This window comes from Erythrolamprus reginae, chromosome Z, assembly GCF_031021105.1.
Source record: "Erythrolamprus reginae isolate rEryReg1 chromosome Z, rEryReg1.hap1, whole genome shotgun sequence".
Classification (NCBI taxonomy): Eukaryota; Metazoa; Chordata; class Lepidosauria; order Squamata; family Dipsadidae; genus Erythrolamprus; species Erythrolamprus reginae.
Genome location: NC_091963.1, coordinates 44,022,643 through 44,166,821, shown reverse-complemented (window position 1 = coordinate 44,166,821; position 144,179 = coordinate 44,022,643). Strand labels below are relative to the sequence as shown.

At 41.7% G+C, this 144,179-nt stretch overlaps 1 protein-coding gene across 3 annotated transcripts; it reads right to left on the bottom strand.

Annotated features, from left to right (window-relative positions):
• Window positions 1-27,389: 27,389 nt before the first annotated feature.
• On the bottom strand, window positions 27,390-142,054 carry STK31 (serine/threonine kinase 31). Of its 3 annotated transcripts, none has more exons than XM_070726414.1 (24): window positions 141,932-142,054; window positions 138,463-138,501; window positions 138,295-138,347; window positions 137,938-138,036; window positions 128,515-128,589; window positions 127,266-127,424; window positions 123,745-124,085; window positions 103,690-103,837; window positions 102,858-102,961; window positions 99,344-99,503; window positions 89,191-89,313; window positions 83,869-84,045; window positions 82,075-82,191; window positions 81,531-81,650; window positions 73,181-73,312; window positions 54,548-54,649; window positions 51,636-51,716; window positions 50,656-50,778; window positions 37,818-37,943; window positions 36,772-36,858; window positions 33,755-33,904; window positions 33,114-33,239; window positions 31,869-31,937; window positions 27,390-27,891 (listed from the first exon to the last, which is right to left on the bottom strand). In XM_070726414.1, exons 2-24 carry the CDS (start codon window positions 138,488-138,490, stop codon window positions 27,634-27,636), a joined length of 2,958 nt encoding a protein of 985 aa, XP_070582515.1. In that variant the 5' UTR covers window positions 138,491-138,501; window positions 141,932-142,054; the 3' UTR covers window positions 27,390-27,633. The 3 variants fall into 3 exon arrangements, with proteins under 3 accessions (XP_070582515.1, XP_070582517.1, XP_070582514.1); XM_070726416.1 differs by lacking the exon at window positions 141,932-142,054 and adding an exon at window positions 141,777-141,846; XM_070726413.1 differs by lacking the exon at window positions 141,932-142,054 and adding an exon at window positions 141,010-141,049.
• Window positions 142,055-144,179: the final 2,125 nt, after the last annotated feature.

Below are 144,179 nucleotides of genomic sequence, written 5' to 3'. Positions count from 1 at the left end.
CAAAATGTACAACATTAAAGGAAGACAATTAAAATAAATTAATAGATCAAATAAGAAAAGTGCTACAGAACTGGAAGAACTTGCAATTATCTTTAGTAGGAAGAATAAACGCTGTAAAGATGAGCGTCTTGCCTAGACTACTCTATCTATTCCAAACTATCCCAATTAACCCAGGAAGGAAATTGTTAACAGAATTAACTAAGATAATTTCAAATTTTATTTGGTTAGGTAAAAAATCCAGAATAAAAATAAAATCATTGCAAGATGTAAAAGAAAGGGGAGGATTAGGCCTACCAAACTGGAAATTATACTATTACACCGCAGGATTATCATGGATCAAAGATTGGATAACTCTGGAAAATAAGAGAATATTAATTTTAGAAGGATACGATCTGCTTTTGGGATGGCATGTTGAAAGAAAATGCAGGGCGTCCTGCATAAGCCACGCCCACAGCGTATTTAAAAGGATATGATACTGGGGATAAAAATACATCACTCTATAAGCAGGTCTACTGGTAAAATATAGAATGCTAATGTTATATCTATAAATACATATAAAGGATCTTTTTCAAATATGTATTTCAACTTCCACGCTGGTGACATTTCTGAAGCTAAAATCTAATAGGGTGAGAGTTTATCAAATTTGGAGGCTAGTAACATCCTTTAAATATGCACATCTAAGAAATTTGTAAGGAAACCAAAGAAAGCATGCTTTTAAAGATGCTTCTTAATTCCATTCAAAGCAAATAGTCTCCTTTATTTTGAAAGAGTTTATCAATCCTTTGACTCTGTGAAGTGAGGAAAAAAACAGCTCTCATTTTTGCTACTCCAGATATAAGCTACATCTCTGATTAAAATATTTCACATGCAATCGCAAGTAACACCTGAAGCTAACAAGCAGGGGGCAGTTATGATACTAGTTTCTGTAGCAATAAAACTGACATTCCCAAAGTTAGCAGTACCTTTCTATACATATTAACCTGGGAACCTGATATAGCTAAGGGCAATCAAAAAGGTTAAATCAGACAGCAAGTTATCTGTCTGAAGAGATGGGTGCAAGGTTGGTTGCTGTCACATTTCACATCTAAGTATCTTCAATGAAATAAGTAGATAGGATGGGGATAGGGAAGGATAGGGATAGGAAAGGATAGGACAGGGGAGAGGAGGGGAGGGGAGGGGAGGGGAGAAGAGTTGGAAGGGACCTTGGATGTCTTCCAGTCCAACTCCCTGCTTAGGCAGGAAACCCTGCACCACTTCAGACAAATGGCCATATAACCTTTTCTTTAAAAGTTCCAGTGTTGGAGCATTTCAACTTCTGGAGGCAAGTTGTTCCACTGATAAATTGTTCTAAGTATCAGGAAATTTCTCCTTAGTTCTAAGCTGCTTCTCTCCTTGATTAGTTTCCACCCATTGCTTCTTGTTCTCCCCTCAAGTGCTTTGGAGAATAGTTTGACTCCCTCTTCTTTGTGGCAACACCTGAGATATCAGAACACTACTATCATGACACCTATCATCCTTCTTTTCATGACTAGACATATCCAGTTCCTGCAACTGTTCTTTATGTTTTATCCTCCAGTCCTCTAGTTATCTTTACTGTTCTTCTCTGCACTCTTTCTAGAATCTCAACATCTTTTTTATATCATGGCGACCAAAACTGGAGTTGAATCAGGTCTCTGGATCATAAACTGTATTATAAAAGGTACTGAGCCCAAATGATAGAAATCCAGAAAATAGTGCCAAGGGAAAAAATAATAATAAAGACTCCCAAATTGGGAAGAAATATAAATTAGAGTCACAGAGTTTATAAATTGCCACTGTCCTTGGCTTTTCCTAACCATAAATATTGCATACAATTGTGGAGATTGGTTTTCTTTTTTACTGAAAGCAATACTAATGCTAAATAATTATTATGTACCAGTAAAATGGCATGAAAACATACAATACAGTACATGAAAATAGATGTCTCTCATAGAGTGGGTAGCAGCTTTTTTATATGGGAAAATAATTTTTGTTAGTCCTCAGAGAATTCCTAAATTCAGAGGTAGGATGTCACTATTTATGCTTTTCCCACCATTATTAAATATTTATCTTAGAATTTTATCCACAATGAAATAGACTTCCTTCTGGGAAACGTCAGATACACAAACCTAGTTTTCAACAACCATATATGGTATCATATCTTTCATTGACAACTTTCAGTCTTTCAAGAATTAACATAATACCATATGTTCTGGAAATAATTCTTAAAACAGCATCTAATGTGGCTAAAAAAGCCAATCCAAGAGTGGCAATCCCTTCCACACTGAGCGCAGATCCATTCTGTTCAGTAATGGGTTGCAGCCGGTAGGGCTGGGATCGTGGTTCTGGTGGTGGAAATTGACATGTGCATGCATCTCTGTGCCTCTGGTGCATGCATGCACATGCACGCATGAGATTTCACTTCTGTGCATGCTCACATGAGATTTTGCCAATTTTCAGCATTTTTTGCTTCTGTGCATGCATTGAAGCAAAGAAATTGCCCAAAATCGGCAAAATCTCATACAGGAGCATCTTCGTGTGAGATTTCACTTGCTGCACATGCGCAGAAGTGAAATCTCACACGTACATGTGCATTATTATTATTATTATTATTATTATTATTATTATTATTATTATTAATTAGATTTGTATGCCGCCCCAATGCATGCATGCATTGGGGCAGAGATGCATGCGCATCTAATGCAGAAGTAAAATCTCACACACACTTGTGACAATCCTGGAGGGCATACCAGTAGCAGCCAGAAAGTGAAACCCTCACCCGAGTCTGCCCCTGGATTCCGCTGGTTCCGGGACTGCATGTTTGCCTTAGACTGCCAAACAAGTGTCTCCTCAAAATGGAGAAGGTATCTTTAGCCTCCAAGCTGAGTGATCAGAGATCAAGGTTTCCCAGCTGTTAATGTCCTTTCCCAAAACCTTTAAATCCCTCTTACAGATATCCTTATATCACAGCTCGGTATCTAGAGAGAGAGTGTCAGCAATGGTTGAGCCAAGATACACAAAGTCATGGAAAATCTCCAATTTTGGGGCAAAGATTGTAATATGGGGAGGTGAATCCACATCCTGACCCATTACTTGCATTTTTTTCAGATTGATTGTTAAACCAAAATCTTGCTAAAACAGTCAACGAGTCATTGAAGGTCTTCGGAAGAATGAGCAGTAATGGCAGCATCATCAGCGAAAAGGAAATCCCATAAGTATTTCAGATGGACTTTAGGCTTTGCTTTCAATCTAGAGAGGCTAAAGAGTTTTCCATCTGATCTGATCTGGAGATAGACTCCTTCTGTTGCAATTCCAAAAGCATGCTTCACCATGCTTCACCATGACAACAAAAAAGATCCCGAATAGAGTTAGCACAAGGATGCAGCCCTGTTTCATTCAACTTCAAATGTCAAAGGAATCTGATGTTAGGCTATCAAAAACTATTGTGCCCTTCATTTTCTCATGATGTTGAGGAGCTGGGATGGACAACCGATCTTGGGGAGATTTTCTAAAGGCCATCCCTACTAACTAGGTCAAAAGCTTTCATAAGATCTGTAAATGCTACAAAAAGTGGCTGTCTTTGTTCCCTGCATTTCTCCTGCAGCTGTCTAAGAGAAAATACCATATCGGTAGTGGACCTGTTGGTTCGGAATCCACACTGTGATTCTGGATAGACTCTGCGAGTACCTGGAGCCTCTTCAATATGACATAGGAAAGCAGCTTCCCTACCACAATTAGAAGAGAGATGCTGTAGTTTTTACAGTTGCCTCTGTCACCTTTGTTTATACAGTGTGATGATACTTGCCTCATTAATGTCCTGCGGTATTCTACCTTTCGTCAACAGCGACAGAAGATTGCATGCAGTTTTGTGGGGATGATCTCTTTGCAGCACTTCAAAACTTTGGCAGGGATATTTTCTTTTCCAGGTGCCTTGCCTGAGGTGAGGGAGTCCAGAGATGCATTTAGTTCCTCTAAGGTGGGCTTGCTGTCAAGCTCCTCTAAGACAGTCAGTTATCACATTTTCTCTAGAATATATCTCAGAGTAGTGCAGCACTCAAAGTGCCATCTGCGATGTTTGGTCCTGGATAATCTCACCTGTAGCAGACTTCAAAGGGGCAGATTTCTTCTGTGTTGGTTTTAAGGCCTGCTTGATACCATCATACATCCCCTTGATGTTACCTGTGTCAGCTGCTATCTGGATCCAAGAGCAAAGCTGCAACCAATAGTCATTTGCACATCTCCTGGCGGCTTGTTGGACTTTGCTACGAGCAGCTCGCGGCATCTGTAGATTGCACACATTGGAGCAAGCTTTATATGTAATCAGCACTCTCCTTTTTTCCTTGATGGCTGGTGTTAGCTCTTTTGATTGGGCTTCAAACCTATCTGCTGTCATTCTGGTCTTCTTACCAAATATCGACATAGCAGTGTTATGGACAGCATTCTTGAAATATTCCCATCTTTCGGATGCATTTGCTTCAGCTGGAACTGGGAACATTTCCTCTAATGCATGTGCAAATTCATCCATTTTGACCTGGTTGCAGGTCTTGCTAGTGTCGATTCATGGTCTTCCTTCATTTTTCAAGTGATGCAATCTCTTTGTTTGCAGTTTTATTCTGTTGCACATCAAGGAGTGGTCTGTATTGAAGTCAGACCCTGATACCTACATGTGATTATAATACTCAGAAGATTAGAATGACCGGTCAGTACCAAGTTAAGCTGGTGCCAGTGCCTCGATCTTGGATGCCTCCAAAAGATTCTGTGTTGAGGCTTTGTTATGATATCTTAAAGAGGTTAATATATAAGTATTGACTCAATGGGACTTTGAAACTTCCTTGTCTACGTTCTTGATTACAAAAATGTTGAAAACCCTACTAAATACATTTGGGTTTTTGTGCTTTTAAGAGAACCAAATTTTGCATCGGTCAGCATTTGAACTACATTCACTCTTTTTCCCAGAGGCTTTAATGAACATTATATCCTGATGAGATGTCCATTGAGATTAAAAGTGTAGTTAAATGATGCAAGCTATGTTTCACAGCTTGCTGATCTAATTGCCTGTGTTTATGAAACATACTGTAAAGTTTCAAGTAGAAGCAGCTCAAGCTTGAGTTGCATTTGGGTTCACCAGAGCATTAGGTTAAAATTTGAAATTAACTAATTAACAACTGACCCAGTGCATTGGGTGAATCCAATTGCATTGCAATTCCACTCTCAATGTCTCAGAGAAGTCTTGATAAATTTGAAATCACTATTTTTTAAATAATTTAGTCACTTTTATTTTTATAACTTTGTATATAGATCATTCTCAATTTACAGCACTGGGGGGAAAAACTATGACAACTTTTCACACTGTAATTTTGATAATTTTGAAACTTGGCATCTGGCATATATTTATGACAGTTGCAGTGTCCTGGAGTCATGTGATAAACTTTTTCAACCTTCTGATAAACAATCAACGGAGAAGTCAAATTTATTTAACAACCACATTACTAACAACCTCAATGATTCATTAAACAACAGTGGCAAGGACTGATGTTGCGGCAGTATGGCAATGACTTAGCAGGGCTCTCCTAAGACAGCCAAATTTTACCTGTCAGGAGGCCTCCTAGGGGGCTAAAAGTCATCCCAGAGAGGTGACAAAGTAGAGAGGACACTCTGTGTATCGCGAGGAGGAAAGAAACCCCTTTTAGGTTGGAGGAAGCCCTCAAACTAGGAGGAGAAGCACACATGCCTGGGATAAACATATGTCCATCCTAAGATAACATATAGGAAATAGTATAAGGGCAGACTAGATGGACCATGTCTTTTTCTGCCATAAATCTTCTATGTTTCTATGAGAAGACAACCATTATAACCAGAGCAAACTGTGAAAGCCCAATGGAAGATGTGACTGAGAAGGATTGTGCAGCAGCATGAGTGATCTGGGTGAGATTTTCTTTTTTCTAATTTCCCCAAGAACTTCTCTTTTCTTTGAGAGGTAGGGTGTTCTGTTTCCCACTCCACAAAGCTTCACGGCAACTAAGATTTTGAGCCTTTGATTTCATTTAAAAAAATAAGATGCATATGGAAATCCTGGTCTGGTTCTCTTTGTTTTTTTTCTACATTAAAAAAAATTGGAATTGATTTTATGGTTATTAAGTTTTGATGGACTTTTAAAAGTTTTTTTTCTTCTTCTTCAGAATAAATACTGTAGTAAAAATATAAAACTAAGTAAACATGGCACCTAGTGGTTGGAGGGGATACTGCAAGTGGAATGAAGAAGTCTGTTATGACTAGGGTGGTTATTATTGGAAAGGAGGTTGAAACAAAATAAGACCTGCAGATTACTTACTTTGAAAGTTTGAAGATACAAGCTGAAAATATTGAAAAGCTTTGACCTATGCTTTGAACTGTCATGGATTACAAATTGTGCTAGCAAAGTAAAGAACAGAAATAGCTTGGATTTGTTTTGAGTTCTCTTATTTTTTCCCTCCTTCCTTTTTTCTTTTGGGTTTGTTTTTTTTGGGGGGGAGGGGTTCTTGGATTGCGGGATACTTCAAACTGTAGATTTTGTTTTTTCCTCATTTTAACACTTTGGGACTATAAATATATTCAACAGTGAATTGGGATCTATAAAGTCTTGGGGAATTGATGGACCTTGTGGATTACAAATATATATTACTTAGATAAGAAGGAAGCAGCTGTGAAGTTTGAACATTGAACAGAGAATTGTAACATACTGGGTTACTGATGGGCTATGAGGATTACTAGTTATTGAGAAAAGAAGAAGAAAGGAAAATAATTATCTTCAAAGAAGTATTCTATGCTACTAGAAGATTAATTTCTGGACTGATCTGGTGGATTATATAAATTATAAGATTGTGATACTGTTGTGAAATTGGAAGAGAACAGAGTGTTCTTTTCTTGGTTTAAAATAGGAAGGTTAGAAGTTGGTTGGGGACTAGGAAATTAATTTAGTATATTTTATTAAATTAAGGTTCAAATTAATCTGGTTAATAGACATAAGTAGATATAAGCAGAAATGACAAGCAAAATGTAAGCAAATTAGGAAAGAAAACAACATCTACACCATCATCTATAGATTAGTAGTGTCAAGTTCATCTAGTCAAAGTTTGATAGAACGCATGTTACAAGCAGAGAAATCAAATTCATTTCAAAAAGATGTGATGACAATGTTCCAATCTTTACAGGAAGTGATAATAAAGAATCATAATGAGGTGAAGAATGAAGTTATTTTTTAATTTAATTATTAAATTTATATTGCTGCCTATTTGCCCATGGTGAGTTGGGAGAAGTGAAAGAAATAATACCTGACATGAATGAAAAAGTAGGGAACTTTCAACATATGATAGAAAACAATGAGCAAAGGATTCAGGTAATAGAAGAAAAATCAGAACAAACTGGGGGGGAGATGAAAAAATGGAAAAACACAGAAAATAGAGTTAGTAGGAAAACGTGATTTCATTGCAAATGGAAAAGGCTGCTTACTTTCTGAGATTCCAAAACATAGAAGAGCAAAAAGAGAAGACCTACCTGATATAATGATAGAATTGCTGGCAAATGCTTTACAAATTACAAAACAGGAAATGTAAGCAGATTGATGAAATGCCAAGAAGTGAAATGTCATTGCTTAAATACAATGTAAATTTCAAATGGTTGATACCAGAGGGAATTTTGGTAACTTGGAATGAAAAAAATATATAGATTGGACTCATTAGATCAGCGTTTCCCAACCGGTGTGTCGCGGCACACTAGTGTGCCGCGAGACACGGTCAGCTGTGCTGCGAAGCTCCTAGGGAAGCTCCAGCTGGGCGAGGCGCTGCCGGCGCCCCTGCCTGAGTGTCGTCCTGTGGATGGTCTTGGGCTTTACAGTCGCTTCCTGGTTCCCTCTCCTCCCACCGCCTGTGTCTCCCGCCGTCGCCTCCCACCAAGCCGGTGGCCGTTGCCATGGGTTCCTTGAGTGGGAGCTGCCGCTTCCCTCTGGCCAGCCCAGCCACGCTGCCGTAGAAAGCACAGAGGTTATTGCCACCACTTCTGCCTCCACTCAGGGAGCCACTGTGGTCACCGCGCCTTTTCCTCTCGCTCAGCTCAACCACGATGGCTCCCTGAGTTTAGGCAGAGGCGGCGGCAATAACCTCTGCACTTTCTACGGCAGCGTGGCTGGGCTGCCTGGAAGGAAGCGGCAGCTTCGGCCCGAGGAATGAGGCGCTGGCGGTAGACACAGGCGGTGGGAGGAGAGGGAACCAGGAAGCAACCGTAAAGCCCAAGACCAGCCACAGGACGACCTTCAGCCAGGGGCACCGGGACTGCATGCAGCCATGGTGGGAGTAGCGTGAGAAAGAGAGGATTCCATCCCACGAGGAGACACCCACCAAGCTGCAGGTCCCGCTGCCGTCACCTTCTTTCCCTCTGCCTCTTTCTCCTCATGCAGCCTGAGCCCGCCTTTGCGAGTCCGCCCTGGCTTTTGCTTCGCCGCATGATTTCCCCGCAATTTCATCCAGGCCACCTCTTGCCTCCTTTTGAACTGCGGGAAAATCTGCGGGTGAAGCAAAAGCCAGGGCGGAAGAGAAGCGCGGGGGTGGGGAAGGAGGAGAGCCTCTCAGCGCTTCCCCTCCGCCAAGCTGCCTGCTTGTCCTCACGCCTCGTTGCTACCTCCTGCCTTTTTCCAGGGGCCTTTGGAAGGTATCCAGGGAAGGGGGGGGATTGGGGGTGGCTGCAGCAGCTTCTCGTCCTCCTCATCCGGCTGCTAACGCCCGCCCGGCCCCTCTTGCAGTCCCTTCCCCGAGCGCTTTTGTCCCAGGCTGTCAGCGAAAGGGCTACAGGACAGGCGGGGCAGGCATTCTTCTCACAGCTGAGGCAGGATTTGGAATGTCGGGTGTGTGTGCGTGCAGGCTCCGCATCCCCCTGCCACCCGGAACATTTAAAATAAGAAAAACCTTCGCCGGCCTCCTCAGAGAAGAAAGGAAGAGAGAGAAAGAGAGACAGAGAAAGAGAGGCAGAGAGAGAGAGAGAAAGAAAGAGAGACATAGCAAGAGAGAGAGAGAGAGAGAAAGAAAGAGAGCTAGCAAGAGAGAGAGAAAGAGAGACAGAGAAAGAAAGACAGAGAGAGAGAAAGAGATAGCAAGAGAGACAGAGAAAGAGAGAGAAAGAGAGAGAATGAAAGAGAGATAGCAAGAGAGGCAGAGAGAGCAAGGGAGAGAGAAAGACATATAGGGAGGGAAGGAGGGAGAGAGAAAGAGAGCAAAAAAGAGAGGAAGAAAGAAAGAGGGATGGAGAGAGAGAAAGAAGGGAAGGAATGAAGAGAGACAAAGAGTGAGGGAGAAATAGAGCGAAATGGAGGAAGATTTTTTTTGTCAAAACTTTTCTTTAACTCCCCCCCCCCCCCCCCGGTTCAGTGTTCCCCAGGATTTTGAAAATATGAATAATGTGCCACGGCTCAAAAAAGGTTGGGAAACACTGCATTAGATAAAGGACAGGAATTTTATGAATATGAATTTGGAGCTACTGAAGAACATAAAGGACTAAGAACTATTCATTGTGGAAAAGATTACATGGCAAGAAGACAATGAGTCTGAAAAACAGAACAAGCCGAACATGAAGGAGCAAAGTAAAGGACCAGAAAAAAATAAGATCAATTAGGACAATACAACCTATAAACAAGTGAGAAGATAGAAGATGGATGATTAAAGGCCTGGAGACTTAAACATATGAAGAACAATTGCAGGATTTGGGTTTGGCTAATCTAGAAAAAAGAATATTCCAATATTTGAGAGGTTCCACAAATAGGAGGGGAGCGATTTATTTTGCAAAGCACAGAGGGCAGGACAAGAAACAATGGATGAAAACTAATCAAGGGGAGAAGCAACCTAGAATTAAGGATAAGCTTCCTAAAAGCTAGAACAATTAACCAGTGGAATAGCTTGACTTCAGATGTTGTGTGTGCCTCATCACTTTTTAAGAAGAGACTAGGCAGTCACTTGTCTAAAATGGTATCTGCTTGAGCAGAGGACTGGACTAGAAGACTTCAACGGTCCCTTCCAACTCTATTCTGATTCTTTAGAAGATAGGATTGTTCCAATATCTAGAAATTCCTGAAGAGCTTGGCTTTCAAATATACTGCTACTGAAAAGCTTGAAAAAATAAATAGTATTTCAAAATGTACTAGAACTAAGTTGTAATGCAAACAGGTAACATCAAAAAATATTCAGAGCATAGTATCTGTAGATTTTTCAACAGGAAAAGCTACCCCACTTTTTCTTCTGAGAAAGAATCTTTCAAATTTTCAAGTGTGAAGACAAAAGAGTATATCAATGTGGGTTTGCTGACAAAACTATTCCTTGGTGCATTATTACTCCAAGGAACATACCGTGCTTTTAATTTTTGAGTTAAGTCAAATGAGACATGTTTCCACTGTTTTATTTCATTTATATTGCAGTGCACCATGAGGCCCTAAATAAAACTGGTTACACAGAACATAGCATTAACATCCCAATAATTTCAATCTAGATTCAGTCTATTTCATTTGCTATTTCAGTAACATGCAAATAGTTGCATTATAGCTGGCATTTCAGATGATTGAAGAGTATATAGCATGGATTGGATCCAAGCGTAATTATAGTTAGGGGTAGACTCATAGGTCTACTTTGGCAAAGCCTTAATCCAAACCTGTGGATTTTATTTGAAAAGTATAATTTTGATATTCAGGAACATTAAATTATACTACATAACAAAATTACAAATTGGATTAACCGAGCATAGCAAGATCAAAATTGCAAAATTAAATTCAGAAGACTCTTCTCATATGACATATTGAATGTACTGACACATGCCAACCTTCTTACCGCCACAATGATAAAAGTCTATAAAATCTATGACATTTATATAGAACTTAAAAGAAGTTCAACAATTGTAAAATTAATAAGAGAATTCACAACTTTGAATATTTTCCTTCCCAAGGGACCAATGTTTGGTTTAAGGCTATACAGTGATCCCTCGATTATCGCAAGGGTTCCGTTCCAAGACCCCTCGCGATAATCGATTTTTCGCGATGTAGGGTTGCGGAAGTAAAAACACCATCTGCGCATGCGCGCCCTTTTTTCATGGCCGCGCATGCGCAGATGGTGGAGTTTGCGTGGGCGGCGGGAAAGACCCAGGGAAGGTTCCTTCGGCCGCCCAGCAGCTGATCTGCTCGGCAGCGCAGCGAGGAGCCGAATCGGGATTTCCCCTTTGCGTGGGCTGCGGGGAAACCCCGATCTTCGTCTGCTCGCTGCTGCTGCGGCCGCCCAGCAGCTGATCTGCTCGGCAGCGCAGCAGCAGCGAGCAGACGAAGATCGGGGTTTCCCCGCCGCCCACGCAAAGGGGAAACCCCGATTCGGCTCCTCGCTGCGCTGCCGAGCAGATCAGCTGCTGGGCAGCCGAAGGAACCTTCCCTGGGTCTTCCTCGCTGATGCCCCCGCTCGCCCGCCCGCCGCCCGCCACCCGCCGCCCGCCAGCAAGAGGGGGAGAGATAGAGAAAGAGAGAGAAGGAAAGAAAGAGATGAGAGAGGGAGGAAGAGAGTGTGAGAGAGGAAGAAGCAAGATAGAGAAAGAGAGAGAGAAAGAAAGATGAGAAAGGAAGGAAGAGAGTGACGTCATCGGGTGGGAAAAATCGTGATATAGCGTTTCGCGAAGAACGAGATCGCGAAAATCGAAGGATCACTGTACTTACCATAGTACTGAAGGTACAAGTGCTGAATAATATATACTGGAATCAAAATCAGACCTTCATGCATATAATTAACAGGGTCCAGATAAGCAAAGATTGATTAAAGGACTGAGTATAACGTACCATATCTTTTTTAGAGTATAAGATGCTCCAGAGTATAAGATGCACCTTAGATTTTGGGGAGGAAAACAAGAAAAAAAAATCTGCCTTTGCCTACCAGCATCTATTGGTATTCATCTTGCAGCAAACAGCCCAGTCAGCTTCAGCATATTATCACAGCCTGATTCAGCATGAGAAGTTGATTGGTATTTGGATCAACCTCCTGGAATACTACAAATCAGCTGTTCCAAGCTGTGAGAATCACCATAGCCCAACAGCACCTCCACACCACACATTTTCAACCTCCTCATGCTCATTGTTATTTCTCTGCTCTAATTATACAACCTATACCACACCTCATAAAATTTTGTTTCCCTTTGCTTTTCGTTTCCAAAGTGAACCTGTACATCTCTTCACATTCAAGTATTTTATGTATAACCCTTTCATCACTTGGTGTATTTTCAAGTTTCCGTTATTGAGCATATACGATTCTTGCTGCTCTTAATACCCTGTTTCCCCGATAGTAAGACACCCCCGATTGTAAGACATATCGGGGGTTTCAGGGGGGTCGGCTAATATAAGCCGTACCCCGAAAGTAAGACATATGTCTTACTTTCGGGGAAACACGGGGGTATTGCCGGGGGGGAGCCCGATGATGTCGCTTCCAAGCTCCCCGCGCGCCCCTCACCCTCGCCTCGCCGCGGCGCCACCGCCTCTTCCCCGGCTTGGCAAAGCGAAGGACAGCGCTGGTCCGAAGCGAGCTGAGCGGGCGGCGGCTTGCAGCGAAGGCGCTCGTCCCAGCAACCGAGTCCTGCCGAGGCTCGGCTGCAAGCGGCCAGCGAGGCCGACCAGCTCTGAGGCGAGCGGCCCGGAGCTGCGCCCTCCTTCGCCCGCCTCCTTTCCGGCAGGCAGGTGGGGCTGCCCAACTGCACAGAGCGGCTCCTCCCCTCCAGACACACGCTTCCCCGACACGCGTCTGTGGCTCCACGCGTGCACGCCGCTTGGAGCCCTGAGGTTGAACTTGGAAAAGGGCTCACGAGGCTCCTGTCCCACGGCTGCCCTTCTGGACTCTGGGGAGATGCCTTCGGGAACGCGACCCTTTCAATTTTTTTCCAATGTAAGACATACCCCGAAAGTAAGACGTAGTGGGGCTTTTGGGGGTAAAAAGAAAGTAAGACACTGTCTTACATTCGGGGAAACACGGTATTTGTAAAATTATGTACTGGATTTGTTTCTTTATCTTGTTGTTAATGATTTCTAATAAAAATAGTTCAGGTTTAAATTCTATTTGTTTTGCTATAATTTCTTGTAGCCATCACCTTATCTATTTCCAATACTTCTTTGCCTTAGTACATTGCCACCACATGTGGTAAAAATTTCCTTCTTAATTTTACATTTCCAACAATCTGGTTTTATATTATTATACCTTTTTTGTCAATTTTGGCAGCATTAAATGCCATCTATAAAACATTTTATATTGGTTCTCTTTGAATGCAGTCGACAATGTTAATTTACAGTTTTTGTTCCATATTCCTTCCCATTTCTCTAAATTTATATTATGGCCTATATTTTGTGATAAAGCAATCATCAAATCCTTTACAATTTCCTCTTCATTCCTACTTCCAATAAGTATCTATATGTTTTTGATATGCATTTTTCTTCATTCTCCATCAGTATTATATTTAATTGTTGTGGAATCATTTGCATTCCATATTCTTCCATATCTTTTCTGTATCTTGACTGTGTTTGTAAATATGGCCACCAAACTATGATTATACCATTACTTATCCTTTAATTCTTGATTTGGTTTAAATTTCCCCTGACTATCTAATAATTATTTATATCTTACCATCTTTTTCTTGTCTAATGCATTCAGGCATATCGTTGCCTCCACTGGCAGAACCCAATCTGGCAATTTTATATAATGTTAATTTTTGATACCACCACCCCCCCCCAATATCCAGTAGAAATAAAAGTATATCTTTTTATGTTTATATCACAACAAGGCATGTCAGCCTATCTGTAAATATTTCTTCCCCTAGGCCATTACAAGTTATGCATGGTATGTTTGTGTGTATGTTTGGTTTTTATAATTAGGGTTTTTAGTTGTTTTATTAAATTGGATTGTTACATATTGTCTTTTACTATTGTTGTTAGCCGCCCCGAGTCTGTGGAGAGGGGCGGCATACAAATCCAATAAATAAATAAATAAGTAAGTAAGTAAGTAAGTAAGTAAATAAATAAATAAATAAAACCTTTCATTGTCTAATTTTATCCACTCCCTGATCCATAATAACTGTGCTGCACGGTAATAAAATTGCAATTTTGGTAGTCCAAGGCCACCTTTGCTTTTATTATCATGTTTATCTGTGCTTTTTTACCTTGCCAAATAATTTTTTTGTTATTTTGTTTAGTTCCTCAAAAAAATTTCTATCTAATTTCATCAGGACTGTTTGAAATAAATATAATAATTTTGACATGATATTCATTTTAATCACTGCAATCCTACCTAATAATGATAACTATAGTTTCTTCCAAATCTCTAAATCTGTCTTCATTTGCTGGATCAATTTTTTTGTAATTATGTCTTTTATTGAGGAACATTGTCAGTAAGCCAAATTCCTAAATTTTAATCTTTTTTTCAATTTGCAATCCCAATTCTTTTGTGTTTCAGTTATGATTTTTACTAACATTTTGGTCTTCACCCTATTAATTTTCAATCCTGCCACTCCACCATAATTTTCTATCTCTTACACTAAAAAATTTCCTATCACCATTGGTTCTTCTATAAAAAACATTATGTCACCTGCAAATGCCTGTGATTTATATTCTTCTTTCTTTACCTTATGTATTTTTATCTCTTTATTGTGTCTAATTTGGATCAAAATTAGACACAAAATAAAGTGTCAAAATAAAAAGCAGAGGTGACATTGGACATTCCTGTCTTACTCCTTTATTTCAAATTTCTCTGTATTATCCCCATTAATTATCGCTCTTGTCTTTTGTGTTGTGTATATAGCCTCTATCATTTTCTCAAACTTCCCTCCAAATCTCATATTTTTAATTTGTTGGAAGAAGAACCACCAATTAAGATTGTCAAAAGCTTTCTGATCATCCAAAAAATATTAATGCCACCAGTTTTGCAGGGTGCACTTCATAATATTTTAAAACATTTAGCATCATCCTCGTGTCATTCCTAATTTGCCATTTAGGTAGAAAACCATTTTGGTCTAAATGTATTATCTGATTTAATATTATTTTCAATCTTTCTTCCATTATGGTTGTAAAAAATTTATAATCTGTGTTCAGCAATGAGATTGCCCTGTGATTTTTATTTGTTTGGGATCTATTTCTTCTTTTGGGATAAGAGATATACAGACTTCTGTCCAGGAATCTGGTAATTTAGCTTTCTCCAGTCCGGAGAGGGGCGGCATACAAATCCAATAAATAAATAAATAAATTATACACTTTTAATAATATCCACCAAAAATCCTGATAAATACTCTTGTATACCTCTCATGATAAACCATCAGGTCCCGGCGTCTTATTGTTTTTCTGTTTTTGCACTGCTCTTTTTAATTCTATTGCTTCTATCTCTTTATTTAATATCTCCCTCCATTCATTGTTTAATTTCGGCATCCCCTTGGCTTTTAAGTATTATCTTATATCCTCCTTATCTATATCCCTTTTTTTGTATAGTGCCTCAAAATAATTTTGAACTTCCCCCCCCCTCCATCTTCTACTGTAATTCTCATCTTGTAGTATCTGAATCAATCTTTTTTCCTTCTCTTTTTTTAATTTATAGACTAGCCACCTCCCTGCCTTGTTCATGTGTTCAAATAAGTTTTGTTTTGCTGTTTTCAGTCCCTCATCCTTTCATCTTGCTCTATTATGTTTAATTTATGTCTTGCCAGGACTTGTCTATATTGTGGATCTTAATTTTCCTCTCCTGCCATGTTACTAGTATCCCTTCTGGGATTAGACATTTAAATAATATGTTTCTTTTAATCAATTATGTGGTGAAGAATTTATAATCTCTTCTCTGTTCTATTACTTGTTTTGAATTTGTTTTAATGCTTGTATTTCTTTATCTTTCTGTATTATTGGTTCACCTCTTGTTACTTTATAAAGTATCTCTAACTTTCCCCCCCACAAATCTTACATGAATCTCTTATGGCAATCTATAGAATCTAGCATAATTTGTATGGATTAGGCATACTTCATTGATTTCCATCAATATTTCTTACTTATCTTTTTGAAGTACCCCCACTATCAGCTCTGCCACGATATTACCTAAATCTTCATTTTTTTCTTCAACTACATTTTGGAACCTTAAATTAAATGCCGCTCATTTCATTTCTAAACAGATAATTGATTCTCACAGTTGTTTATTGCCATCATTTTTAATCACTTTTTTCAGTTCGTTCTGAATTCACTTCCACTGTTCTCTTCATTTTTCTCTATTGTTTGTTGTATTGGCACTATTCTATTGTCCATTTATTGATATCCCCTTTTAATTCTAAATGGTTTGTGGATATTTTGTTTTTCTGTCCTCAACATTTAACTTTAATTTGTTTTGCTCCTGGGGATGTTTTATTTGCTCTCTACCTCCTTTCCACTATTTCAGCCCCTATGGAGTAATTAAGATTTCAAGTACAACTAAAGTTTAGTTGAGACTTGGCTCCTGGGGCATCTTTTGCAGGATCTTATTTATTTATTTATTATTTATTTATTTTACTCACACTTATAGGCTGCCCAACTCCTTTTGGACTCTGGGCAGTTTCCCTTCAATCTTGGCAGTGCCCTGGGATGCCTTGCTGAATTCCATTCCATTTTATTCCCACTCCCATCCTACTGCTAACTGCTATTGCTATTCCTTCTTTGCTATGCCATCCCATACCTTACTATTCCTATTCCTTCTATACCTATTCCCATTCTATGTTCAGACTTTTTTACCTGTTATATATAAAAGGAAAATGTGCTAGAAGAGCAAATGGGGGTGGGGAAGTGAAACCAGGACATGGAATGCTTGATGGGTACAGAAATGAGACTGGCTCCTGGAACATCTTCTGCAGGATCCTCTTTGATCCTGGCAGTGCCCTGGGATGCATCACAGAATTCCATTCCATTTCCATTCCGTTCTATCCTACTCCCATTTCTACCTATTGTGATTACTATTCCATCCCAACCCATCCCATCCCATCCCATGCTATTCCTATTTCCATTCCCATTCCCATTTTCTCCTATTTCAATTCCATTCTATTCTCAATCCGGCAGTCTTAATCTGCTTTTGTCCCAGAACTTCCTCTCCACATGCTGAATGCATGCCACATGCTCAGGCAACATGCATGCAACATGCTCAGGCAATTATTGCCCTCGAGGCCCTTCTGTGTGTCCCAATTTTGGCCTCCCAAGCCCCCAGAAGTACTTGGCCAGCCAAAAATTGGGTGCATGGAGACACAAGGCCTCCATGCACTGCATTTTTGGCCTCACTGGCCTACAGAAGCATTCTGCCAGGCAAAAACAGGAGGCATGGAGGTGGCCCACTCTTTGTCTCCCCGGTCCCCAGAAGGACTCTGCTGATCAAAAACGGCCTTACCTTCCATTTTCAGTCTGCAAAACATGCCAAAGTAAGGCCTGAACTCAGGCGAAGGGTGAGGGCAAGTGAGTGGGTGAGTCAACGTAGGTGGGGCAGCCTCATGGCCCCATGAGGGACAGATTCATGGCTTTGGTGGGTCATATCCAGCCCATGTGTCGTAGTTTGAGGAACAAAAGACTATTGACCTTGGAGGGACATGATCTTGACTTAGGTAGGCATGCTTTTTATGGTATGAAAGAAACAAAATGCATAGCTATTTCCAAATACACTATATTAGGAATGCATTATTATTAGTATGGGAGAAAATTAAATAAAAGCATAATTTAAAAATACTAGTCTGGCTCTCCACAATGGAAGTACAAATTTACCCACATGTTGTTGTTGTTGGTATTATTATTTATTAGATTTGTATGCTGCCCCTCTCCAAAGATACAGTAACCGAGTGAGAAAGGAATTGAGATAACATGGGGGTCATATGTGCAGATACAATCTAGATACAAGAAGAATGTTAAAATGTACAAAGAATTAACAGAATTAGATCAGATCATTAATAGGGACAGATGAAAAGTTAATAAAGAAAAAGTATAACGATTTGTTAAACATTAAAATGAAAGAGAAACAAGTAAAAGAGACAATGATAGTATGGTTAAAAATGTTGGCTATTCAATTAAATGTCAGAAATTATGGGATAGAAATTATAAATTAATGGTAGATTTTATAACATGTTTTATAGATGGCATTTTCTCCACCCTCAGCCAAGATCCTTAAGTATAAATCTGCAAAATGTTGGAAATATCATCAGACACCTGGTTTATACTATCTTGTGGTAGACATGTGAAAAAGCAAAAAAAAATTGGGAAAAATATTTCTCCCACCGCTCCTGCCTCTGTCACTAGAGGTGATGGGGCCTGGAGACAATCGTAGTGGCCTAGAAGAGGCTTGCTTAGAGCTTGGGATAAGAGGAGGAAGATGTCTCCTCACTCTCCTCTGCATTCCTAGTTGTCTTTTTCAAGTGTTTGCCACCAGAATTGTCCTGAGGAGAATCCCTGTTCACCATATGGGCAGAAGGGAACAACCCTGGAATGGTGATCCCTAAATAGGCCTGGTCAAAATGGCCTGATCAAAATGGCCACCCCAGCTTATTGGTCCTTGAAGCCTCTGCAAATAACCCCCTCCTGAGCAAGCAAGGGAATGATAACCAAACAGGGAGGTGCAGGCTGGTCTGGGCCCGCCCAAGCAAGCTTCTAGGGAGGTTCAAAGGGTCCAGGAATAAGAAGCGTAGCCAAGAGACACCACAGCAATGCTAGGGGCAATCAGGGCTGACGCAGCAAGGAAGATAACTCCTCCCCCCACAAGGGCGTGCATATCGTTAAATGAAATTTAATGTGACCATGCTTTAAAAAAGCAGAAGAGCCCTAGAAGCTGTGCTGATAGATATCAGTGTTGCAAGGGATTGAAAAGAGGTCTGTCTGCCTTTATGGAGCCTAATTATCTCAGCAGGGGATAGCTGCTGGCCATGAGGCTAGTGGGAAACCTCCAAAGCTACAGAGGTGATAATGGCACTCTGCCAATTTGTAGGCTGTCTTCGTCCCCAATTTACCCCCAGGAAATCTTTTGAAAGAAGATAGGGGGAGGGGGAGGAAGGGATCGGACTGGTGGGGAAGGAACAAAGGTAATTTTCTTGCCGTTTGTTTCCTGAGGTTTCCGATGCAGAGTCCCTGCTTTGGAGCCGAGATGGAGAAACAGAGCCACCTGATGGAGATCTTTGGAAATTTTAGAGGATAAGCCAATTTATAATGAGTTACAGAAAGAAATTGGAGGAAAGAGAAGCCTAATTTGGTAGATTTGCTTGTCTTTGGAGTCGTTGTCAAACATCCTTCCAGTTTAAGGACCAAGTCAAATCTGGGCGGGGCAGGGCAGATCTGGCGAAGTGTAAAAACAGAATGATTCGGTCCTTGGTCGAGGACAACCTACCTGAATGCTGGCTCCGCCTCAGGATGGAGAAGGGAGCTAGTAGCTCCCATGCCTTTTTGCCTTCTGAGGTTGATATCCTGCCCAACCTGGTGGAGATGCAGCTGCTGCTGCTGCTCTGGGGCTCAGAGGGGTGGAGTTGGCGGCGCTCCAGGAGGACAAGCGGATGTCCTGGGGCTGCACATTTATCCCCATTTCTCCTTGGCAAGCAGAGTGGCTTCAAACTCCCGGATGCTATTTCCCAGGCAGAAGCAATGTTGCAATCTACCTGACAATCAAGAGAAAGTGGTGAATAGAATGGAAGTGTTGCCACAATAGAGTTGACCAGAATCTAGTTCATTTATTCCCACTTGAAAGGAGACCAGTCCAGTACATCAAGCCACAGGTATAGGGCTTGAGCAGCAGCTGGAGGTGCACCCAGCTCTTCCCTGTCACCATACATGCAACAGCCCAGGCTTTCCATGCATCTGCAGGAGCGAGCTGGGGGCACCACACACAAATGCTCCCTTAGTGCAGCTCCTTTGTAGCAGGTGAACTGGATGGGGAGTGGGAAGAAGACAAGAAAGCACACACAGCCACTTATCACTTTGCTCCCCAAGGAAGACCAATTTGAATTTTTTAAGCAGGTTCCCCAAAATTGCTTCCCATAGTCATGATGTGCCTGGTTCGGAACTTCTGTGCCATTGGCACCAGTGAAGAGAGGTTCTGACCTCAGTGTTATACAGGGGAACTGCAAGAGCCAGACACAGCCTGTGTTTGATGAACAAAGACGCAAGTCTGCACCGGAGGAGGGCTACAGGAGATGCTGGAGTGAGTGCACTGCTCTTGGCCACCTGCTGCCACTGCTTCTTCTGGATGCCACCTCCACCCCAGTCCGTGGCACCTGCGCTCTGGCCCTATCCTGGACAGCGTGATATCATGCTGGAGCACCATCAGTCCACTTTGGTGTGCATGTGCAGTAGCCCAGGGATTTATGCTTGCCATCCAGAGCATTTTCTTCCTTCTCCTACGGCCGAAAGAGAGAGAGAGGGAGAGGGGGAGAGAGAGAGAGAAAGAAACAAAGAAACAAAGAAAAAAGAAAGAGAAAGAGAAAAAGAAAGAAAAAAGAAAGAAAGGACAGACAGACAAGAAAAAGAAAGAAAAAGAAAGAAAGAAAGAAAGAGGAAGAGAGAAAGGACAGACAGACAAGAGAGAAAGAAAAAGAAAGAAAGAAAGAAAGAAAGAAAGAAAGAAAGAAAGAAAGAAAGACCATCAAATCACGCCACAAGGCCATACCCACAGAACTAGTAGGGAAAATTTAAAGATTTCGCCATTGAACTTATCCTTACCAATTTGCCTGGGAAAATTATTCTGGTGATCACTATATGACAGCAAATTCATATTTTATGCCATTCATATTGTTGCAGCCTGAATTAAACGCAAGGAGGGTGGGGGCAATCCTGATCTCCAGGGGGAGTTGATTCCAGAGGGTCAGGGCCGCCACAGAGAAGGAGATATTCTGGTCCGATGCCATGAAGGGCTTTATAGGTCATAATCAACACTTTGAATTGTGACCTGAAACTGATCGGCAACCAATGCAGACTGCGGAGTGTTGGTGTGACATGGGCATATCTGGGCATAAACTAAGTTCTCAACAACATTTCTGCAACAAAATTTAAACAAAAACTAATTCTCACAATAGTTTGTTATCCTTGAAAATGAAAAAGAATGAAGCTATTAAGCTATAAGGCAACAAAGATGAATCACAATAACAATGCCATAGGATCCTGTTCTTTAACCTCTTAAAATTTCAAGTGATTTCCTCATCACTTAGATACCACAGAACATCTGTTAATAATTTAACTTAATTATAGTTAAATCAAAACTTTGAGAAGTGTGATGACTTTGATATGTAAAAGTGATAAGCAGCGGTTCCCAATCTTTCTGGCTCCATTATTATTATTATTATTATTATTATTATTATTATTATTATTATTATTATTATTATTATTATTATTATTATTTAGATTTGTATGCTGCTCCTCTCCGAAGACTCGGAGCAGCTCACAACAATAAAGCACAGTACAAATCCAATTATTAAAAACAATTTAAAATCCTTAATATAAAAATAATCATACATCCCAGACATGCCATGCATAAAACGGAATGGCCCAGGGGAATCAATTTCAACATGCCTGACGGCAGAGGTGGATTTTAAGGAATTTGCAAAAGGCAAGGAGGGTGGGGGCAATCATGATCTCCGGGGGGGAGTTGATTCCCGAGGGTCAGGGCCACCACAGATAAGGCTCTCCCCCTGGATCCCCGCCAGATGACATTGTTTCGTCAACGGGCCCAGAGAAGGCCAACTCTGTGGGACCTAATCGCTCGCTGGGATTCGGGCGGCAGAAGGCAGTCCCGGAGATATTCTGGTCCGATGCCATGAAGGGCTTTATAGGTCATAACCAACACTTTGAATTGTGACCAGAAACTGATCGGCAACCAATGCAGACTGCGGAGTGTTGGTGTGACATAGGCATATCTGGGAAAACCCTTGATTGCTTTCGCAGCTGCATTTTACACGATCTGAAGTTTCTATTTAATTTACTTGAACTTCAATAAGGCATTTGATAAGGTATAGAGCCATGATGGCAAACAAATGCCACAGATGGCACATGGAGCCATAGATGTTAGCACACGAGCTGTTGCCGGAGCTCAGCTCCAACATGCATGTGTGTGCACCAGCCAGCTAATTTTAGGCTTGCATAGAGGCTCTAGGAGGGCATTTTTGGCTTCCAGAGAGTCTCCGGGTGGATGGGGTGGGTATTGGAGCCAGGGGAGGGAGCCTACTGGACCGAACAGAAGTTGGGAAACAGACTATTTCTGACCTCAAAAGGCCTCTGGGGTGGAGGAAGCTGCTTTGCCCTCCCCACGCATTGAATTATGCGTGTGGAAAATCGTGCATGCGCAATAGCATGCATGGACGCTCTTTCAGCACTCCAGGGAAAAAAGGTTCGCCATCACTGAAGTACATCATAACCTACTACTAGATAAAGTTGAAAAATGAGAGCATCAGTAAAATTGCATACATGGAATGTATGTGCAGTATAATATAGAAATTGTCTGATCTATGTTTTATCACCTTTTGTAGTTCATTTTTATTTCATTGTTGCTAACCATATTTGTGTGTCATCAAATGGGGAGGTAAGAACAGCAAATAAATCATTGGAGGGACCAAACATGTATTTTAAATATTCCAAAATATAAACAGAAGTGGTTGCATATAATTTTCATGTCATATTGGCACAATAGTATATCTAAAAAGAATCTAATAAGATTCAGGATATCTAAATTTTTATACTTACAAGTTGTTTTTAACTGCAAATGCTGATTTAGCATGAAAAATTATTGTTGGTACTAACTGAAATTTAAATGAAAGTATTCATTTTGTATGATTCCTTTCTAATTTTTAATTCTTCTGAAAGTTTGATCAGTTGTGTTTCATTTTTGTAAATAAGTGAAAGAAGGCCAGATGCAAACTATAAATTTTAGATGTTATTGGATTTCTTAACCATAATATATATATACCTGAGTGCCTATAAAATGAACTACCGTATTTTCCGGCGTATAAGACGACTGGGTGTATAAGACGACCCCCTAACTTTTCCAGTTAAAATATAGAATTTGAGATATACTCGCCGTATAAGACTACCCCTCTTCTGACTGTCAAAAACTAGGTCTATGATGTACTTGCATTGAGAAAAAAATCATTTCTGAACATGATAACACAATATTTTAATTACTAATGATGAAGATCTTATTGTTAAAATTATGAATGAATTATTTAGAGAGAGAGAGCCAAGTGGGAGCACTCTTCTGTCTATCTCTCCATATGTCTCTGTCTATCTGTCTTGTCTGCCTCTCATATTTCTCCTCACCACAATTAAGTTTATTATTATAACTCATCATAATTTGTCAACACAAAAAGGTGAACCTGGCTATTTTCCTTTCTCCTACCATCTATTCTGTAGGTATCTTTCAGTCTAACATGCAGCATGCTGACACCTATGTGAGAATCTATTATGGAATGAGAATCTGTATGTGATATCATGATATGGCAATCCAAACAGCCCATCCATTTTTTCCTCTTTCCGCACTTTCTGTCTTTATCCTCTTGCAATGTCACTTAAACAGATTTTAACTTGTCGGGTTTAATTAGTGACCCTGCCAATTTTCAGTACTGTGCAGTGTGCTATGATACAGAGCAGGGTGAATAATATGACCTCAGCTTTTAAAGTTATTTTAAAATGTTGCCTAAGAAATATGAAAAGATGATTCTTTTTGGAGGAAAAGTACATTTTCAATGGTTAAACATAAGAACAAATACAAACAGGCAGAAATAAATGCATCCAGTTTAACATTCAATCATTTCCCTGGCTCTTTTTATTGAAATGAACAAGTTCATACATTCAATTTTGCAACCACTAATAATGTTGGTCAAGTAGGTACAAAAATACCTGGGGAAATGATCAAAGTCTTTCTCTCTCCCCCTCTCTCTCCCTCTCTTTCTCTCTTGCTATCTCTCTTTCTCTCTCTCTTTTTTGCTTTCTCTCTTTCTCTCCCCCTCTCTCTCCTTCTCTTACTATCTCTTTCTCTCTCTTTCTGTCTCCCCTCTCTCCCTCTCTCTCTCCCTCTCTTGCCATCTCTTTCTCTCCCTCTCTCTTTCTCTCTCTCCCTCTCTTGCTATCTCTTTCTCTCTTTCTTTCCCCCCTCTCTCCCTCTCTCTCTCTCCCTCTGTTGCTATCCCCCCTCTCTCTTTCTCTCTCTCCCTCTCTTGCTATCTCTTTCTCTTTCCCCCTCTCTCCCTCTCTCTTTCTCTCTCTCCCTCTGTTGCTATCCCCCCTCTCTTTCTCTCTGTCCCTCTCTTGCTAACCCCCTGTCTCCCTCTCTTGCTATCTCTTTCTCTCCCCCCTCTTTCTCTCTCCCTCTCTTGCTATCTCTTTCTCTCCCCCTCTCTCCATCTTTCCTTCTCTTTCTGCCCCCCCTCTCCCTCTCTCTTTCTCTCTCTCTCCTTCTCTTTCTCCCTCTGTTGCTATCCCCCCTCTCTCTTTCTCTCTGTCCCTCTGTTGCTAACCCCCCTCTCTCCCTCTCTCTTTCTCTCTCTCCCTCTGTTGCTATCCCCCCTCTCTCTTTCTCTCTCTCCCTCTCTTGCTATCTCTTTCTCTCTTTCTTTCCCCCCTCTCTCCCTCTCTTTCTCTCTCTCCCTCTGTTGCTATCCCCCCTCTTTCTCTCTGTCCCTCTCTTGCTAACCCCCTGTCTCCCTCTCTTGCTATCTCTTTCTCTCCCCCCCTCTCTTTCTCTCTCCCTCTCTTTCTATCTCTTTCTCTCCCCCTCTCTCCATCTCTCTTTCTCTCTCTCCCTCTCTTGCTATCTCTTTCTTTCTCTTTCTGCCCCCCTCTCCCTCTCTCTTTCTCTCTCTCTCCTTCTCTTTCTCCCTCTGTTGCTATCCCCCCTCTCTCTTTCTCTCTGTCCCTCTGTTGCTAACCCCCCCTCTCTCTCCCTCTCTTGCTATCTCTTTCTCTCCCCCCCCTCTCTCCCTCTTTTTTTCTCTCAGCAGCGGCAGCAGGGTGATCAGCTGTGAGGCGGAGCTACGGAACCGAGGCACGGACGGCGGCGTGTGGGCGAGCCTGCGCTTTGCGCAGGCTCGCCCAGCTGGGAGGCGGTGTTCTCGCCCCCCCCCCAGCTGAAACTGACGTCCGGCCGGGGCGATTCTTCCCCGGCCGGACAGGCAGCGTGTGGGCGAGCCTGCGCTCCGCTCAGGCTCGCCCAGCTGGGAGGCGGTGTTCTCGCCCCCCCCCCCCAGCTGAAACTGACGTCCGGCCGGGGTGATTCTTCCCCGGCCGGACAGGCAGCGTGTGGGCGAGCCTGCGCTCCGCTCAGGCTCGCCCAGCTGGGAGGCGGTGTTCTCGCCCCCCCCCAGCTGAAACTGAGGTCCGGCCGGGGCGATTCTTCCCCGGCCGGACAGGCACGCTTGTGCTGCCAAAGGCAGCGTGTGGGCGGGCCTGCGCTCGGCTCAGGCTCGCCCAGCTGGGAGGCGGTGTTCTCACCCCTCCCAGCCATCGCAAATAGGCGCCACTGTCCTATATCCGGCGTACAAGACGACCCCCCACTTTGGAAAAGATTTTCAGGGGTTAAAAAGTCGTCTTATACGCCGGAAAATACGGTACTCCTTGTTTCAAATGTTTCAAATGTTTAAAGAGGTTTGGCTTTGAATCAACTCTGGAGAAACTAAATCAGCAGGAGTTTTGATGCTCTGAATTTAATCTTCCAGCTGGAACAGTGGCCCTGTCTGGTCTAAAAAGCCACTCAACTTTGAATGTATCAATATAGAAATTTCTAGTAGATTTATGGAGTTAGGCTATTTCACTCTCAGTTAAGCTTCAACATTATACTAATAAAAATCTGTTATATAAGATGAATTTTTCAAGAAGATTATATATAGGCACAGACAGGAATTTTAATAACCAGTAGGAAAACCCTAATCGCAAAAGGCAAGTGATTTTTGCATAACTACAGCTTTCAGTAGATACTTAAACACATGCAGCCTTGCCACAGTTATTCACTATAGGTATCTGTGAATTCTGATGATATTGAATTCAAGATGGGAGCTGTCCATTTAATTAAATTCTGTTAAGGTGTGCGCAGAGCAATCCTTGAGTTATTAAGGACATGCACATAGAAATGGGATACTTCATTAGATATCAGTAATTATTCAGTCACAAGGTGGGGAGAACTGCAAGATGCGTGTCCTTGCTAGGACTTGTAGCTCCGTCATGTTCCTCAGCATTGTGTCCAGGGAAGGAAGCCCATTGACTTCCTGGCAAAAGAAGACCACTTTACAAAGAAGACAAGTCACGCTATGAAGGCTTTGATACAAAAGAGGTCCAATATTTGACTAGGCATTATACTATTTCATAGTTTACCTAACATATGTTTCAATCTGTAAAATGTAACTGTAACCTGCAAACCCTATAACTAGGTACTAGAAAAGTGACGTCGAACCTTTTTTTCCCTCGGGTGCCAAAAGAGCGTGTGTACATGCACTATCGCAAATGTGCGAGAACCCACACCCATAATTCAATGCGAAAACTGCTTCCCCCACCTCTTGGAGGCCCACTGGAGGCCAGAAATGGCCTGTTTCCCAACTTCTAGTGAGCCCAGTAGGCTCATGTTTCACCCTGCCCAGCTCCAAAGGCTTCCCTAGAGCTGGGGAGGGTAAAAATGTCCTCCTCCATCCCCCTGGAGGCTCTCTGGAAGCCAAAAATGCCCTCCTAGAGCCTCTGTGCAAGCAAAAAATCATCTGGGTGGCATATACATCATGCATGTTGGAGCTGAGCTAAGGCAATGGCTCGTGTGCCAGCAGATATGGCTTTGTGTGCCACTTGTGGCACCCATGCCATAGGTTCTCCATCACTGTACTAGAAGATCATAGAAAGCAATTGCAAGTGTCTTGTGATTTGCTTTTGTATAAAGTGTCTTATTTTCTCACTCTGATTCTGGAATAGCCAAGATGACTTTCCTATAGATATCATGAGTTTTTATAGAATATCATGACTAAAACAAAAAGCTATTTATATTCAGTTCTTTAGAAAGAATTGAGAATTCAGCAGAAATTGAGTAAGATAAACCCTACAGGCTTTAACTGAACAAAAAAATTACCTATTTACATATTTTAGAGACAGCCTCTCAGTTTTCATAGAATAAAATGTTTTGTAAATTCTTTAAATAGCAATATATGCAACTAGTTAACTTGAAAGAGAGTCAAAAGCAGCATTTCACCATCTGCTTTTAAAAGTATGGCAATTTCTTAAAAGCCAAGATCTCCATCTAGTGGGGAGTTGCAGCCTGATACTGCAAAAGATTCACTTCTTATAAATGGATACTTATATTAAGTTAAGAGCAACTTCTCTACCTAATTTCTTCTAATTTATAAATCACAATTTATCCAAATATCACAACATATTTGCTTCAAAACTTTGATACTTTAATATTGTTAATCCAAAAACAGGCATGCAACTGACTATAAAAAATACAATTGCAAATAATTCAGCAACATTAATGTCCACAACAATAACATATATTAATTTAGGGGTATCTTGACCTTCCCTAATCTTTCAAAGTACAATACATTTGTTATCTTCTACTGTTTTAACTATAATAAAGCTGAAAAGACTATATTGGGATGAACAGGTTACTGTGATCTTATTTATTTTGAATTTGCATCCTGATCACTCATACACGAATCGAAGTCTTTCTCTGATGAAAGTTCACTCTTGTTGTCCAGTCTTTCATCAGACACATCATTTTCTGATCTTTGTTCTCCATGGACATACTCAGTACCTTCACTTTCCAGTGGAACTGCAATCAGGTCATGTGAAAAGCAGTCAGCATTCAACACCTGTTCTGCAGTCATCCGATTATCAGAGCAAAGGAGTTGTGAAAGTAGAGTTTTTACTTTATCATCCTTGAAAGAAAAAGGCAATATGAAATATCACTCAAAATACAATTATTCAAAATCAATAAATGGGAATATTTATTAGAGTAATTAACATTTTATTATGTATTTCTGAAATAGAAAACACAGCTGCTTAATCTATTGCAGATGAAAAGCAAAACCTGCAAGATAGTGGCCATGGTGTCATGCTCACAACATGTCACATCCACCATCTTGCAAATTTTGAGTTCATCATGAGACTCCTCTGAATCTCCCCTGGGACAACAACTTGGTTTCATTCATTCATTAATTCAATATCCCATTTTTATTATTTTTATAAACAACTCAAAGCCCTAAACATTCAGAAAATCTTCCTCCTCCTATTTTGCCTACAACAATCACCCTGGGGCTGAGAGAGAAGGTCACTCAGACGAGATTAAAACTCACTCTCCTGTGCCATAATAGAATTATTTATTCTTTTTTGGCCAAGTGTGATTGGACACAAAAGGAATTTGTTTTTGGTGCATATGATCTCAGTGTAAGAAAAGATACATTTATCAAGAATCATGAGGTACAACCAGGGGTGGGCTACTGCCCAAACGGGGGAGAATGCAGTGGGGTAGCGAAAATGGAGCTCCACCCCAGAGCACTCTATTTGCACTGAGAGATGTTGAAAGAAAATGCATAAACCACGCCCACAGTGTGGTAGAAAAAAAATTGGTAGTCCTTCACTGGGCACAACACATGATGGGTGATAGGAACAATGGGAAGACTAATAGTAATAGTAATATGGCCTTAATGAATAGCTTGACAGGGGTGAGGGAATTATTTGTTTAGCAGAGTGATAGTGTTCAGGGAGGTGGGGGAACTGTTCTTGTATCTAGTTGTCTTAGTGTGCAGTGCTCTATAGCATCATTTTGAGGGTAGGAGTTGAAACAATTTATGTCCAGGATTCAAGAGGTCAGTAAATATTTTCATGGTCCTCTTTTTGACTCGTGCAGTATACAGGTCCTCAATGGATGGCAGGTTGGCAGTAATTGTTTTTTTCTGCAGTTCTGATTATCTTCTGAAGTCTGTGTCTGTCTTGTTGGGTTGCAGAATAGAACCAAACAGTTATAGAGTTGCAGATGATAGACTCAATCATTCCCCTGTAGAACTGTATCAGCAGCTTCTTGAGCAGTTTGAGCTTCCTGAGTTGGTGTAGAAAGAACAGTCTTTGTGATGCTTTTTTGATGACATTTTAAATCTTATGTGACCATTTTAGGTCTTGAGATATGATAGAGCCTAAAAATTTGAAGTTCTCTACTGTTGATACTGTGTTGTCTAGTATTGTTTCTCCTAAAGTCTACCACCATTTCCATGGTTTTAAGTGTGTTCAGTTCCAGATTGTTTTGATCGCACCACAAGGCTACATGTTCAACCTCCCATCTGTATGTGGTTTCATAGTTGTCTTGAATGAGACCAATCTCTGTTATACCATCTGCAAGCTTCAGTAGTTTGATTGTTTGAGATGCAGTCATAGGTATATAGAAAAAAGTGGTGAGAGTACACAGCCTTGGGAGGGTTCTGTGCTAATTGTGATAGTGGGAGTATTTGAAGCAAGAAGGAACATGGCATATCTCTAGTGATTTGTTAAAAATTTGGGTGAATTTGGTCAGTAGAGACTTTTAAGCAAGAAGGAGTTATCTTGTCTGGGCCTGGTACTTTTCCTGGCTTCTGTCTGTGAAATAGATCTTGCATTTCCTTTTCTGTGATCACCAGGAGTTGTGAACCCAATAGGATGGGGTCAATTGTAGGAGGTTTGGCTGTTGTTGGTGTGTCTGGGATGGAGATTGTGGAGATAGGTGGCTGTAGTTTCCTTTCAAACCTGCAGTAGAATATGTTCAGGTAATCTGCCAGTTACTGATTTTCTTCAGCTTGGGAATAAGGTTTGCTTTAACCGGTAATGTTTTTAAAAGTTGTCTACATGTTTGCTGGTTCATTTGTTGAAAACTGATTCCTTAGCTTTTTCAGACTAGCTTCTTTTTGCTGCTCTGATCTCCCTTGTTAATACATTTCTGGCCTAATTGTACAGCATTCTATCACCTTTTCTGTGGGCTTCGTCTTTGGAATGATGTAACTTCTTAAGTTTAGCGGTGAACTAAGGTTTATTGTTACTATATATTCACAAGTTCCTAGTAGGTACACATAGGTCTTCACAGAAGTTAACATATGATGTTACAGTATCTATGAGTTCATCCAGATCTGCAAAGTCTGTTATAAATTAACAGCTAGAAACAAAATTTAAATGCAAATCAATTAGCCAATCAAAATAGAGATGGAAGGGACCTTGGACGTCTTCTAGTCCAACATCCTGCTCAAGCAGGAGATCTTATACCACTTCAGACATGCGACTTTCCAGTCTCTTCTTAAAAATCTCCAATGATGAAGCTCCCACAACATAAGAGCCTGGGTGGCGCAGCGGTTAGAGTGCAGTACTGCAATCTACTTCTGCTGATCACCAGCTGCCAGCAGTTTGGCAGATCAAATCTCAGTAGGCTCAAGGTTGACTTAGCCTTCCATCCTACCAAGGTCGGTAAAATGAGGACCCAGATTATTGGGAGCTATATGCTTACTCCCTGTAAACCACTTAGAGAAAGTGGTAAAGCACTGTGAAGCGGTATATAAATCTAAATGCAATTTCTATCTGAAAGCAAACAGGTCCATGGATTAATTGTCCTTGCTGTGAGGAAATTTCTCCTTAACTCTAAATTCTCCTTAACCCTAAATTTCATCTTGATTAATTTCCATAAATTGCTTCTTGTATTGCCCCCTGGTGCTTAGAAAAATAAGATGACCCTCTCCTCTTTGTGGTAACTTCTCTACTACTGGAATATTGCTGTCTTGTATCCCCTAGTTCTTTTTTTCTTTAGACTAGCCAAATCCAAATCCTGCAACGTTCTTCATATGGGGAAATTATTATTGCAAGCACTGGTGCATCTAATTTATCTTTGGGGGGGGGTGGCATACCAGAGATACCAAGCACTGAATTTGAGACTGGACCCCCAGGATATGTCCCATACTAACAAAACATGGAGCCTATTATGAAAACAATTTGGGTTCCCAATACTCATTTCAGGCATGGAAATTATCTGCAGGAGGGATAATTATATTATTTAAATAACTTTGAAATAGGTATTTCCTTGCTTCTACTTCATTTGGAATTATCTTTTACCTGAGTCTATGGGGAGGCGTTATACTTCACCTCTATCTAGCAGTGGTTCTCAAACTTTCTAATGCCATGACCCCTTAATACGGCTCCTCATGTTGTGGTGACCCCCAACCATAAGTCTAGTGCCAATTCTCTCAACAGAGATTTAAGCTGATTGGCAGGAAGGTCAGAGGGACACCCCCACTGTAAACTCCTGATTGGTCGGATTGTAAAAATGTGTTCCAGGGCACCAGAATAGAAGCTTCAGTCCCTAACACCATGGGAAATTTGTCTTTTCTCATGATCTTAGGCAACCCCTGTGAAACAGTCATTTGACCCACAAAGGGTTTGTGACCCCCAGGTTGAGAAACACTGACTAGCAGCTGCTTCTTGTTATCAAAAGAAACTTCAGTCCTCTGACTAGCAAAGGGGAGGAGGTTAGGAAATCTGATTTTCCACGTGACTCAGGTAATATCTTAGCATGAATTGGGTAGTTCTATAAATAAGCATATATAATTGAATATTATGTCCCTTGATTTTTTTTCTTTGGGTTGCTCCAGTTTCCTATTCATTTTGGTTATACAGTATTTCATTTTTCCTGTGTCAGTGCTTGAAATTATGTGAAATATTCTAAGCAATTCTTGAATAATATGTAGCCCTCTGTTCTTCATATTTTATATCAACGTTTTGAAAGATTTTGTATGAATAGTTATCAATTTATATAATCTATACTCTTATGTCTTAATTATTTTTATTCCTTAAAAAACAGTCAATTATGCATTAAATCTGAAATATTTCAGTTTCAAAAAAAACATACCACAACAAGGCCATCAATTTGAGGAGTTCCAGCTTTGTTTGTTTTTATTTCTTGCTTTCCAAGAAGTATCTGCACATTTAAAAGATAAGAAAATTACCCCCAAATATCAATAAACTAAACATTGCACTACTCAAATTACTCCCACTATCACCATTTGCACTGAATTTCCTGCATGCTCTTCATCCAGGTCTGTTCTCCTATCCACTTTCCGCTTCTTTTCCCCCCATTTCCTGTGCTGTGCTTCTTAGGCATGTACTAATCCTGTTTGGAGATCAGACTGCTCCATAATGAACATTCCTGATACAACTGGCAAGATTACCAATCAGAACCAACAAAAACTACAGTAAATACAACTTGATTTAATAATTTTGGAAACTATAATTCTTTAATCTTCAAATATTTATGTTATTATATTGACTAACATGTTTTTAATATGTTCTCTAAGAAGCACCAGATAAGTCCTTAGGCAAACTAAAAGCTATCAAAACAGGAGATGTTTTTGTTGTGGTTAGCTCTGGCCCAGCTCCTGCCCCAAGGACTGTGGATGTGGGGGAGACATCCACATGCTGCAGGCCTGGTTTGCCAGTGGTGGAATCTGAAGATGACCAAGAAGACATAAGTGACAGGGAGGAGGAGAGTGTGGCAGGCAGCTCAGAAGGAGATCAATTATCTAGTTCCTCCTTGGATTCAGAACATGAGTTAATGATACAGCCACGCATGCGGAGAGCGATGCATAGGCAACAACAACTGAGAGATTATTATCAAAGAAAATGAGGCCATCTGTGGTTGGGTGGGGCTGTGGTAATTAGTGAGGCTGCTATAAATAGCAGCCTGTGGGTTTGGCCATTGTGGAGGATTATCTGATTGTTGTGTTTCATGACTGCTTTACTGACTGACTTGTGTGTGCTGATTTTTCCCTGCTTTGAAACTAAACCAGAGCAAAGTGTGTTTCACTTTGTGAAAGAAGGACTTTGAATTGCCTCACAGCTGCAAGCTAAGTATCACAGGACTGATAAGGGACTTGTATAAATTACCAGTTTGTTTGGAGACGAGTGCTCTTTGCTATACCAAAAGAGGGCTTAGTTTAAGTGAATTTTCATTATAAAGAACATTGTTTTGAATTTTCAAACGTGTGTGTGTCTGAAATTTGTACCTGTGAATTTTTGGGAGGAGTCTACCAGAGAGCCCGACAGAACATGTTTTATATTGTGATACAGCAATGCCCAAGACCGAAGATTTACATACCCAATAAAGTAGACAACCAAAAGCATACATATCTGAAGCTGGAGAAGGTGGCTGACCCTTTCTTAGCTCAGGGGAAATTAAGCTCAAGCCATTCAAAGTCATATAATCTGACCAAGCACGCTGGCTCTGAAAGTAAAACAGTCCAATAGTTAATACATAAGCTTTGACTCTTATCCCCACCCAACATATTGAACCCTTGTTGTCTGGGGGATGAACTCTATAACTATTAATGCCACTCAGTTATTATACTTCAGTTGTGTCAGGTATGGGGAGATATAATTGCAGGAGACTTCTTGTATTAGTTGCATGTTCTATCTTCTTAAACTTAGCCTCTTTATCTGGTCAGCATACATCTGCTGAGACCAAGACATAGGGTATTCTCAGTGATAGTTCCCTCCTTATGTAATATAACTATCCTAAAAATTAATGTTGGCCCCCACGTTACTTTTCTGGAAGGCTCTATCATATTGTCACTGATAGATTTATTCTTCTGATGCTAACAAAAACAACATGCTGGTATTAAAATACTAAACAGAGTAATTCCTCAAATTCCTTGGATTTTACACATCCTGAAAAGTTAGTATTTGTGCTATTAATTTACACTGTGCAATATCATTTATTTGGAAAGAAAATATTTTTACCTCAGATTTGGTGAAATCAAAATCTCCAACAATTCCCTGTTCTCGGTTCAATACAAAGACATTGTTTTTATGCAACGATCCATGAATTATATCAGCTTTGTGTAGTACACAGAGACCACATGCCACTCCTTTCATTACTTTTAATGTTTCCTAGTTAAAGTGATTGCAAGAAAGGTCCTATGAGATCAGTGCAAAAATATTCCCAGAAGGATTTCAAAAATGCTTATTACACATCCAATTAAAAGACAAGAGACAAAACTACTTTCAAAACTTTTATCAAACTGGATTTATTGTTTGCTATACAGGATTAATTTTTCTAGGCTTTCTTCAGTAGTCTAAGGTAGCTAATCAATTCAGATTTTAAGGGTGGAAAGTATTTTATCAAATATTATTTTAAAAACTAGTAACTGTTTAAACTATGTTGGAGCCCATAGAACAAAATCCTTTTCATTCTTCCATCATTCTTCTGGGGAAGGAGATCATCCACTCGGCTAATGATTAGACAAGGCAGTTCTAAGTATAGCATTTTTAACAATTTTTTATTATCTGGAAAGCAATAGTAGAAAACAATGAGAATGACAGAAATTGCTAACTAGGATCAGTTTTATAGCAAATACATAAAGTAAATGCGGGCCCTACAATATGAGAATGTGGAATCAATATTGTTTCTATCTCTTACAGATTTGTTTATTTATTTATTTATTTATTTTATTGGATTTGTATCCCGCCCCTCTCTGAGGACTCAGGGTAGCTTACAACATATAAAAACAATATAATTTTAAAATCCAATAAATAAGCCACCAATCTAAAACCCCAATTTAATTTAAAAACACTCATTCCAATCCACCAACATACTTTCCATTCAACATACATTTATCCATAGACAGGGGTTGATGGTTAGTTTCCCCTGGCCTGCCGGCACGAACGCATCTTCAAATTCTTATGGAAGGCAAGGAGGCTGGAGGCAGTACAAATCTTTGGGGTAAGCTGATTCAAGAGGATCAGGGGCCTCACAGAAAAGGTTCTGTGTCTTGCAAAAATTGCAATAGGTTACCCAAGTGGCCTGATAAATGAGAGTCATGGACGAGCGATGGGATGCCTGTATGGTTGTGATGACATTATCAGGCAGATGTGCCCGTCTCATTCGGTCCTCCTCAAGTGCCACATGGCAAATTTCCACCACTGAGGGTCTGGGTGCAGCATTGATCCCTGACCGAGGGAAAGTCTGTGGCTCAGGATGTGCCATGGGGGGAGGGAATACTGACAAGTCCATGAGATCGGCAAACCGTGGGAGCCGAGGCCAATATGGAGCTACTAGTAAAATTTCTGCCTGCTCCAAGAGGATCTTGGCTACCACTCTCGGAATGAGGAACATAGGAGGGAAGGCATGGAAGAGTCCCTCCTGCCAAAGGCTCCACAAGGCATTGATTCCTTCTACCCCTGGAGATGGGAAATGGGAGGAGTATCTCAGCAACTGGGTGTTCTCTTAGGTTGCGAAGAGATCTACTGTTGGCAGCCCAAATCAGTAGGTAATTTCCTGAAATATCTCCGAAGTCAGGCGCCACTCCGCAGGATGGATCGTTGAGTGGTTCAGCCAATCTTCTTGAACGTTTGACATGCCCGAGATGTATTCGGCCCAAAGGGACATCAGGTGCAACTCGGCCCAGTTGATCAGTGACTCCACTTCCTGCATGAGTCGGCCTGACCTTGTCCTCCCTGGTGATTGATCTGGGAATGAGTCACCACATTGTCCCCAAGGATAAGGACGTGGTGACCCTCCATCAGGTGAGCAAAGACTTGCAGAGGCAGGAAGACTGCCCTGAGCTCCAGCAGGTTGATGTTGACATCAGCAATATCCTCCAAAGTCCAGAGCCCCTGTGCTACCTGCGAGTTGCAGTGGGCGCCCTAGCCTGACAGGCTGGCATCAGTGATTATGGTGACCTCTTGATATATCTGGAAGGAGGAACCATGTTGTAGTGCCAAAGAAGTCCATCAGGGAAGTGACCACTTGACATCTGCGGTGGGAGACACCATGTGGTGGGAATGACTAGTTCATGCCCTTTGGAACGGGAGCAGGAACCACTGTAGATGTCTGGTATGAAGGCGAGCCCAGGGGACTATGTTGATACATGCGACAAATGTCCCCAGGAGCTGAGAGAGGAAGGCTAGAGATACCCGTCTCTGTTGGACGAGGAGCACAATTTGTCTGATTTTCTCCTGACGATTGGGAAACAAGTGTACTGTACAGGTCATCATGTCGATGATCGTGCCCAGGTGGGGCAGGCTCGTGGTAGGAGTCATGTGGCTTTTGGGGTAGTTTACCGTAAAGCTGTGTAGCTGTAAGGTATCTATTGTTCTCTTGAGATCTGTTTGTGCTTGACGAGGACTCCTGGACAGAAATTCAGCTTCTGTGCATGCTCAGAAGTTTCCATGGTACAGATTGGGAGTGGGGGCTGTAGTCTATTTGCATTTGGGGGACCCATCTGTTGAGTGGTTCCTAAGACCATAGGAAATATGTGCTTTCCAATGGTATACGGCGACCTCTGAGAAAAGGTAGTTCGACCCCATCATTTAAAACCATGCAGCACACGCATACCAAACATAAAGTATAAAAACCTGGGGGAGGTGTCTCAGTTCCCCCATGCCTGGCGATACAGTTTGCATCCAGTTTGATCCTTACAAGGCAGAGACTGCAGGATCAAATCCCAGTAAGGGTATGGCTAGCAGATGAGAGGAAAAAAATCTCAAAATAGATCTATACTAGTCTCCCTTCATTTTCAATTCAGCAAAAATAAGTTACATACATACATACATACGATTATAATAATGATGTTTCTACGTTTGTATATTAATACCTTGGAAATCTAGAGAGCACTCTGTTTAACATAGAAAGGAAATGTATAAAATATATATATTTTAAGATAATATATGGGGGGGGGAACCTAAGAAATGCAAATAAGAAAAGTTGGTTCAGAAATTCAAAGAGCAATTTCCTTTCACACTACCAGATTACTTACTTGTACATTTAAAGGTGCCGTCATCTGCAGTGTCCCCAGGTTTGCTCCAGCATAGTATGGAATCATTAGATATATCATAGGATAAGACTTAAATAAAAACAAAAGTATTATATGCAGGAACAGAAAATATCAAATATCATGCCATTAAAATTCTTTCCTATTTGTGTTTTTATATTTGTTGTGTTTGGGCCTGGGCCAGCCGTTGCTCCCACAGATGGGAGAGACGCGGCACAAAGTAAATGCGAAAGCCTGGCTGACAGCCAGGAAGATGTGGCAGACAGCCAGGAGGACGAGGCCACTGGTATGCAGGATTCAGCAGACAGCCCAGGGGATTTGGCATGCAGTCCCTCAGACAGTATTTCGTCCCCGGCTTCTTCTGCAGATCAATATATCGATCTGCGTAGCCGAAGAGCTATGCAAAGAAGGGATCGCTTTAAGGAGTATTACAAGTCATTATAGAAGCACCTGGGCTGGGTGTGGTTCTTATACTGAGGGCTGGGTGTGGTTCCTTTAATGAGGGCTAAAGGGATAAAAGGGAACAAAGACCAAGGCAAACTGTGGCTGTTTATCTGTGTTATTTTGTGGTTCCTGCTCTGATGTTTCTGTTCTGTGCCGTTGAAGTTTTCAACCCAGCTTTTTCAGACAAGTGGGAGGTGAAAACTCTGGGACTTGCTGTTTGCTCCAAAGATTCAAAAGGACTCCTGAAACGTCTTTGTTCATTCCAGGTTGTCTTTGTTTGTTTTTTCCTATGTTTTTGTATGCGGCTGAAGTAAGCATTGCATTGTTCTTGGACACTAAGAAATATTTTTGAGTAACCCTTTTTTGTTTACCTAATACAAGTTTGCTGATTAGCAGAACACGTGTGTGTTTGATTTCTTTTCCTTGGACTGTTACGAATTGCCTGAGCCCAGTCAGCCAGAACAATATTATCCATACAAATTTAAGGGGTTTTATTTTAAAGCAAGGAAAGTACTTTCTAATATGAGATCTTTGAAATTTTTACACAGAAATAGCAAAGAAAAAATACACTTCGATGTACAATTTACCTTGCATAAAAACAGGAACATTGGTTGCATTAAACAAGATTTCTCCCTTAATCCTTTCCAAACTTTATGATATTTTGCTGCTCTTTCTATTATTTGGGTTTTAATTTCAATATTCACATAATATCCCTGAAAAGATAAATTTAGTGAGTAAAAAGCTGATTCTTGACATTATCGAACTATTTTCCAGAATATAAAAAAGGGAACTATTTCTGCCAAATGTTTCTATTTTCTGAATTAATAAATGGAATGTTTATTCTTGAAAATAATAAAAGCACATACTGTAGCCCAAATAAAAATAACTGCATTTTAAAAATATTGTGTTTCTCACTTTCAGAACAATGATAATTAGAACAGATAAGAGTAGGAAAGGAGTTGCATTTGACAATAACTGTAGTCTATAATCTACATAAATAAACACATGTGTAATTATCCAAAGACGTATATCATCTTCTCTATCCTAAGTAACTTTTCACCAAGATTAGGATGTGTGTCACCTTTCAGAAGTTCCTTAATTCCTGTTAAGTCAATTAACAGGAATGGTGACTACTAATATAGGCACAGCTACAACTAGGAATAAGCATTTCAGCTGTTTCAAGTTGCCATAATAATTAGCTTTTTTAAATGGCCTGGTTGTCAGAAATCTCACTTCGGTCTCTAAAAATTGATTCAAATTGCTGATTTCCCCATATCCAAAGGGCAAAAACCAGATAATTCCATTAGCTACCAAATGAACTTGAAACTACATTGTATTTTTTTTTTAAAAACTATACACCCATTTAAATACCAAGTTTTTGATATGTAAAACTCAGACCAAGATAGAAAATATAGAATAACAGAATTGGAAGGGACCTTGGAGGTCTTCTAGTCCAATCCCCTGCTTAGGCAGGAAACCCTATACCACTTCAAACAAATGATTATCCAACATCTTCTTAAAAACTTCCAGTGTTGGATCATTCAGAACTTCTGGAGACAAACTGTTCCACTGATTAATTGTTCTAATTTGGCTGCATAAATTTGCATACCAATCATATTCAAATTGATGTTAAAAAGTAGTTAAAAAGTAGTGACTCTGAACAAGCCTGCATAAAGTTCAGCCATTCTAGTGGAATTTTTCTGACATTTACTCAGTTGTATCATACAGCAAAAGACATTCATTGTCTGCAAAGAGCTTAAAAAGCATCAAAGAAATCTGACTGTTGGAAGAAGAAAAATACAAGAAAATTTCTTGTTGTTATTTACAATTGTATCACAGCGCCCAGTTGTTTCAATGGATTTGGCATTAGTTACTAGTTGAGCCCCATCCAGGGACCTAGGACATTGTAATATATACTGCTCAAAAGAATAAAGGAAACACTTAAACAACACAATAAAATCAAGTAAATCAAACTTCTGTGAAATCAAACTGTCCACTTAGGAAGCAACACTGACAATCAATTTCACATGCTGTTGTGCACATTCAACTTTGTACAAAACAAAGTATTGATGGAGAATATTTAATTCATTCAGATCTAGGATGTGTTATTTGAGTGTTCCCTTTAAACCAAGCAGTGAGGCTTTTTGAATCTGCCTGATGGTGATTTTGTCGATTTTAAGCTGTTTTAAATTTAATTCCCGTGCTTTTGGGACAGCACTTAGTGTTACAATCACCACTGGAATTACCACTGCTGGTCTGTGCCATAATTGTTGAATTTCATTTTTTATGTCCTGGTATTTTGCTATTTTTTCATGTTCCTTTTCATCGACCTTGCTATCCCCTGGTATTGCAATGTCGATGAGAGTCACCTGGTTTTTCTCTACCAGCGTGGTGTCTGGTGTATTATGCACTAGTACCTTATCCGTTTGTAAATCCCACAAGATTTTGACCAGCAGATTTTCAGGCTTGTGTTCCCACCATTTATAGCAGTATGTATGTTTTAGTTTTTGCATAAATTCCAATGGATCATTTGTGCAACAGAGTTGTGCTAATTTGTAATCAGTGTGCGCAATTTTCTTGCAGCAGCTGACCACATGGTCTAGCTTCATCAGCTTTCTTGCACAATCTGCATTTAGTCTCATGGGAATCCCAGCAGCGCAAAAACGGGCGCTTCGGCTGGCAAAAGGGGTGAATTTTGGGCTTGCACGCATTAATCACTTTCCCATTGATTCCTATGGGAAACTTTGTTTCGTCTTACAAACTTTTCACCTTAAGAACCTTGTCCCAGAACCAATTAAGTTTGTAAGACGAGGTATCACTGTATTAAAAACTTTATCCAAATCCTCTTTATCTTTTTCATTGTCAATCTATTCATTTCCGCACAATCCATTATCTTCCTAAGTACTTCTCTCGCAGTCTGTATTCTATCCAATTTTCAGCATATGCTATTCTGGCGGCTATTAATATGTGTACAATTAAATATGTTTCTTCTTTATTAAATGTCTCTGGCAATATGCCTCCCCCCCAAAATGTCTCTGATTTGAGTTCAATATTTTAATTCACAATCTTCCGAATCCATGTTTGAATCTCTGTTCAGTATTTTTTTGGCTTCTGTGCATATTCACTACATATGGTAAAAAGAGCCAAATATCTGATTACATTTCAAACCATTGATTTATTCCTAAACATTTATTCTATTGCCATTATCATTTTATAATTCCTTTTCCATAGTTGCTGCCACTTATTTAGTTCTATTATATGTCCTGTATGTCTCATCCAGCCAGGAGGGACACTAGTCCAATAAGCAGCTGGAGGAGCTCCCAGCTCCTATGGCCTTGTCTACTTTATCGGGCATCACCAGCTCAAACTTGTCCCATACAACCGGACTAAGACTTGCCCCAGTCGGTCCTGCCCAGTTGGAATCTAGGTTGAGTGATTTTGTCCGTGAAACAAAAGAACAGTTGGATCTATCTGAACGGTATTCTCAATGAACTGGAAGAAGAGTCCAACATGGGTAATTCTCATGCCCTATTGGTAGAGACTGAGTTTAAATTAGCATATCAACAAGGCACCGCCCCCTAGCTGCCCCCATGAACTCAGGTTTAAAAAACGAAGACAATATAAGGATAACCAGAATTTATTTCAGAACTGCAACAAAAAACATCCAACACTAAGTGAACCCAAATACTCCGATGTCCCTAGGCCAGAAACAATGCCGGGTGGGTTTGGACTCTCCTTCCAGTGCATCGAGAAGACCGTTCAGGTAGGTCCAACGGTTCTTCTCCACTGTACTGGGAAGGAGAGTCCAACATAGGATATACCCAAGTTCAAGTTCCATGGGAGGGAGAAGGCTGGACCAGGGACGCTGGAGAGAAGCACACCATTTGCAAAACACGCATTCCAAATGACGCCTCCACCAAGGCGAAAGAGTCAAGCTTATAATGGTGAATGAATGTGGATAGGGTCAACCAGGTCGCCACTTGGCAAATGTCCTCAATGGACACCTGTGTTGTCCACACCGCTGATGTGGCTGTACTTCGCGTAGAGTGGGCTGTAATCCCCCTGGAGGGGACCGAGAACTTGCTTTATAAGCCTCAGTAATACAGTCCTGGTACGGATGGTACGTCAAAGAGCGACCCTACGCAACTTTCACAATACTTGAGAGGGCTGCCACCTATCTCTTTAAGGTATTGGAGGCTAACCCCCGTTCAAGCCCTGCCTGTAAAAATTCCTAGACTGGAATCACAGAACCCTCCCGAGGATCGACCTGTGGGTTGGCACAGAAGTCGCAAAAGGCAGACCACGTTGTCTGGTATATTATGGTCGTAGATAGACGATGGGCAGCTTGGATGGTGGCAATGACTCTTTCCGGCAGCTGTTGGCCTATTAATCTGCTCCCCTCAAGTGCCAAACGGCTAACTGGAGCCATTGGGGATCTGGGTGACATATGAGCCCTTGGCTGAATGAAAAGGGGCGGTGGTGGTGCAGACCAGAGATTCCTAGGTTGAGGTTGATGGGAGTGTTTATTTATTTTATTTATTTATTGGATTTGTATGCCGCCCCTCTCCGTGGACTTGGGGCGGCTAACAACAGTGATAAAAACAGCATGTAACAATCCAATACTAAAACAACTAAAAAACCCTTATTATACTGTAAAACCAAACATACATACAAACATATCATCCATAAATTGTAGAGGCCTGGGGGAAAGAATATCTCAGTTCCCCCATGCCTGACGGTAGAGGTGGGTTTTAAGGAGCTTATGAAAGGCAAGGAGGGTGGGGGCAATTCTAATCTCTGGGGGAGTTGGTTCCAGAGGGCTGGGGCCACCACAGAGAAGGCTCTTCCCCTGGGTGCTGCCAAACGACATTTAGTTGACGGGACTCAGAGAAGGCCCACTCTGTGGGACCTAACTGGTTGCTGGGATTCATGCGGCAGAAGGCGGTCCCGGAGATAATCTGGTCCGGTGCCATGAAGGGCTTTATAGGTCATAACCAACACTTTGAATTGTGACCAGAAACTGATCGGCAACCAATGCAGACTGCGGAGTGTTGGTGTGACATGGGAATATTTAGGGAAGCCCATGATTGCTCTCACAGCTGCATTCTGCACGATCTGAAGTTTCCGAACACTTTTCAAAGGTAGCCCCATGTAGAGAGCATTACAGTAGTCGAGCCTCGAGGTGATGAGGGCATGAGTGACTGTGAGCAGTGACTCCTGATCCAGATAGGGCCGCAACTGGTGCACCAGGTGAACCTGGGTAAACGCCCCCCCCCCCGAGTGTTGGATGTATTGTTGCATCCCCGCTACCATGCCCTGAGTATAGGCGCTCGTTATGATGTCCTGCAGTGCCAGGGGCATGCCTTGCCATGTGTCAGGCTGAGCCTGGAGTACTGTAGCTGTAAGTGTAAACATAGCCGAAGGGACCTGCGTGCTCTGCATCGAAGAGGCAGAAAAAGGCATGGTATGGCATGGCTCGCAGAACCTGGTCTATCCAATCTAGGTCCAGGTAATGGCATTACATGTGGCAAGGACGGCAGTTGTTGTTCTGGGGACGAATCCCTTTCTGTAGCTAGCCCTATAGACCCAATTGTGGACTGTGGGTAAGATGGGCCCAGGGTCTTAGGCAGTTGTAATGGAATTGTAAGGGGTGTTGCGTGAAGGGCTGCTTCTAGCTTTTGTTCTTAGGCCTTTATATGTCTCTCTGCCTCCTTGAGAGATGATGATGACGCCTGTGAGGCCTTGACCATGGATTTGTTCTGTTGGGCCTTATCTTTGGTTTGGGGGCAGCAGAAGGAGAGGCTGCCTTATGCCCCATGATAATCTGCTCCTCCATTGTGCTCACAGCTAACAAGCTGAAAGAGACACAACTGTTTGTGATCCAGACTCAACAAATGACTGTGTCAACCTTTGCTCTTGAATAAAATAGCGACTAGGCCCTCTATGGGGACTGGGCAGGCGCCCCAACGTCTCCCGGCCCCTTTTGCACCAGCCAGCTGGCTGAGGGACGGGGTTCCTGCCATCCACCTTAAAAGGGTAGGTGTGGTGTCTGTTGGCCTCCCGCGGCATTTTCCTCACATCCGCCAAATGGGTGAGCGCCAGTCAGCTGGGAAATGGCACTGCCACTTCCTAGGTCTTCGGAGCCGTGTTATCGCTCCCGATCTCATTCTGCGGGTGGCGGCAGCCATTAGCTGCGAGGCACTGACAGCCGCTTGCTTACGAATTCGTTGGGGAATTCTGGGGATTTCCTAAGCCTCCCAGTGGGGGGGGCAGACCCCCCACCTTCGGCTTGCAGCCGAGTTTGACCTCGGAGGCCGTGACTCAAGACTGGGAACTCCTCTGCTGGGCAGTTCCCTCTGAGGGAAGAGACCCCATGAGGAGGAACGAAGGGGGTGGTGCCCATGGAGGGCAGAGACCCCATCCAGGCATTTCCTTCAGAATCTGAAAAAGAAGAAAAAGGTTAATAAGGAATTAAAAGGATTAAAACAGTATTAAAATTACACATTTATTATAGAGAGAAAACTCAATGGTCTCTACACAGGGACTGAGTTTTTTAAAACTGAGCTCATGGGGCAGCTAGGGGGTGGTGCCTTGTTTATATGCTAATTTAAACTCAGTCTCTACCAATAGGACTTGAGAATTACCCATGTTGGACTCTCCTTCCTAGTGCAGTGGAGAAGGGAGGGAACGGGTCACCCTAAAGAGGGCGGCTGGGCAAGATTCTGCAGACACAATTAGGTCGGAAAGATGCAAACATCTTGACACCTTGATCACCACTAGATAAGTCCTAATATAGGATCTTAATAGTGTTTGGTCAAATCTAGATATACTGGTCCTCCAACACTGCTCCAGACGTCTCCTCTGGTGTTTCATCCCCCAGAGCTCCTCAGTGAACTAAGGAGATTTCCTGGGTCTACTGCCGTAGAGAGGTTGAAAAGGTGCAATCTGGTCTAGAGCCTCTATTGAGGCTGTATTCCAGGCACTTACCAATGACTCCGCTGGATTATGTATAAGTGAGTCCAGAAATTTCCCCACTGCTCTGTGAAATTCCTACGTCCATTAGGCTTCTGGGGCGGAACCACCAAATTGGTTCCGCCTCCCTGCGGTGGAAGATTGGGGCCATAAATCAAGCCAAAGCAGTGAATGATCTGACCATGACAAAGGCAAGATGTCTAAGCCCCTTAATTTCAGATCTCTTAACTCCATTGCCCCAAGAGGAATACCATGTCAAGTGTGTGTCCCCTCTCACGAGTCGGACCCTGAACTATTTGGGTCAGGTCCATGGTTGCCACGGAGGCCATGAACTCCTGCGCCAGCTCCGAGGGTTTGCCAAGCAACAGTATATTAAAGTCTCCCAAGACTATATGAGTCTGGGGAACTCAAATGCCATCTCGGCTACCACCTCACATAGCGCGGGCAGGGCCATTGCCATGCAGCTGGGAGGCAGGTACGTGAGCAACAAGCCCACCTAAACCCCTAGATTCAACCTATAAAGGAGGGACTCACATCTGACTATCTCAGGTGCAGAGAGCCTGCACATGCTGAAGGTCTTCCGGACTATGACTGCCACTCCTCCACCCTTTGGATCGTGGATGATGTAGCATCTGAAAGTTGTCTGGGCATATCTCCAACAGAGAGACAACTGCTGGGCCCAGCCAGGTCTCAGTCACATATGCAAGGTCGGCCTCCTCATCCACAAGTAAAACGTGGATGAGGGGAGCTATATTCACAACCAACCTGGCATTAAGCAGTAGAGCCTGAGCCCAGGGTTTGGACTTCGCCTAACACCAGTTATATGGATTGAGCTAGATATCTTTGGGGGGGGGGGGAACAAGGAATATTTTTAAACAAAGAAGGGGACATAAAAGGACTGAAAATAAATTGAGCAGCCATCTAGAAACAAGAAGATCATAGAGTGAACAAGTTCTAAAATTTGGTAACTAAACCCCAATGATGAAAATTTTTGAACTGTGGAGGCAGTACTAGGGAAATTACACATACCCATAGCATTGTATTAAGTTGGTGTACTTAGATTATAGAATAATAAATATGGAATGATATAAAACAATAACAAGAAAATTTTTAGGAGGGGAACATTAGATGAAAGGAGTGGAAGAAGTATCAGTCTGTTAAATATGATGAGAGTGAGGAGAAACTTTCAGGGGAAGGTAAAAGAGGGAGGAAGAGGAAGTAGGGAGAAGAGAGGACGGGAAAATTGGAAAATAGAAGATGGAGAGAAGATGAATGGGTGGAGGGAAGAAAGGAGGAGAGAATGAGTAAGAAAGTAGGAAGAGGAGAGAAAGCTTAAGGTGGGAAGTTCAAAACACAGACTGATGAAAAGGAATGAAAAATGGGGCTAAACAGGATATTGGTTCATGACTGATTGATTTAAAATGCATGTACATGTATATTATTGATACAGTGGTACATTATGATATGAACCCCTCATCATATTAACTTTTCAAGATACGAACCCAGGGTTCAGATTTTTTTGCCTCTTCTTATGAAGTTTTTTTCGCATTACAAACTGCCACCCCAAGTGAAGCACCCATTTTTGCGATCCTGGGATTCCCATGAGGCTCCCCTCCATGGGAAACCCCACCTCCTGACTTCCGTGTTTTTGCGATGCTGTAGGGAAATCCCAGGAGGGGAATCCCAGGATCGCAAAAACGGGCACTCCGTTGGCAACGGAAGTCCGGAGGTGGGGTTTCCCAGCAAAATCAGCGAAATCACACCATCACAAAAACATGGAAGTCCTCAAAACCCCACCTCTGGACGTTTTTTCAATCCTGGGATTCCCCTCCTGGGATTTCCCTATGGAGGGGAGCCTCAGAGCAGCCGCTGCTGGGATGCCCCAAAGCCTGGAATTTCCCTGGCAATCCACACCTCCGAACTTCCCTTGCCAGCCAAAGCGCCCCGTTCTTGTATTGCTGGGATTTCCCTGAGGCTCCTCTCCCTGGGATTCCCTTCATTTTTGCCAGCACTGCTTTGAATCCCCTTCCAAACTGCATGGGGAAAATTAGCAGAGTGGGGGGGACAAAAATGGGAGACTCATGGAACTCAAGAGAGGAGAAAGGTGTGGGGGAGATGAGCAGAGTGGGGGGGACAAAAATGGGAGGGAAAGACTCATGGAACTCAAGAAAAGCTCTTTTCGCCTTGCTTCGTTGGGACTGTGACCTCTTGCCACCTCTCACTGTCCCTCTCCCTACTCCGTTCACCTCAGCTTCGTCTGCCCACCACTTTTTTTTTAAGCCTTAATATTTTGGATGTTCCTAATGGGCTTGCATGCATTATTGCTTTCCCATTGATTCCTATGGGAAACATTGTTTCATCTTACGAACTTTTCACCTTGCGAACCTCGTCCCAGAACCAATTAAGTTCGTAAGACAAGGTATTACTGTATATTCTAAGGTATGTGTATATTGGAGATGCAGAAAAAATAACCTGGGGGGGAATTAAACAGGATTCTGCTACATTTCAGACTGTATTTGTATAGATTCTGTTAAAATTAATTGGATTTCTGGAAGTATAGTTATTCTCTGATATTTAAAAAAAGGTAATGGTTTTATAGTGGTTTTATATTATATTTATATTTTATATTTTATATTTATATGTGGGAATGGATGAGATGAAGCGGTGAATGGAATGATTGACTGGTTAGATAGAGTGAGGCTGCCAGGGGTGAAGTTCGTGCCCTCTCAACTGAATGGACTTACAGAAGCAGGTGGGGGCCCAACTGTAACCCCTGGTGTGATGGGAATGTATGGAGCCTGCCAGGGGAGGGGGAGACAGGTGGGTTTGGAGAGGTGATCTTTGGGGAGCACAAGGGCAGGAGCATTATGGTCATAATGGGGAAAGGAAGGTACGATGGGAGCCCCGTGGTAGGCCGCTCACGGGGAACTAGGTCTCACTACCTCACAGTGATCCCTTGTTCCGTTCCCTCGAGTTCAACCTGTATTGTTGGTGACAGGGAATATCAGGGCTCTGGTCTCAGGCTGCTGCTGCTGAACACCAAATTGGTAACCAACAAAGTCCCTCTAATCCGAGACATGCTCCTGGAAGAGGAGGAAGACCTGGTATGTGTAATTGAGTTCTGGCTGGAACCTGAGATGGCTGTTCCCCTCTCAGAAATGTGCCCAGCTGGGTTCCAGGTGCTGCACCAGCCACGACACCAGGGAAGAAGAGGTGGAGGAGCGGCTATTATAGTCTGGAAGACCTTTAACCCTCACAAGATCCCTGCACCCAGGATTGTCAGTTGTGAGTTCCTCCTCCTGAAGTTGGACCTAGGGGTTCAGGTGGGCTTGTTGCTAGTGTACCTGCCTCCCAGCTGCATTGCAACAGCCCTGCCTGAACTGCTCGAAGCAGTAGCCGAGTTGGTGGTGGAGTACCCCAGACTGATGGTCTTGGGGAACTTTAATCTGCCATTGCTCGGTGAATCCTCACGGGCAGCGCAGTTCATGGCTTCCAAGACAACCATGGACTTGACCCAATGTTGTTGAGGATCAAACCCATAAGGGGGAGGACACACAATTGACCTAGTTTTTCTCTTGGGGCAGTAGATACATGATCTGATTTTAAGGGGCCTAGACACTTTTCCCTTGTTATAATCAGATCATTTCCTATTGAGGCTTGACTTTAAGATGCCAATCCTCCACTGCAGGGAGGCGGAGCCGATTAGGTGGTTCCTCTCCAGGCGCCTAATGGACCTGCTCGGGTTTCAGAGGGAGCTTGGGGGCGATAACTGATTCTCTTGTCCACAGTCCAGCAGAGTCTCTAGTGTCTACCTGGAATAGGGCAGCATAGGGGCTTAGGCCAGATTGCGCCTGTTTGATCTCTCCATGGCAGTGGATCCTGAAGAGCTCTTTGGTTCACCAAGGAACTTTGGGAGATGAAATGCCAGAAGAGATGTCTAGAGCAACTCTGGATGGCCAGTAAATCTGAGTCCAACTGAACACTACTAAGAAGCCTACATTAGGACTTATCCAGTGGCAATAGGGACGGCAAAACGTGTGTATTTTTCCACTCTTATTGCATCTGCAGATTCTCGCCTTGCCACCCTGTTTAGAGTGACCTGCTCCCTCCTTGATGTGGAAAGAGTGGTGGATCCCTTGAAGGGCAGAGCCAAGGAATTTGTTCAGTTTCTGACAGACAAAATTGCTCAGATTCAGGTAGACTTGGACTCCAATTGAGCAATGTCAAGCGAGGTGACTGAGGCAAGTCTTAGTCCCATGGTGTGGGATGAGTTAGAAGTGGACAAGGCCATAGGAGAAATGAGCACCTCCACTTGCTTGTTGGACCCGTGGCCAGTAGGGAGGTGACATGTCGACTCTTCTTTGAGTAAGGGGTCCTCCCCGCAACATTTGAAGGAATCAATTGTGAGGCCCCTCCTCAAGAAGCCTTCTCTGGACCAAGCCTCATTGTATAACTATTGTTCTGTCTCCAAACTTCCCTTTGTGGGGAAGGTTGTTGAGAAATTGCTAGTGCTCCAACTCCTGCGGACCTTCGAAGAAGCAGATTACCTAGACACATTTCAATCTGGCTTCCGACCCGGTTACAGCACGAAAACCCCTTTGGTTACGCTGCTGGATGATCTCTGGCAGGCTAGTGGACACTCCTCTACCCTGGTGCTTGATAATAATAATAATAATTACAATTATTATTATTATTATTATTATTATTATTATTATTATTATTATTATTATTTCTTCTTAGATTTGTATGCCACCCCTCTCCGAGGACTCTTGAACTTTCAGTGGCTTTCAATACCATCGATCATGGTATCTGTTAGTACATATAGAACGTAACCTACTTGGGTGTTGCCATACAGTAGTTAACCATGTTAGTTTGTAAAATGTAAATACTGTACTTTTAAGGAAAATTTACTGGTTGGCCTTAAGAGGACACCAACACCGTTCCTTTTAGGGGGAGTTACTTTGTTAGAGATATATTTGCTGTGAGCTGTATTCTTGCTATGTGCATGGTTTGTAAATTATTATTATTATTGTTATTATTATCAATGTCAGTTCAGTGAAGCAGTGGAAGTGGTGTGCCGATGCCTTGAAACCGTAAGGGTCTGGATGGGGGTTAACAGATTAAAAGTCAACCCTGACAACACTGAGTGGCTGTGAGTCCTTCTTCCTAAAGATGATTCCATTTATCTTTGGTCCTGGGGGGAGAAGATATGTACCAAGGTACGCCTGTATTACTCCATCTTTACACAAGCTGCATTGGTTGCCAGTCAGTCACCAAATGCAATTCAAGGTTTTGGTTATTACTTTTAAAGCCCTAAATGGCTTTATGGGACTGTTTCCTTTCTCACACCTTATTGCAGCCAGTAAGGGCCCAAAGAGTTGGCCTTCTCCAGGTCCCATCCATCAAACAATGTTGGTTGGTGGGACCTTGGGGAAGAGCCTTCTCTGTGGCGGCTCCGACCCTGTGGAATCAATGCCCCCAGAGATTCGCATTATTTCCTCCCTGCGGTCTTCTGGAAACCGTAAAGACCTGGCTTTTCCAACAGGCCTGGAATTAGGATTGAATGTTAGTATGTATGGGATTTTTTATATATATATAGTACTTTTTGTATTGTAGATTTTATTTATGTTTTTATTGTTCTTTTTATTAGTATTATATTTATAACTGTTGTTGGCCACTCAGAGTCCATTTCAGAATGAGTGGCATATAAATGCAACGAACAAACAAACAAATAAGTACAATAACACTGGGCCTCTTCAGATCAAGAATTTATTTTAAAAAGCTTCTTCATTTTGTTAAGTTGGCTAGAACAATAATAAAGCAGTCCTTAAAAAATAAGTCTAATAATTTGAACATTCTATAGGCTTTTATAATTATTGACTTACCTCCTTGCAGCAAACAGCCAGTTTTAGCATAGTCTGATCAGCACAAGAAAGTAAAATTCTGCTTTTGCCTCTTCCAGCTTTAGTTTCACTTTGATTTTGCCTGCAGCTTCAATCAATCAACTGCTGATCAGGAGGCTGATAATCAGTTGCTTGTGATAATTAGGCTCTATGCTGTTTGCTGCAAGGAGGTGTATTGCTGGGAAGCAGAGAACAAAGGGTGGATGTGGCTGGGGGGGACACAGCCACGTTTTCACCAGCATTTTCGGAATAAAAAGGTATGTCTGATACTCTGAAAAGCACGGTATTACTTCTCCCTAAAATATTTGTTTTTTAATTCAGTTGTACAGCTTATATGCTATATTAAAGACATAAAAAATTCTGAAATATTTTTTTTTATCTTGGTCCTTTTTTTACATCTCAGTGTATAAACTTTTTATACCCAATATATATAAGTAGTTTCCAGCTCCAAAATAAACCCAGCTATTTTAATATTTCCTAAGTCTACCCAAATTCCTATTAGCAGTAAGTATGGAGGGGGAAAAACAAGCTAATCATTCAGAAGGCATACCTTCAAGAGAACCTTTTGTCCTTCAACCGTCAAGCACATCAAATGATGTTTTATGCTCAGCTCCTTCATTGGCTCAGCAGTTAAGAGATTAGGTTCTAAACTGACAATCAGACCTTCTGAGTTCTGGAGAATACAAAATTAAAACAACTTATTCTCAGTTTTGGATCATGAACCTAGTACAGTGGTATCTCTACCTACAAATGCCTCTAACTTACGAACTTTTCTAGATAAGAACCGGGTGTTCAAGATTTTTTTGCCTCTTCTCAAGAACCATTTTTCACTTACAAATCCGAGCTTCCAAAACTGTAACCAAAAAAGGCAGGGAGAAACCTCCGTGGGGTTTCTCTAGGAATCTCCTGGGAGAAAATAGGGCCGGTAAAGTCAGGGAGAAGCCTCCATGAGGCGTCTCTAGGAATCTCCTGGGAGGAAATAGGGCTGGAAAAGGCGGGGAGAAGCCTCCGTGAGCCTCTCTAGGAATCTTCTGGGAGGAAACAGAGCCTCCACCCTCCCTGTGGTTTCCCCAATCGCATGCATTATTTGCTTTTACATTGATTCCTATGGGAAAAATTGCTTCTTCTTACAAACTTTTCTACTTAAGAATTTGATCACAGAACAAATTAAGTTTGTAAGTAGAGATACCACTGTATATGATATTTGCATGCATCCCACTTAGAGTGATAAAAAACTTTGTGTTATCCTATTTAGTCAGAAGGCTTAGCAATACAGGCTGATTATAAGACAGAATCATATTTAGGATTAAAAATATTCCTGCCTCTGGAAAGCACAGCAACACAGAATTCTTGTAAAAAGTAAAGCCAGCTCTGTTCCTCTTTGTTTCTCTGTTCTTCAGATTGCTTGATCTAACTTTTCAGCCCATCACTTTTGTTTTGGAATTGCTATAACACATATAATACTGAAAATTGTTTTTGTTGAAGATATATCAATCAACCTTAGCTTTGTAAAGAAAACAAAAATCTTACCATATATTTCAAAATTTTTGCTTCAGGATGGAGGAGGGGCAATTCAGGGAAAACATCTTGAACTAGATAAATAAGCTTTTCCTAAATTAGAAAAAAAAGTCTTCAGTAACAATCACAATATAAAACAATATCCAGCAGTATGTTGGTAGTACGTAGTATCACAATAGTGAATCTGCAATGAGCAGGTAAATATTAATGGTTAATTCTCACTTTATCTCCACCTTCAATGCAGCATATTTAACTACAGTGGTACCTCATCTTACGAACTTAATTCGTTCCGTGACCAGGTTCGTAAGTAGAAAAGTTTGTAAGATGAAACAATGTTTCCCATAGGAATCAATGTAAAAGTGAATAATGTGTGCAAGCCTGTTGGAAAAAATCCAAAACATTAAGGCTTAAAAAAAAAAGCGGCAGGTGGATGAAGTGGAGGCAAATGGAGTGGGGACATAGGCGAGGCAAGACAGCGGTGGACGAGACCATCTCGCTGCCAAAATGTGTCTGTGGGAGCCCCGGTCATCCATCGCCCCCTCCTGCCATAAGCCTGTGAGGGGCCAAAGCCAGGTGTGAGGAAGGGTGGAACTTTTGGCTTCTGGATGGACAGGAGAGCCCAGAGCCGCCACCTTCCTGCCTGCTCGCTTTGCCAGTCGCCCCCCCTTACCAAAGATGTCCAACTCGCCCACTCCAAGAGCTGCACTGAGGCCGCCCGGGAGCCGCCGCTGCCAGGACAGGATCCCCTCGCTGTCCGTGTCCCCACTCCATTAACCATTTATCAGCTTGATCTTCCTGTCCTTGTAGCCGGCAGGAGAGCAAGCGAATGAGCGAGAGAGACGACCCTTCTCCGGCCACGCCTCAGGAGGACAAACACACCTGGGCTCGCCTCTCTTGCTCGCTCACTTGCTCTCCTGCTGGCTACAAAGACAGGGCGGTGTTAGGACTTTCTTCTCGCAGTGTCCTTTTAGCGGACAGGAGAACGAGAGAAACGAGGCTTCTTCAGCCGCTCGAAGGAAGAGGAGTTGGTCCCAAATCCACGTGTGCGCTGCAGTAGGACAGCTCTTCCCAGCTGAGCTACTGCTCCTCTCCCTGGAGCTCCCAACGCGGCAGGAGAGCAAGTGAAAGAGTGAGAGAGACCAGCCGCAGTGTCCTTGTAGCAGGTAGGAGAGTGAGCGAAATTAGCCTTCTCCAACGGGCATTGGGAGCTCCAGAGGGAGGAGCAGTAGCCTGGCCAGGAACAGCTGCCCTGCTGCAGCACGCATGTGAATTCGGGACCAACTCCTCTTTCTTCGTGCGGCCAGAGAAGGCTCGGTTCTCTCTGTCTCTCGCTCTCCTGACCGCTACAAGGACACCACAGCTCATCTCGCTCGCTTTCTCACTTGCTCTCCTGCCAGCTACAAAGACAGGGAGGTGCAACATCAGGACTTTCTCCTGCGGTGTCCTTGCAGCGGGCAGGACATCACGTGCAAGAGAGAAACGAGCCTTCTCTGGCCGCCCGAAGGAAGAGGAGTTGGTCCCAAATTCTTGTACATGCTGCAGCAGGGCAGCTCTGACTGGCCAGGCTACTGTTCCTCCCTCTGGAGCTCCCAATGCCCGCCGGAGAAGGCTTGTTTCTCTCTCTCTCTTCTGCCCGCTACAGGGACACTGCGGCTCGTCTCTCTCTCTCTCACTCACTTGCTCTCCTGCCACGTTGGGAGCTCCAGGGGGAGGAGCAGTAGCCCAGCCGAGCAGAGCTGCCCTGCTGTAGCGTACACGAGAATTCGGGACCAACTCCTCTTTCTTCTTCCTGAGAGCATCTCTGCAAGGATGGTCTCAAGTGTCCCCCCCCTCCCGAAGACGGCCCACTCCAGATGGCTTCAGCATTTGGTCCCAGATACAGCAGGGTCTGGACTGGTGGGACCAGCTGAGATGCCACTGAGTGAACGAAAACTTTTTTTGTCCTCCATTTCGGCGACAACTACCAGCAAGGAGTGAGAGCCAGGGAGCCTTGTCTGAGGCCGAATGCGGGTCCTTGCCATGGCCAGGATTCCCTGCCTTGGGACTGCCTGTGCAAGCAAAAGGAGGCAGGGAATCCCGGCGGTTGCGGCAAGCAAATGGGAAATCCCGGTGGTGGCAGTCACAAGGCAGGGGAAATCCCTGCGGAAGTAAGAAAGTGCATGCACAGTAAGAGAGCCTACGCATCCGGGCTCGGGTTCGTAAGGTGAAAATGGTTCTTAAGAAGAGGCAAAAAAATCTTAAACACCCGATTCGTATCTCAAAAGGTTCGTATGAAGAGGCGTTCGTAAGACAAAGTACCACTGTATTTGGTGTCAGTAGAAACATTAGGGCTAGGGTATTAGCTGAGCTCAATATGTATGTGTTGGGGTATATTTTTATCTGAACCTAGTTTGCAGCCATGGTAGCAGTGTATTTGTTTTTGCCATTTCAAAATCACTGTACTCATCAGACTGGTTGCATAAATTTAAAAATTATTACTTTAAAGCATTAAAGTACTATCTGCATCAAATATCAATTTAAATTGAGAAATTTTGTTTTCTTCTATTTCTATTTTGTTTTTTTCATATTCTTAGCTGCCCCAAGGATGAAGTGGCAGCCTCATAATTTGTTTATGTAAATAAATTAAAAATCAATCAAAAATATTGATTGTAATGTTTAAGTCTTCCTACCTGGAAATATATTTAGGAGGAACATTGGCAAAAAATACATTTTTTCAGTTTTATCCATAGCTATTTAGAAATATGAAAAATATGTATAATTTGGCTTTACTAGTTTTTCGTTTATAAGACATAGATGGCCACAATTTTGGGGGAAATCTGACATCTATCTTAATTTCATAGGCATTACACCATATATTACTTAAAATGAATTTCAGGACCAGAAAATGACTTGCTTCAAAGAAGGCAATATAACTGAATACTTACATATTCTTCTTGTTCCTTGTATATTTCTTGAAATATATTATCCTGTAGCACACTGATTTCTTCTTTTATTTTCACCATTTCAGATTTGTTATAATTATCAGTCTGCAGAAATTTAAAAATTGCTACATAAAAAAATTAAAGTCTTATTTTCATCAGGTAATACACCCACCATAAATTGAATATACTACTTATTTTCTTTCTCTTCACCTTCCCTTTCCTTCTTCCTGTATCTGAAATTACATTAATTTCTAGATACCATATCAAATGTGCCTTCTCGTTTTTTGCCTGACCAGGTTAATGCCAATTTCTTTCAGATTTTCTTTCTTTTTTACATATTGAAGGAACTCGAGAGAAAAGGTGATTGTCAGAAGCAACTTAAGATTCAGTTTCATGGCCAAATAACAATTAATATGATATTGCTCTCATAACCATCTATTGTAAAAGACTAAGAAACATTTTATTTATCTAAACCAGGGGTTAGCTAACCATGGCTCGGGAGCCAGATGTGGCATTTTCATCCCTCTGCTGTGGCTCCCTGTCACTCAAAATATGCAGCACAACCGTCCATGTGTGATACCCACTGGCACATGATTTATTGAGCTTTTTGACCCTCAGCAGGCCAAGCATGGATAAATCCAAGAAATGAAAAGTTTCAGAAGAAAATAGAACGTTGAAGTCAACTACATATGCTAGTTCTGTGGCTGCCCAGGAAATAGTCAGGCACGGGAAGGATTTTATATCTCCTGGTGTTTTCTTTTCTATGGGAAATGGGTCCAAATGGCTCTTTGTGTATTAAAGATTGCCAACTCATGATCTAAACAAAGCAGTTCTATTATATGTTGCACTAGTCAGACTGCATCCAACGGTATTATAGAATAGAATAACAGATTTGGAAGGTATCTTGGAGGTCCAATTCCCTGATTAGGCAGGAAACCCTACACCAGAAAAGTGAATATCCAATATCTTCTTAAAAACCCTGGTGTTCTGTTTGGGTCTGTGAGACCCAAAATCAAAGTTTAAGACCCTGTAAAAAATTTTCCCTGCATATCTGAAACTTGAAATTTCATGACTTTGCATCATTTCAGGGGTTCTCTCTATGAAAATTTTTTTGGGGGGAGCTGGGGGGCTTCTTTCTTGCTGAAAAAAAATAGGCCTTAAGTTCTGTTCCCGGGTCACCCTGACCCGGCCCAAATATTCTTCATTTGAGGTGCTTATGTTTGGACAATTTGAAATGTTTTCACTTGGAAAGTAGTCTGAACATTTCTGCACACAATTATATGAAAAGTGAACTGAAAAAAATAATGCTTATTGGTTTATTTTGATCATAAAAGGCAGCCCCCCCTTTTTTGTGAACTTTTTTTCAATTTATAGATAGTTTAGCCTGCAAAATGCGTTCAATTTTACTAAAGTTGGTGTGGGATTGGTAGTTTGAACATTTCTGAACATAGGAAAAGTATAAATGAACTGAAAAAAATGATGCTTATTGGAGTTTTTCTATCAGAAATAAGGCCTCACTCCCCCAAAAAATGTTTGCAACCATTTTCACTTTAAATTTTATTTAGGCTCCAAATAAGAAATATTTTTAATATCTTAAGCATTGATTTACTAAATTTAACATTGCTGATCATCATAAAAATATTTTTGGGGGGTGGGGGCTAAAGTTTTCTGGGCAACATTTTACCTACACTTGTACTGTTCCCAGGTCTATTTGACCCGAAACAAGAAAATTATTTTAGGTACTTAAATTTGGTCTTTTTGAAAACTTTTTTACTGGGAAACTAGTTTGAACATTTCTGAACAAAATGATATGAAAATTGAACTGAACGAATTGATACTTATTGGTTTATTTTGATAAAAAAAACCTCCCAAATTTTTGAGCATTTTGTGTCATTTTATATTTTTTTTAGGTTACAAATCTCCAAGGTTTCCCCAAAAGGTTTGATATACAAAATTGAACATTCCTGATCATAAGAAAAATATAAATGAACTGAAAAAATGGATGCTTATCAGTTTACTTTTGAATATAAGATCATATGGTCTTATACTTGAGTATATTTGAGTATCAGCATGGGGGCCCTTTTAAGAGCAAAATAAACCAATAAGCATCAATTTTTTCAGTTCAATTTTCATCATTATGTTCAGAAATGTTCAAGCTACCAATCCCACACTTTAGTAAAGTAGAATGCATTTTGCAGGCAAAACTACCTATAAATTGAAAAAAAAATCACAAAAAGGGGGGGGCGCATTTTATCAGCAAAATAAACCAATAAGCATTATTTTTTTCATTTCAATTTTTATTTCATTGTGTGCAGAAATGTTCAAACTTGTTTCCAAGTGAACAAAGCTTTCAAAAAGACCAAATATAAGTACCTAAAATGAACAATTTGCAGTCCGGGTCAAATAGACCCAGGAAAAGAACTTTAGGGTGTGTTTTTGAGCATAACAGCAGGATTTTTTAAAAATTCCAGTGTTGGAGTATTCACAACTTCTGGAGGCAAGCTATTCCGCTGATTAATTGTTCTGTCAGGAAATTTTTCCTTAGTTCTAAGGAGTTACTTATCTCCTTGATTAGTTTCTACCCATTGTTTCTTGTCCTATTTTCAGGTGCTTTGGAGAATAGCTTCATTCCCTCTTGTTTGTGGCAGCCCCTGAGATATTGGAACACTGCTATCATGTCTCCCCTTCTTTTCATTAAACTAGGCAAAATCGCATCACAGGGGGCCCCCAAGGCTGTATGTTCTCACCACTTCTCTTCTCCTGTATACCAATGACTGCATCTCAAACAATCCATCTGTTAAAACTACTGAAGTTTGCTGATGATACAACAGTGATTGGTCTCATTCAAGACAACAATGAAACTGCATACAGACGAGAGGTTGAACAACTATCCTTGTAGTGTGACTGGAAGAATCTGGAACTGAACACACTCAAAACTGTGGAAATGATGGTAGACTTTAGGAGAAACCCTCCCATTGTACCACCACTTACTATACTAGCTGCCCCATCTGCGGAGAGGGGCGGCATACAAATCTAATTAATAATAATAATAATAATAATAATAATAATAATAATAATAATAATAAACAATGCAGTATTAACAATAGAGACCTTCAAATTTCTAGGTTCTATAATATCTCAAGACCTAAAATGGTCACCCAATATAAAAAAGCTCATGAAAAAAGCAAAATAAAGAATGTTCTTTCTGCGCCAACTCAGGGAGTACAAACAGCCCAAGGAACTGCTGATACAGTTCAACAGGGGAATTATTGTCAACATCCGACAGTGAGATTTATTTGTCAGGCCACTAATCTATGCCCACCCATCGTCCACAAATACCCAGCCTAGGATTTGTCTAGGTGCAGGAATAGGCAAAGTTGTCTCTTCTATGACATGTGGACTTCAATTCCCAGAATTCCTGAGCTAGCATGATTGGCTCAGGAATTCTGAGAGTTAAAGTCCACAAGTCATATATTGCCTACTCCTGGTCTACGGTCTTTAACACCATAACAGTGGCACTTTATGAGGCTTCTCTACATCACCTCACTTAGCTTTTCTGGTGGCCATCACCTCCACCAGGAAGATTTTGGAACTTGCAGCACTATCAGTGCACAGGGACCTTTGCGTTTTTCACCTTGACCCTTCCTTCCTCCCAAAGATCAACTCCTGGTTTCAACAGGACCGGGAGGTCATCATTCTGAATTTTTGCCCTAATCCATCCCATCCACTGGACATCTTCAGGCTCTGAAAATTTATATGTTTCAATCCAGAAAACAGAATCTGTCTTCATTTGTTGCCATCCACAGTGGGCCACAAAGTGACTCCCTCTACGATTGGGCGTTGGCTGTGGGACACCATTGCAAAGTTGTACAATTTAATGTCAATTCCCCATCCCCTTTGAATGATGGTGCATTCCACACACAGCGCTGCAACGAAGATGGCCAGGGCAACTCAAGCCTCCATCAAGGAGGTCTGTACCATCGCCCTTCATCAGTTTTTGCCTCAGCAGATGAGGCCTGGAACGAGGACCAACCCACCCTTGGACACATGGGTTTGCTATGTCCCATGTCCGGATGCTAGCTCCATCCTCAATGGAGAAGCACTGGTCTTATCTGATATGCTTCTTCTCATAGGGAGGAGATAGCAGCCAATCCCACCCAAGTTGTTATTGGTCCTGGATCATACACACACACATGAACTGACTATTTTTCGTACCATTGCACAGGGGTAATTACCTATTAGCAGCACCACACATTGAGTCTGTTTTCACAAAGCTGGGGATCCTGACACAGAGGCAGAGCTAAACAGCTTGAAAGACTCAGTCCTATGGCTGAACGGACGAGGACAACCTATGTCTGGATGCAACTCCACCCTATGAAAAGGAGAATATCAGGTAAGACCAATGCCCCATCTGGGCAGGCAAGAAATTTGCTATAAAAATAAACACAAAAGGAGATTGATGAACATCATACCCAGAGAGAAGAGGTCTCTGAACACAAGAGGCTTCAGTCCTGACACAGATTTTTCTAGTTCTGAACAGCTTTGCTCAGAAAACGTCCCTGTGTCTATGATTCCTACATGGGAGACTGCAATGATTTGTCACATCGAGAAAGATGGGCAAATACAGAAGCCACTCTGCATGGTCTATGACTGACCAACTGAGGCAGTCTACTTGAACATTGGACTCCCCGGAGATATGCAAGCCAAGATGGATAGCAGGTGACATTCTGCCGACAGACCCAGTCTCTTGGCCTCCCACATGAGAGCAAGATTTGGTGCCCCCCCCCCGCCTATTGACATGAGCCTTCTTGCTCACATTGTCCGTGGGTATCAAGATATGTCTGCCAGATACCAGATGTCAGAGCCACTTTAGGGCCTCGTAGACCACTCACAATGTCAGCCTGTTGGTGTAATTCATCTCCACTCTGCTCCAGCGAAAATGAGCCATGGCAGACTGGATGTGGCCCCCCCAACCTCATAGACTGGCGTCCGTGGTGACTAGGAGTCTCTCCGGCTCTTGAAAAAGACTCCCTTTGGATAGGGCATCTGAAGTCCACTAGAGAAGGGATCAATGCACCTCTTATGAAAAGGGAACCCTCGCAGCTGAGGAAGCTCATCCTGAACTCTGAAATGGAAGATGAAACCATTGAAGGTCTCTGGAGTGTACGTATGCCCAAGGAGTAATTGATATACATGAAATCATTTTACCCAGGAGCCTAGAAAGTGAGTTCAGGGGAACCCTACATTGATATATAATTACAGAGATCAGATTTCTAATACTATCCTGACGCTCCTGGGAAACGTACACCCTACAGTTCAGGGAATCCACAATGGCCCTTAGATGAGTCAAGCAAGTTACAGAGGAGAGATGGCTTTTTTCCCAGTTTATGGAAAAACCGTGGTGGCAAAGGGTGGCAATGGTTATTGGACATCGTGCACCACTTGGTGTCTGGATGGAACCTGAATTAATATATTGTCCAGGTAGCATTGGATGCCCACAGGAATATCCGAGGGGGGCCGCCACAGCTGATACTTTGGTAAACTAGTACTTTGGTAAATATCCTTGGAACTGAGGATAGACCAAACAGAAGAGCTTTATGTTGGTAGTGCATACCTGCATAACAAGATCTGAGGTTTTGAAGCTGCAGTGACTGAATTGGAATATGCAGGTATGCATCTAGGAGGTTTATAGAGGCAAGGAAGTCTTTCCTTCTGACACTACTAAGGATTGTAGCCAACGAGTTTAACTTAAACTGCCTATAGCAAACATGATGGGGTGAGATGTTTCAGATCTGGACTAGCACTCCACTGCCCCCCCCAGCCCCCCCCCAAGGGTTTTGGGACTACAAAAAGAATAGAGTAGAATCTCTACCCTTGTTGATCTTCAGGTGCTTTCTGGATAGATTGAATTTATAGAAGGTGTTGAATGACCGGATTCATAAGGGCATCCTTGGTGGTGTTATTTGACATAAGGCAACATATAAAAACCTCAGGGGAATGGGGAAAAAACTCTATGTAGAGCCCAGATTGAATGATCTCTGGACTCACATCTCTGACGTAATCTCTCATCTGTTAGCATATAAGGCCAGACGGCCACCGATGGGATGATCAGACAGAACCTCACTTGGAATGTCTAAAGGGGCGACTCCCTCAATCAAGAAAAGGCCACTTGAATGGTCTGCCCCTACCTGAACTGTCTGAGCATTGTTGCTGCCTGCTCCAATACTGACTTGAGATCTGGGAGAAAATCCTAATGGATTGGAGGCCCAAAAGAACCGCTACTAGTAGGGCATGTAACGGAAGGATCCCTTCCTGGAGAAGGTATGCATTACCAACATAAAGCTCTTCATTTGGTCTATGTTTTATCCCTGGATTCAATGAGGATTGGATCGAAAGACTCCCCAAAGAGATGTTGACGTTTGAATGAAGTTGAGGTCAAGCGTGACTTATGGCTTATGTCATAGCCAGAGCATCTAATGGGCTACCATTATAAACCAATAGCCTATGAGGCAGATCTACCAGCTTGGAGGATGATGTCCGCTGAAAATTGGGTCACAGGCAGACGTTTATTGGGGTCCTGGTGGGTGCAAGTATCATCGGCCGGGATTTACTCTTGGAGCTGCTGAAGTCAGATGAACGAGGTGCAAAGAATGATGCAGTTGTGGAGACACAAACTGTCCAAGCAGTCACTAGCTGTGTCTTGAGGAGTGCTTGTTCTATCCTCCTGTCTTCAAACTTGAGGGGATCCTCTGGTTCACCTGGCATGGTAGTGGATGAATGGATGGCAGCCACTGGTGCATCTACTGTGGGCAATTGAATGCGTGCCACCAAATCCTGCTGCACATTAAAGAATATTTTGTCCACAGATTATGGGATGGTCCTGAGGAAGGAGAGGCCCACTGGTGGCAAACACCATCCAGAAAAAGAGGAGGAGATTGTATGTCATCAAGCTCAGCCGTTGATTCCACAACTAATGGATCAGTAAGAGAAAGTAGTGAGAGGAGGAGGTAGATCGGAGTTGGCAGAGGCCTTGGCCTTGAAGACGAGAGACTTGAATGGTGCCTGTTGGAAGGCAGTTAGTATCTGGGGGGAGGTCAGCAGCACTCATGCCTTCATCCTCAGATATGTCAAAGCCCATTTGATCCTCTTCCTCTGACAAATCTGACCAAGAGATAATGGAACACTCTGAGTAAATGTAATTAGTTGCTTTCTTTGACTATGTCACAAAGGATGAAGGTGGGTGCTGTGGATATTGCCTATCTGGACTTCAGCCAAGCCTTTGATATGGTTCCACATAAAGAGCTGATAGATAAGTTAGTGAAGATTGGACTTAATCCCTGGATAGTTCAGTGGATTTGCAGCTGGCTGAAGCATAGAGGGCTGTTGTTAATGGTGAGTATTCTGAGCAGAGCCTGGTTACAAGTGGTGTGCCACAAGGTTCTGTTCTGGGTCCTGTTCTTTCTAATATCTTTGTGAGTGACATAGAGGAAGGCTTGGTAGGAAAGGTTTGCCTATTTGCTGATGACTCTAAAGTGTGCAATAGGGTTGATATTACTGGAGGAGTCTGTAATATGGCAAATGATGTAGCTTTACTAGATAAGTGGTCAAAGCAATGGAAACTGCAGTTTAATGTTTCCAAGTGTAAAATAATGCACTTGGTCAAAAGGAATCCTCAATCTGAGTATTGTATTGGCAGTTCTGTATTAGCAAAAACTTCAGAAGAGAAGGATTATGGGTGAACAGTGCAGTCAGGCAATAGGGAAAGCAAGGAGAATGCTTGGCTGCATAGCTAGAGGTATAATAAGCAGGAAGAGGGAGATTGTTATCCCACTCTATAGAGTGCTGGTGAGACCACATTTGGAATACTGTGTTCAGTTCTGGAGACCTCACCTACAAAAAGATATTGATAAAATGGAATGGGTCCAAAGACGGGCTACAAAAATGGTGGCAGGTCTTAAGCATAAAACTTATCAGGAGAGACTTAATGAACTCAGTCTGTATAGTCTGGAGGACAGAAGGGAAAGGGGGGACATGATTGAAATATTTAAATATGTTAAAGGGTGAAATAAGGTTCAGGAGGGAAGTGTTTTAATAGGAAAGTGAACACAAGAACAAGGGGACACAATCTGAGGTTAGTTGGGGGAAAGATTAGAAGTAACATGAGAAAATATTATTTTACTGAAAGAGTAGTAGATACTTGGAACAAATTTCCAGCAGACGTGGTTGGTAAATCCATACTAACTGAATTCAAACATGCCTGGGATAAACATATCCATCCTACGATAAAATACAGGAAATAGTATAAGGGCAGACTAGATGAACCATAAGGTTTTTTTCTGCCGTCAATCTTCTATGTTTCTAGGTTTCTTTAAGTAAATCTGAATCTGACCAAACACTTTTAAGAGCTCATATTGAGACCTATAAAGTGGCGCTCAAAGTGGCAAGATGTGCATATCATGCCGCCTTGATTGCATCAGCGGAATCTCGCCCAGCTATCCTGTTTAGGGTGACTCGCTCCCTCCTTAACCAGGGGGGAGATGAGGAACCCTTGCAGGGTAGTGCTGAGGATTTTAATGATAAAAATCGCTCAGATCCGGACAGACCTTGACTCTGAATGGAATGCAGTACTGGCTGGCAATGAGCCAGTCAAGGTGACTGAGGCACATCTTAGTCCTATTGTATGGGAGGAGTTTGACCTAGTGACGCCTGATAAAATGGACAAGGCCATGGGAGCTGTGAGTTTTACCACCTACTTATTGGATCCGTGTCCCTTCTGGCTGGTCTCGGCCAGCAGGGAGGTGACACAGGGCTGGGTCCAGGAGATTGTCAACGCTTCCTTGAGGGAGGGGTCCTTTCTGGCTCTCTGCAAAGAGGAACTTGTGTGCCCCCTCCTCAAGCAACTTTCCTTGGACCCAGCTGTTTTTAATAATCATCCTATCTCTAATCTTCCCTTTATAGTCCCAGTCTTCCAAGATGTTTAGGCAGATGTTTAGACAGAGAGTGGGAATCCAAGTTTGAAGAAAAACATTATAAACATTGGAATCCCAGTGTTAGAGTTACCAGAGTTACCACTGAATTAGTTAGACAGACTTAAATTACCATTTAACTGATTTAATAATATCCAGAACCAACAACAAACAGAAACCGTCCAGCCACGAGGAATCTCAGCCACAAGGCAACTGAAACTTACCGGACAAAGGCAAGACAGAAAAATATCTTCAAAGCCATCAACCATCTCCGTAAATATCCTGCATGAAAGTTGAAAGCAACAGGACTCCGGAGGTTCAACTGACAGTAAGTGATTGATCCCTATTGCCCTTAGAACCCCACAGAACCCCAATCAACCCCAGCGCACCCCAGGACCACCAGCCCCAGCAAATCAATCCCAGCGATCTGCCCTTGTGCCATCAGCCTGACCCAGCCCAGCTGGTCCGATCCACAGCTGATTTATCCGAAGCGGCGGCAGCACCTCCTACCAAGCCATCCAAAGGCCAAAACTGCAGAGGAGCCATCCCAAAGCTCCTAGAAATAGCACCAGTAGGCCGACCCAGTCGAGCACAGCCTGCCCAATCCCCAGTTGAGCCATCCCAAAGCGGTTAGGAACTCAGCCAGTAACAGAAGGACTCCATAATCACAGGATCCCCACTGGATTCAGACCGATCAGCCTAACGTCTATTCCTGGGAAAATATTAGAAAAGATAATCAAGAAACAGATCTGTCACCACCTTGAATCGAACAACGTAATAACCACTAGCCAACACGGATTCATCAGAAACAAATCATGCCAAACCAACCTCATTTCATTCTTCGACACTGTGACCAAATCAGTAGACCAGAGAAACGCAGTGGACATAATATACTTAGACTTTAGCAAAGCATTCGACAAGGTGGACCACAACCGTCTACTCTCCAAAGTAAAGAAGAGTGAGATCGACAGTAACACAACAAGATGGATTGAAAACTGGCTGACCAATTGCACCCAGCGAGTAGCCCTCAATGGGAGTAAGTCCACTTGGAAAGAGGTAGGCAGCGGAGTACCACAGGGATCAGTCCTAGGCACAGTACTCTTTAACATATTTATCAACGACCTAGATGAGGGAATAGAGGGGGGATTAATTAAATTCGCAGATGACACCAAGCTGGCGGGAGTGGCCAACACCCCAAAGGATAGGCACAGGATACAGAAAGATCTAGACAGACTTGTACAGTGGGCCGAAATGAACAAAATGAAGTTCAATGTAGAGAAAAGTAAAATCCTGCACCTAGGCAAAAAACCCCAAAACATGCATACAAACTGGGCGAAACCACACTCACCATAAGTGACTGTGAAAGGGATCTTGGAGTCTTGGTGGATAACCAGCTAAACATGGGCCAGCAATGTGCAGCAGCGGCTAAAAAAGCCAACACAATCCTAAGCTGCATGAACAGGGGGATACACTCCAAGACCAGAGAGGTAATAATACCACTCTATAAGGCCCTGGTCAGACAGCACCTGGAGTATTGCATCCAGTTCTGGTCACCACACTTCAAAAGAGATATAGAGACTCTGGAAAGGATGCAGAAAAGAGCAACTAAAATGATAAGGGGACTAGAGACCAGGCCATACGAGGAAAGGTTGATGGAATTGGACATGGATAGTCTAGCAAAAAGAAGGGCTAGGGGGGACATGATAACTGTATACAGGTACTTAAGGGGATGCCACGGAGGGGAGGGGGTCACACTATTTTCCAGGGCACCAGAGGGCCAGACAAGGAACAATGGTTGGAAGCTAACCAAGGAGAGATTCAACCTGGAGATAAGGAAGAACTTCCTGACGGTGAGAGCGATCAACCAGTGGAACGGCCTGCCAGCGGAGGTTGTCAACTCCCCAGGTTTGGACATTTTCAAGAGGAGATTGGACTGCCATTTGGCTGGGGTGCTGTAGGGTTTCCTGTGTATGCAGAGGGTTGGACTTGATGACCTATAAGGTCCCTTTCAACTCTAATAATAATAATAACATCATGCTGAACTTAAAAAGTGTCAAGATCAAGGACAAACCAATCTATACATCGACTATGAGCAGGTTGCATTAGGACCAAGACCCACATCCTACCATCCAACGCTCCAAACTCCATCATCCAAAACCATCCTAGCATACATCTCTCCATCAACCAAGAACAACCCTCCGTCAACCAAGCATAACCCACCATAAACCTCAAGCCTCAAACTACTATAGCTCAAATCCATCCTAACTACCTACCCACCTCCAATCAAAACCTCAACCCTCCAACAAGTATAGCTCAAATCCACCATAACTACCTACCCACCTCCAACCAAGACCAACGCCCAATCAACCAAGACTAGGGATGCACCCCCTTACTTCCTCCTCATCAACCACTTCTAACATTAAATGTAAACTAATAAACTCAAGAAGCATTGCTAACAAAATATCCAAGCTCCTTATCTTACTAAAAACCGCCAAATACGACATCATATTTATATGCGAAACATGGTTAAAAGCATCTCTCCCCAACTCCATTATTACAATTAATGACTAACAAATCTCTACCAACAAATGCTCCATTCTACACATTGGTAAAAAGAATCTGAATACTAAATACATACTTGGTAAAAGTGAACTCACAGAGGACCCTCACTCAGTCAAAGACCTTGGAGTACTCATTTCCAATGACCTAAGTGCTAGAGCCCACTGTAACAGCATTGCCAAAAAAGCATTAAGAATTGTAAACCTAATCTTACATAGCTTCTTTTCTAGAAACACTGATTTATTAACCAGAGCATACAAAGCATTTGTCAAACCTATTCTAGAATAGAGTTCACCTGTGTGGAATCCACACTGCATATCAGACATTAACACAATTGAAGGAGTCCAGAAATACTTCACAAGAAGAGCCCTTCACTCCTCCTTGTTGTATATACTTCTGGCTAATTGGAGGATGGTGATGAGTTTGATGACTCTGATATAGATAGTGTTTATGAATTAGTAGCAGGTCCTAGGTTACATTTATCAGAACAGGTGGGAGGCCAGCCATAGGATGTTGCTATGAGTCCAGACTCCAGTGAAGAAGAGACAGATAATAGTTGGGTAAATCCTCATTTCAGAAGAGTTCAAAAACACAGAGAACAGGTGTTAGGAAAAATATATTAAGGGGAAGAACGGGTTAATTACTAGAGTGATTTATTCGTCATGTCCAGGTGCCAGCGGGAAAGAAGGGTGAAGTTTTTCAATGTTGTAAATCTATCATGGACGTGTGCCGTTATGGCTGCGAAGTAAGTTAGTTCATTCTTTGTTATTTCACAGCTGCTCCTGGGGCGTTTGAACTACGCTGCATAGACATAAATCTTAAGACAAGGGAGGAGGCATGGAGGTGTTGTGTGCTCTAATTGCTAAAGATAAGAGAGAGAGGAATGTGACTGTCTGTAATGCATTTTGAATACGGAGGAGAGGAATAAAGATGGAATTTTGTTTATGAAATCCTGCATTCAGTAAGCGTTATTTCCAATGTAACCAAAGTTCTACCAGAATCCTGAAAAACTCCTCACATAACAAATTACCCCACTCCTCCACATTTCAAATACTACATCTAGAAAATTTACAACTACGTCATCTCCAAACTGATTTAACTGATGTTCATAAAATCATACATCATAATGTACACTGTCAGTGACTACTTCACCTTTAACAACAACAACACAAGAGCATGTAATAGATACAAACTGAATATAAATCGCTCCAAACTTAACTGCAGAAAATACGATTTCAGCAATAGAGTAGCCACCACCTGGAACTCATTACCTGACTCTGTTGTTGCTTCCCCCAACCCCAAAATCTTCAATCTTACATTATCTACAATCAACCTCTCCCCTTTTCTAAAGGGCATGCATAAGTGCACTTTTGTGCCTAATGTCCCTGTCCTACTGTCTTATTGTCTTTTCTATTACTACATTCTACTTATGTTGTGTTATGTTAATATGTACTATAATACTAAACTTGTTTGATAAATAAAAATAAATAAATAAATAAATAAAAGATGGCGTCACTCCAACTCAAATGGTCCTTGGATGAAGCCAGTTATCTAGGTCCTCCGCAGTCAGGATTCAGGCCCAGCTACAGCACTGAAACTGCTTTGGTCGCGCTGACGGATGATCTCTGGCGGGCCCAGGACAGAGGTTTATCCTGTATCCTGATGCTTCTTGATATCTCAGTGGCTTTCGATACCACCGACCATGGTATCTTTCTGCGCCATCTGGAAGGATAGGGAGTGGGAGGCACCATTCTGCGGTGGTTCTCCTCCTACCTCTCTGGTTAGTCACAGTCAGTGTTAGCAGGTGGCCAAAGGTCAACTCCTAGGTCAGTCCTCTCGCCCCTACTGTTTAATATCTACATGAAACCGCTGGGTGAGATCATCTGACAGCACGGGGTGAGTTACCATCAGAATGCTGACGATACGCAGCTATACATTTCCGCCCGTGTCCACTTAGTGAAGCAGTGGAGGTAATGTGCCGGTGCCTGGAGACTGTCAGGGTCTGGATGGGCATTAATAGACTCAGACTCAACTCCGGCAAGACGGAGTGGCTGTGGTTTTGCCTTCCAGGCACAATACCAACTATCCGTTCATTACCCTAGGGAAGGAGTCTTTTCCCCCCTCAGAGAGGGTCCGCATCCTCCTCGATCCACAGCTGAGCTTAGAAGACCATCTCTCAGCTGTAGCGAGGGGGCCGTTCACACGGGTATGCCTTGTGCCCCAGTTGCGGCCCTATCTGGACAGGGAGTCACTTCTCACAGTCACTCATGCTCTTATCACCTTGAGGTTGAATTACAGCAAAGACTGTTCGTAAATTACAAATTGTGCAAAATGCAGCCACGTAAGCTATAGTGGGACTGTCAAGATTTTAACATCACTCCGTGAGCTGCACTGGTTGTCAATTGGTCTCCAGGCCCAATTTAAAGTGCTGGTTATGACCTATTAAGCCCTACATGGCTTAGGACCAGCTTATCTTTGGGACTGTCTTCTGCCTCATGTATCCCAGGGGCCAGTTTGGTCCCACAGAGTCGGCCTTCTCCAGGTCCCAAAAGGGCATCAGACACTAGGGAGCTAAGCAAAAAGGCGATTTCCAGCTCCAGCCTAATTAAAGGGTCTGCCTGCACCCGAGCCGATGCAAAGGTGAAGCACAAAGCTTCAGTAGCCAAGTGGTCATCTAATGACTGCATCTTTCTCAGACTTGGAAATGAAGTCTTCATGCCCCAGTCTTGCAACTAATGCCACTCTCACGCTCCTTGGGGTGTGAATAGGGAGTGCAAAAGTTCCTCCCCCCACTCTGCCCGCCTCTGTATGAGAGACACGAAGCCCCACAGGCAAGCCTGTAACAATTAGACAGTTGAAAAGTGGAGCGTGGAAGCTCCAGCGCAGCGCTGAAATCCATTCTGGCTATAACAAGGCTGTCCACAAGCGAGGCAAAATCATCTTTCAATCAGCTCAAGCCAAAGCTCTGGACCGCTAGCAATCCAGCAATCCCGATGGAGAGGGATCAGCTGGTAAACTCACAAGTCAGTTGGTTCAGAAGAGACATGATAATCCAAGTGAATTCTTGATAGATAGCACCACACATCCGTCCTTGTCTAAGGACTGAGTAAAACTGGGGATCCTGACACAGAGGAAGGGCTAAACGGCAGAACGGACGAAGACAACCCATTTCTGGATGTTAGCTTCACCCTCTATGGAGAAGAACCGTTGTACCTACCTCAATGGTCTTCTCGATGCACTGGAAGGAGAGTCCAACATGAGTAATTCTCTAGTCCTATTGGTAGAGACTGAGTTTAAATTAACATATTAACTAGGCACCGCCCCTTGCCTGCCCCCATGAGCTCAGTTTTAAAAAATGAAAAGGTAGTATGAATCAAACAAGAACTTTTATTTGGGACAACATAGAACTTAGAATAACTAGCAGTTCCCAACTCAGCGTCCTTGAATCAAATGCAATAGCGGGTAGGTTTGGACTCTTCTTCCAGTGCATCGAGAAGACCATTCAGGTAGGTACAACGGTTCTTCTCCACTGCATCTGGAAGGAGAGTCCAACATGGGATATACCTAAGTTAAAGTTCCATGGGTGGTAGAATGCAGATTCGGGGTCGCTGGAGAGGAACACACCCTCTGCAACACTCGTCTCCCAAATGAAGCCTCTGCCGAAGCATAAGAGTCCAGTCACTGCCCGACATATATCGTCAATGGATGCCTGCGTCGTCAACGCTGCAGATGTGGCCGCACTGCAGGTAGAATGTGCGGTGACCCCTACGGGGGGGAACCTGAGCCATTGCCTTATAAGCCTGACAGATACAATCCCGAATCCATCGGCTAATGGACCGTGGTGATACTCCAAGTCTCATAGTCTGCTGTGAAAAGGAGATAAACAACGTCTCCGACTTCCTGAAAGGTTTTGTCCTTCTAATGTATATTTTCACAGCTTGTCTAACGTCCACCTTGTGCCACCGAAGCTCTGCAGGATGATTTCTGTGTGTGCAAAAATCAGGTAGCACAAGTTCTTGCTTTCTGTGAAAAAGCAAATTAACCTTTGGTATAAAAGCCAGATCTAGGCGTAGAACAAGCCTGTTCGGGTGAAACACGCAAAGGTCTGGACGCACAGACAAGGCTGATAGGTCGGACCCCTCCGGGCCGAAGTTATTGCCACGAGGAAGGCCGTCTTAATGGACAGAAGTCTAAGAGAGATTGATCTCAGGGATTCAAATGGGGGCCCCGCGAGAGCTTTCAGTACAAGTGACAAGTCCCAGGTCGGAAATCTATGTACTGGAGGAGAGTGCTTGCTTGAAGCACCCCGGAGGAAGTCTTTCACCCATGGATGGTAAGCCAAGGACCGGTATTCCTCTATTCGAACCACAGTTGAGAGTGCCACAACTTGCCTCCTCAGGGTGTTTGGTTCTAAACCCCACTCAAGGCCAGCTTCCAAGAATTCAAGCACAGGAATCACTGGGGTTTATCCTTTTGGTGCTGCAGAATGTGCAGAAAGCCGTGTTCTTCCAGAGTTTTCATTGTTGTAAGTGCGAGATCTTCCCACGCCTGTGCTTGAGACTTGGATAATATTATTATATCGTCTAAGTAGGCCATCAGGCGGATGGACTTTGCATGAAGGTTCGCTGTTAAGACATCTGATAGTTTCGTGAAGGTTCGGGGGGACGACAAAAGACCGAATGGCATTGCCTTGTACTGATAGTGTGACCCCTCTACACAGAACCGTAGGAACCTTCCGTGTGAGGGATAGATCGGAACATGGAGGTAAGCCTCCTTCAAGTCCAGAGAAGTGAGGAAGTCCTGAGGATGGATTGCAGCCAGGATTGTCTGGAGAGAATGCATCCTGAACCTTCTGTAGAGAATGTACAGATTCAATTGCTTTAGGTTGAGGATTAACCAACATCCTCCCGACGCCTTCGGAAAGGTGAAGACCACTGAATAGAACCACCAGTTGGTTCAGAAGAGACACGATAATCCAAGTGAATTCTTGATAGATAGTACCACACATCCGTCCTTGTCTAAGGACTGAGTAAAACTGGGGATCCTGACACAGAGGAAGGGCTAAACACCTTGAAAGATTCAGTCTTATTGGCAGAACGGACGAAGACAACCAATTTCTGGATGTTAGCTTCACCCTCTATGGAGAATGTGGGTGTTCTATCCCAGCCCATGCAGCTTGAAAACAAAGAAGGAATCCAGTCATTTATATTTTCAAATCAGTCTTTTTATATATAAAGTCCCATTTTTAAAGCCAAAGTCATACATGTGATATAATCTTGGCAAGTTTCTCAGTGATGGTAATTAAGATATAACAGTTCAGTGACAAGGCTGCTGCCAAAGATCAAAGCTACTGGTGCATTCCTTCATGAGATGAGAAGTCTACAGATTCACAGACTTACTAATTACAGCTTCCCAGCCTCTCAGCAGACAGGGCACTTTTTCTCCAAGGATTTTTAGCAGGAAAATAACAGGTCTGTCTGGGACCTCATATCATCATCCGATTCTTGCAAAATGTTGTAACTCCACCCTGAATTACCCATACACCATCCTTAAATACCTATAGGAGGTGGGCAACAATTCCATAGAATTAACAAACTTCAGACTACTTCCCTTCTCCATACAAGTATACTTGTCTTTTTCTTAATCTTCTAAAGCAGGCATCTAGCAAAGACTCCAGATTTTCCTCCTCCTCCTCTTCTAAGTCAAATTCTATTGTAATTGGCATATATGCCACCTCTGGTGGTCTTTCAGGTTTATCCAGGTCTATTTCTCCCTCACTCTCACTCTCTGCATCCGCTGGCAACCCCTCTGGCCCAGGGTACTTATATTGATTCTATCAGATATATTAATATAAGATACAGCCATCTTAAATTTTAAAGACTAGAGGTATAAATGTATGAGTGAGGGTACAAACTATTCTAGTTTATGTCACTATCACTGATTGATTTCTCAGATTTATTTCCTTAGTAATAAGAAATTGGATACTGAATGAAACAGGCACTTGGATTAATCCTAGAGGGTGTTATTTTCCTCTAAATTTCTCTCTGGGTAACTATATAGTTCTGAGCACCTTTTTCCTTATTCAGTTTCTCCCTTCATGTTTCTTAATTTATTTATTTATTGGAGGACTCGGGGCGGCATAGAAATCCACAGAAATCCAACATATAATAGACAATAGATAATATCTTGGATCCAATTAATTAATTAAAAAGCTAAAACCGAAAAAACCATAAAAAACAATCATTTCATTCACTCAACTTTTTCTCAACACATTAATTGGCTAGGGGGCAAGAATCTAATGGCTCCAAACCTGGTGGCATAATTGAATCTTAAGACTCTTATGGAAGGCAAGGATACCTGTGTGCTCCCCATAACTCATCCAGTGATGTGTTCCTACCTATACACGCCGGAGCTCTGTTCCGGTAGTGCAATAGTTGACAAATTTAAACATTCAAAGAGCCATTTGGACCTGTTTCCCACAGGAAAAAAAATCACTGGGAGCCACAAAACCTGGGTGGCCATCACTCACTCCCACCTAGTCACATGATCCCATAGTCACGCCTACCCAGCCAGTCATTAGGACAGAGAACTGGAAGCCAGGAAAACCCTTCTCTGTGTGTGTGTGTCTCTCCTTCCCCCTTGTCTCTATGTCTTTCCCTCCTCTGTCTCTATCTCACTCTATCTCCCCCCTTTTTCTGTATCTCTCTCTCCCTATCTCTCCACTTCCTCTCTCTGCATCTCTCTATGGCTCTTTCCCTCTTTCCCTCTCTATCTACCCTATTTCTCCATCTCTCCCCGCCCTTAGTATTTCTGTGTGTGTGTGTCTCTCTCTCTCCCTCTGTCTGTATCTCTCTCCTTCTCTTCCTCTCTGTATCACTCTGTGTGTGTGTGTTTCTGTCTCTACCCTCTGTATCTCTATCTCCCCTTCTCCTTCTCTATCTCATCCCTTGCAATAATCAAGAATGAGGAGAATTATCAATGTGAAACACTATGTGCAAATTAAATAATTCACAAATTTGCCATTTTTGTTTCTTTCCAATTTTGTTCTAATATAAATACCCACATCTCCAAATAGTAATAATCTTAAAACATCAGAATAGCATTTCCATACTTCTTCCAAGTTTTTCTTTTCTGTTGATTTGCACCTCAGCTGAGCTCTTATGTTTTTGATTCTCTTCTTTATCAATAACAAATCAGCAGTATTAGGAGTTACATCTAGCCACTTGACAATCTGGTTTTTAAACTGAAAAAGAAAACACACTTAATGAGAAAATATTTCTTAAAATGAAAAAAGCTCCTATACTTTGAGGAATATTACTCCTTATATACAAATTGCATTACAATGTTTGTAAACATTTTCAAATCACATTTTTAAGTCAAACATGAAGGCTGAGTTGTTATATTTATATGACTCATTAAATAGGCACTGGACACTTACCTAAATGCCTCTTCTCATATGCTGAGCGGCTACAGCAATCACATGGGTTTGCTTGCTGTCCTATCCAATCAGGACCGAGACTTATCTTTAAAAAAGATTGCTGGATCCGCCCCTTCCCAGAATTTGCGAATCCGTAGACTTGGCTCGATGGTGGTGGCTCAAAGGATGCTCTGCTCTCAGTTGGAAGAAAGCAAGATTAAGTAAGAGATAGGAAAAAGATGAAACATAGCAAGGGAAGTGATTGCTGTACCCATCTCAATATTAAGGAGCGGGTCCAGCAGTCACATGGGACATACTAAATACATGTGTCCCTAGGGAGGGACTAGTTCAAGTGTCATGAGAGATAACTTCCTGAAGGACTCTCCGGCCAAAAGCTACATCTGCTGAGGCGTAGGAGTCGATCTTGTACTGGCAGATGAAAGAATTAGGAGTGGACCAAGTGGTAGCTTTGCAGACCTCTTCCAGGGGAGCTTGGGTGGCCGAAGCTGCTGATATGACTGCACTCCTAGTAGAATGAGCCGTAATGCCTCTTGGAATGGGCAGGAAAGCAGATTCGTAAGCCTTAGTAATTGCCCTTTGTATCCAACAGCCTAAAATGGTGAAAAAGACCTTGGATCCTATGGACTTGGGGTGATAAGCCACGAACAAGGCTTCAGATCTGGGAAAGGCCTTGGTTTGTTGAATGTATATGCGCAGCGCTCTGGTGAGGTCTAACATGTGCCATCTGATGGAGAGATGGTGGTCCAGATTTGTCTGGATGATGAGAGGCACCCTGCTGCAGCACATCACCCAAAACGGGGAGTCACCAAGGGGCCTTGACGAAGAGATGTTGAAGATCTGTGAAGCAGGTACGGCATGGCCAGAGTGGAACCACTACAATCACTTGGGCTTCCTCGAGTATGACCTTGTGGATCAAGTCCAGAATTATCAGGATTGGGGGAAAGGCATAGAGTAGATCCCGAGGCCAGGGAGTTCTGAGGGCATTGATGGCTTCCACTCCCAGAGATGAGATGATGAGAGGCACCCTGCTACAGCATATCCCCTGAAACGGTGATGGTGAATTGGTCTGAAATCCTGAAGAGGGACCCCTTGTCCAGGGCAGAGGAGAACCACCATGAAAGTGATCTCAAAATGATTGGTGGAATGGTGACATTTTATTTTATTTATTTGTTTTGTCCAATACACAATAATACACAATGAGGGTTATAGAGGATAGAGAATAGAGGAGAAAATAAAGGAGTGAAATATAACTATGAGAGAATAGCAGAAAAAGATATATGTATAGAAAAGAAGATATAGGAGATATAGGAGAGGACAGGGGACGGTAGGAACTCTGGTGCACTTATGTACACCCATTACTGACTTCTTAGGAACTTGGTGAGGACAACCTTGGATAGTCTAATGGTAAAGTGTTGGGGGTTAGGGGATGATACTACAGAGTCCAGTAGTGAATTCCATGCTTCAACAACTCGATTACTAAAGTCGTATTTTTTACAGTCAAGCTTGGAGCAGTTAATATTAAGCTTGTATCTTTTGTGGGCTCTTGTGTTGTTGTGGTTGAAGTTGAAGTAGTCTTTGACAGGCAGGACATTGCAGCATATGATCTTGTGGGCAATACTTAGATCATGTTTGAGGCATCTTAGTTCTAGCTTTCAAGACCCAGGATTGTAAGTCTAGTTTCGTAGGGTGTTCTGTTACGGGTAGAGGAGTGAAGAGTTCTTCTGGTGAAGTATCTCTGGACATTTTCGAGGGTATTAATGTCAGATATGCGGTATGGGTTCCAAACAGATGAGCTATATTCTAGGATGGGTCTGGCGAAAGTTTTATAAGCTCTAATAAGTAGTGTGAGATTGCCAGAGCGGAAGCTACATAGGATTAGATTAACAACTCTTAAAGCCTTCTTGACAATGTTGTTGCAATGGGCTTTGGCACTTAAGTCTTTAGTTATTAGTACTCCGAGGTCCTTGACTGAGTGGGGATTATCTGTGATAATTTGTTGATTCAGTTTGTATTTGGAGTTATGATTCTTTTTGCCGATGTGAAGGATAGAGCATTTGCTGGTTGAGATTTGGAGTTGCCATGTATTAGACCAATCAGAAACAGAGTCTAGGTCTTTTTGGAGAGCAGTTGAGTTATCGGTGGTGTTGAAGAGTTTTACATCGTCTGCAAAGAGAACACAGTTGCTTGTGATGAGATCGCAAAGGTCATTGATGTAGAGAATGAAGAGCGTTGGTCCCAGAACACTACCTTGGGGGACACCGCTTTTAACAGGGACAGGGGTAGATATGGTGCTTCCTATTTTAACCACTTGTTGTTGTCTGTTTGACAGGAATGCTGTAATCCATCTGTGGAGGGATCCTGAGATGCCATAGCATTTGAGTTTTAGAAGTAGTTTGCCATGGACCACTGAATCGAAGGCTTTGCAGAAGTCAATATAAATTGCATCTATAGATTTTCCTTGATCAAGATGAATTGTCCATTGTTTTTGCAGTGGAGGATTTGCAGGTTGCAGGATAGTTTTTTTCTGAATCCAAATTGTTTGTTAGAAATCAGATTATTAGTTTCTAGGTGGAGAGTAATTGATTGATTTATAATTGATTCCATGACTTTACATAGGATGCAGCATAGTGATATTGGTCTGTAGTTATCGACAATAAAGGGGTCTCCTATTTTGAAGATGGGGATGACCATAGCTTTTGACCATAGTTTGGGAAATGTGCTAGTTCTGGAGGATTTTTTGAAGGTTATGCTCAGTGGTTCAGCTATAGCAGAAGAGAGGTTTTTTAGGAAGTATGCACGTAGGCCATCTGGTCCAACTGATAGAGAGGGTTTAAGGTCACGTAATGCTTTTTCAACTCGGTCTTCACTGAAGTCTATTTGGGTTAGGTCATTGAGAGTGTTTGTGGTGCGAGAGATGAATTTGGGGGATGAGCCATTGCTGTTGACAAAGATAAAGCCAAAGAATGAGTTCAGGAGGTTACCTTTGGATGAATCGTCATGGCATTCTTTGTTGTTGGGTCCTTTGAGAGGTGGGACAGGTCTGCAGTCGTTGAGTTTGTTGTTGGCAAAGTTGTAGAAGGCTCGATTGGATTTGAAGTGTAGGAGGTTTTCCTCTTGTATGCTGTGGTAGTTGAGACATTCTGCTTTTATTTGGTTGCATATACTTTTATAACAGCTTTTGAAGTTTGCTACGTGTCCTTTTTTGTTTTTATGCCAGAGTGATTTTTTAATTGTAATTTTCTTATTGAGATGGGGAGGTTATTTTTCTAGATTGAGGTAGATGTTACATAAAGTCTGATGATTATTTTCATCTCGAGCAAGAATGTGTTGTAGAGGTCATCTGTAGAGTTGCAGTTTGCAAATAAAGTTTGCCAGTTTAATGTTGAGAGATGGGCATCAATGAGTTCATAGTTCGCTTTTTTGACGTTAAATTTCTGTGTCGCATTATTTGGGTGGATCTCGGTTTGGCTTAGGTTGAGACTCAAGTTTATCATGCTGTGGTCACTGTTGGGGAAAGGTTCTATTATTTGTAAGCCATATATTGTACTTCTGCTGTTGCAGAAGATGAGATCTAGACAGTTATCTACTCTAGTATTGTTAGTTACTAGTTGGTCAAGTCCCAGATTGATGAAGGTGTTATATATAGTAGAATGGATAGGTTCCGTGCTACATTCATTTAGTGTCCAGTTGATGTGTGGTAGGTTGAGGTCTCCGAGGAAGATGATGGGGTGTGGGCACTGGGCAGCCCATGTTAGTAGTTCTGATAATTTGTTTGAATGTGCGATGCCATAGCTCTGTAGCATAGTAAGAAGCGAATTGTGGTATTTAGGGAAAGATCACAGACAATAGTTTCAGGGAGTAATAGATCCTGTGCAACTTTGATTTGATGTTTTTTAGGTTTAGAGATTTTTTGTAGAATATAGCTACTTTGCCTCCTCTGCGGGATTCACAGTCATAACGAGAGACAAGATAGTTCCTTGTTGTAATAATGGAGTCCGAGTAGGATGCATTGAGCCATGTTTCACAAACAAAGATAATATCAAAGACTGAGGAGTCAAGAAGGAGGAGGAATTCTGATATCTTATTGGCTATACTTCTGGCATTTAATAATTTGCATTTGAGGTTGGTTTCTGTTGGGAGTAGATTTTCAGTTGGTTAGAGGCAGTAAGGGGTGCACTTTCCTAGTCTGTGGTGTTAGGGATGACATTTTGCTTTTGTTGTTGTAGTGCTGGTTGGTACGTGTCGATTTGTTTTTGTGAGATGGTCAGTTGGGAGAAGTAGGGTGGTTGGTGCGGGATGTTAGGCTGGAAGATGAAGGGAGGGTTGTGGGTACTGGATTTGATGCATTCTGTGTGATAGTCAATGTATAAGTTGGTGTCACCCAGGTCTTGGTGTCGCTTTAGTTCAGCTCTTAGTTCATGGGAACGGATGCATTGGAGGAACGACAGGTCAGGTCTGGATCTGAGTTTGTTGTGACTGGTGCTGTTTCTGGCTATGAGGTTGATGGTCTTAATAAAAAGCTGTTTTGTAGGTTCATTTGTGCAAATCACTCTGCAGAATCGTGGTGCCACTGAGCCTTCACTGTACTTGTACTCTGGTCCATTTATGGAGACTTCTAATATGTCTTCTGGGGTGATTATATGAGAGAGGTGATGTTGGCGAATAATGTTACGTATTTTTATTAAATCAGGTTCATCACTTTCTTCAAGGCCAAAGAGGATGGCATTCTTGCGTTTTTGTTCACGTTCCATTGCATCTTTGACATGAGTGAGGATGTCTGAAGAAGAGTTCGGTTGTCTGTGGTATAGGTAGGGGCTGAGGTGGACTTGTTGGGGTGTAGACAAATGGAAGTGGAGTGGAAGAGGGAATTAGGTTTGGAGGTTTTGCGTTTAACAGTGCTAGACGTGGTTCTATGTTTTCAGTGAATGATTGCTGAGTTTTGGTAATGATATCTTCAGACAGGCTGTTGAGGATTTCTAATTTGGGGGTACAGGTAGTACAGAGGAAGAAAAATTAAGAGTTTTCATGAAGAAAGGTGGCTACTGGGTTAGTTATGTTTAGGCAAGAGTGGTGTGTAGGAATTTTGCAGGATTGACATTTGATGTATCTATCAAGATCGTTTATAGTGTCTTTGCATATGCTGCAACATAGGATGTTGCTTGAATCTTTTGAATGAAGATTCTGTGTTTTCTTTTTCACTGGCATAGTTGACCTAAGAGGTTTGTAGTTTTATTGTTTTATGGTATACTGAGTGAAGGGGGCAGGAAAAGGGGGTTTGCCGGATGTTTAGAGTTTGGCTAGCCCGAGATGCTATGTAGCTCTGAGGAAAGATGATGGGGAATCACGTGGGATGATGCTTTGTGTCCTCAGTAATGGCAGCAGTAAAAAAGTATGTAAAAAAATATGTGATGGAGATTCGGCTCATAACACCTTCTGGGTGTTTGCAGAGTCGGCTATTCAGAGTTGTGGCTACGGGGAGGAATTAGCTATTTCAACAAACTCCCCTAGGGATCATACCTTCCTTATAATGTTATTTTCTTTCTTCAGGGCTTTGAGATGCAGATTGAGATGGGCTAGCGGGGAGGGAGAGAAAAACTTTTCCTCTTTAAGGATTTCTTCTTGATGCTTGCCTGAGGTTAATTTTAAGCCCCTGAGCTTACGGTTTGAGTTTAAGCTTTGGAAGAGGGAAAGAGATTTTCTGGAGTTAAGGGGAGAAAAGTATCTGGATTCTATACCTCAGATTCTGGCTGCTGAGATTCTTTGTTTTGTTATGGAGAAGCTGGAAGAAAGTGAGTGGAAAAGGGTACACGTTGCTATATTTGTAGCATGCTAGAAAACTCACCGGGTCTAATGACTACAGGTATTCAGGGCTCCGTTGCTTTCCAAGCCTTGTGAAGCTTCTTTGGCTTCTTTGTATCCTTTGTGTTTTTTTGCTTAGGAATTCTCCCCTCAGGATCTTTGCAATTCCTTATGGTTTCTTTGCAATCTCTTATGGCTTTTCGCTCGGAAAATCTCCCCTCTGGAATGTTTGATGTCTTTCCCTTACTTTTCCCTATTTAAAAAAAAAATATATATTTTAACTACTTTTTCCCATTTTGGGGGGCTTTTATCTACTTTCGGTTTGCAGCAACAGTCCCTGGGAGCGGGGAAAGCACCAAAAAGACGTTGCGAGGAGAGTTGCTGGTCCCCAACCTCTGGAAGGGTAACACAAGCCATTGGAGGTCTCTGGCGTGGAGGTGAATCCAGGGAGTGACCCCAATGCAATATACTATCTTCCACCAGGATGGAAGAGAGAGTGGCAATAGGAACTCTCTTTTGAAATTTGACTTGGGAAATGAGATCTCCAATACTGGTCTTCCTTTCATGAGAGAGGAAAACTTTAGTCTGGATGGAGTCTATCACTGTTCCCAAATGTTGGAGAGTAGTGGATGGAACAAGATGGCTTTTGGCTATATTAATTGAAAAACCATGCTCTTGTAAGATTGACATGGAGGTCCGGAGATCTGAAAGGGTACCTTGGATGGACCATTAATTAATATGTCATCCAAATAGCATTGTATATGAATTGGAATAGCTCATATATGAGCTGCTAGGGAGCCTAGAAGTTTGGTTAAAAAAAATGGGGGGCAGAAAACAAAGGACATGGCCCTGTATTGATAGTGTCTGCCTTGAATGGCAAAATGGAGGAATTGCCGAAGACCCTTGAGAATAGGAATATGGAGATAAGCTTCTGTGAGGTCAAGGGAAGCCATGAAATCCCCTGGATGGATAGATGCCAGAATGGAAGCAAGGGAATGCATCTTAAACTTTCTGCACCCAATGTAATTATTTAAACTTTTCAGGTCCAGAATAGCTCTCCATCCTCCTGATGTCTTAGGGACCACGAAGAGGATGGAGTAGAAGCCCAGACCTCTTTGGGAAGAGGGGATTGGCTGGATGGCTCTAATGGATAAGAGATGAAGAATAGCTTCCTCCATGCAGAGGTAGACTGCTGGAGACCTGGGGATGGGAAGGAAATGAAGTGCTTGGGAGGAAAGGCTAGAAATTCTAATTGGAGCCCCCACTGGATGGTAGATAGGACACAAGGATCCTGGGAGGACTGGCGCCAGGCTGTGGAAAACCAGGCTAGGCACCACCCAATGGGAATGATAGTTGTGCTACCATCTGGTTCTTTTGGTAGATTTAGAGGAGGAAGAACCTCTCTGGTTCCGGACACCCCTGCCCCTGGAAGATCTATCTGACTGAAATTGGAATCGGGAGGAATACTGACCTGAGGTTCTTTGGTACGCAAAGCTCTGGTCCGGTTGGTGAAAGGGCCGCTGAAAGGGCTGCTGAGTTTTGGCTGCTTTTTTGTAGTGGGCCCAAGGATCGTGGTCTCTATGAGTAATGGGTCAAGCAAGTCTCCAAAGAGATTCTTGCGCTTGAGGGCCCCCATGGCGAGCTGCCACTTCTGCCTGACCCCTGCTTGCCAAGGGCGGAGGCAGAGGAGCCTTCGGGCTACAGTAGAGGCCGCCACTGATTTGGCTGCAAATCTTGAAGCCTGCAGCGTGTCATCCGCTACATACTGAGCATACATACAAAGGGCTGCACCACGGCTTCTCCAAGCCAGAGCCGAGCCTAGGAGGGCTGGCTCGTAATTTAAATTGATTCCCTTGTAAAGTAACTGGGAAGAATAAAAGAACTGAAATGGAAATTATCTGAATGGTTTTTTTTTCAGGTGACATCGTTGAGAGAGAAGGTGTTAATCACGATAAGAGCTGAGCCACCACGCATCCTGCTGGTAGGAGGACCGAGCGAATCCTAGGAAGGAGCGGATCCAGCAATCTTTTTGAAAGACAAGGCTCAGTCCTGATTGGATAGGACAGAGAGCAAACCTATGTGACTGCTGGACCCGCTCTTTAGTATGGAGAATGTTATTTTTTCCTACTGAAGTTATTGAAACAGATGCATAAGTATCTTTTATTAAGCTGTTAATAACTTTCTTCATTGTAAGATATGACAAAGAAGCAGCTAGACAACTGACCTCACAACTTTCAATATATTTTTGATTTACTGTATTTATGAGATCTTGTTCTTGAAGAATCTTCCGTATAACTATACTATACATATTTAAGATGATTATTCTCTCTCTTTCATTTAGCTCCTGAAAGAAATTAGATTAACAAAATTGTGAAATTTGTTAATTTTTAAAATATAAAGTGCATTCTAAATGGAAAAATATGACTTAAATTTGAGTAATGAAATATCTGCAAGAAAACAAGCAAGCTCAGAGAGAACAAAGGACCTCTCATGTCAATCCTGTGCCATAAATATTCTCATTTATTAGTATCTTTATATCCTCCTCACCAGTCAGAACCTTTCCTTCCATTCCCTCTTCTACCCATTCTTAATTGTCAGTACCTATCCCCCATCCCACTCCTCATCCCCCCATCATAATTGATGGTTTCTTGGTTAGAAAACTAAACATTTTGGGTTTTTCCCTCAAGGAAAGAACAGTCTAATTGCCTGGGTGGGAGAGTACTTTTGAGAGTTTTATGTGAAAGGAAAAATATAGTAATATAGCTTACTGTTAGAAACATATCAGATTCTTGTGAAATATCATGCTCGACATTCTTAAGAACTTCATCTACTTTGAAATCTACATCCTCGGATTTCATTAATATTGCTGACCCTATGTCAAAAATCTTGACAGGAAAAGAGACACAAACATCAAATGGTTATCTATAGTAGTATTAATCTGCAAAGTAATTTCTAAAAGATTGTTTAAAAAATTAATAGCAAATAAGAAAAGTGCAATGTCAGACTTGATTCCATTCTGCTTTAAGCAATCTTTATCTTTTATAGCAAGAAAGCAAAAGGAGTTTCGAGGCCCTGTCAATCAGACAATGTCGCCTGGCGGGGCTTAGGGGAAGAGCCTTTTCTGTAGCAGCCCCGGTCTTATGGAATGAGCTCCCCCAAGAGATCCGCACTGCTCCCACTCTCCCTGCCTTCCCTAAAGTTTTAAGACCTACTTCTGCCAGCAGGCTTGGGGCAAATGAAATGTTAATATCAGCCAATGAATGAATGTATGATATATGATTATGTTAGTTTAACTTTTAAGTATGGAGATTTTTAGATTGTAATTTTACTTAGATTTCTTACATGTTTATATTACCTTTGTCATAAGCCGCCCTGAGTCTCAGGAGAAGGACGGCATAGAAATCAAATAAATAACTAAATAAATAAAAGAATAAATAGCTAAGTCCTCCAAAAATTACTGTCAACAGTGGCTTGCCAAAAAAGTCATCCCATTCCAATACAGTTTGTCAACATTCAAGTTGAGGGTGTTCAGTTGATTAATCTCTGCACCACCTTAAATTATTACTTTTTTTTAACAAACAAGGAAAAGCTCCTTTCAATAAGATTGTGTATTCTCTAATACCCAATGAGATGTAACCTGATGGTACTGGATGTCAATAAAAGGAAGGGCCAGGGCTTTGTCCTGAAAGAGTGTCTTCCCGGATGATGTGATTCTTGCTTGTTGTCTCTTTTAATAATGACGGCAACACCTCAATTTCTTTTAGATCAAATCTCATGAAATGCTGTTCATTCATTTTATCAATTTAATATGATTATATTTCATACTGTCAATCAGAGCCGAATATTATTCCCCAGTAAGACATGAATGCAGCCCAGCTGTCATTTTAAATTAAGTCATGATACTAATTTTCTCCTGAAGACCACTATGGCAATTTATTTTATTTTATATTTTTATTTTGTACCAACAATTCTATGTTCAAATATCAATGGCCATTTTATATAATAAAGCATTTCATTTTGGATCTTTATCTCCTTGTTTGGATTTGGTTGCAGTACACATAACAAAAAAGAAGTAGGTTGCTTTTCAACCCCCAACCTCCAACATTTTCCCTTAGTCTATCCACGGTTGATCTCACCAGGTTCCTTAGAGGTCAGTAAGGGGTGAGCATAAGTGCACTAGTGTGCCTTCCGTCCCCGTCCAATTGTCCCTCCTATATTTTATATATCTTTTCTCCCATTCATATATTCTTTCCTCTACTATTTACTGACATATTCTATTCTCATATCTTTTCTTCTATCTTTTCCCTGTTATTTACTACTACATGTTTTTATTCTCTTCAACTTTCAATTTGTATTGGACAAAATAAATAAATAAATAAATTTTGCTGCCTTTTAATGAGATTTCTCTCTGCAGATGACTATTAGCTGCAGAGCTGAAAAATTGGGAGCCTGTCTGATCCAAAAAATCTAAAACAAATTAGAACACGGACTTTTAATATGTATGTAGATAGCTGCAAATTTGAACAGGTTTTTTTTACTATATAAGACATATCTTTTTTTACCTGAATCATCTTGCTGAAACTTAATATAAGATTTTGTAAAGAAGCATCTGTAGCATTCCTAACCCGGCTGAATTTTTCCAACCTAGCTTTCTTCCATTCAAAGAACTCTTCAAACACTTCTGAATTTTCTACTTCATTAATCTGCCCGTATGTAACCTCCAAAGATCCTTGCAACTTCTGAATAGATAACAAAGAAAACAAAGTAAGAGCAACAAAAGATCATAACAACACATTATAAAACAAAGCAAGCTCCTTTGGTTTTATGCCAAAGCAGCAACCTGTAAAAAATAAATAAATAAACAACAACAACAACAACAATAATAATAATAATTTATTAGATTTGTATGTTGCCCCTCTCCGAAAACAGCCAAAAATGTTTGGCTTATGGTCTAGATATTTTTTATTTCCAGTGGGATCATCATGCCCTACTCTATTTTATACTGCTGTAAATCCAGTAGTATCATCATATCCTAATCCATTTATGTCACCATAAAAAATATTCCTCATGCCTTACTATTTTAATTTAATCTACCAATTCCAATCACACTAATAAGCTGCTTGAGTTTTTTCAGTGAAAACGTGCCAAATATTGCAAACAATTGTCCTGGTAGAGTTTAGGGAGGGCCCCCCGCAAAATGTTTACTCCTTCCTGGGGGAGGGGAGGCGCAACAGAAAATAATTGAGAAACACTGAGTTAACCTAACCTAACCAGTACTTAAAACTGTTAGGAAATTTAAATTGTTACAAAATATGTTTCTAAATTATTTGTGGAATAAAATATACTGTTTACAAAGAATAATTTTATTCATATAAAGGCTATAATAGTTACTGCAAGTTAAATTGTTTTTATACAAATAGTTGTTTTTTTATCGAACGGTAATTATACATATTAAGGTAAAAATTTTCACTTACAACTTTTTCTGGAGTGCTTAATCTGTGAACATTCTCACTTGATGCTCCAACAATAGTCAGAAATTTTATGTACATCTTGATCTCCCCACAGCCAGCTTTTTGGATCGCTCCCTCTGCGCTCTTCTCTTTGCCCAAAGCAATGGGCGTTGTTGCAGAACATACGTGAGCATGCGTGTGCTAAAACTACAGCTTAGCCTCTCAAGCCCTAGCCCTGAGGGTTTCCCCCAGGTCTGACAAGCTCAAATGTATGCTTCCTTCTCCTCCTTTCTTCTCCTTCCCCTTTCCAAAGTTTCTTCTGGAGGAGAGCCAAACTGACATAGGGTAGGGGGAATTGGAGCGATGGGGAGAAAGAGACCAAAAGATCCTGCGCTGGATACATGGTCAGCATGACTTTAAAAGTGAGAGAAAACCAGCAGCAAGGGCATGCAGACAAACACACACACACACACACACACACACTTTAAAAGTGAGAGAAACCTGCACTGGATAAAAAGTGAGAGAAAACCAGTGGACAGACAAACACACTTTAAAAATGAGAGAAATCTGCACTGGATATGTGGTTGGAGTGACTTTAAAAGTCAGGGAAAACCAGTGGGGAGGGGAGGGCATGCAAACACACACACAGACACACACATACACAGAGAGAGAAGAAGGGAGAGAGACAGAGAGAGAGATGCTTTAAAAGTGAGAGAAATTGCACTGGATATGTGGTTGGAGTGACTTTAAAAGTGAGAGAAAACCAGTGGGGAGGGAAAGGCATGCATGCAAAAACAGAGAGAGAGAGAGGGAGAGCAAGAGAGGGGAAGAGAGAAAGAGAAAGCAAGAGAGAGAGAGAAAGAGAGTGAGTTGGAGTGACTTTAAAAGTAAGAGAAAACCAGCGGGGAGAGAAGAGCAGGCAAACACACACATACTTTAAAAGAGAGAGAAACCTGCGCTGGATAAAAAGTGAGAAAGCAGTGGACACACACACGCTTTAAAAGTGAGAAAAAACCAGGAGGGAGAGAAAGGCATGCATGCAAAAACAGAGAGAGAGAGAGAGGGAGAGAAAGAGAGGGAGAGAAAGCAAGAGAGAGAGAGAGAGAAAGAGGGTGAGTTGGAGTGACTTTAAAAGTGAGAGAAAACCAGCAGGGAGAGAAGGGCAGGCAAACACACACACACACACTTTAAAAGTAAGAGAAAACCAGCGGGGAGAGAAGGGCAGGCAAACACACACATACTTTAAAAGAGAGAGAAACCTGCGCTGGATAAAAAGTGAGAAAGCAGTGGACACACACACGCTTTGAAAGTGAGAAAAAACCAGGAGGGAGGGAAAGGCATGCAAACATGCACACACACACACACACACACACACACACACACACACACACACACATACACACATGCTTTAAAAGGGAGAGAAACCTGCACTGGATAAAAAGTGAGAGAAAACCAGAAGACACACATACACACAGACACATGCTTTAAAAGTGAGAGAAAACCAGCAGGGAGGGAAGGGCATGCAAACACACACAGAGACACGCTTAAAAAGTGAGAAAAATCTGTGCTGGATAAAAAGTGAAAACCAGAGGACACACACACACGCATACACACACAGACATGCTTTAAAAGTGAGAGGAAACCAGTAGGGAGGGAAAGGCGTGCAAACACAGACACACACTTTAAAAGTGAGAGCAACCTGCGCTGCATACGTGGTCGGAGTGACTTTAAAAGTGAGAGAAAACAGCAGTGAGGGAAGAGCATGCAAACACATACAGAGCCTCTGATTGGTTGGCGGCAAAGTGTCCTGTGCACCCAGAAGCCCTGGATAAATGGGCTTTTGGACCCGTTCAGCAAAAGAGCTGGGACAAAGGGGACAGGACAGGACAGGCTGGGACAAAGAGCTAGAGCCGATTCAGTCAAGGAGAAAAGTCAGTGTCCAATATCTGGAGACAGAACACCTGGGATGAACCAGTCGTGACCAAGCGGAGGAGGTAAAAAGTCCAATTCTGTCTTCCAGAGTCTCACTGAAGATGAGAATCTTTTCCAAATAAATGAGCACTTCCTTGTACAGGTGCGGGTGGAGGCCCTTGTAGTCCAAGTGGAATGACTCTGATTTGGAAGCTCCACAGTGGGCAGTTAGGTGCATTTTTACACTCATCCTCCTCGATACATATTCAATAATACGCCAGCCCCAGTATCTCAAGTGAGAATTCAAGTATCTGCCAAACCAGGAAGGGACCTCCCAATCCCTCCAAAAGAAGTTGGCTTGCCCAACAAATGGAGGGTGCTCCTCCCCAGTCTGAAAGAACTAAGACTCTGCCAGATGAGTAACCCTCTCCATGCTCCGAGGGAGAAAGCAGCGGTGAAGACACCCCAATGGTAAGTGTAGCCATCTGCCCCTTTGCCATCAAAGCCAAACTTATAGACTGGGGAAGAAGTAGAAATAGATGCAATTGTGGAAAGGGGCTGTACACAATGCTTAATTAGCAAATCCATGGTAGAACCGGTGGGGATATATACTGGACCCCTGGCCAACCCCATCTTATTCCAATAAGTGTTTCAGACTTAAGATCCCAAATAAAATGGCTTCAGCCTAACACTTGGATGGTTTGAACACTTATAGTACAATAAAGCCAAGGATTTATCAAAGATTGTAAAAATCATTTTTTACATATGTCATTGTAGAAGCGTGGATAAAATTACATGCATCTCTGTTGCCTTTCTCTCCTCCTATTTGAGCCCTCTCCCTGGGTTCTTTATGCAGAATTGCTCATAAAATGCTTCACTCTGAAACAAGTGGAGGAAGAGGTGAAGCAAGGAGAACAAAGAAAATATGCATGCTTCTGAAACAGCAGCTACTGCTACCAGAAAAAAGCCAAATTAAAAAAGCAATTTTCTTCAGACAGGCAGGAGGAGGGGGGAAAAGGCACAGCCAAGCCAGCACAATATTGGGTAAGCTCCAGTGCTTTACCTGCTACCTATTAATAAAGAAGAATATAACAGTAAAACAAAATTGGAGCAGGGGAAGACTAAAGACAGACCAAGATGCCCAAGAATACACTGTCGAACACAACTGAATGAGTAATATCACCATCATATAAATAATAGTAATAGTACAGTAGCAATAGTAATATTAGTACAAGTATTATAGAGCTGAGAATAATAGTAGAAGAATATTGTATACAGAAATTATTAGAGAACATTATATACTACAAATAGTAATAGAAAAGGTGGTATAAGACAATTCATATAAAAACAACTCCCATACACATGTTTGTATGTTTTACTTTTATGTCCTCGGTATTCTTTTTCCAAATAAAACCAACTATTATAGCTAGATATAAAACCCCAACTGTGTAGGGTCCAATGCTTTTGATGTCTCTTTGGAATTTGAGTTAATCAAATTATTTATTTATCTATATATTTTCACATTTCTGCACTGCTAACTTCCCTCAGAGGGACTTAAGGCGGTGAGCAATAAATTTGGTATAGTTTAAAAAGAACACATTACAGCCATACTGAGAATATGGAAAAAAATATAAAGCTAGTCTGTAGCTTGAAAATATATTTATGGATGTCAGTATAAGAAGTTTTTGTAGGAGAGGAACGATAAGTAAACTCAAATTGCTAATTAATGTGATATCTTAGGGTTTTTTATGAATGAGAAATCATAAAGATGTAGAGATCCTTTTCTTTCTCTTTTTCCTTAGCTTTAATTTCCTTTATCTATGATTACTTGTTTTTGCATTACATAGTAGATTTCAAACAGGAACAGCATACATATGCCTATTCTGATGTCATTCCTAAATACTATTTTGAATAGCATGACCTGCTTAGATGGCACACTTTTTAAAAGTAAAACATAATGGACATTTGTCAATATTTCAAATTAGAAACAACTGCATCAGGAAGCTCTATGGTTACATCAGGATCATTTTTTGTCAAGAGGACCAGGTGAAAATGAAGCCTTATTTGAAAGGAAACCATCAGAAAAACAACATATATGATAGAAAAAAACATGCTCTTCCTAATGAAATAAAAATGAGGATGACTGAAGATGAGAAAACAGAGAGCGATAGAAAAAAACTTGCTCTTTCTAATGAAGATGATTGAAGGTAATGAAACAGTTCTCTGTTTTCTCACCTTCAATCATCTTCATTTTTATTTCACTAGAAGGAGCATGTTTTTTCCTAACATATATGTTGTTTTTGTGATGGTTTCTTTTCAAATAAGGCTGCAAAAATCAATCATGGAGACCTGGTCCATTTGACAAAGAATGATCCATCAGAAGTTAATTTAAATATTAATGTTTGTAAAAATAAATGTCAGAATGATCCCATGCTGTTTATGATAATACAAAATTGTAATATGATTTGGAGAGCATCTCATAAACATAAAACAAAATAAATACAATGTCATTTGGGACCCAACCTTCAACGTTTCTAAGCGCTCAGAAAGAGGCAGATCATCCACTTCCATAATGAATTCTTCTACAGCTTTGTATAATTTATGTTGCAATTCATTCCTCTGGAAAATCAAGCTCTGTATTTCATCCTGTGCAGAAGAGAATGCAAAATGGAGATTTACAGATATTCCTCAATTTACAACGACAACGGGAACCAAAATTTCTGTTGCTAAACAAAGGAGTTGTTAAATGAGCTGTGCCCAAGCTTATAACCTTTTCTGCCACAATTATTAAAGAAACGATGCATGATTGTGAATCTTGCAATCATTAACCAAATCTGCTTTCTCCCATTGACTTTGCTTATTAGAATCCATCTGGGAAGGTCACAAATTGTAATCTCATGATCCCGAGAAAATGCAATCATCATAAATATATGCCATTTACCAAAAATCCAGATTCTGATTATGTAACTGAGGGAGTGCTGTGACAATTTTAAGTGTTGGAATATTACTATATTCAGTGATGTTCTAACCTTAAGCAAGGTATAGAACAACCCTATAGGATAAGCCCAAATTTAGGCAGTTAATGATACCATCTGAAAATAAACTTAAGCATAAGAAGTGTTAACAGCCTTCTGCAGTGCATCCTGATTTACCTCCAGGTTTTTGTATAACCTAAAACACCACTGACATTGATCCATGACATCAGTTTTCAGAAACTAGTGCAATCACAAATGTTGGATCATTTACTGTATAATGCTTACAAGCCAGTATAGATAAAAGCAAAAGCAACCAAATTCTCAATGCTTGCAATTAGACAAGTGAGTAAAAGAAGCTATATTTGTTATGTAAAGTTATGTCAAATATTTTACCCTCACTTATGGACTTTTCCCAAACTACATTATTTAAGACCAAAACCTTATGGTAGTATCTACATGAATTGACAGTTTTTCAATCCAGATGCAGAACATGGGGCAGGGGGAGATGGAATACCCCCTCTCACACATTTAGTTGCAAGGAAGACAAATTTACTCTTTTGTAAACAGTTTAACAATTAACAGAAGGACCGTTGTACTCACCTGAACGGTCTTCTCAATGCACTGCGAGGAGAATCCAACATGGGTGATACTTCAGCCTGATTGGTTAGGGACTGAGTTAGATTAGAATAATAATTAGCTCCGCCCCATAGCTACCCCCAATAGCTCAGTCAATAAAAATGAAGGAGTAGTGCAAAAAACACAACTTTATTAATTCAACAGTAAAAGAATTGAGCCCCTGGGCCAAATGGCCGGGTTGGGTTTGGACTCTCCTCGGAGTGCATCGAGAAGACCATTCAGATGAGTACAACAGTCCTTCTCCAATGCACTGCTGCGGAGAGTCCAACATGGGATATACCATGATTGTCTTGGCACTGTGTCTGGAAGGCTTGTAAGGCCAAGAACACTGCCCTCAATTCTAGGAAGTTGATGTTTATCTCTGTCAAATCCTCCCGTGTCCATAATCTCTGGGCCACCTGCGAGTCGGAGTGTGCTCCCCAACCCGTAAGGTTCATGTCTGTGGTGATGACTACCTTGTCCTGTTTCAGGAACAGAAAGCCTCGGAGAATCGCTGCAGAAGTGAACATCTGACCTTTCTGGAAACAAGTACCAAACGTGTGGTGTGGCTAGTTCTGCTCCGTTGAAAGGGTAGGAGGAACCACTGTAGCGTTCTGGCATGCAGTCAGGCCCAGGGTATGATATCTATGCAGGAGACAAATTTTCCTAGCAGTTAAGAAAGAAAGGCTAGGGACACTCATTTCCGCTGGCAGAGGAGATCCACCATGCATAGGTTCTTCAGGTTGCGGTCTTCCGAAAGATACGCCACTTGGACTTGGCATCCGCTTGCCCGAGTGTCTATTATCGTGCCTAAATGTGGAAGGCACGTGGTCGGACTTAGATGGCTCTTCAATAGGTTTATTGTAAAACCGTGACTCTGTAAAACTTGAATGGTGAGACTGAGATCCTCTTGTGCCCGCTTGGGGTTCCTTGAGAGAATCACGATGTCGTCCAAATACGCCAGAAGGCGAATTGAACGAGACCTTAGGGATGCTGTGAGTATGTCCAAAAGTTTTGTAAACGTCCTCGGGGCGGAGGATAACCTGAAGGGCATTGCCCAGTACTGGTAATACTGGTTCTCTATGCAAAACCTGAGGTATTTCCAATGGTTGGGATGTACCGGTACGTGGAGGTATGCCTCTTTCAGGTCGATAGAAGTCATCCAGTCGCCTTGTCTGATGGATGAGAGAATGTAACGCAGAGAGTGCATATTGAATCTCAAATATCTGATGTAAATGTTGAGTTGTTTCAAATTGAGAATCAATCTGCATCCCCCTGATACCTTGGGCACTATGAACACTATCGAGTAGTACCCTAGGCCTCTTTGACTTGGGGGAACTGTCTCTATGGCTCCGATGTCGAGCAGATGATTCACCTCCTGGATTAGGAGGGCTCTCTTTTGAGGACAACGGATCCATGGACGTTGTAAGAAGCGTTGAGGAGGGGTTGAAAGGAAGTTGATCCGCAGACCCTGGGATATCGTGGAAAGAGCCCAAGTATCTGTTGAGGTCGATTCCCAAGCTTCGGTAAAGGACTGGAGCCGTCCTCTTATTGGGATGTCTCCCTCGGAGTCACTTCTGACCCTGGAAGCCTTTCTGGTTGTTGGGCTTGAAAGGCTTCATGGGCTGCTGATATTGTCTGGCTCGATTTCCATAACCTCCCCTGTCAACCCTAAAGGTTCCCTGGTTATATCCCTCCTGTGTATAGGACCTTGGGTTCTGGGGGTTCGCCAAGGAAGAATCCTGTCGAAATGGCTGCCAGAGAGCAAAGGCCGTCTGGTGTCTGTCAGAGCGTCTGGCAGATCTTGGCATCACCTTTGCTTGTCTTTATCCTCCACGAGGACCTTGTCAAGCGAGCTTCGAAATAGCTGGCTTCCCTGGAAGGGTGCAGAAGCTAAACGGCACTTGGACTTGGCATCTGCTATTTTTTCTCTGTCCTCCCCAACCCCTTGGGAGAGCCACTCCTATTTTCACCAAAATGCCAAAGCTCTCGCCAAACAATTTAGTATCTCAAAATCTGAAGCCTCGGCCATTGTTCAGCAGTGTCCCACATGCAGTCAGCATGCTAACTCCATTCCCATGGGGGTCAACCCGCGTGGTCTTGAGGCTTCACAAATTTGGCAAATGGATGTTACGCAATTCCAACCTTTTGCGCCCTGGAAATATTTACATGTTTCTGTTGATACTTATTCTGGCTTTATTATGGCCTCCCCACAGAGAGGCTAGGCCACGAAACATGTTATCAATCATTGTATTCGCACCTTTGCAACAATGGGACGCCCTAAAGAACTCAAAACAGACAATGGTCCCGCTTATAAAAGCTCAGCTTTTGCGCAATTTTGTAATACTTGGGGCATCAAGCATAAGTTTGGCATTATTCATAACAGCCAGGGTCAGGCTCTGTCTGAAAGGGCCAACTTAACCGTTAAACGGGCGCTAGAAAAATTAAAAACGGAGAAAATCCCTTCGGGCCTCTCGTCCTTGCAAAAACAATTAAACAGAGTACTTTTTACTCTTAATTTTTTAAACTTAACTGGGCCCTCCGCTCTCTCTACTGCTGCACAGCGACATTTTGCCTCGCATGAATCCTTGCCCCCCCCCGACCCCCCATTTATTACAGGTTACTTCCAGATCTGACCTGGAGAGGCCCCGCAGATCTCATCACCTGGGGCCGAGGTTACGCTGCAGTGCAACTAAAAGATCGTGTGTTGTGGGTCCCTGGCCGACATGTGCACCCCTTTTTGCCAAAAACTAAGGAAAAGAAGCAATCCCTCCCTGACCTCTCTGAGTGCTGTATCCTTGATCAATGATGTCCACCTCACCTACAGAGGCTGTTCCCACGCCCATCCAGGAATCCGGACTGCGTCAACCTCCACCTTATGATGAAGTTTTTCCTGACCCTCCAAGACACTTTCCTCCATGAGGATGCCCTGTTTTGCGCATTCACAAACGCGCCTCCCATTTCACTCTATGGGATAAATTAAATGGACCAATGTCATGTACGCCATTTTTCTTACATGTTTTTATTTTTCTATTGTGTTTTTTGTGCATATTTTTTATTATTGCTTTTACTACCTGTTCCCGTGCTCCCACTTACACCCGCCCCAGACGTTCTATGGACCTGCAACAACGGATGGAGTATAATATTTGGCTACGTCTCGCAAATATTTCCAACTTGTCTACATTTTGTTTGTCGCAAACTGTTGATATGCATATGGTTCTTGGGCATTGTCTGATTCCTGTATGCACCCCCCTTTCTGTGTTCCTTAATGATTCCTCTTTGTCGATGTTTTTAACTGCCCAGGAACTACATTATGCCCGGTATTATGAATGGGGTCCCAAGTCATATCGTCTCCCTTCTGGAGCAATGTCATTATATACCCCTCACGTTGCCATAGGAGCAGATGTGGCGTGTGCCCGTATTGTTAATTGTTCCATCCATCAGTCCCACCCACGCTGCTTGAAATTGTCACCTGCCACGTGGAAGCGCAATTGCTCAACCATTCAAAATGTATCATTTGCCTATGGTCATGTTCTGCTTCCCCCAGGCTGATTTTTTACATGTGGTGACAGGACCTTCAACTATATTCCAGCAAACCTATCCGAAACCGTTTGTAGCCTCACCCACCTAGTTCCCGTTCTCCCCTCCAAGCAAGATGTACTTTTGTCTCACCATTATCGGCAACGCAGAACTATTATTCCCTTGGATAACACCTGTGATGATAGCATTGCCTTATTGAACAAAGCTGAATATATTCCTTTAACTGCCTCACTTCTAGGGGTGCCCACTTTGGCAGTATATAATCAGCATTTGATAGGAAATCTTGCTTGTCCCTTGGCAAAAGATATTAACAGAACCTCCATCGCCTTGGCTGGTTTAAATGAAGAGCAATCTGACCTGAGACATGCAATATTAGATAACAGGGCTGCCATTGACTTTTTATTGTTACTTCACCATCGAGGCTGTCAGGCAATTAAGAACATGTGTTGTTTCAATCTCACTGATAACTCTGCCACCATAGAAGAACAGATTAAGGAGATGAAACAATTGGTGGACAACATGGGCACAGACATATTACCCAATTGGTGGAATGCTCTATGGTCATGGCTTCCGGGTGGCTCTTGGTTAAGGGTAATTTTTATGTATGTGATAGGTATCATTTCAGCCGCTATATTGTTATGTTGTTTTATCCAATGTATTCCTTCCTTGTTTTCTATGTGTCGTTCTGCCTTTGTTCACAATGTATTGTATGAGTCTACTCAGCCCCTTAAACCCCCCCCCCAGGACTGTTTTGTGAGGATCCAATGTAAAAATCCTTTCATTTCTCCTGTGATGAAAAAATAAGAACAGAGTACTGACATAGGTACTTGCATTCAAATAAAAAAGGAGGAGATGTTGCAGTATAGCAAATTATGTTAGAATAGGATTGTATTAAATCTGGATTTCTAGCATAAAAAATACTCTATTTCTATAAAACCCAGGACAAGGAAAGGCAATAAACTCGCCTAATCTGCATTACTGGCGATCACTACAGGGAAACAAACGGGGCTCAAATAAACAGGACATTATAGGATCAAAGGGGGGAAATTTCATTGCCTGGAGCACACAAACAGCAGGGCAATTAAGGAAGATTAGCAAGATAGGAAAAAGACTTCAGAGAAATTAGGTGTGAATGAACATCTGTTTTTAGGAAGTTCCAAGGAGATTGTTTCTTGATATCTATGGGAAAGGAAGAACTCAAAAGGATACGTATGAAGCTGTATGGTTGGATGTATCATTTGACATGTATATGTAATTATACCCCATTTCCTTATGTTCCCAAATAAAAAGGAGCGCATGGCTCTACTCCATGTCACTCCACCCAGAGAGAGAATGTGTCCAGGTTCTTCTTTCTAGGATTTGCGTTCGTGGGTGACCCCACACACGGCTGGGTTGCTCTTAGCCCCTTTTGGGGACATCATCTTCATTGGGGACTTTGACAGCATCCACATGGGAGGAGTAAGCAGTCAGGATGGGACTTACCAAAGCCCTAAGTCCCAAGAGAAGGAAGATCTCCACTTCTAAACTGTGCAACCTAGACTAATGAGGAGGCATACTTATCAATTTTATAATGCCTAATAAACTGGGACAGAGAGGACCAAATGGCGGCCCGGCAAAGCTCTTCTAAAGGACACTGAGTAGCCCAGGTTGCCGAAGTGGCAGCACTGCGCATCGAATGAGCTGTAATGCTAGCTGGGCGTGAGAGACCGCCTACTTCGTAGGCACTTCTAATCCATCTTTCAATCACCACAAAGAGAGACCAAATGGGAGCACTCTAAACTGGTAATGCTGCAGACAGGAAATATCAGTGAATGGCTTACAACTGGCAGAACATATTTAATACAGAAAGACGCAGCGAAAGGAGCCATACCAGAAAACTACAGGCCAATAACATGTTTGCCGACCATGCTCAAACTGCTGACAGGTATCATAGCTGACAGAATTCACGACTACCTAGAACAGTGATGGGCAACCTTTTGAGCTTGGTGTGTCAAAATTCGCCAAAAAACTGAGCATAACTCGGGTGGTGTGTCACCTTGAGAAAAAAACATAATTTTGTGATATTTATAGTTTAAATAACAAATATTCATAATTATCTTTCTCTCTCTTTCCTGTCATTCTCTGCCTCAATCATTTTCTCATTTCTTTTTTTTCTCCCCTTTATTCTATCATTTCTCTCCCTCTCTCTTCCTATCTTCTCTCTCACACTCTTTCTCTCTCTCTCCCTTCCTTCCTTTCTTTCCTTCTCTCTTCCTTCCACTTTTTTCTCTTTCTCTCTCTCTCCCTTCCTTTTTTTCTCTTCCTTCCACTTTTTTCTCTTTCTCTCTCTCTTTTCCTTCCTTCCCCTCTTCCCCTCCCTCTCTTTCTCCCTCTCTCCCTTTATATTTATCTCTTCCTTCCTTCCTCTCTTCCTCCCTTTCTCTATCCCTCTCGTTCACTTTTCTCTCTTCCTCCCTTTCTCTCTCCCTCTCGTTCACTTTTCTCTCTTTGGCGAACCCCCAAACTGTTCAGATTCAAGAAAAAGCTTATCAAGGGGGGTGGGGGGTTGTAAAAATCTAGTTATGAGCCGCCAAAGGAGGAAGCAAATGGTGCGACGTCCACGCAGGTTTTTTTTCCAGACTCTCTTTTTTGCGAGCCCGGCATGATTTTTTAAAATTACAAATTAATAACCCGGAAAGGGTTTACCTTAGCACCGTCTCCTGTAACACTGTTCTGGAAGGCGAGCAGGGAGCAGAGGGGCGAGGGCAGTGTTCCCTCTAATTTTTTTTCGGGGTGGGCGGAAAAGTACAGTGTCTGAGTGACAGTCCCTTTGGGACTGGGCGGCATATAAGTATAAATAAATAAATAAATAAATAAATAAATAAATAAATAAATAAATAAATAAAGTGTGGGCGTGCGCTATCACACATGAGCGAGTTCTTGCATCTATAATTCTATCCTTTCTATGTCTCCCTCCCTCTTTCCTCCCTCCCTCCCTCTTTCCTTTCTATCTTTCTCTCACCCTGCCTTTCTCCAAGCCCTTCCTTTTCCCTCTCCCTATCCTACTACCCCTCACCCTCCTTTCTATCTCTCCCTCCCTCCCTCTTTTTTTCTATCTCTCCCTCCCTTTCCTCCCTCCCTCTTTCCTTTCTATCTCTCCCTCCCTCTTTCCCTTCATCTCTCCCTCTCTCTTTATCTCAATTCCCTCTTTCTCCCTGGGCTGCTGTGCCTGCCCTGCAGCCCCACCACGGACGGACTGCCTTAGCATCGGCGCCCCCCCCCCCCCCACACGCTGCAGCTGCCGGACCATCAGCGGCACACACACACACACACACACACACACACACTCTTTTCCTTCATCTCTCCACGCACACGCTGGCAGCACACACACGCGCGCGCGCACACCCCACACACGCTGCGTTTCTCCCTCTTTCTCTTCATCTCTCCACGCACACGCTAAGCTCCCGGACCATCAGCGGCACACACGCACGCGCACACACACACACGCTGCCTTTCTCAATCTTTCCCTCTTTCTTTCTTGCTCTCTCTCACTCTCTCTTCCTTCCTATCTTCTCTCTCTCTTTCTCTCTCTCTCTCTCTCCCTTCCTTTCTTCTCTCTTCCTTCCACTTTTTTATCTTTTCCTTCCTTCCCCTATTCCCCTCTCTCTCCCTCTTTATATTTATGTCTCCCTTCCTTCCTCTCTTCCTCCCTTTCTCTCTCCCCCTCCTTCCCTCCCTCTGTCCCCCTTTTCTCTCCCTTCCTTCCCTCCCTCCTTCTGTCCTCTCCTCTTTCCCTCCCTCTCTTTCCCTTCTTTCTCTCCACATCTCCGGCGTGCAGCTGGCTTTGCTGACCGGCACAAGTCTCAAGCCAGCTGCCCCGGAAAGCCAGGAAGGTCCTCCTACCCCCCCCCCCCCCCGCCGAAAAAAACCCCCGGAGGTCTACCGCCACCAGCCTGAGCCTCCCGTTGCTCCACTCGGCTTCGCTGTGGACCTCCGTTGTGTTTTCGGAGGGAGGGAGCGGCGGGAAAGCCCTGTGCTGGCCAGGAAAGCTGGCTTTCCGAGAAAGCAGCGCGCTTTCTTACAACTTTCTTACAACTCTTTCCTGGGCAGGGGGAAGGGAGGAGGCCTGCAACCCCTCCCCTCGCTCCCAGCGGCCCCTGCGAGCCAACCACCGTTTGATGCTTGGCACCACGCCAATCAGCTGGGAGGCGGTGTTCTCGCCCCTCCCAGCCATCGCAAATATCGGCGGGGGAAATCGCCCGGCCTCTTAATTAAGGGGAGAGGAAAAATAATAATAATTGCGGTTGCAATTGCACTCCCTAAAGCTCCCTGTTTCTCCGGCGGCCGCGTGTCACCGAAAATGGCTAGGCGTGTCAGTGGTGACACGCGTGTCATAGGTTCGCCATCACTGACCTAGAAGAAAATGACATCATGCCAGTGGAGCAAAAGGGCAATAAAAGACGAAGTAGAGGTACGAAAGACCAGCTCCCAATTGATAAAATGATTTCGAAGAACTGCAAGAACAGGAAAATAGACCTATACATGACCTGGATTGACTACAAGAAAGCCTTTGACTCATTGCCACACAGCTGGATCATAAAATGCCTGGAAGTCATTGGAGTCAAAGAAAACATCAGGAAATTCATAGAAAAGGCGATGAAATATTGGAAGACTGAGCTTTTTGTTGGGAATGAAAGCTATGGATTGATCAACATCAGAACGGGCATCTTCCAGGGGGATTCTTTGTCCCCATTGCTATTCATCATCGCTATAATCCCGCTGTCACTCATCCTACAGAAAGCAAATCCAGGCTACCAAACTGCTAGGAATTCACCAAAAAATTCCCTCCTTTCTCCTCCTCTTTTTATTCAAACTCCTCATCACTGGAATATGTCAATATGTATATTTTATTTTTCATATTGTTTTGTCTTTAAAACAATTCAATTAAAAAATATATTAAAAAATTTAAGACGTTCATTCTCCCTCTCTCACTCACTCACACTCATTCTCTCTCCCCCGCCCCCATATACACACACAAAGTTATTGCAGTCCAACAAATTGTCAAATTTTACTCCATTCCACTATCCCGTTGCTGATCAGTAGTGGGAAGAGAAAAGCTATAAAAATTTGCTAATAATGACCTGCAAGTTGCTTTCTCCTCTTTACAAAATCCATAATCAGTGACAGCTCTAACATGGAGCCAGTTTGGTCTAATTGTTAAGAATCAGAAACCAGAAGACTTACAAATTCTAGTCCTCCCTTAGGCATGAAAGCCAGCTGGGTGACTTTGAGCCAATTACTCTCTTTTAGTCCAACTTAACTCACAGGGTTGTTGTGGAAAAATAGGAATATTATGGATTTTCACCATCTAGTGTTACGTATAAAGTAATAAGTAGGATAAAAATCAAATAAATTAATTCATATGGATGTATCTTAGCAAAATAGGGTCACAATTTAAATCTTTGGAAATCCTTGTGCTAAAAAACATAAGCAGCTACATCGACAAAATTTTAGAGATATTATTGGAGTTTATGATTTGCCATAAAATGGTATGATATGTCACCTACCACATCTTTACAAAGTCGTATTTCTTGCTGGGAATTATTATAACCTGCCCATATCTTTTCCAGCGTTTCCATGGATTGGGGAACCACAAATTTCTCTTTGATAACTCTATCTGCAGTTTCTAAAATATCTTCTTCCAACTGAGCTTTTGCATGTTTTTGCCTGAATATTTAAAAATGAACTGTTATAATACTATACAATTAAGGTCCACTATATAATTAAGATCCATTGCTATGTATCTCTTTCTTTTTATTCAATAAAATATGTCTCAATAGTACAAGTTTAATTAATTCTATCTGATATACAATTTTAAAAAATATACAAAACAACAAATTGCATCTTTCATGTAGGAATACTATTATCAGAGACATACTGAAACAATAGGCTTAGGTAAAAGATAAAGCTATATTTTATCGGAAGAATATAAAATTTAACCCCAGACTATGCTCAGTCTTTGAACCCTTGTTCCTTTCTCGTTCCCCAGCCTACTTGCCTTCCTGCACCTTCCCATCAGGTTGCCTACTGCTATATTTCCCTTCATTTCTTTTCTTTACCCCAGCCTATCTTCTTTCCTGTTTCCTCACCAACTGCCAAGATGCTAATCTCTATTCTGCTTTTTATACCTTCTTGTATTTCCTCCCTACTTGCCTCTTCTATTCCAACTCTTTGGTCTCATTTTCTCGCTCTTTTTAGCCTGTTCAATTTTACTTTACTTTAAATTAATTTAAATTAAATTAAATTAATTTAATTTATTGGATCTGTGTGCCACCTTTCGGACTCTGGACAGATAAAATTGTGTCTGTCTCCTGGCTGTTGTGTATACTCCTGTTCAGTTTGGGGATTTTGCAGATTCTGATTCGGAAAGTGTTCACGGTGGTGGGTTCATAAGGCGAAAAAAGTTCGTAAGAGGCACAAAAATCCCAAACCCAGGGTTCGTATCTCAAAAAGTTCGTAAGACGAGGGGTTCGTATCACAAGGTGCTAGTGTATATGATTTTTTTTGTATTATATGATGTGGAAGAAAAAAGTAAAAACAATTTACTCTGGAAAAAAAACAAAAAACCCCAGAAGTATGGTTAGTCACGGAAGATATTTTGAGAATGACGAAGAGGTGATTCGCTCAGTACAGAAATGGCTTCGTGACCAGAACAAGGAGTGGTACCGACAGGGCATACACACCTTTGTGTCTCGCTGGAGGAAGACTATAGAATGGGATGGAGATTACATGGAAAAATAGGGAGTGTAGAAGAAACATCATTCTTTCTTGTGTGTAAGTTTCATTGTATTCAATAAATAATTGTTGAAGAAAAAAATGTGGTGCATTATTTTCTGGGCAACCCTCATATAAATGTATACAGAATGTTCAAATTACACACGTCTACAAAAATATTTTTTGTAATCATCGCAGTTGATGTTGTATTTTTCTGAATCATTTTTTTATTCTGATTTCAAAAATGTATATAGATTTTGTGTAACAGGTATAGTTTCCATAGAGCAGCATCATTATTATAAGGCATAGGAAATATACTGGTGACATATTAGACTTATTTTTTTAAAGACTGCTTTATTATTGTTCTAGATCAGTGTTTCCCAACCAGTGTGCCGCGGCACACTGGTGTGCCGCGAGACATGGTCAGGTGTGCCGCGAAGAAAGCAGCTCAGCTTCTGGTCTCGAAACTTTTTGCGAAGAGCAAAAAGTTGTGAGAACGGAAGCTGAGCTTCCTTCTTAGCACTTTCCAAGTTTTCCGGCAACTGCAGCGCCCTGCCCAGCTGGAGCTTCCCTGGCGGCTGCAGCAGGTGAGCTTTGGGGTCTGGTGGAAGGGTAGCGGCAGCGGAAGGGCGGTGCGCAGCGGGAGGGTGATGGTGGCGGCAGCCGCAGCCGCAGCGGGTAGTAGCCCCCCTCCCCCCCCTCTCTCCCTCTCTCTTTCTCTCAGCAGCCGCAGTGGGTAGTAGCCGTGGGGCAGCGGCAGAGTGGTCAGCTGTGAGGCGGAGCTCCGGAACGGAGGCACCAATAGCAAGTGAGGCAGAGAGAGAGAAAGAGAGACAGAGAGAGAGAGAAAGAGAGATAGCAAGAGAGAGAGAAAGAGAGACAGAGAGAGAGAGACAGAGAGAGAGAGAGAAAGAGATAGAGAGAGAAAGAGATAGCAAGAGAGACAGAGAAAGAGAGAGAATGAAAGAGAGATAGCAAGAGAGGCAGAGAGCAAGGGAGAGAGAAAGACATAGAGGGAGGGAAGGAGGGAGAGAGAAAGAGCAAAAAAGAGAGGAAGAAAGAAAGAGGGATGGAGAGAAAGAAGGGAAGGAAGAGAGAGAAAGAGGGAGGGAGAAATAGAGTGAAATGGAGGAAGAGATTTTTTTTTGTCCAAACTTTTCTTTAGCTGCCCCCCCCCCCGCCCCGTTCAGTGTTCCCCAGGATTTTGAAAATATGAATAATGTGCCACGGCTCAAAAAAGGTTGGGAAACACTGTTCTAGATAACTTAACAAAATGAAAATGTTTTTTAAAATAAATGTTTGGTCTGAAGAAGAGACACAGTGCTATTATATCTTCTTTTAAATAGCAGAGAATAATATATACTTCCAGTATATATTTTAAAGACCTGTAAAAGTACAATTTGTTTTACATTGTTTTATTGTTGTTGTGAGCTGCTCCGAGTCTACGGAGAGGGGCAGCATACAAATCTAATAAATAATAATAATCATAATCATAATCATAATCTGAAATGTAACAGTGTCCTGTTTTAGTATTTAGATAAGGCAGTTGAGTTAAACCTGATTTAGTCATGTTTGGAATTGATCTATTTAAATAATTTGGAAGAGTTAGTGTGACTTTATGGCGTTAATGTAATGCCAGATGGCAAAGAAAAACTTTATGGCATTAATATACTGTCATAATGTACATTTCTACAATTCTTTGCTATTTCTAGGGTCAAATACACATGCATAGAAATACATAGCAAACAGTATATCATCCGCACTGTTTACTGTGAGGCAAATTGCTGAGACGCAGAGGCAGATTTTTTTTTCTTGTTTTCCTCCACCAAAACTAAGGTGCATCATATTTTCCGATGCTTCTTATACTCTGAAAAATACAGTATATATGAATTCAGCTACTGTACCAGTAAAAATGAATTAATGATTGTCTACATGCATTTGTATGGTGCTTTTAGAAACCAGTTCAAGATTCCTGTATGCTACCCTTGGCTTCCCAAAATTAAATAAATCTGTTTTATAAACAAATAGATAAAAATCCCAAAATATGCAAGCTAACTAAACTGAAATGGCAAAAATGTGTGAAATATTGCCAATTTTCACTTTTAATTATTTTTTGTGGCTGCAATATCTTGAATTATTTCTCTTCATAACCCTCAGCTTATTTTGCTAGGTCTATTTCATATAAACTATGCTTAAAACATAGGTTATCATAAAAGTAAATCAATGTTTTAAAGAATATCCAGGATTATTATTTTTTACATCAACTAAAAAATTTTCTTTACAGATATAGTCTGGAAACATACATACCTCATTTCTTTCAGTTTTTCGAAACTGATAGCCAATTTTCTCATTGTAGTTCCTACATAATTTTCCATAGAATCAAGGCGTTCCTTGGAAGCTTTCTTTTCTTTCTGCATTGGATATACCAATGAAAGCATTAGCCCACTGATATTGGTTTTTACATGCTATCAAATCTTTCATTGAAGAACTGAACAGGACTAAGTAGATCTTTCATACAGGTACAATATAATCAGAGGGTAGTTAGCCTTTCAACAGCCAAGGGACACATTTACTATTAACCAAGGAAGGCGAGGCATGATAAAGAAAATTGAATGAAGCCATATTACACATCCGGACAAGGCAACATTTTCCCAACATAGATGAATTTCAGAGTTTCATTTTAAGACCATGATAAGCCTGTATTGTAGCTAGCAATGCCTCCAATTTTCAGCAATCATAGCCAAAAGGACTTCTTTACAAATGATTGTGGACGAACTATTCTTGAGCTAAAGGATACCAGATTAAATAAATTAAAAATGTAAAGATTTGCTTATATTAGCTGGACCGCTATTGTCTCAGGCACCTACATTTATATCCATTACATTTGGTCAGGCCCACAGAATATACTGACAAAAGTTAAAAAACGTTAAAGAAAGAGCATATAGATCGGTGCTTCTTATGATAGTGTTGGATGGGAATTCTTGAAGTCCCTATTTCTTAAATTGACAAAGTCTAAGAAAAACTGCATCTACCTTTACTTTTTCCAATAAGGAGGAAGAAAGAATTTTCTATATCCTTTCATTAGTGTAAAATTGACAATTACATAATTACAGATGTAGCAATATTATATGTATCTTACCTTTAGCTCAGATGCCTGTATTTTATACTGACAAGAAAGAATAGAGTTTTCTTTTTGGAAAGTCCAGTTTTCTTCTTTCAGTTTCTCAATCTCCACAATCAGCTTCTGATCCTCACTTATCTTTTCCAGAGTAAAATTTGACATGCTTCTAAAATCATAAATTACCGTTCTACTATTATTGGAACACATAAGGAAGATTCATCGGAAGAATTTCAGAGGTGTATTTTTAAAAAACTATGTGTCAAAAGCTCAACAACAACATCTTTACTAGCCGATAATTAATTTACCATTGATGTAACTCTGAGTAAAACAGAATATTTCATGGCTCTGCTTCCTAAGAAAGTAAAGTCCGTTTTTCCAAAGTGTTCCAATCCACTACTAAGCTAGAAGAACTCTGAAAATTATATGCATTATCCCAAATGAGTTCAAAAATTCACATCACACATTAACTTGAGTGGTAACTACATTTCAAATTAAATTCCTAGAATGTATGCCACATCCTTATAGTTTTATTGACAATGTGAAAGTTTGTTGCCTTTTGAGAGTTTTTTAACTTTTCAAGTAATAAAAAATCTCTACTTTAGGATTATTTTAGTTGACTATGCAAATACTACCAATGTTTGATTCTGCTTAGCTTTTTCAAGATCACCTAGATACCATGAGCAGTTGTATACAAGACAAACATAGAGCTGTCTTCCTTTTTGTTCAAACCTATAGTCAATATTAGCTGCTTTACATGGAGTCAGAATCAAAGAGTCTACAGGATCTCATAAAGGCATCATAGTGCTGTGTGCTCTCGCCATTTTGTACATTTTTCATGAAATCACACATACAGTATGTCATAGAAGTGAGTACACCCACTCACTTTTTGTAAATATTTAAGTATATCTTTTCATGGGACAACCACTGAAAAAATGATACTTGGCTACCATGTAAAGTAGTGAATATATAGCTTGTATAACAGTGTAAATGTGATGTCCCCTCAAAATAATGCAACACACAGCCATTAAAGTCTAAATTGCTTGCAACAAAAGTGAATGCTCTCCTAAATGATAATGCCCAAATGGGGCCCAAGTAGCCATTTTCCGTCTCTGGTGTCATATGACTTGTTAATGGTACAAGGTCTCAGGTATGAAGGGGGAGCAGATGTGTTAAATTTGGTGTTATCGCTTTCACTCACTCATATTAGTCACCGAAAGTTCAACATGGCACCTCATGGCACTGAACTCTCTGAGGATCTGAAAAAAATGAATTTTTGCTCTACATAAAGATGGCCTATGCCATGGGTAGGCAAAGTTGGCTCTTCTATGACATGTGGACTTCAACTCCCACAATTCCTGAGCTAGCATGATTGGCTCAGGAATTCTGGGAGTTGAAGTCTACAACTCATAGAAAAGCCAAGTTTGCCTATCCCTGGCCTAGGCTAGGCTATAAGATTGCCAAGACCTTGAAACTGAACTGCAGCACAATGGCCAAGACTATGCAGCAGTTTAACAGGACAGGTTCCACTCATAATAGGCTTCCCCGTGATCAACCAAATAAAATACTGAGTGGAGTGGCTGTGCTCAGGGTCATATCCAGAGGTTGGTTTTGGGAAATAGATATATGAGTTCTGCCAGCATTGTGCAGAGGTTAAAGGATGGAGAGTCAGACCATAAGCTGAATGCTGCATTAAATTGGTCTGCAGGGCTGTTGTCCCAGAAGAAAGCCTCTTCAAAGATAATGCACAAGAAAGCCTGAAAACAATTTGCTACAGACAAACAAACTGAGGACACAGATTTCTGGAACCATGTCCGGTGGTCTGATGAGACCAAGATAAATTTATTTGGTTCAGATAGTATTAAGCGTGTGTGGTGGCAACCAGATGTGTTTTGCTTATAGTCAAGCATGGTGGTGAGAATGTCATTATCTGGGGCTGCATCAGTGCTACCAGGACTGGAAAGCTAAAGATCATTGAGGAAACCATGAATGCCAATATGTACTGTGACATACTGAAGCATAGCACGATGCCCTCCCTTGGGAGACTGGGCTGTAGGGCATTATTCCAGCATGATAATGACCCCAAACACACCATCCAAATGACCATTGCCCTATTAAAGAAGCTGAGGGTAAAGATGCTAATTATTATTATTATTATTATTATTATTATTATTATTATTATTATTTATTACACTTGTATGCCGCCCCACTCCGAAGACTTGGAGCATCTCAAAACAAAATACAAAGCACAAATCTAATATTAATAACAATTATAAAAACCCATTATAAAACAGTCATATCATCCAATTAAACCATACATAAAATAAAACAGCTAAGGGTCAGTTATGTACCCAAAGTCTGATGGGCATAGGTGGGTTTTCAATAATTTGCAAAAGGCAAGGAGGGTGGGGGCAGACCTGATCTCCAGGGGGAGTTGATTCCAGAGGGTCAGGGCTGCCACAGAGAAGGCTCTTCTCCTGGGGCCCGCCAGATGACATTGTTTTGTCGACGGGACCCGGAGAAGGCCAACTCTGTGGGACCTGATCAGTTGCTGGGATTCATGCGACAGAAGGTGGTCCTAAAGATATTCTGATCCGATGCCATGTAGGGCTTTATAGGTCATAACCAACACTTTGAATTGTGACCGGAAACTGATCGGCAGCCAGTGCAGGCTGATGCACTGGCCAAGCATGTCTCCAGACTTAAACCTATTGAGCATCTGTGGGGCATCCTGAAATGGAAGGTGGTGGTACGCAAGGTCTCTAATATCCATCAGCTCTGTGATATCGTCATGGAGGAGTGGAAGACGACTCCAGTGACAATCTGTGAAGCTCTGGTGAACTATATGCCCAGGAGGGATAAGGCAGTCCTGGAAAATAACATGTCCATGCAAAATATTGACACTTTGGGCCCAAGTTGACATTATCACTTAAGGGTGTACAGTGATCCCTCGATTATCGCAAGGGTTCCATTCCAAAACCCCTCGCGATAATCGATTTTTCGCGATGTAGCGGTGCGGAAGTAAAAACACCATCTGCGCATGCGCGTCCTGTTTTCCATGGCCGCGCATGCGCAGATGGTGGAGCAACGACAGTTCGGAGGGTGGCAATGGTTGTTTTTCATGCCGGCCCCCCCCCCCAGCACCTCCGGGCTCCTCGCCGCTACCCCCCCGCCCGCCCGATTCGCCCCTCTCACCGGCTTTCTTGGGGCACGAGTCCTCCTTCAGCAGCGCTTGTGACAACGGCTTCTCGGCTTTTTCCTTCCTTCCCTCCTTCCTTCCCTCCGTCCTTCCTTCCCTTCTTTCCCTCCCTCCTTCCCTCCCTCCCTCCTTCCTTCCCTCCTTCCTTCCATCCCTCCCTCCTTCCTTCCCTCCCTTTTTCCCTTCTCTCCCTCCCTCCTTCCATCCCTCCTTCCTTCCATCCCTCCCTCCCTCCCTCCCTCCTTCCTTCCATCCCTCCCTCCTTCCATCCCTCCCTCCTTCCTTCCCTCCTTCCTTCCCTTCTCTCCCTCCCTCCTTCCATCCCTCCTTCCTTTCATCCCTCCCTCCCTCCTTCCTTCCATCCATCCCTCCCTCCTTCCATCCCTCCCTCCTTCCTTCCCTTCTCTCCCTCCCTCCTTCCATCCCTCCCTCCTTCCATCCCTCCCTCCTTCCATCCCTTCCTTCCATCCCTCCCTCCTTCCATCCCTCCTTCCTTCCCTTCTCTCCTTTCCTCCCTCCCTCCTTCCCTCCCTCCTTCCTTCCCTCCTTCCTTCCTTCCGTAAAAAGCACTTAAACAATGACAGAATAAAAAACCCCAGCCCTCACCTGTGTTTGAATTTCATTCACTCAGTCATTCATTCATTCTTCTGTATGCCACTCAGTCCCAACACTTTCAACCCCACAAATTACCATTTCCCATCCCCTTAATGTACTGTAGTGTACCTCTACCTGTACCTGTACTGTACACATTGAATAACACACTTAGTCATCCTGATAGAAATAATAACAATATTTATTTACATTTTTACATTTTTGGGGGGGGGTTAGCATAACTAGGATAAATCGGGATCTTCTTCTATCACCATGTCTACAATGGACGCTGCAGGTGATGGTGTGACAGACCTCGTGGTTTTTGTGACAAACATAGTTATGGGCAGTTGTTGGCACATTTTCTTTTTCTTGGCTAACATGGCTCTGTATGGTGCAAAGGTGTTGTCAAGGGAGGCCTTAAATTGTATAGAGCGAGTCATGTTGGGATCCCAAAGTTCCACCATGCGTTGTACATTTGCAGCAGCTCTGTTCAGTTCTGCAAGCCGCTCAAGTGTTAGGCCAACATCTTCTTCTTCCTCAGCTTCTTCAGCTTCTGCTTCCTCCTCTTCTTCACTCGCTGACCTGGTCAGCTCCTCCAGATCTTTGTCTGTCAGCGGTAGGCCATGCTCATCAAGCAAACCATTGACTTCCTCTGGTGTCATGTCAACGAAGCCTTCTCCACCCAGTGCCTGTGCCAGCTTCACAGAGTTCTGGACTGCAGCATCTTGAATTTCTTCGGGAGCAAATCCCCTGTAATCATGCACCACTTCTGGCCACAATTTCCTCCAGCAGGCATTCATTGTCTGTGACTTCATATCCATTAAGGCATTCTGAATGTTCTTCAGACAAGATGCAATTGTGTACTGACGCCAGTAGCCCTTCAATGTGAAGTTTTCATCAGCATCCATTGCTTCCACGATGCTTCCAAGAGAATTGCGCGTGTACAGTGCCTTAAATGCGCGGATAACACCTTGATCCATCGGCTGGATAAGCGATGTGGTGTTTGGTGGCAAGAATTCGACTTGCACCCCATCATGTTCATGTGCCAGGTCATCATGGCCTCCAGCATTGTCCATTAGGAGAAGCACTTTGAAATTGAGTCCTTTGGCAGCCAAATAATCCTTCACCTGTGGGATGAAGCACTGATGAAACCAGTCCCGCGTGAGGGGTTTTGTAATCCATGCTTTAGGATTATGCATCCAGTACACTGGCAATGCATTCTTATTTCTGTTCTTGAGGGCTCTTGGATTTCGTGACTTATAAATTAGCCCTGGCTTCATCAAAAAGCCTGCTGCATTCCCACACATGATCAAAGTCACTCTATCTTTCATGGCGTTAAAGCCAGGGGCTTTGGCTTCATCTTGCATCAAGAAAGTCCGTGAAGGCATCCTCTTCCAGAACAGGCCTGTTTCGTCCATGTTGAACACCTGTTCTGGAAGGTAGCCCCCTTCTGCAATTAGATCTTTAAACGTGCGCTGGACAAAGTTTTCGGCTGCACCTGTATCTCCTGAGGCAGCTTCTCCATGCAATGACACACTCTTCAGGCCATAGCGCCGTTGAAATTTCTCAAACCACCCTTTGCTTGCTGTGAATGTGGCTGGGGTTGAAGAAGCAGAAGATGTTGATGGTTGGGGGTCTTCAGAGTCACCAGCACCTTCATCTACAGAGAATGACAGGAAAGGGAGAGAGAAGTGACTTGAATGAAAGCATACAGTCCTTCCATCCCTCCCTCCCTCCTTCCCTCCTTCCTTCCCTTCTCTCCCTCCCTCCTTCCATCCCTCCTTCCTTCCATCTCTCCCTCCCTCCCTCCTTCCATCCCTCCCTCCTTCCTTCCATCCCTCCCTCCTTCCATCCCTCCCTCCCTCCCTCCTTCCTTCCCTTCTCTCCCTCCTTCCTTCCATCCCTCCATCCCTCCTTCCTTCCATCCCTCCTTCCATCCCTCCTTCCTTCCATCCCTCCCTCCCTCTCCCTCCTTCCATCCCTCCCTCCTTCCATCCCTCCTTCCATCCCTCCTTCCTTCCATCCCTCCCTCCATCCCTCCTTCCATCCCTCCTTCCTTCCATCCCTCCCTCCCTCTTTCCTTCCATCCCTCCCTCCTTCCATCCCTCCCTCCCTCCCTCCCTCCTTCCTTAAAAAACACTTAAATACAGTAATGACAGAATAAAAAAACCCAGCCCTCACCTGGGTTTCCCTCATCTGCATCGCCTCCTTCTGTGTCTGCAAGACGGTTGTACAATTGCTGCGCCTTGGTTCGTATAGTGTTCGTATCCAAAGCAATGCTCTTTTTGCGGCAGTCTTGTACCCACACAGACAAAGCAGCTTCCATCTTCATAAGGCATTTGTTTCTAGGCGTCACCATTCTTTTTGCAGCCTTGTTGAATGTTATCAGAGAAGTTTGCCTTATCTTCTTTTCATCTTTCCGAATGTATCGCACAGTCGATTCGTTGATCCCATAATGCCGACCAACATCTACATTAGAACGTCCCACTTTCAGCATGTCCAAAAGTTCAATTTTCTCCTTAATTATCAGCATCTTCCTGCTCTTTTTAGCGTCGCTGCTTCCACTCCGCATGCAACGTTTAGGAGCCATCTTCCAAGAAGTCTTCACAAACAGCTCCAAGAAACAGGTCCAAGAAACAGGTCCAAGAAACAGCTCCGACAAACAGCTCCGACAAACAGCTCCAAAAGTCCCAAAAGTTTCAAAGCAAAGCACGCTGAGCAAACAACACTGATTGGCCGAGATTTCTGTCCATCAGCATTGTCGGGCGAAATGTTTGCAATGACAACGCTGATTGGCTGAAATTTTGCTGTATCACCATTGCCAGGCAAACTTATTGCAATGGCAAAGCTGATTGACCGAGATTTCGGCCAACCAGCAATGGTAGACGTCAGTTTGGTGATGACGCGTGACGTCATCGAGCGGGAAAAACCGAGCACGTATTTTTAATTTATTATTTTTTGAAAAATCGCGATATAGCGTTTCGCGAAGATCGAGATGGTATTATTTGTTGAAAAATCACGATATAGCGTTTCGCGAAGATCAAGATCGCGAAAATCGAGGGATCACTGTACTCACTTTTGTTTCCAGCAGTTTAGACATTAATGGCTGTGTGTTGCATTTTTTGAGGGGACACTGTTACACAAGCTGTATACTCACTACTTTACATTGTAGCCAAGTATCATTTCTTCAGTGTTGAAAATATATACTTAAATGTTTACAAAATGTGAGGGGGTGTATTCACTTCTGTGACATACTGTACATACAAAGCAAGGGCACCGAAATCTTGTGAAATTTTGGTTAATTTTTACTTTTTGCCAAAATCTCTTTCTCTCTCTCTCTCTCTCTCTCTCTCTCACACACACACACACACACACACACACACACACACATCCCCTCGTGTGATTTTGCTTCTGCGTAGGCGGAACCAGATGGACTACATCCCAAGGTTCTGAAAGAATTGTCAAATGTGATCTTAGAATCACTGAATGATATTTTTTATAGTAGAGCACTGGGGAACTATCTGATGACTGGAAAAGGACTAAATTTTAGATTTAATTGTGATAAGAATATTAATTGCTTAGAATGTGACATTATATAATTAATATAACTATCTTATTAAGAGTTAACAGTTTTCTGCTTTGTTTATATAGGTTGAGTTCATATATTAGATAGATGAATTGATAATGGTAATTATTTATTAGTATAAATGTAGAAAATTAATAATTAGAGAGTGGAAATAGATCAAATAAAAAAAGATATATTTTGATTGTTTATTATTCTATATATGAGATTGGTTTAAATATATTTGAAAAATATATTACGTGAAGATTTGAAAAATTAAATGACTTGGAATAATGTAGATAAAATAATGATGATTAATATGAGAAGCATTATGAGAATCTAAGAAAATTTTACAAATGAAGTTTTGACCCTCGTGGGGCATTTAGTTATGGTAAAATAGGATATAAGAAAAACAAAGGGTGAATAAAAAGATTAAGAAAAGTGAGTACGTAATATGGCTTACATAAAAGGAAAGAGAAGGAATAACTATCTTGGTAAATTAAACTACTAGCGATCAATTTGAGGAATTTTTTTTTATTAATTGGTGGAGATCCCAGAAGAAAAAATTAGACCTTTTTTGTTATTTAGAAGCAATTCTATTTTAAAAAAAATATAGTGTTAAATATAAATAACGTGAAAGATTAAAATGTATGACTGTGTATTTCATTCTAATATTGCAATACCTTAAGGTATATTGATTTATGTATGGAATGATGGAGGAAAAATGTTTTGCAAAAACTATATGAAATAATTGAAATCTGATTATAAAAATCAGTGAAAATTTTTCTCCTAAAAATCTAAAACATAATGAGGGTAGAACACTCGTAATAGAGATACAAATAAATCAGGAAACAATATTATTAGCAACCATATATGCCCCTAATACTAGACAACAATAATATTATAAAGATCTACATGAACAAATAATCAAATTAGATGAAAGAAAGAATTTGTATAGTAGGGTACTTCAGCACAGTATCAGATATAAAGATGGACTATAGAACAGTAAATAAAAGATTAAAACAAAGAAAGGCATTACACTCTACCTACTTTGATTTGATGAGGAAATTCAATCATAGAGATACTTGGAGGGAAAATTTACAGGAACCCTTCAACTAAAGAAGAAAGTAACAAAACCCCTAGGGCAGGACCGACTGCTGGCTCCTCCCTCTTAGAAGCGATGTCTCATGGTAAGCACTTACCAACGCCTCTTCTCCAGAATGGGAGGAGTAAGCAGTCAGGATGGGACTTACCAAAGCCCTAAGTCCCAAGAGAAGGAAGATCCCCATTTCTGAACTGTGCAACCTAGACTAATGATGAGTCATAATTATCAATTTTATAAAGCCTAATAAACTGGGATGGAGAGGACCAAATGGCAGCCCGGCAAAGCTCTTCTAAAGGACACTGAGTAGCCCAGGTTGCCGAAGTGGCAGCACTGCGCATCGAATGAGCTGTAATGCTAGCTGGGCGTGGGAGACCGCCTACTTCGTAGGCACTTCTAATCCATCTTTCAATCACCACAAAGAGAGACCAAATGAGAGCGCTCTAAACTGGTTATGCGTACCTGCATAACAAAACCTAAGGTATTTGTGATACTGTTTGGAAATGGGTATATGCAGGTAGGCTTCTGTTAGGTCCAAGGAGACCATAAAGTCTCCTCGACAGATACAGGCAAGGATGGAATGAAGGGAATGCATTTTGAATTTATGGAAAAGGAGAAAGGAATTGAGGCGCTTAAGGTCTAGGATTGTTCTCCAGCTCCCCGAGGTTTTGGGCACCACAAAAAGGATTGAATAAAATCCCTGAAAACACTGTTTTTGGGGTACCTGCTGGATGCCCCGGATGTCTAGATTAAGGTGTAAGATAGCGTCTTCCATGATGGCTCGTTTGACAGCCACCCTAGAGATGGCACAAGAAATGAAAAACCTTAGTGGATGGAAGGAACTCCAGGGAGAGCCCATGGCAGATGGAATCAAGCACCCAGGAGTCAGGAGAAATGGCGGCCCAGTGGTCAGCAAAGAAAGCCAAGTGGCCCCCTATGGGAAAGGAAGCGGAGCTACCAGAGACCACTTTTTGGTGGCCGTGAGCTGAAACCTCCCCTTAAGGGACGGTTGGCCACCTTCCCCCGAGCTGCCCTGTCATAGGAGAAATGGGAGCGGGAAACGAACTAGTTCGAGGAACCGTAGTTACCTGTGGAGGTGTACTGACCTGTAGACCAGGAATACCCTCATCTTCCCATTGATCCCATTCCCCGACGGAACAAACAAGAGGCCAAAAAAAGTGAAAAGGCTTCTCGATCAGTGGGAGGGAGTGCAGCTGCTGGGGATGAGGGCGCACGAGAGCGGGCGGGGAGAAGAAGGAGGAGGCAGAATGAACGCCCCACAGCTCGGGACCACAGTGCTGCCCCGCAGACCTAGTTCTGCAGCACGACAAACACCCCCCCACCACTTCCAAACATGCCAAGTCTCTTTTTTTCCCCTCCCTCAACTTTGGAGGCACTTTAATAGCAGGATTTAAGGCAAGCAAAGAGGATATCCCAGCGGCAGAAAAGACAGATCCAGGAGGACGGGGGGAGGTCGTTTGAGCATCAATGAGGGAGGAAGAGAAAGAAAAAAAGAGGGGGAGGAAGAGGAGAAGGAAGAGGAGAAGAAGGGGAGGAGGAGGAGAAGGAAGAGGAGAAAATGAGTCCCATAACCAACCCCTCGACCCCCTCCCAAAGCCCCTTCCTTCCTTTCTTCCTTCCCCAAGTTGTGCTAGCGCTGCCCTATGGCGCTCCAGAAGACACAGCTGGGGAAGAACGATCGCCTTCCCAGCCCTGCACACCAGCGAACGAGTGAGCGACCGGGGGGGAACAGCAGAGGGACAGGAGGAGGGGGGCAGTCATTTGGATGCTGGTGGAGGAGGAAGAGGAGAAGGAAGAGGAAGAAAGGAGGAGGAGGAGAAAAAAAGGGGGAGGAAAAGGAAAAGGAGGCAGCAGGGCTGTCAAGGAGGGCAGAAACCGAAGCGGGGCTGTCAAGGAGGGAGGAAGTCTCTCCAAGCAACTCAGAGAAAAGAAGCCCTCCCTTTGATCTGGGCAACCTGGAATAAAGGAAGCATTTCTGCATTCTCTGGGTGCTGGGGGAAGGGATAGATCTGTCCCAGCGCCCATAGAAAAGAGCCCTGCCTTTGATCTGGGCAGACTGGGATTAAGGGAGCGTTTTGCGTTCTCTGGGCACTGGGGGAAGGGATAGGTCTGCCCCACTCCCTATAGAAAAGAAGCCCTCCCTCCAATCTTGGCAGCCTGGAAAGAAGAAAGCATTTAGCGTTCTCTGGGCTTGGGGAAGGAATAGGTCTGTCCCAGCGCCCATAGAAAAGAAGCCCTCCCTTCGATCTGGGCAACCTGGAATCAAGGGAGTGTTTTGCGTTCTCTGGGTGCTGGGGGAAGGGCTAAGTCTGTCCCAGCACCCAGACAAATGTGAGGCACGGACTCACGGAGCTCAAGAGAGGAGAAAGTTGTGGGGAAAATGATCAGAATGGGGGGAGACAGAAACGGGAGGCAGGGACTCATGGAGCTCAAGAGAGGAGAAAGTTATGGGGGAAATGATCAGAGGGGGGTGGACAGAAACGGGAGGCAGGGACTCATGGAGCTCAAGAGAGGAGAAAGTTATGGGGGAATGCCCCGCTGGGCGAACTGGCTTTTCTCGCACTGGCTGTGGTGAAGCCGGACAGGCAGCCATGCCTGTTCCGACATAGCTGAGGCGACTCGCAACGCCAGGAGGATAGCCGAATGAATCCATCTGGAAAGAGAAGTGAGTACTTGCCTACAGAACTGAAGAAGAGTTTTTTTCTGTCTATGGTGGTAAGAAGAGTGTGTCTGAATGGATTTTGGATTTTTGTTTCTCGTTTGGCTGCTGGACAAAGTTAAAATGGCCTCAGTTTGAAGAAGGCAGCTAACTATGCGGTGTGGCATTTCAGCGAAAGTCTCTAAATTAGCGAAATTGCCCATCTTTTTTGATTATTTTTTTTAAACATTTAATAGTTTTTTTTAAAAATTGCCCTTTGGAATTTGGAATTTTTAACTTTTTCTTGTAGAACTCTTATCTTTCTTTTCTTCTATAAACAACTGTAACGTAAGACCAAAAGAAGAACAATCATCGGACGGGAGGTGATGGAAGATTATTGTTTTTAGAGTTTCTGGAGAGGAGGTGCATGCAAAAATTCAAAGAACCGATTACCTAGTGACATCGTGTGGCCGGAGGAAATATGGCAGGTGTTGCAGGCTTAAGATTTCCCAGCTAATGTTTGGAAGGAAGGCAACATATAAGATGAAGTTGCTTAAACTGAACTAAATGGTCCTGAACTGATTTGATCTAATTGGATTGATTGGCGTTTAAAGACAATATTTCTGCTGTGAGAAGATTGATCAGCCAACGTAAAGGAGGAAGATAAAGTGCAAAATGAAAAATGAATTGAATTAAACTGATTTGAACTGAGGTGATTTAATTGGACTGATTGATGGGATTTAGCTGGACTGATTGATTTCATTGAAATTACATTTGGACTGTTTGATTGGATGGAAATTATATTGAATAATATAAAGTGAAATTATTTTAAGAATTAATTACTTTTTTAAAAATTAAAAATTAAAATATCAGTAAGAATATTTAGAAGTTATTAAAGTTATTTAGAAGCTACTAAAAGACATTAACTTTTTTTCTCTCTTTTTACAAACCTGCAAATTATAAAAAGAATTTAGTATACATGAATTGGACTTATTAATAGTTTAATTTTATGGGAGTTTATCAATGAAAATTTATGTATTTTACAAATATATAAGCAGGTGATATAAAGTGTAAAATGAAAGAACTATATAAGAGGAGAAAATTTCAATGGCAATATAAATGAAAAAATTGAAAATAGTTTTGATCATTATGTATGAAAAAGATTATGATTAATTTTGGATGATTTTTTTTCCTTTTTCCTTTATTTGTTCCTCTTTGTTTTCTTTCTTTTTTATTATTTTGGTTGATTGAAATATAAATTGTCAATTTGATCTATGGTGATAAACAAAATGCGAGGAGAGGGGTATAGAAAAGGGAGGAAAGTTATAATAACAAGAGTAGGATTAATACAGATGAAACAATGAAAAGTTTAAATCAATAGATTAGGGAAGATCACCACATTAAGTTTGATAGTGGAAGATATTTAGAATTAGGAATAATATATAGATTAGGGAAGATTATAGCATTGCATTTAGCAGCGAAAAAATAGAATAGGGAAGATTATTGCACTGACATGACAGTGACACATAGATTAGGGAAGATAATTATGCTGGGATTGGCAGTGGGATTGATAGATTAGGAAAGATTACCATACTAATAATGGCAATGGAAAATATTTAGATTAGGGAAGAACATTAATATTTTGGTCTTTTTAATATAAGACATTTTTCGTACAAAATAGTGAAATAATAATGATTTATAATAATGATTCATACTTATTTTGATTTGTTAAAGCAGAAATGATATATTGATATAATGAAAGAAATGAAGTAAATGAATTGAGTAAGAAATAGCAATTTTAAAACACAACACTTCCTCCTACTTTTCTATTCTCCTTTTTCCTGTTGGTTTCCTTTTTTTCTCTTTTCTTTCTTTCTTTTTTTTTTCCTTCCTGGGGTTTTTAAGATGTAAAGTTGGATATTTTCTATTGTTAAGGGCAGCTGCGATAAAATGAGGGTCACCACTTTCAATAAGGGCAATACTATTTGGCCTGTCATCGGCCCTGAGAACATTTACAAAGCTCCATGATGTGCTCACAGCCAACCTCCAAACTCGTTCATTATGCCTGATGGCATATCTGGATGACATTGTAATCCTGTCCAGGAGCCCACGGCAAGCGCAGGCAGACCTTGCAGAGACTATCAGGGCTTTACAACTCCACGGCTTTATGATAAATTATCCCAAAAGCCACTTGACTCCAACCACGTGTCTACCACACCTGGGCATGAACATCGAACACACTCGATTGCAGAATATATCTCTCCCCCAACTGCTGGGAGAAGATCAGGAACATGGTACATTGTCTCCAACACCAAGGAAAAGTACCTCTGGCTTTCCTGTCGCAGCTCTTGGGGATGTTTGGCCTCATCTTCACGCCAGACTCTTCAATGGTTCCTGCTTCCTTTTAAGAGGGCATGAACCAGTCACTCCAATCGATCTGTGTCCCTCAGGGCGGAGGTTCGTCACTTGCTCCTGTGGTGGACATCCTCGGCCCTGCAACAGGGCTCCCCTTTTCAGCTACATCGGGAGATTATCATAACAACCGATGCCAATCTCTCGGGATGGGGTGCCCGCACCATCTCGCATGTGGCTCAGGGTCTCTGGAGTCAGGAAGACCTCACCAAGGTCAACAGCAATCTTCTAGAACTCCGAGCAGTATTCATAGTACCTCAAAGTTTCTCTCATCTAGTGGAAGAACTCCACCTGCTCATTCTGACAGACAACGTAGCCATTCCTTCTCATGTCAACCACCAAGGCGGAACGAGGTCATGTCGACTTATGCAGGAAGCCCATGAACCCTTTTCCAACAGCGACCACAGCACAATCGACTTTTGCCTCAATGTACTTTCTCAAATAAACAACCCCAAGAACAAGACAACCAATTTCAACTTTAAAAAGGCCAACTATGAAAACATAGAATCTTATCTCTCATCTCTTGACTGGACCACAATATTCTCTGGCTGTATCACTGTAGATGACTATTACAATATATTTTTGCTCAAGATCCAAATTATATGTACCTCTAATATTCACCAAAACCAAGAAAAATAAATTACCCATAAAAATAAGAAAGCTACAATCCAAAAAAGATTACTCTGGCGTAAAAATAAAACAGGCCATATTGCAAACTTTAAAAACCACTATAAAAATTTATGTCACCAAATAAAGACTGAATGTACCAACTATCTATCAAGAAGAAAGCCTCCTACGTACAAAATCAACTTCTGCCTTCTATAACTTTGTAAACAATAAACTCAAAGACTCTAGATCCATCCCACCCCTTAAAGGACCTAATGAGTATAACAATGAAACAATTAAAGCCAACCTCTTTAACATCTTCTTCAGCTCTGTCGTTGTTAACAGCAATGGCTCATGCCCAGCATTTCCCAGTTGCAACTCAACTAACTTCAATAATCTAACATAAATTGAATTTACAGAGGAAAATGTTAAAAAATCATTACACCTAAAACCTTTCCTTTCTATCGGACCAGACTGACTATACGCATACTTCTTAAAAAAGCTCTCCTCAACCCTGGCTGAACCACTAAGCATAATTTTCAAAATATCTTCTACAACTAGCTCCCTACCTAAACTCTGGTCTCTTGCCACAGTCATGCCTATCTTCAAAAAAGGTGATCCAAGCAACGTTGAAAACTACAGACCAATCTCCCTCACTTGTGTCACTTGCAAAGTCATGGAATCCATCATAAACCAATCCATTACACTTTATCTTGAAACTAATAACCTACTTTCCAACAAACAATTCGGTTTCAGGAAAAAATTATCCTGCAACCTACAACTCTTATACTGTAAAAACATATGGACTACCCAACTTGATCAGGGTAGATCAATAGATGCTATCTATATAGACTTTTGCAAAGCCTTTGACTCAGTAGTTCATGACAAACATCTTCTGAAACTAAAATCCTATTGCATCTCTGGATCTCTGCATGATTGGATTTCAGCGTTCCTGTCCAACAGACAACAAGTGGTCAAAATAGGTAATGCCATATCTAATCCTGCTCCAGTTAACAGTGGTGTCCCACAATGCAGTGTTTTAGGACCTACTCTCTTTACATAAACGATCTCTGTGACAACATGACAAGCAATTGTGTTCTCTTTGCTGATGATGTTAAACTATTTAATACTACTGACAATACTTCTACCCTTCAAAAGGACCTTGACCATGTAGCTGAATGGTCTACCAACTGGCAACTTCAAATCTCTACCAACAAATGCTCCGTCCTACAAATTGGTAAAAAGAATCCGAATACTAAATACATACTTGGTAAAACTGAACTAACAGCGGACCCTCACTCAGTCAAAGACCTTGGAGTACTCATTTCCAATGACCTAGGTGCTAGAGCCCACTGTAACAGCATTTCCCAAAAGGCTTTAAGAATTGTAAACCTAATCTTATGTAGCTTCTTCTCCAGAAACACTGATTTATTAACCAGAGCATACAAAACATTCGTCAGACCTATTCTAGAATATAGTTCACCTGTGTGGAATCCACACTGCATATCAGATATTAATACAATCAAAGGAGTCCAAAAATACTTCACAAGAAGAGTCCTTCACTCCTCCTCACGTAACAAATTACCATACTCCTCCAGACTTCAAATACTAAATCTAGAAAATTTACAACTATGTCCTCTCCAAACTCTATTTAACTGTTGTTCATAAAATCATACATCATAATGTACTCCGTCAGTGACTACTTCACCTTTAACAACAACAACAGAAGAGCACGTAATAGATAAAAACTGAATGTAAATCGCTCCAAACTTGACTGCAGAAAATACGATTTCAGCAATAGAGTGGTCACCGCCTGGAACTCATTACCTAACTCTGTTGTTGGTTTCCCCAACCCCAAAATCTTCAACCTTACATTATCTACAATTGACCTCTCCCCTTTTCTAAGAGGTCTGTAAGGGGCATGCATAACTGCACTTATGTGCCTAATGTCCCTGTCCTACTGTCTTATTATCCTTTCTATTGCTACGTTCTATTTATGTTATGCTATGTTAATATGTACTATAATACTATACTTGTTTGACAAATAAATAAATAATAAAAAGTATACAGTGGAGTACCCTGAGCTTCTGTCTTAAGCCCAGTACTTTGCTATAAACAAGATGCTATAAACTAAAAGAGATAGAAGGGAACTCATCAAATTTACAGGATTATCCAATACCACAGAAGATAGGCTCAAGACTTGAATACTGGGCCCTATCTAACAAAATTAATTGTTGATGGTAAGGTTCTACATTTAGGCAAGAAAAATCAAATGCAAAAATATAAAATAGGTGGTACTTGGACCTAATAGTAGCTAACTGTGAGAAGGAGTCTTAGTAGACAATCACTTAAATATGAATCAGTAGTGTGCTGCAGCTGTCCAAAAAAGCTAATGCAATTTTAGGCTGCGTTAACTGAGGGATAGAATCAAGATTATGAAAGTTTAATACCACTTTATAATGCCTTGATAAGACCACACTTGAAATATTGCATCTAGTTTTGGTTGCCATAATATTAAAAAAAAAGACATTGAGACTCTATAAAGAGTGCAGAGAAGAGGCTAAAACATACAAAGAACGATTGCAAGAATTGGCTCTGTCTAGATTAATGAAAAGGATGACTGGAGGTGACAGGACAGCAGTGTTCCAATATCTAAGGGCGTGCCAACAAAGAAGAGGGGGTCCAATCTATTCTCCAAAGCACCTGAAGGCAGAACAAGAATTAATGGACAGAAACTAATTAAGGAAAGAGCCAATCTAGCACTAAGGAGAAATTTCCTGACAGAACAATTAATCAACCTCCATAAGTTGTGGGTGCTCCAATACTGGTGATTTTTAAAAAGAGATTGGATATAATCATTTGCCTGAGATGAGATAGAGTTTGAGCAGGGGATTGGACTAGAATACCTCCAAGGTCCTTTCCAAATCTATTAGTTATTCTGAAGATTTACAAAGTGTTGTTGAAGTTGAATTAAAATATGAACAATGGGCAAACAATTTTGATTACAGTGGTCCCCCGAGTTTCGCGATCTCGATCATTGTGAAACGCTATTTTCTATGGCCACGCATGCGTAGATGGCGCCGGGCAGATCAGCTGCTGGGCGGCTTCCCTGGGTCTTCCCCCTCTTGCTGGCGGGAGGGCGAGCGGCGGGCATCAGCGGGGAGTTTGCGTGGGCGGCGGGGAAACCCCAGCGCCGCTTCCCAGCTGAGTCCTGAAGCCAAACGCGGAAGTTCGCTTCAGGACTCAGCTGGGAAGCGGCGCGAGCGAACGGCGTGGGCGGGCGAAGGGCAGGCGCGCGGGCAAACAGGCGGGGGACAAGCGGCCGGCGGACAAGCAGCGGGCGCGGCAGCAGCGAGGAGTTTGCGTGGGCGGCGGGGAAACCCCAATCTTCGGCTCCTCGCTGCTGCTGCGGCGGAAGTAAAAACACCATCTGCGCATGCGCAGATGGTGTTTTTACTTCCGCACCGCTACTTCGCGAAAAACCGATCATCGCGAGCAGTCCTGGAACGGAACCCTCGCGATAATCGGGGGACCACTGTATAGTGTTTCAGCAGTGGATAAATAGGTGGAATGAAGAGCTAAAATTTATGCTGAATTAAAATCTTAAAGAAAAATCTATAAAATGATGTACTATTGGTATTTATGGAAAATTGACAAAGGTGTATAAAGGTGTTTTAAATATTTGCTGGAAAAGAAGTACTTTTCATCGTATCTGTTGGACTTGCAACAAGGCAAAGAAGCACTGGGACCAGATTGAATTTTAATTCAGAAGATCGTTGTAATAAATTTATAGCAGAAGTTTAAAAATATGGCTGTTGGTCATAGATCTGGAAGGGAAAATGGAAATTATTACATATGCAACTACTTTAATTTGGGGAAAATAATGTAATTAGCTTGGTTTCTACTAGAATAGAATAGAATAGAATAGAATAGACATGATCGAAACATTTAAATATGTAAAAGGGTTAAATGTTCAGAAGGGAATTGTTTTTAATAGGAAAGTGAACACAAGAACAAAGGGGCACAATCTAAGATTAGTTGGGGGAAAGATCAGAAGCAACGTGAGAAAATATTATTTTACTGAAAGAGTAGTAGATGCTTGGAACAAACTTCCAGCAGACGTGGTTGGTAAATCCACAGTAACTGAATTTAAACATGCCTGGGATAAACATATGTCCATCTTAAGATAAAATACAGTAGTACCTCGTGATACAAACCCTCGTCTTACGAACTTTTCGAGATACGAACCTGGGGTTCGGGATTTTTGTGCCTCTTCTTACGAACGTTTTTCGCCTTACGAACCCGCCAATGCGAACGCCGAACCCTGAAGTTCAGCAAAAGTTCGGGTTCGGCGTTCGGGTTCAGCCGAGAAGTGCCGCTGCCCAGCTGTCACCTTTTGAAACAGCCGGGGGGCTTCTCGGCATTCCCCCGAACGCCGAACCTGGAAGTTCAGCAAAAGTTCGGGTTCGGCGTTCGGGAGGCCACCGAGAAGCACCGCCACCTGGCTGTCACTTTTGCAGAAAAACTGCGGAGCTGTCGGCTGGTCGGGAGGCTCAAACAGAGGTGGGGAATCCCAGTAGGGAATTCCATGGGCAGAACTTTGACATCACGGAGACATCCTTCCTGGCCGGCCGAAACGTGGACTCCAGGAAGGACGTCAAAGCTCCACCCATGGAATTCCCTATTGCGATTCCCCACCTCTGTTTGAGCCCCCTGACCGGCCGACAGCTCTGCAGTTTTTCTGCAAAAGTGACAATCGGACGGCGGCGCTTCTCAGCGGCCTCCCGAACCCGAACGCCAAACCCGAACTTTTGCCGAACCTCTAGGTTCGCCATTTGGGGGAACAGTGAGAAGCCCCCGGGCTGTTTCAAAAGGTGACAGCCGGGCGGCGGCACTTCTTGGCAGCCTCTCAAACCTGAACCCAAACTTTTACCGAACTTTTCGGGTTCAGCGTTCAGGAGAACACTGAGAAGTGCCCAGCTGTTTCAAAAGGTGACAGCGCCCAGCGGAGCGCCGTTTTTGCTATTTTTTTTCCCTTGCACGCATTAATCCATTTTACATTGTTTCCTATGGGAAACATTGTTTTGTCTTATGAACCTTTCGCCTTACGAACCTCCTCCTGGAACCAATTAAGTTCGTAATACGAGGTATCACTGTACAGGAAATAGTATAAGGGCAGACTAGATGGACCATAAGGTCTTTTTCTGCCGTCAATCTTCTGTTTCTAATAGAACAGAACAGAATTGAATTCTTTATTGGCCAAATGTGATTGGACACACAAGGAATTTGTCTTTTCTGGAGTTTCTGCTCTAAAGATATACAAATGAAGTTTTTATTTTGGCTTTTGATGATTAAATAGGTAGTTATTACAGAAAGTCTAGCACTATCTTTATATAAGTAAAAAGCTGAGGAGATTAATTTTATTATATAACTTACTGCATATAAATTATTATATAACTTCCTGTACTAAAAAAAAGTTGGAAGGCAGTTTTTTTTCTCTCTGTTTTATTCTCCTTTCCTTTTTTCCTTGCCCTCTTTCTTATTGTCTGTTTTCATTTATATTTTATATCACTAAAATACGAAATAATTATTGCTTAACAAATGAGACTCATTTCCTTCTAGAGAAATTCAGGCTGCATTAAGAAATCAGATTACATTCAGGCACTTGGCTGGACCACCCTTGGTGTTTCAGTATTCTGCTGGTGAGTATGCTCCAAAATATAGGAGAAACCAAGAAGTAAGTCAATCTTTAATGAAATGAGGATCAAACTAAAGTTCTGATAAATTACCCTTTCAAATGTTAATATAATTAAATATGTGAGGAATAATAAGTTTTTCCATTGTAGCAAATTAAAAATTGATGCAGTATATTATATCATTATATACCATTGTTTTTCACAGCTATCAAATTATATCACAGAAAACCCTTTCCCACTACAACTTACTGGATCGAAGAAATATGATCTATAGATTTATTCTCATTTCTTCCAATCAGAGACGTATCACCAAAACTTCCTGTCTCTCTAGTACTTCCCAAGGTATTTATATCCAATTTTGGAGCTGATGTTTTGTCATTCTTATCCAAAAAGAAATCTGTTTTACTGTCCATGAATTTTTTTTTTATGGAAGATTTCTGAAGTTCAACAAAGCCTCTCTTAATCATTTCTTCCCCAACATCTAATGTACCACATTCTGCCTGGGTAACAATGGTACTGTCCTGATGCACAGTTTTATGTGTTATCATCATTTCTTTTTCAAATATCAAACTATTCAGAAACATCCTCCCCTGCAAAATAAAATGTAGAAGGTATTATAGCAGAAATATGATCTTACAATTAAAGAATCTCAGAACTAATCAAGTTCACTACTGCAGAATATACTCTCTCTCTCTCACTCACTCACTGACTCACACACACACACACACACAGCAAAGGTTCATTATTTATGTCAAAAACAAATTACACAAATGTACAAATTGCTTCCAGTACTTCGATCACCTTGATAGCTATCATTCAGAGCCACACTCAATCTGATTTAACCAAAACCTAGAAAGTATATTCACTTCAAGTATTGCTTTAGACAGTTAGCAACTGAATGCATTAATTTTATTATTTATCTATTTATTTATTCGACTTCTAGGCCGCCCAATCCTGAAGGACTCAGGACAGCTTACAAAATAATACAATACAAATACAAAAAGATGCAGAGCAATAAGAAGAAGTCAAATATAATATCTAAAACTAAAACCACATAAAAACCCATTTGTTATAAAAACAGTCATAATCGCATGCATACACACCATTCATATAGTTTGGCCGTGAAAGATGTATAATTCATGGCCCCCAGGCTTGCCAGCAAAGCCAAGTCTTCATGGCTTTATGGAAGGCCAATAGGGTGGAAGCAGTACAGACATTGGGGGGTAATTGCTTCCATAGAGCCATGGCAGCAACAGAGAAGTCCCTCCCTGGCAATCCCATCAACCTGCATTGGTAGTCGACGGGATCTGCAGGAGGCCAACTCTGTGTACTATTATTGGTCACTGGGAGGTATGTGGCAAGAGACGGTCCCATAGATAGTCTGGTCCTGAGCCATATAGGGTTTTATAGGTAATAACCAACACCTTGAATTGTGCCCGGACTAATAGGAAGCCAGTGCAGCTCGCAGAGCATAGGTGTTATCGGGGTATACCGAGGTATACCCATGATAGCTCTCGCGGCTGCATTCTGGACAATTTGCAGTCTCCGAACATTTAGCTGGCTGGTTCATCTAAATATTCACAGTATCTCTTTGTCTGTTCATTTTTCACACCCTAAAAATTCCTGGTAATTCTTTTATAAGTAAGAAAAGAATATAAAATGGAGTAATCATGACTTTTAATCAGAACAAAACAGATTGCTCCTTTTTGTTTTTGTTTTTTTAATTCTATTCAACTGAGCACTGCAGGGCAGTGCCGAGGAGTTTAACTCATTTTTCGCTGACAATGTCGCTCGGATCTGGGTGGACCTCGACTCCAATTGAATTGCAGTGTCAGCTGACAACGAGTCAGTCGAGGTGACTGGGGCTCGTCCTTGTCCATCTGTCTGGGAGGAGTTTGACTTGGTGACACCTGATGAAGTGGCCAAGGCCATTGGAGCTGTGAGTTCCGCCACCTGTTTAGTGGATCCGTGTCCCTCTTGGTTGGTCTCGGCCAGCCGAGAGGTGACATGGAGCTGGGTCCAGGAGATTGTCAACGCTTCTTTGGGGAGGGGGTCCTTCCCGGCTCCTTATAAGGAGGCACTTGTGCGCCCCTTCCTCAAGAAGCCCTCCCTGGACCCAGCCGTGCTTAATAACTACCGTCCAGTTGAGAAGGTGGTGGCGCTCCAACTCCAGCGATCCTTGGAAGAAGCCGATTATCTAGACCCTCAACAGTCAGGATTCAGGCCTGTCTACAGCACGGAAACTGCTTTAGTCGCGCTGATGGATGATCTCTGGCGGGCCTCTGTACGCTGTCCTGGTACTTCTTGATCTCTCAGCGGCTTTTGATACCATCGACCATGGTATCCTTCTGCGCCGGCTGGAGAGGTTGGGAGTGGGAGGCACTGTTCTTCAGTGGTTCTCCTCCTACCTCTCCGGTCGGTCGCAGTTGGTGTTAGTGGGGGGGTAAGAGGTCGACCTCTAGGTCTCTCCCTTGTGGGGTGCCTCAGGGGTTGGTCCTCTCCCCCCTGCTATTTAATATCTACATGAAACCGCTGGGTGAGATCATCCAAGGGCATGGGGTGAGGTATCATCAGTATGCTGATAATACCCAGTTATGCATCTCCATCCCATATCCAGTCAGCAAAGCAGTGGAAGCAATGTACCGGTGCCTGAAGGCTGTTGGGGTCTGGATGGGTGTCAACAAGCTCAAACTCAACTCTGACAAGACGGAGTGGCTGTGGGTTTTGCCTCCCAAGGACAATTCCATCTGTCTGTCCATTACCCTGGGGGGGGGAATTATTGACCCCCTCAGAGAGAGTTCGCGACTTGGGCGTCCTCCTCAATCCACAGCTAACACTGGAACATCATCTTTCAGCTGTGGCGAGGAGAGCGTTTGCCCAGGTTCACCTGGTGCACCAGTTGCGGCCCTATTTGGACAGGGAGTCATTGCTCACAGTCGCTCATGCCCTCATCGCCTCAAGGTTCGACTACTGCAACGCTCTCTACATGGGGCTACCTTTGAAAAGTGTTCGGAAACTTCAAATCGTGCAGAATGCGGCCACGAGAGCTATCGTAGGGCTTTCTAGATTCGCCCACATTTCTCCAACACTCCGTGGCCTGCACTGGCTGCCAATCAGTTTCCGGTCTCAATTCAAAGTGTTAGTAATGACCTTTAAAGCCCTACATGGCATCGGACCAGAATACCTCTGGAACCGCCTTTTATCGTACGAATCCCAGCGGCTGATAAGGTCCCACAGAGTTGACCTTCTCCGGGTCCCGTTGACTAAACAATGTTGTTTGGCGGGCCCCAGGGGAAGAACCTTCTCTGTGGCAGCCCCAGGGGAAGAACCTTCTCTGTGGTGGCCCCGGCCCTCTGGAATCAACTCCCCCCAGAGATTAGAACTGCCCCCACCCTCCTTGTCTTTCGCAAATTACTTAAGACCCACCTGAATCGCCAGGCATGGAGGAACTGAGACACCTCCCTCCCCCAGGCTTTTACATTTTATGTATTTTATGGTTTTTTAGTTGTTTTTTAATATTAGATTTGTTTTCCATTGTAACATTGTTATTTATTGTTGTGAGCCACCCCGAGTCTACGGAGAGGGGCGGCATACAAATCTAATAAATAATAATAATAATAATAATAATAATAATTATTATTATTATTATTATTATTATTATTATTATTATTATTATTATGTCAGTTACTTTTCCTTGCAATTTTGTATATATAGATTTTACATTTGAAATTTACATGGAAAAACATAATCACATGAAACATCTGGCTTACCCGATCAAATTGATTCAAATCTATGTTAGCTGATATCTGTATTCCCCACAATTTATACTTTTTTGCCATACCAGGAAACTGCAAGTTTTCAGGGATCTCTACTATTTCTGATCTTCTGAGGATCTCAGAGTTTCCATAGTCAATGTATAACACTTGACACTGTAACAGCAAAATAACAAAGTTTTTTTAAAATCTGCCTTTTGAAGCTGTAAGGTATTGAAGTGTATTCTTTCCAGTTGACATTCCATCCCATTCCCTCCTCACTGGGCTTTCTATAATAGTTTTCCACAGTTTGGAATTCTCCAAGAGCACTAAGTAACTCTATTTATACTAAGTCACTGGGGTGTTCTAAACCTTATTTTATTTGAGGATCACTGTTATTTTGCTCCTTAGTTTTGAACAAAACAGGAAAGCTTTATTCTTTTCTGATTTTTCTCATAGAGACATTATGTAAAAAAATCAGAAAGCTTAGCATTATAAACAAGATGATGTATTAGGAATCAGTTTTCAAAGAGCAAACAGTCTGATAAAGAAATATCACTTTAATTTGTAATAAAAGTAGACATGCACCTAAAGGAGATAGTGGAAATAAAAATAATTACTGAATATGTGTTTACAGAAAAGAAAACAAGAAAACAAACTGTACAAAAAAAAAGAAAATATAATCTAAGTAATTACATCCTATTGTCGGGGGACACTTCCATAAACTTTCTGTTACTTAAAATTAATGGCTGAACCTTTCCTTGAATCACAGCTGTGAATATTATTTGAACTATTTGACCATTAACCATAGCTGCCTTTTATTTGAAAGACTTTTAAGGCATCAATACAATTGTGTACACTAGTAAAAAATAAAGCCTGGAGATCTTGGTGGATCTTACTTGTAAGTATGCAAATGTAACAAAATAAGACAAAGTTTATCCAAGCTTAGCTGTACAAAAACAATCTCTTTGTTTAGACTTAGATATTAAAATCAGAAGTCATTTTTTTTTCTCAATTATATAAAGAAGTGGGCAGAACAACTAAATTCCCCACAATTAAATCTATCTTGTTAGTTTTTAAAATACAGCAGCAAAACAAGACAAAAGAAATTTGAATAGTGTACATTGAATTATTAACTAGGCTACAAACTTCAACCTGCTGCGCTTTACAAAACTGAAAATGTTACAAAATGTTTTTCTTCTCAATTTATTTTTGTATTATATTTTTAAAAATCAAACTGAGTAATTATTAATAAAAATATACTTACTTTTTCAGCATTGATTACTTTGAGTATTTTACATCTGTACCAGCGGTTATCTTCAGAAAAGCAACCTGCATATATCTGAGAATTAAAACAAATGTAGATAAATTGGTAATTTTCTATGTAATATTTAGATACTAACCTCATTATAGTATAAATAATTTTACCCAGAATATAAATCAGGTCTTCGTGGCCTTACGGAATGTAATCTTTTAAAAATGAATTAACCTACTTTCTTCTATTTTTATAGCTACCAATTCAGGTTTTCTTAAAGCAGCCTTTTATTCTAAAAAGGGTGTATTTGTATAGTACTACAAAAAAAAATCTTGTTCTTAAAGGAGAAATTAATAAGTCACATTGCATATAAAATACAGATGAAGAGTGTACAGAAAGTCATCATGACATCCTAATAAACGGCACAGAAATAAAGATAGCCAGCAATTTCCCACCATATATCCCATACCACTTTTCCAGAATGCAAGATTAAACAAGATCAATAGTACAAGATCTCACGCTACTGATCTTGTATGGTCTCGCGGTGAGTTAGGACTACAGTGATCCCTCTATTATCGCGAGGGTTCCGTTCCAAGACCCCTCGCGATAATCGATTTTTCGCGATGTAGGGTTGCGGAAGTAAAAACACCATCTGCGCATGCGCGCCCTTTTTTTCTATGGCCGCGCATGCGTAGATGGTGGAGTTTGCGTTCCCCGCCGCCCAAGCAAAGGGGAAACCCCGATTCGGCTCCTCGCTGCTGCTGCGCTACCAAGCAGATCAGCTGCTGGGCGGCCGAAGGAACCTTCCCTGGGTCTTCCCGGCCGCCCACGCAAAGGGGAAACCCCGGCTCCTCGCTGATGCCCGCCGCTCGCCCGCCCGCCAGCAAGGGGGGGAAGACCCAGGGAAGGTTCCTTCGGCCGCCCAGCAGCTGATCTGCTCGGCGCAGCAGCAGCGAGCAGACAAAGATCGGCGTTTCCCAGCCGCCCACGCAAAGGGGAAACCCCGGCTCCTCGCTGATGCCCCCGCTCGCCCGCCCGCCGCCCGCCGCCCGCCAGCAAGAGGGGGAGAGATAGAGAGAGAGAAGGAAAGAAAGAGATGAGAGAGGGAGGAAGAGAGTGTGAGAGAGGAAGCAAGATAGAGAAAGAGAGAGAGAAAGAAAGATGAGAAAGGAAGGAAGAGAGTGACGTCATCGGGTGGGAAAAATCGCGATATAGCGTTTCGCGAAGATCGAGATCGCAAAAATCGAGGGATCACTGTATACAGTATTCTCTTTGAATGCAGGCAAAGAAACCGTGACAGAGAAGAGATCTTTGCAAAGTGCCTGCGAAGATGAGGGGAGGGGAGAATAAGAGGGGTGAAAGTTGCAGAACTTCTATGGTCATTCGTAACAGTGAACAGTTGCCATGGTGCTACAATATTCATAATTTTGGGACTTCTTAATGCTACGGGCGTAGCATTCTTCAAGCGTTTGCTAAGGGAACGCTCATAAGCTAGGGATTACCTGTATTATAAAATCATAAATAGAAAGAGGGAATGGAAGCAACATCTCTTTGTCTGTTATCTTAATGTGTTTGCTCATACTTATTATTTATTTGTTATTTCAATTTACAGGCAGCCTTTCTCCTGACAGACTCAGAGTGGTGTGCAAGGTCAAAAACATAAATCTAAATTTTAAACCACATCATTCATTCATAACTAATGGCTAGAGCAAGATGTCATCGCTCAACAGCTCCAGACCTTTTTAGGCCTTTTGAAAGGCCAGGAGGGTGAGGCAGTGCGAATATCTGGGGAGAATTGGTTCCAGAGGATTGGAGCTGCTACAGAGAAGGCCCATTCTCGCAGCCTCACCAGCCGACACTGCTTTGCTGAAGGGATCTAGAGAAGGCTGATCCTATGTGATCTGACCGGTTATTGGGGCATATGAGACAGAACTGTCTTAACTGTTTTATGGTTAAACATGCTGGTAATGGATCCTGGATATTGACCTAGCAAAAGAATTACTATTTCCTGCTGCTATGTGCATAAAATCATTCACATAAAATTCTTTGCATGAAATTATTTTTTTTAACTTTTTCAAAAGTAGAATTTTTACAATCTTGCCTGTAACTTCTATCCCCCCCCCCCATATTTTTTTTTTAAAAAAATTCTCCATAATTATAATGGAGAAGCAAACATTTTCAATCCAGATTTCGCCACTCACCCATCCCCGGAAGTTCAGATTGCTATAATTTTTATGAATATTTTGTCAAGTGGTTTAGGATGAAATTTCATAAACCCACATAACCTGTGTGCATATTAAACTACGTATGAGAATATAAGAATAACTTATTTTAGCCCTGTATTATCTGCGCATTGAAGCCTACGTGTTTGCAAACGAAAGGAAGGCTTCCCTCCGTTTGCTGTTTCCTTGCTGAAGCCTGAAGGGAGATTGCAATCCTATATGCTCTGGTGGTGGGAGGAATGGGTGATGCCTCCAAGGCTCTGTTCCTACCCTGTTTCCCAAAGATGTGCTATATCTTATTTTCAGGGGATGTCTTATTTTTTTTCAATAAAGAAGAATTCACATTTATTGCTGAACAAAAAGAATGAACATTTATTATATACTGTACAGTAGCTGTCATCACAAACCAGCATAACCAGACAAATTGTGAATCCTATCAAGAATTTTTTACTACTACCGTAACATTATTTCCATGTACAACAATTATACTTTCTTCAAATATATGTTACATATGTTCTGTTCAGGAATGCTGCGAAACGAAACGTCTCCTATGTTTTACTTTCGGGGGTGACTGATTTTCGGGAAAACAGGTTTGCAGTAAAGGCATTTTGCAAAGAGCTGCTGAAGCCTACATGGACGCAATCCTCAAACCCCTTGCCAATGACAAAGCAAGCCTGAATAGAATAGGACTTTTGGTCTCCTACCCTTGCCCGCGCCGCTGCTAGGGTCCCACCTCCACCCATTAACCTCTAGCTTTTCTCCTCGGCTGGCCCACCCTGAGCTGTTCATCTGGCCATTGGGCCACTGCATCTCCGTCCCATAGTTTTTGGCGTAGCCCATTCGCCGAAATGTCCAGGGCTTTTTGGCCACCTGAGACAGATAGCCACCAGCCAATTGGCTAACTGCCAAAGCTGGTTACCAGAAGCCGTGATGTGATCAATAGCAGAGACTGCAGGGTTTTGGGGAGATGCTGTAGCCAAAGGGCCTCAGGCACTTTTTAGAAGAAGGAAGCAGAAGGGTGGAAGGTCCACTGTACCTGATCATGCTTCCCTGACACTGAATCGGCAGTGTTAGTTGCTGTGACTGCTGCCCCAGTTTAGTTGGAAGGAAAGAGCGATTGGGGTGTGTGTGTAAATAAGCCAGCTTCATCCAAAGGTAGCCTTAGAAGGAGGGAGAGAAGGAGGAAGAGAAGAGAGAGATAGAGAAAGAGAGAGTGGGGGAGAAGTGATACAAGAATGAGAACAAAGAAAAAACAGGTGGAGATGTATAACTGGGTATCATCAGCATACTGATGATACCTCACTCCATGCCCTTGGATGATCTCACCCAGCGGTTTCATGTAGATACTAAATAGCAGGGGGGAGAGGACCAACCCCTGAGGCACCCCACAAGGGAGAGACCTAGAGGTCAACCTCTGACCCCCCACTAACACTGACTTCAACCGACCAGAGAGGTAGGAGGAGAACCACTGAAGAACAGTGCCTCCCACTCCCAACCCCTCCAACCACCGCAGAAGGATACTATGGTCGATGGTATCAAAAGCCGCTAAGAGGTCAAGAAGCACCAGGACAGAGGACAAATTGAGTGAAAGACAAGAAATGGAAACACAAGAAGAACAAGAAACAGAGAAGGAAGGGAACAAAGAGGAGAAGACTAAAGAAATAGAAGAACAACCAAAACCAAAAGAAGCCAGAACAAGAACTCAGAAGGACAATCAAACAAATCAAAACTAAACCAAGAAGAAAGTGAATGAAAGATGCAAAGAGAGATAAAATTAATATCAATCAATATATGCTGTACTGTTCGGGTCTGTGAGACCCGAAATCAAAGTTTGAGACCCTGTAAAAAATTTTCCCTGCATATCTGAAACTTGAAATTTCATGACTTTTCATCATTTCAGGGGTTCTATGAGAATTTTTTTTTTTTGGGGGGGGGGGGGGTCTTTCTTGCTGGGGAAAAAAGTCACACTTGTACTGTTCCCGGGTCACCCTGAGCCGGACCGAAATTTCTTCATTTGAAGTGCTTATGTTTGGTCAATTTGAATACTTTTTTCACTTGGAAAGTAGTCTGAACATTTCTGCACACAATGATATGAAAATTGAATTGAAAATAAATTATGCATATTGCTTTATTTTGATTATAAAATGCAGACACCCCCCTTTATTTGTGAACTTTTTTTCAATTTATAGATAATTTAGCTTGCAAAATGTGTTCAATTTTACTAAAGTTAGTGTGAGATTGGTAGTTTGAACATTTCTGAACATAAGAAAAATATAAATGAACTGAAAGAAATGATGCTTATTGGTTTTTTAAAATTAGAAATAAGGCCTCCCCCCCCCCCACCCCCAGCTGCTTGCAACCATTTTCACTTTAAAAAAATTTTAGGCTCCAAATCCGAAATATTTTTAATATATTAGGCATTCATTTACTCAATTTAACATTGCTGATCATTATAAAAATATTTTTGGGGGTGGGTGCTAACTTTTTACTAGGCAAAAGTTTACCTAAACTTGTATTGTTCGAGTCTATTTGACCCGAAACAAAACAATTCTTTTAGGCACTTAACTGTGGTCTTTTTGAAAACCTTTTTCACTGGGAAACTAGTTTGAACACTTCTTAACATAATATGATAATTAAACTGAAAAAATTGATGCTTATATTTTTATTTTGATCAGAAAGCCCCCCCCCCCCCTACGTTTTCAGCATTTCGCGTCAGTTTATATTTTGTTTAGGCTACAAATCTCTAAGGAATGTTCCCCCAAACATTTTGATATACTAAATTGAACATTCCTGATCATAAGAAAAATAGAAATGAACTGAAAAAAGTGATGCTTATTTGTTTATTTTAGTCACAAAAGGGCCACACCCCCTCGGCCTTGCTGTGTGCCATTATTTTCACTATTTACTGTATATATATTTGGCTTGAAATATTTGGAACATCCTTTTAAAAAGCAAGCACATGATAGCCAGACAACTAATTTTATGAAAGAAATCCATTTTACTAAAAACAAGTATGTAATTTTGAAATTAACAGCATAATTTTTATATAAATTGAAATAATTGAAAACAGTGGGGTGGGAGACTTTTTGTGCAAAATAAACCGATAAGCATCAATTTTTTCAGTTCAATTTTCATATCATTATGTTCAGAAATGTTCAAGCTACCAATCCCACACCACGTTTAGTAAAATAGAATGCATTTTGCAAGCAAAACTATCCATAAATTGAAAAAAAAAATCACAAAAATGGGGGGGCGCATTTTATCAGCAAAATAAATCAATAAGCATTACTTTATTCATTTCAATTTTCATTTCAATGTATGCAAAAATGTTCAAACTTGTTTCCAAGCTTTCAAAAAGACCAAATATAAGTACCTAAAATGATCAATTTGCGGTCCGGGTCAAATAGACCCGGGAACATGACATTAGGGAGTTTTATCGAACAGTACAGCAGGGTTAAAAGAAAGAAAACATTAACAAAACTAGCTAAACAAAAATATTACATGTTTATAAGAGACGCACATCAAAGAAACGGAAAAGAAATATCTAGATTTTCCAAAATTGGGCAAGGTATACATGACCGCAGACAGAAAAAAAGGGGGAGCATGGCAATTTATGAAAAAGAAGATCTAAGAAGTAAAGAATTTTATAAAGATAAAAATGGAAGAATCTTAATGATAGAAATAGGGAAAACAAATATTTTGATAATTAATATTTATGCTCCCAATAAGAACCAAAAATAATTCTATAAAAAAGTACATTTTAAAATAACCCAAATGGAACACAAAACTATATGCATAATTGGAGATTTTAATGGGATATTTGATGGGAGAAAAGACCATATGGGAAAGAAAAAGAAACAACCAAGTAAATCTACATTACCAAAAACCTTTTGGGATATGGTGGAAGAATTTAATTTAATAGATTTATGGAGGACATTCCATCCTAAAACTAAACAGTTCACATTTTATTCCAATCCCCATAAAACACACATCAGAATTGATATGGCATGGATTACAAGTGAAATAAATAGAAAAATAGAAAAAATAGAAATTATGCCAAACATATGGGCAGATCATAACCATTCAATACAAATAACCTGGAAAAATAAAGGATTCAATAATAGAAGATTGACTTTTAATACACATCTCACACAAATGATCATTTTATACAAATGTTAGCAAAAGAATTAAAGATGTTTTTGATAGAAAATAAAAAACAGCCAACTTCCAACCAAAATTTATGGGGCATGATAAAAGCGTATACAAGAGGAATAATAATTTCATATACAGCAAAGAAAAATAAAGAAAAAATGGCAGAATATAATAAAATAATAAAGGATCAAGGTTAAAAATTCAACTGCAAAATAAAACATCTTTCAGCTGTGTCGAGGAGGGCGTTTGCCCAGGTTCGCCTGGTGCACCAGTTGCGGCCCTACCCGGACCAGGAATCACTGCTCACAGTCAACTCATGCCCTCATCACCTCGAGGTTCAACTACTGTAACGCTCTCTACATGGGGCTACCTTTGAAAAGTGTTCGGAAACTTCAGATCGTGCAGAATGCAGCTGCAAGAGCAATCATGGGCTTCCCTAAGTATGCCCGTGTTACCCGGTCACAATTCAATGTGTTGGTTATGACCTATAAAGGTCTTCATGGCATCGGACCAGAATATCTCCGGGACCGCCTTCTGCCGCACGAATCCCAGCGACCAGTTAGGTCCCACAGAGTTGGCCTTCTCTGGGTCTCGTCAACTAAACAATGTCGTTTGGCAGGACTCAGGGGAAGAGCCTTCTCTGTGACGGCCCCGACCCTCTGGAACCAGCTCCCTCCCAGAGATCAGAATTGCCCTCACCCTCCTCGCCTTTCGTAAGCTCCTTAAAACCCACCTCTATCGTCAGACATGGGGGAATTGAGATATTGAGATAGTTATTTTAAATATTAGATTTGTCATATGCTGTTTTATTGTTGTTGTTAGCCGCCATACGGAGAGGGGTGGCATACAAATCTAATAAATAAATAAATAAAATATGCTGCTAAAATCTGTAAAGAAGGGGGATAAAACCTTCTTCAGATATATTAGTGATAGGAAGAAGAAAACTGCAGCATCACAAAGCTTAGTACCGGCAATAATACATACATTGATGGGAATAAGGAGGTCGCTGACCATTTGAATAGCTATTTTTGTTTGGTTTTCTCAGAAGACATCTTACAATATAATACTATGGATCGATATAGCATTGCTTCCAGTTGTAGGGATTCAGCTCCAGTGATCTCAGAGGCTGATGTCTTAGTTGAACTTGAACAATTAAAGATAAATAAGGCAATGGGTCCAGATGTCATCCATCCCAGAGTTCTTAAAGAACTCAGATCAGTGATTGCTACCCTCCTGACTGATTTGTTTAACCAATCCCTTTTAAAAGGAGAAGTTCCTGGTGATTGGAGAATGGCCAGTGTTGTGCCTATCCAGAAGGGCAGTAGAGAAGAAGTTGGTAACTACAGGCCAATTAGCTTGACGTCAGTTATAGTTAAAATGATGGAGACTCCACTCAAAAAGGTGATAAATCAGCACCTAAAAAACAATAACTTATTGGACCCAAACCAGCATGGCTTTACTGAAGGCAAATCTTGTCAGACTAATCTCATTGATTTTTTTGACTATATGACAAAGGTATTGGATGAAAGTGGTGCCGTGGATATTGCCTATCTGAACTTCAGCAAAGCCTTTGATACGGTTCCACATAAAGAGCTGATAGATAAATTAGTGAAGATTGGACTTAACCCCTGGATAGTTCATTGGATTTGCAGCTGGCTGAAGCGTAGACATCAGAGGGTGGTTTTTAATGGCGAGTATTCTGAGCAGAGACTGGTTACAAGCGGTGTGCCACAAGGTCTGTTCTGGGTCCTATTCTTTTTAATATAGGGGAAGGTTTGGTAGGGAAGGTTTGCCTATCTGCCAATGACTCTTAGCGTGCAGTTGGGTGATATTCCTGAAGGCGTCTGTAATATGACAAATGGTTTAGTTTTATTAGATAAATGGTCAAAGCAATGGAAACTGCAGTTTAATGTTTCTAAATGTAAAATAATGCACTTGAGAAAAAGGAATCCTCAATCTGAGTATCGTATTGGCAGTTCTCTATTAGCAAAAACGTAGTCTCAAAATGGGTGAACAGTGCAGTCAGGCGGCAGGGAAAGCAAGTATATTGCTTGGCTGCATAGCTAGAAATATAACAAGCAGGAAGAGGGAGATTGTGATCCTGCTGCTGGTGAGACCACATTTGGAATACTATGTTCAGTTCTGGAGAACTCACCAAAAAAAGATATTGATAAAATTGAACGGGTCCAAAGACGGGCTACAAAAATGGTGGAAGGTCTTAAGCATAAAACTTATCAGGAAAGAGTCTGCGGAGAGGGGCAGCATACAAATTAATTAATTAATTAACTAACTAACTAACTAACTAACTAACTAACTAACCAATCAATCAATCAATCAATCAAATAGCTAGCCTAGAGGATAATTCTCTGCCTTACAAGGCAAAGGTTGCAGGTTCAATTCCCAGTGCGTATGGCTAGCTGATGAGGCCAAAATGAGGCCAAAATAGATCTATCCTAGTCACCCTTAATTTTCAAATTCAGCAAAAAAAACCAACAGCATGTGACATATATATAATGAACTCAATCTGTATAGTCTGGAGGAAAGAAAGGTAAGGGGGGACATGATTGAAACATTTAAATATGTTAATGGGTTAAATAAGGGAAGTGTTTTTAATAGGAAAGTGAACACAAGAACAAGGTTAGTTGGGGGAAAGATCAGAAGCAACATGAGAAAATATTATTTTACTGAAAAAGTAGTAGATGCTTGGAACAAACTTCTAGCAGTTGTGGTTTGTAAATTTACAGCAATTGAATTTAAACATGCCTGGGATAAACCTATATCCATCTTAAGATAAAATACAGGAAATATTATAAGAGCAGACTAGTTGGACCATGAGGACTTTCTCTGCTGTCAATGGCACCACCTTCATCCAACATCTTTGTGACATAGTCAAAGAAATCAATGAGGTTAGTCTGACATGATTTGCCCTCAGTAAAGCCTATTCTATTCTATTCTATTTGAAACATAAGTCCTTAAAGTGCATGTTAAAGCATACAAATTCAACTGATGCCTGCAAAATGTTATCTTGTGTTTATATAAGATAAGTATGTATATAACCTACCTTATTAAAATCTGGTTTGCCAAAAACTTGGACAGCATGAGGACAGATTGCAGACAGTTCAGAATTAATCTTCAAAATTTCCTGAGATCTATAAACTTTCTAAACAGCACACATTGAAATCCAAATAAATATTCATATTCACGATTTTTATAGATAATCAATGACAAATACTAAAGTGATTCAAACATAAAACATTCTACATGTATAATTTTGAGTTTATCTTTAAAAAACCCTTTCATTTTATCAAATTTAAGCATAAAGAATTTCTATTTTAGATAAATAATCTGAGGCATGAATTATTTTAATCTCACTTTAAATAACAGTGCTATTCAGAACACCCCACAATTTTGAGCTTACCTGCGCCCAAAAAGTTACAGCGTCTTCTATATGGCAGCCAAATACAATTTCCACTGAGAAGAACAAAGAAGTTGAATCAGTTTTATATTAAGAGGGTAATAAAAGAGGTTTAAAACCCCTATATTAAGAGGTTTTTTAAGAAAATCTATACCCTCTTAATATATGTACCTTTATTATATGTTGAATCCTCCTCCATTCTGACAGTACCTAAAATAGGGAAGCAATTGTTAGTTAAATTAATAGCCTATTATTTATTAGCAGTAACTTAAATAATTCAAACATTACATACTGTATTTTTTGGAGTATATGATGCACAGTATTTCTCCCTAAAAGAGACTGAAAAAAGTATTCAAAAAGACCATTTCAGTAGCTAGAACCAACCCTTTTATACTCCGGGTCTAAAAGAACCCGGAGGGTAACAAGTGTATAGTAAATGCGAGGAGAGTACCAGGGTTAATGTATAAAGCAATATGCTTTATTTTGTCTTGTTTGTATGTATGTATGCTTTTTTTCTATGTCGTTTTTGTTTTTATTAATGTAAATAACTAATAAAGATATTTTTGATATAAATGTCTTGTTCTCCTTTAGCTAAGGCCTAGCTGAAAAGTCCAGGTCTTCCTAATTTTTTTAAACAAGAGTGAATGATGAATAATAATAATAATAATAATAATAATAATAATAATAATAATAATAACAACAATAACAATAACAATAACAATAACAATAATAATAATAATAATTTATTAGATTTGTATGCCGCCCCTCTCCGCAGACAATCTGGATCTCAAAGCAAATCTTGTATATTCCCAAGATCCCAATAGATATTAAAGAGCCCAAATAAGATTGAACAAGCAGATTCTATCAGAGTTCTATAGAGGATTTTGAGCTCCTAGGAATGAATAAGTATCTGTAAGGAGAGAAGGTGGTGTTGTAGAGCACAGAGATTTTAGGTACATGGGGAGTTCATGCCTTCTCATTCTTAAAAAGTAAAGTGTTTATACTTCAATCAAACCAAATTTTAATGAAAGGTACCTATAAGATTCTGTCCCTTAGATCCAGCTATAAACACTAAAAGCCGTGATGGCGAACCTATGGCATGTGTGACAGAAGTGACATGCAGAGCCATCTTCTAGACCCACGGAGCCATCGCTCATTGCCCTTCCAGGTTCCGGCATACCAGCCAGCTGGTCTTCGCAAGTGCAGGAGTGCCAGAAACCTAAAGAGCAGTCAGCTGGTATGCATATGCGCACCAGAAAGATGAACTTCCTGTTTCCGATGTGCACATGTAGGCCAGCCATTTGGTCTGGTATCTGGCACACATGCATGCATGAAGAATAGTTCACATGTCCAAAAACTTGGAGACAGGATCCCAGCGGTCATTTCCTAAGGGAGCAGAGCTGTCAACCAGGATCGGCCAGCTAGGACTTCCCTCCCTCCCCGAACGGACTTCTTGTGCAGCCCCAGTCCTACAATCAACAGCGATGACCATCCATGGTTCAGACCACCTGTCAACTCGAGCACATCAGAAGAGAAGCAGCAGAAGTGCTGCTTTTTCTCGGTGGCAGGTGAGGGCGGCAGTTCTCCTCCAGAATCCTGGCAACAAGTGACAGGGTGAGAACCTCTGTGCAGCCCTAGGAGAGGAGCAAGGGCAGGATTGCTTGTTCTCAGTGGTGGGCACAGGGGGTAGCGATTTCATCCAGAATCCTGGCTGGAAGCAGCAGGATTCGCTGCATATCCCCAAACGAGTAGAAGGGCAGGGCTTCTTGTTCTTAGTGGCCACCGTCCCCTCTTGCCCACCACCGAGAACAAGCAGCCCTGCCCTGCTGCTGTCCTGGGGTGGCAGGCTACGTAGTTGTCATCCTGCTGCTTTTGACCTGGATGCTGAAGCAGAAATCCCCACCCTCCAGCCACTGAGAACAAGTGGTTCTGCCCCTTCTGCGGTCCTGGGGCTCCACAGGGCCACCCTGATACTTGTGGCCAGGATACTGGAGGTGAAATCCCCTCACTTCCAGCCACTGAGAACAAACAGTCCTGCCCCTAATGCTCTCTTGAAGCTGTACAGCAATTCTAACCCTGCCACTTACAGACAGGATGCCCCTTGTCAGCCACCAAGAGCAAGCAGCGCTGCCAAAGGAGCAGAGTCCATGCAAAGTAATATCTGTATGAGACATCCCAGCTGGGAAGGGGCCACTCTTCCTTGGGAGAAGGCGTGGAAGGGCTATACTAGCTTGGTCTCGGTGGCAGGCTGGGGAGCACACTTCATTGACATTCTTCCGGGTTCTGGAAGACACAATTCCCCCACAGCCTGTTTTTGTTCCCAGGCTTGCCAGGTTCAAAATGGGAAGGGTGTGTGAAGCAGGCATGCACAGGGGGAGAGCAGGGATCACATGTGCTTTCAGGGCAAGAGCAACTTAGGGGTGTTGCGCACGCATGCGTGAGGGAGAAATGGCATCATGCATGCATGCATAAGGGAGTGGGAGCGTATAGGTGGTGTGCACGCATTCACATGGGGCATGGTACAGTGTGGGCACTGCATTATACGCATGTAATTAGTAGTAATGATAGGTACACTAAAATAATTTCTAATTCCAAGAATATCCTTTTACCAAGGTCTAAACATAAGGGACAGCCTCAGTTGCAAGCTTTGTACTACAGTGATCAGATAAAATGTTAACATAACTTTTCCAATCTAGAAAGTGCTGATTCCAGTCTCACCTGTTTCAATCTTATTGCCCAACATCACTCCTTTAATTTCAACAATATTTTATTTATCAAATTTATAAATTACCCATATTCCTCATTTGATAATATACAAATGTACAATTGCACTCTGGGTAGTCTACAAATAAAATATTAAAACAAAGATAAATAAATTTTAAATAAGAGGCAATGGTTAAAATTCAGCATTAAGAGTGAGTTAATGAATTGTTGTCACTGTTACAATTGACAATGTTATAAAATGATTGATTAGATTTATATCCTGCTTTTCATTCAGGAGTTCCAGATATTGTTTGTTATAATATTTTGTTCTATTTTTCCTTTAACAATTCTGTAAGATAAGTTGGACAGAAAGAAATTTGCTTAACAACCATGTTACTATTTTGGACTCAATTGTGATTGTACATCTAAGACTACCAGTATTGCTATAGCTGAGGCTGGTTTACAACTTAAGCTTTCTGCTTTAATTCAAGATTCCAACCATTATGCTGCAATTCATCAACAAATTCATTAGTGGATCAGATATACTTTTAGCCATTCTGCTCTAAAGATTACCTCAATTTTTAAAAGTAGCTATTCATATAATTACCATTTTCTATGGACACAAGATTTATAGAGAATATACCCTATCTAGCTTTAATTAATCTTAAAAAAGTACAAATTTGGTTGAATATTGCAAGAAGCAAAACGGAAATGTTTATTCCAGATGATTCAATAGTTACAACAATTGTTTTATCTCACTTGTAAGTTACTGAGTACTACACCTTTATCGTTGTAGTTGCCAATCTTCCTATAATTATTAAATCATTAAAACGATAGCTATTCCACGAGGTTGGGCTACAGATATTCCACAAAATGGACCTCTTGGAATTGTACCAAAAAAAGTAACTCATGGACTCTTGGTAAGCCACTTACTTACCCACAGTTGTTTGAATCAGGGTAACCTAACTGGCTGGCTTTCCAGCACACACCGTAGTAAACCACAAATTCTTACGTAGCTGAATCTCCTGATTTAATAGCCAACGTTTTCGTTTAAGGCGTCATGCAATCTAGCCACAGCTGAAAGTCAAATACTATTAACGGACTCCACTTTTCAGCAAGACTAGGTGACTCAAGACTGTCGGCCTCTTCGCGTTTTTATTTCATTTTATTTGCTGCAAAGATGCGATTCAAGAAAAGCACTTATGGTTTCAGCTTTTTAGAATCAAATCACCACTTAGCAAGTTGCTGTGAGATGCTCTTTGGATTTTACTTCGCTTCCTCCCGCATTCACTCTATTTTAGAATCGCAGGCAAAGGTCTGTTTTAATAATTGGGCCAGAATTAGAATTTCGAGAGTTATAGAAAATACTCGCAGAGCGCAAACAATATTACGCCCTTAATACAGTCACATGAGGTAGTAACAGCCAACCTCTGTGCGAGAAGTTAACGGCCAAAAAACCTTTCTCGGATCTGATTGGGCAAATGTGAGAACCACTCTTTCTCGGATCTAATTGGGCAAATGAATCTTTCGGTGTGGCGTTTTTTTCGGAATACAGTAATGCCTTCATTCCCGTTTGGCTACTGAGTGTTATGATGAGCATGCTTTCTCGCCACGATTGCTACAGAACTCTGTTTCATTCTAGATAGCTGAATTGCCCGATCCCTCTTACACAGTAATCTTCTTGAATAAAACGGTGTTTTTTCCCCATATTCATGAAGTACTGTATTGTGAATATTTTGCCAGTGGTTTTTGAAAAAGTTAGTCTTTTTTTCTTTTTAAATTAGCTTCACCTAAACAGGGTTCTAGTGATCCTTTTTCACTTACGATTTCTAGCTACTTTTTAATCAGGCAGAAGTAGCAAAGCTAACTTGCAAGCTTTCGGGATCTAAATGCATATAATAATTTTTAATGCAGCATTAGTGTCATCAAAACTAAGCTAGTTGGAAATAATTTCAATTGCCAGATCATCACCATTTTAACCAGTCTATCCCAGTGTTTTTCAACCTTTTTTCTTCAGGGGAATCCTTTGGTGTCGTCAGATTTCTGGCGGAACCTGTACCGTGTACCAGTAATGTTTATGTCCCTTCAAGGCGAGCCCCCACTTTTTTTCGATCTAAAAAACATCAGGCGATTACTCAGTAACGTCAGCTTCATCTAACTTTCATTTTTTAATAAATCAGTCCGTGTTAACGGTAAATCTGTATAGTCTGGAGGACAGAAGGGAAAGGGGGACATGATCAAAACATTTAAATATGTTAAAGGGTTAAATAAGGTTCAAGAGGGAAGTGTTTTTAATCGGAAAGTGAACACAAGGGTGCACAATCTGAGGTTAGTCGGGGAAAGATCAGAAGCAACGTGAGAAAATATTATTTTACTGAAATAGTAGTAGATGCTTGGAACAAACGTCCAACTGACATGGTTGGTAAATCTACATTAACTGAATTTAAACATGCCTGGGATAAACATATATCCAGCCTAAGTGGATTTCAGTGGATTTTAAGCTGGCTGAAGCATAGACATCAGAGAGTTATTGTTAATGGCGAGTATTCTGAGCAGAGACAGGTTACAAGCGGTGTGCCACAAGGGTCTGTTCTGGGTCCTATTCTTTTGAATATGTTTGTGAGTGACATAGGGGAAGGTCTGGTAGGGAAGGTTTGCCTATTTGCCGATGAATCTAAAGTGTGCAATAGGGTTGATATTCCTGGAGGGGTCTGTAATATGGTAAATGATTTAGCTTTACTAGATAAATGGTCAAAGCAATGGAAACTGCAGTTTAATGTTTCCAAATGTAAAATAATGCACTTGGGGAAAAGGAATCCTCAATCTGAGTATTGCATTGGCAATTCTGTGTTAGCAAAAACTTCAGAAGAGAAGGATTTAGGGGTAGTGATTTCTGACAGTCTCAAAATGGGTGAGCAGTGTGGTCAGGCGGTAGGAAAGGCAAGTAGGATGCTTGGCTGCATAGCTAGAGGTATAACAAGCAGGAAGAGGGAGATTGTGATCCCCTTATACAGAGCGCTGGTGAGACCACATTTGGAGTACTGTGTTCAGTTCTGGAGACCTCACCTACAAAAAGATATTGACAAAATTGAACGGGTCCAAAGACGGGCTACAAGAATGGTGGAAGGTCTTAAGTATAAAACGTATCAGGCAAGACTAAATGAACTCAATCTGTATAGTCTGGA

Excerpts from the sequence above, each read along its gene's own strand:
- STK31 (XM_070726413.1), bottom strand. The coding sequence starts at position 141,034 with ATGTTGGGCAATAAGATTGAAACAG. Across the intron at positions 51,717-54,547 it reads ACAAGGAACAAGAAGAATAT|GAAAAGCTTATTTATCTAGT; the intron begins GTAAGTATTCAG and ends TTTCTAATTTAG. Across the intron at positions 36,859-37,817 it reads TGTTCCTGTTTTTATGCAAG|TCTTATCCTATGATATATCT; the intron begins GTAAATTGTACA and ends TTTTTATTTAAG.